This window comes from Chionomys nivalis, chromosome 16, assembly GCF_950005125.1.
Source record: "Chionomys nivalis chromosome 16, mChiNiv1.1, whole genome shotgun sequence".
NCBI classification, from domain to species: Eukaryota; Metazoa; Chordata; class Mammalia; order Rodentia; family Cricetidae; genus Chionomys; species Chionomys nivalis.
The window spans coordinates 5,362,928-5,507,106 of record NC_080101.1 but is presented as its reverse complement, the minus strand read 5'-3'; the positions used below and the strand labels follow the sequence as shown (position 1 = coordinate 5,507,106).

At 42.7% G+C, this 144,179-nt stretch overlaps 3 protein-coding genes across 3 annotated transcripts; 1 reads left to right on the top strand and 2 right to left on the bottom strand.

Annotated features, from left to right (window-relative positions):
- Positions 1-30,824: 30,824 nt before the first annotated feature.
- Positions 30,825-71,560, bottom strand: Tmem67 (transmembrane protein 67). Its single transcript, XM_057790762.1, has 28 exons — positions 71,326-71,560; positions 69,866-69,954; positions 68,496-68,589; positions 63,676-63,775; positions 61,968-62,037; positions 61,800-61,874; positions 59,751-59,813; positions 57,704-57,858; positions 57,480-57,588; positions 56,715-56,792; positions 56,018-56,083; positions 54,384-54,540; positions 52,848-52,971; positions 51,746-51,851; positions 50,501-50,557; positions 48,747-48,845; positions 45,865-45,963; positions 45,551-45,637; positions 44,548-44,647; positions 44,313-44,452; positions 42,617-42,757; positions 39,046-39,126; positions 37,672-37,788; positions 37,088-37,204; positions 36,872-36,976; positions 36,223-36,325; positions 33,302-33,444; positions 30,825-32,083 (listed from the first exon to the last, which is right to left on the bottom strand). The coding sequence occupies exons 1-28, from the start codon at positions 71,546-71,548 to the stop codon at positions 32,003-32,005; spliced, it is 2,979 nt and encodes a 992-aa protein (XP_057646745.1). The 5' UTR covers positions 71,549-71,560; the 3' UTR covers positions 30,825-32,002.
- Positions 71,561-81,962: 10,402 nt separating this feature from the next.
- On the top strand, positions 81,963-89,299 carry Rbm12b (RNA binding motif protein 12B). The gene is made up of 3 exons (XM_057790945.1): positions 81,963-82,211; positions 84,983-85,032; positions 85,551-89,299. Exon 3 carries the CDS (start codon positions 85,579-85,581, stop codon positions 88,051-88,053), a length of 2,475 nt encoding a protein of 824 aa, XP_057646928.1. The 5' UTR covers positions 81,963-82,211; positions 84,983-85,032; positions 85,551-85,578; the 3' UTR covers positions 88,054-89,299.
- Positions 89,300-89,498: 199 nt separating this feature from the next.
- On the bottom strand, positions 89,499-116,110 carry Cibar1 (CBY1 interacting BAR domain containing 1). Its single transcript, XM_057790944.1, has 9 exons — positions 115,823-116,110; positions 115,176-115,410; positions 112,936-113,004; positions 111,646-111,747; positions 109,260-109,265; positions 107,480-107,584; positions 97,635-97,748; positions 93,702-93,821; positions 89,499-92,627 (listed from the first exon to the last, which is right to left on the bottom strand). The coding sequence occupies exons 1-9, from the start codon at positions 116,053-116,055 to the stop codon at positions 92,544-92,546; spliced, it is 1,068 nt and encodes a 355-aa protein (XP_057646927.1). The 5' UTR covers positions 116,056-116,110; the 3' UTR covers positions 89,499-92,543.
- Positions 116,111-144,179: the final 28,069 nt, after the last annotated feature.

The following is a 144,179-nucleotide window of genomic DNA, read 5'->3' as shown; positions in this document are numbered from 1 at the left end:
TGTTTCCCAGCACCCACATGATGGCTCCCAACCATCTGTAACTCCAGTTCCGGAGAAGCTAATCCATCTTCTGACCTCCTCAGGCACCGGGTACATACATGAAGCACAGACATACATTCAGGGAAAACATTCATACACATAAAATAATAAATACAGTTTTAAAAGGTTTTAAGAACTACTTTAGGAATACATTTTCATGAAAAAATTAAAGTTCCATGTAATAACAGAGATTTTTAAGATGATAGAGGTTTAATTCTTGATATACAGAGGAGTCAAGAAAAGGGATTGATATACAAATCATGCTCATCAAGAAACCAGGCTCCTAGTCCTTTGCTTTTTTGCTGTCCAGCATGGCCTCACACCTGTGCTCCAGTCAGCATGAAGTAGAAAGAGCCAAAACCTTTCACCCCCAGACCTGATACTTTGGAAGTTGTCCATAATATTTCATTTATATTTTATTTATCAACACTTAGTCATGCAACCATATCTGGCCATAGGGGCAGGTAGGAAATGTGGCCTTATTTGCAGTTCCCAGAATAGTAAGCCCCAGAATAGTAGGCGTTGTGTTAAGGACCGAGAGAGGAAACAGATTTAAAGTGGACAGCAGACTTGACTCTAGCCGGCTCCTGTATTGCCTGGATCTTGCTCATTTAGGCAAGCGTTGCTCATGGCAGAAGACCTGGGTTCTGTTTGTGTAGCTAGCTCACCAAAGTAGGTAACATTCGCAGGAGGAAATGTGCTATGTTTGCTCCTCAGAATGAGGTAGATACTGAATAAATAATAATTAAAGGAAACAATTGAAATGTTAAATTAAAGAAGAACCGTTGACTTGGAACACAGAACGTACACCCGATGAAGCTGAGCTTATTCCCCATACAGGTCTGTTTCTCCACTCGAAACTTGAAGCTGGTGCCCGACTCTCACTAAGATGAAATGCCTAGAGCTATGGCACCAGTTGTGTTTTCGTCAATGGTGTCTGACTCTATTTTAGTCCCAAACAACAAGGCAGCTCACAAACCAAGTGACTAGACCTGCAGCCTTGGGACGACTCGGATTTGTAACACTCCCCAATCCAGTATGAATTTCTCACCTGTGTACTATAAACAGCAGTATCTTTTTCCCAGAGACTTTATGAAAATTAAGTGAAAACATTCAGCAGTTTCAATATTTCCGTCGACCTGTGCTGTGAGGCTCCGGGGAAGTAAGTAGATGCCAAGTCGTGTGGTGTGCTGGATCAAACAAAGTAGTATTCATGCTGGAGAAGATTCAAAACGGAAGCTCCTGAGGCTGGAAAAATGGCTCAGTGGTTAAACATTCATACTCTCATAGAGGACCAGAGTTCAGTTCCCATCACCCATCCTGGTGCCTCACAACGCGCTGGAACTCCAGCTCCAGGGGACCCAATGCCCTCTCCTGGCACATTTTCCACATAATAAATTAAAAAAAAATAGCCACAAGGGTCTCTCCTACCTCGCTCTCACAGCTGAACAACGTTTACAGAGTAAGCTATGTGGAGCTAAGAAAGACCGCAAGGCACAGGGGTCACTGTCTCCAGCACCATGGAAACAGGATGGAGGTGGCAGTGTAGATGACAGTGGTCACCTGTTCTTGGAGCGTGAGGGCTCCTCTTGTGAGGCAAGAGCCCCAAACTGCCCACCAGCACCATTTTATATTCTATTCATGCCGTCATAGTCCTTTCTCTGACTCGGTATCAAGAGGTCATTGGTGAGATATCTTGTAACAAAATTTCACTGAGTGAATGGTTGGTATCCAAGTTGGTTCACTAGCTCCAGTTCCGGAGGAGAGTGTCCAGGTGCTTTTTATCAGGTTGTCTCCTGAAGGCTGTGGAGGGAGAAGCTGTCTTACGCCCTTCTCCTTGTCTTGAAGAAGGTTGTCTCTGCTTCCTGTCTTCTTATGTCATCTTTCTTCTGCGGGTGTGTGTCTCTGTGTCCACACTTCCCCTTTCCATAAGGACGTCGGTTGTATTGAAGAAGACCCCATCCTACAGACTTAACTTAAAACCCTTTGTATTTTGAGGTCAGGACAGTGAGCTATCTTTTCTGTGGGGCGGGGGGGGGGGTCACGATTCCATCTACTTGCCAAAGAATCTTCCAGGGATGATGTGGCTCTCCTCAAGATTCTCCTACGTGGAGAGCATGTGGGTGTTGGTGGTGGGAGCGCTTCTCACTTTCCGTGGCTGCCTTGTGTTGGTGAAATAGATTTAGAAACAAAACCTCCTACCGCCAGAACAGCTTCTTCCCAAGAGCAGAGGAGAAAGAAACAGTTTTGTTATTGAACAAGCACTGAAATGGGACGCACGAACATCGTGAGAAAGCTGCTAAGGAGGCTGCAAAGACAGAAGGAAATGTTGCTCCCTATAGACAAACAGAGACATCCCACACGGTTCTGGAGATCAACAATACCTAGTCCTCAAGTAAGAGGACTTCCCAGGGCAAGAGTTACAAATCTTGTAAAAGGTTACATAAGCCCCTTGCTGACTTTTCAACCCAGGTCTCTCTCTCTGTCTGTCTGTCTGTCTCTCTCTCTGTCTCTCTGTCTGTCTGTCTGTCTGTCTCTCTCTCTCTGTCTCTCTCTCTGTCTCTGTCTCTCTGTCTCTCTGTCTCTCTGTCTCTCTGTCTCTCTCTCTCTCTCTCTCTCTCTCTCTCTCTCTCTCTCTCGGACTTGAGAGTTAGTTCTTTGAAAGGCAATGGCCAGTTGGGGTGTGAGGTATGAGGGGGTGGGGTGGGGGCGGTCGGGAGATGATAAAAGTGCTTGCTGAGTCTGAATTTCCAGACCCTGAGTTCAAGTTGGGTGCAGTAGTGCAAACTTCTGCAATTGCAGGGCTCCCAGGAGGAAATGGGGTTAGAGGCAGGAGGATTCCCAGAAGCTCCTAGGCCACCTAGCCTGACTTCCATAGAAGAAAATCAGCAAAGACACCATGACTCAAAACTAGGTGGGAGGAAAGAACCAATACCCCAAGGTTTTGAACCCTACAACGTATGTCAGCATACATGTGCCTGCGTTCACACACACACACACACATTCTCACTCATACATAAATCACATGCATAAAATTTTAATAAGTAAACAAATAAATATAAGAGTGAGGGCCAAGAATGACTGTGACCCTATCAGTCAGGAAACAGGAAAATGAGAGTCTATACCTCTATTAAATACTCTGAAAATACACCGGGAGCATCATTTTTCTGTTGTGTTTCTGAGAATTCCACATCTTATTTTTTCTTTTTCAGTTTCATTTTTCATTGCTTTTGTCTTGTACTAAAGTTTCCATGCTAAACTAAATGAGCTCATTTTTCCTTGTCCTTCACAAAGGTGGTCTTGAGTCGGGGTCTGTGCTCCACACTCGCCAGCTGTGGATGTTCCCTGGGCCTGCTCTTGAGGTCCTGACAGGCAGGATATGTCCTCAACTGCAGCCACTAAAAACACCTTCTGAGCATGTTCACTACCTTCCCTTTCAAAATGTGGGGGCGCCTTTCCCATCTCCTGTCTCCCTCCCTCCCTCCCTCCCTCCCTCCCTCCCTCCCTCCCTCCCTCCCTCCCTCCCTCCCTCCCTCCCTCTCTCTCTGCCTGCCTCTCTTCTCTTCTGCATTCCTGTCCCCAGAGGCTGGTCTCCCCTCTCCCCTCACCCTTATTCCTGTTCACTTTCCCCCGTTAAAATTCCCTCCACCTGACCTCTGTCACATGGCGTCTTTCTGTCGCACACTTCACTTTTTAAAATCACAACACCCCCTTCTTCTGAATGGCTCCAGTAGGAACCCGGCTTGTCCCCCTGGAACCCGGCGTGTCCCCCTTCCTGGCAGATGACGACTCAGAGCTCTGCAGGGAATGTACCGGGTCAAGCCCGCTCTCGAATGTAAATCGAGAGCACTGAGGTATAAAATGGCCTCAAGAGCACTTTGACATTCTTGGACTGGGAGTCCCTTCTCCCACTTACACCCCAGCCGAGACTAAATAGTCTGGGTTTATAACAAATAAGAGATAACGATCTGACTGTGTTCTTAGACTCAGGGAACAAGTGTACTTTGGCTTCACCTTAAATAAACTGGATTTTCCCACTTCAGACGATGGCCCCTTGAAGCTTTGATGAAGTATGAAGAAGTCTATGACTGACATGATTTGGAAAACAGGTAGGTGATATTAAAAAAAAATGCAGCGGGATAAAAAAAAAATCAAAACTAAGCAGAGCACTCACTAAAATGCTGTTTGCAGCTGTGTGACCTACTTGACACCCGGAAACAAGGTTGTTCATCGAGCCATGCTCCTGAGTCCTGCAGTAGCGCTAATGTGTCAAGATTTTCCATCTCCCTTTGGAAAAAACTTCTTAATTTCCCTTCTCTGCCCACTTCTACCCCCTCCCCATTCTTTTCGGCCGTCTCTGGTCCTTCATGTCTTCACTGGGTCTGAGGTGCACCAGTGCCTGCCATTCTCAGCCCAGCCTCTAAGAACTAGGGGTGGCCTGGGGGATGCTTAGAGCATAGAGCGGGCTGCATAGCAAACCTCTGAGACTCCAGAGCGAGGCTGTGCTGGAGAACTGAACACCTGGCAGGAGGTGGCAGGGCCTGGATTTTACTGTGTTGCCACTTTCGGTTTCCACTTTGTCCAGCGTTTGGTAGTTGTGTTTGTTACGTCGGAAGGGCTGACAGTATGGGAAGGTAAAATCCGGGCCTTCAGTCTTTATCTCTGAGATATAAAATGAAGGCTGAGCCCAGTGTCTTGTCATTGTCTGTTACTTTGACCAAAATACTTCCCGCAAACAGCTAAGGAGGAACCAGAGTGAATTCAGTTAGTCCCTCTTTAAGGCTCTCCGGAGTCCTGTCAGTCCCAACACTGTACAAGAGTTCAAAATAAAAGTCTCTCCCAGGATCCCAGGCACTGTTAGGGCTAGCACCAGTAAAATAAAAAGATGTAGTTTGATAATTTGACAAATTTGACATTAGTCAACTCAGGGGATTGCCACATGAAATTCACCACCATGCTAATATATATATATATATATATATATATATATATATATATATATATATGTGTGTGTGTGTGTGTGTGTGTGTGTGTGTGTGTGTGTGTGTGTGTATAATTATGCTTACTATCCATCTGTCTATCTAATCTGATCGGTCTATCTATCTATCTATTCTTCTGTCTATCCATCTGTCTGTCTATCTACCATCCATCCACCATCTGTACATCTAGTTATCATTTTTTTTCCTATGACAGCTTAGAGTGCAAGAGACATCAGAACTAAAAGGAACATGGCTAGAGATCCTGCAAGGCACATGATATTTAGCAGAAACTCCCACGGTGGAGCAGAGAGAGCATTAGGCTGACACCCGGAGAAGACCCACACCAGCTGTCTGGAGATGTCAATTAGGCTAGGAAGGGCCTGAAGCTATGGAGTCTGAGAGGGGGAGCTAACCAGCTGACTTTCATGTGGCTTGATTTTGCTGCAATAAAAGAAATCAAAACTGGTGGTCACTAATGAAGGGAAGATGCCCATAACTCATAAAGGTACCTCCAACAAACATGTTGAGCACCTTATACTCAAAGTCCTCAGAAGAGGAGAGGTTTCTGTAACATGGAAAGTTGACAAGCACAGCTTTTCTCTTTGGTGGCCTTCCAGAGTCGCTGTGATGTGCAGCAGATTGTTTATCTAGGAAGGATGTTATCTTGCTTTAACTAAAGTGGCCCCCGCTGAGAACCATGTCTCATAAAGAGAAGCTCAGGGGGACATCAAGGAAGAGGCAGTGCTGGACCCTCTCCAGCCCTCAGGATGATCTCTGTGTCAGCGATGTTAGTGAGACAAACATCCTATCTCACCTAACACGGTTGGGATAACCAAGAAGACAATTTGGAATGTGGATTTGCATCCATCAGCATTAACAACATGTGAAGAGAATACCGGGTCTTGTTAGAATCCTGAACTTAACAATAGTGTGAAGCTATCCAGATTAGTAAAAACATAATCACAATAAGAGCAAAGATGGTGAGTAGCATTAATAAAATGAGGATTGTTTGAAAAGTAGAACATCTTTCATCTTTATCTTATTGTTTTTATTCTGTTTTGTACATGTTTTATAGGAACCCTGGAGAACTCACACCTATGTAAATATGCCTACCCATCAGAAATTAAGGCTCACTGAGAAGGGTGTCTGGGGTTGTGAAGGACAGATTGTCCAGCGTTGATCCACGGACAACAGCTGCACCAGAAGTCAAGCATATAGCAGGTCCCTCCTAGCAGAGCTAACCAAGCACAGGATGGATAGATCTTTATGTGATGACTTCATGGGAGGATTTAAGTCACCTTTGGTACATTAGACTATATGATTTTATGCTCTTTCTGAGACAGAATCTTCCTATGTGACCTCCCGTGGCCCGATTTTACAGCTCTGCATCCCTCGTTTATCCAGGATGGCTTTCTTTCCATCCTTGGTTTCTGTTTCTACGCCTCTTCTGTTTCCGGCGGATCTCAGTTAGCTTTTCCATGGAGATCACCTCATCTCACCTTTCGGCATGGGTGTGTGCATGCCACTGTCTCTGCTAGGAGACTAAAGCCTTTATGAGCAGAGGAAATCTGGTATTTTATTTTAATTTTTTTTTGTGTGTGTTTATGTATGTATGCATGCATGTATGTGCAGGAGTACCTTGTGTGTGTACTCATGCATGTGTGGACGTCAGAGGACAATGTCAGGTGCTGAACTTCAGATCCCCCTGCCTCTGCCTCCAAAGTACTGAGAGTATAGACACACGCCACCATAACTGTTTTGTTCAGTGCTGGACTGAACCTGTGACTTCATGCATACTGGGTAAATATTTGACCAGCTATGCTATAAACTCAGCCCCCATTATTTTATGAGACAAGGTTTCTGACTGGCCTGGAAATTCCCAGTAGTCCAGGCTGGCTGACTAGTGAACCCTCCCTGTCACCACCTCTCGGCACTGGCATAACAAGAACAAGCCACCACGCCTAGCTTTTTAATGTAAGTTCTAGGGATTGAACTCAAGTCCTTGTGCTGGAGAGGTTACCTGCTTGCTCTTCTATTTCTCTCTGTACTCTTAAGTCATCTCAACCTACGCTTTATATATTGATGACATTCAATAAATGTTCATTAATTTAAGTTATGGAGTATTATTGTTTGAATAAAGACAAAACTGTTCTCTGACTAAGTAGAGATCACATGTCAAATTCCAAAGAAATGAATGCAGGGGGTCATTGGCGGCCACGTCTTCAGATCAGCGTTGATAAGAATGCAGACCATATCCAGCTTTGAATACCCATGCTAAAATGTTGTCCTTGTGCAAAGATACTGTCATCAGTCACCATGAGGGCTCTGTCATCAACGTGTCCCAGCACCTTCAAGGGGTCTCCTCTTACAATGATAATCAACCCATATATTTTAACTGAGAAGCTGAGCTGTGCATATTATGTTGTGAATAGCCACTGTGAATATGATATTGGTGATACTCATGTTCCGTTCTCAAAGAGCCCAGAGTGGAATTTAGGGTTAGGAGAAGGTTTACTCGGGAAGCAGAGCTTCATGAAACACCAGGTGCTGCTTCAGGTGTTGATGCAACAGAATTCTCAAGCAGTCCAGGGGCAAGAGGGTTTTCACAGGCAGAGAGTTCTGGAGAAGAGGCTTGAGCAGGCCTCCGAAAGCACTGCCTGAGCGTGTTGCTAGCTGGTGAGAATGGTGCCCCTCCTGAGGCATCAGCCCCCTCTCTGATGCTTCCCTCGCACAGCAGAATCCAGACATAAATCTGAGAGCTTCTTTATCCTTAGAATAACCAGCCTTTGTGCGCCGCCACAGTCAAACCTAAGGCTTTTTGCATGTAAAGATGGCCTATTGTGTTTCTAGTTGATAAAAACAAACCTGTAATTTTATGAGCATAGACAGGCCCTGCAGAGGGAGAGGTTCACAGAACTTGAAGGCCAGATGGTTCCTCTGGGGAGAGCCTGGAAAAGGAACCTAGTGCTCAGGCTTTGTAGAGAACTTAGCTGGGTGAGGAAGCTGTAAATCTCAGTCTTCGTGACAACATGAGATGCCAATGCCTCAGAAGTGGCCCCACCAAGCTGGTCCTGCTGTAGGTAGACCCAGGGTGGATGGGTCTACGGAGGCTGGCTGGCAGGCTCACCACAGCTAACCTGAGCCTCCTTGTTGACCAGCTCTGTGGTCTTTGCAAGGCTTTCACTGCCACGGGGAGAGTGGATTTGGTGTTGTCCGTTGCTCAAATCCACTTTTGCTGCTAAGCACAGAGTTTAGACTCTTAACTGAGAGTTCCCGAAGGAGGTTTGCCGCTCATGATGGATTAGGAGAGCAACTCACTGTGAATGCTACAGAAATAATGGGAGTAAGGGCCGGAGAGACGGCTCAGTCAATAAAGCACTTGCTTTGCAAGAATGAGGACCTGAGTTCAATTCCCCAAACGCACATAAAAACAAAACAATTTTTTAAAAATTGTCTGGGGTAGAATATGTTTCATCTTTATCTCATTGCTTTTATTCCAAAGGAACCATGGAGAACTCACATCTGTGCAAATAAGTCTGCCCATCAGAAGTTAAGAGCTCACTGAGAAGGCTGTTGCAAGTCTATTATCCCAGTTCTAGAGAGGCAGATGCAGGCAGATCTCTGGGGCTCACTAGTCAGTCAAACTTATCTACTTAGTGAGTTCTAGTCCAGTGAGAGACCATGTCTGATAGATAGATAGATAGATAGATAGATAGATAGATAGATAGATGAACAGATGGATGGATGAACAGATGGATGGATGGATGAACAGATAGATGGATGAACAGATGGATGGATGAATGGATAGATAGATATATAGATAGACAGGCAGGCAGACAGACAGATAAAAAATGAATGGTTCCCAAGACACTTGAGCTTACCCTCTGGCCTACATACACACATACATATGTGTGATATGGGTGGATGTGCAGCCACATTCACAGACAAATATGAACATGCCAGTGTATAAACACACACAAACACTCAAAAAGAAGTAAGCCAGTTAGGACGCAGGCAAGCCATACCACTTTCTACTCTGTGGTTATCAGGAAAGGTGGCTACATGGTTTCCAGTTGCAGGAGACAGTCGTCTTTGCTCTTCATTCATTCTGTTAACTCACAGCAAACTAGAATTGTTGATTCCTTATGTCCCCGTTTCTCAGTGCATGAACTCAACAAGCTTTTGCTGGCATCCCAACCTCTGAGGCTGTTCTCTCAGTTCGCAGCCCACAGCCTAGCAACACTTCTTTGGCCTCTAGAGGGTAATAGACATAGGAAAAATTGGAAGAGCACACCCTTTGGGATACATTGTGGCAAGTGGCTGCCGTGGGCCACAGAGACACAAGCACCAGTAGCTAAGCTCCTGGTGGGCAAGGTACATGCATTTGTCTTGCTCTGGGCTGGGCAGAGGGGACTGTGCACACAAGGATGATCAGCCTGACGGTGGCAGCTCCCAGCTGGCAATCATGGAAGAGCTTCGGTGACTTTGGTGTCTGTGGTTTGAATGGTCCATGATCTCTCTGAAACTCAGTTGGAATGTCATCTCCTTTGTAGGTCAATAACAAGGAGAAGAAGATTGTCTGGCTATGATGAGTAGGGATCAGTCCCCTGGGAAGAGTCTAGGGTTAGAAGAAAGGAACAGAGTAGAATTCCCATTCTTGACTCTAAGTGGCTTTGTAGAGAGAGAAGATCTGGATACACACACCCTACTGTCTCTGGGTGTAAGATACCTGTCATTGCCGGGCGGTGGTGGCGCACGCCTTTAATCCCAGCACTCGGGAGGCAGAGGCAGGCGGATCTCTGTGAGTTTGAGGCCAGCCTGGTCTAGTTCCAGCTAGTTCCAGGACAGGAACCAAAAGCTACGGAGAAACCCTGTCTCGAAAATAAAAAAAAAAAAAAAAAAAGATACCTGTCATTGCTCAGGGATGCTGCCAGTGAGAAAGTCACCACCACAGCCACAATATACTTCTTTTCTTAAAAATGCAAACTATCTTGTGCTATTATAAAGAGAAAAATGGCCTAAGACAGAGCTGAAGCCTGGGTTAAACTTGGAAAGTTTGAGAAACAGTGTAAGAGAATTTATACTAAAGGATCCGTTTAATCAAGGGCACAGAGTTGTGTTCAATGAGTTCTTACAGCAAATCATTCATCCAATGAACATCCATGGGACATCTGTTTTATTGGGAACACCCTAGGTACCAGGAACACAGCATCCAAAAGACAGATTCCTGCTTTCATAGAGCTGCTACCCCAACAGAGCAGATAAAGAAAATCGCAAACAATAAAGAATGCAGCATAGTGGGTGAGGTACATGGAGAAAGGAATGGGAAAGGGACAGCCTAGTGGAGGGCGGGGTGTTCTGAAGGGCAGCGTGCGAGGTAGAAGAACACACGGTCTTCTGGAGGGCGGGGTGTTCTGAAGGGCAGCCTGCGAGGTAGAAGAACACACGGTCTTCTTTCCGTCCATGTTGTGTGGGGGGCTGTCAGTCTTCCAAATGTTTGCCTGAGGGATCTTCCAGAAACAAACCACATCACCTCTCTGCTTATAGTCATTTGGATTTCCCTGGGTATATACACATGTGTGCGTGCGTGCGTGTGTGTGGTGTGTCAGGATGTGGTTATATTGGATGCATATAACACAGATTGCAAGTGAAGGTCAAAAGACAGCTTTCTTTCTTTTTTTTTTTTTTTTTTTGGTTTTTCGAGACAGGGTTTCTCTGTGGCTTTGGAGTCTGTCCTGGAACTAGCTCTTGTAGACTAGGCTGGTCTCGAACTCACAGAGATTCACCTGCCTCTGCCTCCCAAGTGCTGGGATTAAAGGCATGCGCCACCACCGCCTGGCAAAAGACAGCTTTCTGAAGTTGGTTCTTTCCTACCATGAGCTCCAAGAATCAAACATGGGTCATCAGGTTTGTACGGGAACTGAGGAGCTTCAAATTGTCAATTTGACACAGTGTAACATCACTAGGAAAGGAAACCTCAGTTAGGAATTGTCTAGACTGGGCATGCGTAAATGTGGGTGGAGTCAGTTCAAGTGCTGGGCCCTGGGCCAAACGAAAAGGAAGGAGTGGTCTAAACACTAGCAGGCCTGCATCACCTCATGGCTCTCTCGTCTGTGGGCGTTAGGTGACTAGCCTGGGCTCACCCTCATGGATGGAGCTAGAGCTGCACGAAACCATTTCTCCTTCAAGTGGCTTTTGTCAGGATATCTTATCACAGCAAACGCTCTTACCTCCTGAACTAGGACGTCAGTCCTGCCGCTGGCTGCAGTGTCATTTCTAACCTCCCTAGCACACACTTGTGCTATGTCCTCTCCCTTCTTCCGGCATCTCTTCTTCTGGGGTTGTCTATTGCCCCCACTGTCTTCTTCCCTCTAACACTTCTGCTCAGGAGCCAGGGAATTGATTCTGGGGAAACTGGAGCTACCATGGGCAATCCACATCACCCCCACCTGGACAGAGTGATCCAGTTAGGACTGGTCTGGGAAGGCTGGCAGGGAGCACACTAACCACGTAACATGCACGAGGGAGACTCTTCTTAGACGTCAGTGATTGTGGGGGAAATCTATCTGGAGAAAAGTAGGGATTGGAAAGCAGAAGGAAGAATCTGGCGTGGAGGGAGCCGGTGTCTGAGCCTGGAGGACCTAGAAGGGGGATGAGGGTATGAGACCGTCTGGTTGTCAGAGCAACCCCGGCACTACAGCAAGGACTAGAAACAAATTCTCAGGCCCCACCTCAATCCTGAGGAGTGGAAAACTTGGGATCGGAGTGCAGCCACCTGTTTCCATAAACTGAGTGCAGAATTCTGGCTCTTGTTAAAGTCGGGAAGCCAGGGGCGTGTTTAGCTACCTCGGCCCGCGAATCCGCTCACTAGTTTAAGGCCACTGAGCTGGGATTTTGCTTCCCTATGTCACCTTTACTTTGACCTGGCAGGACTCTGATCATGCAAGGACAAAGGCAGCTTTGGTTGTGTCCTTCGGGTCCCCAGGAATCTGCTTGGCGGTGGGTGGGGGGAGGGGGAGTATGCTTTTGCCTCTGGGTGAAACTTTAGAAAAGCCTCATTCTCTTTGTCCTTTTCATCTTATCAAGACTTCTGCTTATTAGGACAAAATATGCATACAATTTTATTTTAACGACATAGGTGTACAGGTCGGTAGTGTTAAATACTCATAGTGTCGTGTGGTCGGTACCATCTTTCATTCCCAAATAAACTTGGCTCCCAATAAACAGTGAGTCCCCTTCTCTCCTGTCCTTGGTGCCCGGTAACCGCCCTTCTCTTTCCCTCCTCGCTCACTGGTCACTGGGGACCGTGGGGTGGTATAGACACAGCCCTTGCCCTTTGGTCGGTGACTCCTGGCATGAGGCATAATGTCGTCAAGATCTGTCCATGTTGTCTTACGGATCCGGGTTTCTTGTCTGGTGACGGCTGCAGTCTGCTGTACACACCCTCCACGTCCTGTTTACCCATCATCCATCAGCAGATGCTTGGGTAGCCTCCAGTTCTGGGCTGCCAGGAAGGCACATGCGCAGATGTCTGCTGGGTATCTGCCCTCTCTTCGATCGTTCTAACCATGGCTCCCTCACAAATCCACGCTCGTCTTCTGCCCTCTTTCCTGCCAGTGCACTGAGATCGGTTCTGGATACTCGGAGTATTTTTCTCCTACTTTTCAAAGTTTTCCCAAGTAACTCAATGCCCTGTTATACAACTAAAAACACATGCTACACCCTTGTTAGAGTTCTTTAAGTGTGAGTCATAGCCCTGCCCCCAAAGAGGAAGGGAAACTCACAGGCGTAGACCTGGCCCCAGAAACGGCTTTAGATGTCTTTATCTTATAAAATTGGTGTAGTGACTTTGCAGAACAAGGATTCTTATCTTCCACAGACAAGGAAACGTTGTTTCAGAGGGGACAAATCGCATCCCTGATCTCACAGCCCCAGATTAGAATCCTGACAGCTCTGTGGGTCTGTAGAGCAATTACATAATCTTTTTAACCTGCTCCACTTTCATGTCCAACCGGAGAGATGCAGCTTTGTTACAGAGTACTGAGCACACTTAAAAAAATTTGTAAGGGTTTATTTTAATTTTGTGTGTATGAATGCTTTGTCTCCACTCATGTGCAGGGCCTCCTCGGAACAGAGCATCAGATGCCCTGGAACTGGGGTTGCAGATGGTTGTGAGCCACCATATAGGTGCTGAGAAACACAACCAGGTTCTCAGTGCTCTTAACCTACTACGCCAGCTCTCCAGTCCAGTGATGGTAGATATTAGAAGTGGGAATACTTCTAACCCCCTGCTTGGAGATTAGTCTGTGTTGAAGATTTAACTTCCTCAGGACCTACGAGAATCAGTGACATTTATGTCAACAGTAGTTAAGAGCGGAAGCATTCCTAGGGTGGGGACTAAGCCCAGGTGAAGGGAGGGGGAGAATGTGGGCATGGGCTACGTGAGGGGCAGAAACCAGCCCTTCCGAAGTGGAAAGCACCTATTATTACCGAACACTAAGCAGGAGGTTCCATGGATATTAGATCAAAACTGAAAGTGCAAGCTTTTTGAAAGCAGTGTGGCCTAACTCTTGCACCAGGAGCAGGAGTGCCCTTGAAGAGGCCTTGTCCCCGCTGGAGATCTTGCACAAGTCGTCCAAACACACCACGTCCATTGTTTCCTCATTCACAAAGAGGGGTATTTACGCCTGCTCTGCACGGCTGTGTAAGACTCTGCGGTAGAAGGTGAATAAAGTCTCGGTCCTGGCTCCTGACTGCTCAGTCACAGCAGCGGCTGCCGTTGCAGTCATCAACATGCATCAACATGCACCAACACGCCCATGCTCAGCCGAGTGCCAACAGGAAACGTGGCTCTTCCTGGTCTCAGAAGTGTTGACCTGGAGTGCCATTTGAGGGAAACTTCTAGACAACAGAGGTCAGTCTGGAGCACAGAGGTGGTATCAGTGGCGAAAGGGACGTCAAACGGGCTTTTGTAACCACCAAGAAGTGAGACTGAGAGCAGGGGCTAGAGAGGCTGTAGGAAAAGGTGGACCAGAAAGCGAAGAGCTAGCAACCTGCCAGACCATGGGAATAAAGCCTTAGAGAGAGGAAAAGTCCAGGATCATTGTACATAAGACAGAGGAGATTCATGGAAGCAGGAACCAAAACTGAGGCAGGATCGCTGACGGCCTGGAGATGGGGTGGACGTCACAAGAAGGTTGTCACAACCCGTTCCAGAATGTTGACAGGACATGGAAAAGAGCAAAGAGCCCGGTGCTTCCACACACAGAGCGAGCAGCTGATAGCAGAGACTCTGAAGGGAATTCAGCATGCCTGAGAGAAAGAGACACAGAGCTCAGGAAGGATAGGGCGGATCTACATGAACAGAGAGCAGTGCTCTTCACGTTAAATACTCTCACTGTTTAAACAACAGAAAAACAGGTGAGGGGTTCTTTTGTGACGATGTCACAGAGACCTGGATACCACGACCCCACATTTACCTGGCCCATAGGATTGCTCTGTGAGACAAAGGGCCAAGTGGCCTGTGCCTCTGCTCTGGATGAAGGAAGGAAGGGGTGTTTCAGAAAACTGTGTTTTCCTGTGCTGGGGATTACTGATACTTATCTGCATGTTCCTCATGTGTTAGCCCTCTGATGAGACGGTAATACAGCCATGATTCTCACACTAGCTCCTCATGTGTAGCCCTCTGATGAGACGGTAATACAGCCTTGATTCTCACGCTAGCATTCCGTGACTATTTGTCTGGACATTCTCTGCACAGTTCCTGGTTGCTAGGCTACTCATCAGAACTACTGCCTTTCACATTTCTTCAAGTGTTTCTGTGTATCCACCACTACTTTAACCATGCTCCAGTATTTTCCCAGAGACAAAGTGGAATTCATTTGGTCTAGCCATGGTCATATGGTTTTAATCTCTTCATTTTATTAATACGTGCATGCTCAGGCTTGCATGAGTATGTGTGTGCATGTGCATATGTGTGTGCAATGCACTCCTGCTCTGGCGCTCAGGCTCACATGAGTGTGTGTGTGTGCATGCGTGCATATTTGTGTGTGTGCAATGCACTCCTGCACTGGTGCTCAGGCTCGCATGAGTGTGTGTGTGTGCATATGCATATATATGTGTGTGTGTGTATATGTGTGTGTATGTGTGTTTGTGTGCAATGCACTCCTGTTCTGGTGCTCAGGCTTGTGTTAGTATGTGTGTGTGTGTGTGTGTGCATATGTGTGTATGTGCATATGCACTCCTGCACTGGTGCTAAGGCTCACATGAGTATGTGTGTGTGTGCATATTTGTGTGTGTGCAATGCACTCCTGCACTAGTTCTCAGGCTTACATGAGTGTGTAAACATGTGCATATGTATATGTGCGCATGCACTCCTGCACTAGTTCTCAGGCTTGCATGAGTGTGTGTGTGTGCATGTGTGTGTGCATGCACACGCGTGCATGCATCTTGCATTGGTGCTCAGGCTTGTATGCCACAGTGTACATGCAAATATCAGAGGATGACTCGTGGAAACTGAGTCTCTTCCTCTGCCCTTAGATCCCAGGGATGAAACACAGACCATCAGGCTTGGCAGTGAGCGGCTTTGCCTGCCGAGCCATGTCTGTAGCTGTTTTGGCCTTTTAGATCAAATTCTGTCTCAGTAAAATGACCCAATCTAAGAGTTATTCTTAAAGTGAGATTTTTCTTTGGCTTTTGAATCGTGCCTGATTATTTCTATGTAAATCACAGTGTTGGTCATTTCTCTCCGGTCTCAGAACACTGGAGTGCTATCCATTTCTTATCTCGGTGAAGTGACATGCATCACCAGCTGAATTCTTGAAGCGAGGCTCCTTGCTATTCTGAGTTAAAAGAGAAGGTAAATGAAAGTGGTTACGCTTTCTATAGGCACTGTGGCGTCTCCAGAGGTTACGCTTTCTATAGGCCCTGTGGCGTCTCCAGAGGCAGTTTCAGGACCCCGCTGGACTGTCTGAATATCAAAATCCAAACTAGAAATGTTTGATGAAAGCTGAATTGCCATGAGCTAACAACCTAGGTGAGATAGAACACCAAGTCTATGGATAAATATTTCTTTTTATTCATAGACTTTGAAGAATACATTTGGGATTTATGAATGGTGCTCCTCATATGTGCATCTCCCTGACCCTAGCGCTGTCCATCACAGGAACACTGCTGTGTGTTTATTTAGCTCCTCTTCTGCTGCATCATTGGTTATATAAGGAAGAGACCATGTCTGCCCTGTTCAGGTCCTCGGTGCAGTTCCTGGGTCGATCGTAATGGTCATCAACATATGTTTGACTATCTAAATCAGTGAATGACGACAATAGGCTTCTCCATGTGTCTCGTCACACAGAATGCTCAGATGTACTTCCTGAATATGTCAGTGTCACCATCGACATCACCTGTTAGAATCAAAGACACTTGGGTCCATGAAGCCTTTGTGAGTCATTTGGTGTCACAGTTCTCAGCTTTAGATGCACCCAGGAATCAGCTAGGAATGATGCAAAGAATTCACCCGAGTCCAATCCCCAGATATCCTGATACAGTCAGTGCAGGTTGTGATCCAAACTCTGGGGGTCATAAACTGCCCCCAGGCATTGATAACAAATAGCCAAAGCTGAGTTCTCCTGGTCTGTCATAACCTCTTCCTTTTATGGATAAAGAAATTGAGGCCCAAAGACCTGAAGTAATTGGTTTGTCAGTGAGTTTGTGGCAGAGGAGAAAACCTGGGTGCTCCAGCCAGCGTGCTCTCTGCTGTACCTGGTTTCTCAGATCTGCTCATTCCAAGTCACTTGCTCTTTTTTAAAGTGTATATTTATTATATACAAGCTTCAAAACGTGTGTGCTGTGAAATGGCTGGATTGAGCGAATTAGCGAATTCACACTTAGAATTTTTGTCACAAGAAGACAAAACATCTGCTTTTTGCATGTTTAATGTCTTGTGTGTGTGTGTGTAGGTGCGCATGCATGTGTGTGCATGCATGTATGTGCATGCATGCATGTGTGGTGTGTGTTGATGTGCATTTTTATTTTCTGAGGTAGCTTTTTTTTTCTCATCAGATATTGAACCAATGGCATACTACAGACCCTAAGGCTGATGGGAAATGTTTGGGAGAATTCCAAATGAGAACACATTTGCTGGATCAATCAATCCTTACTTACATTCTCCATAAGATGCAAACTTACTGGCCCTCTCCTACTTTTTCTTTGAGGGATGAAACGTCTTTGTCTGCTGGTCCTGCTCAAACGTTGTCCTGTAGACAGCAGCCTGCTGACCTGCCTCGTCTGCCGAAAACCAGCCGAGTTCTGTGGCTCTAGCCTGGAGCTTGTGATCATACAGTGCCTTCCCTTTCAACACACCGGTGAGGAGCTCTCCCCTGCCAAGAACTGAGGGCTTGAATTCTGTAATTCATCAAAGCGTTCCCCTAAACACGCTGTCAAATAACCTTTCTTTTCAGGAGGTCTAACCCAATAGCCTCCCAGACCCCAGGATGAAACCAAGCTGCGTGTCCACGGTATGCAGGAAGAACAAAGGAGAAATGACTTCAAAGCGGGACCACTCGTTGTATAATGCCTTGTGTTAAAAAATCCATGGCCCATAAAGCACTTACCTACTTTGTGGGGTTTAAATAAAGCAGAGTGGCGTTCCTTTCTACAGTCATCTTTCTGTCAGAATTCCAGCTATTCTATGACTCAGTGGGTATGTGTCTAGATTTTTAAAACTCTTTTTTTAAAAAAATTATTTTGGAAAAGAATGAAGAAGTCTTCATATGAAGTTTGTAAAGAAAAGTTTATCTAACAAATGATCTGCTGCATCCAACACACACACATTTTATTTCACGATTGAAAGAAAGGGTTGTGAGTGACGTTCTAAGAACCGAGGCTTACCCTTATTGGAGGAGCGTTTTCTAAGGACCCTCTATCTGAATGTGCAGCCGTTCATTCCCGCCTGCAAATTGGCTGAAATCTGTGGCAAGGGTGGGAGTCGTCGATTTCACCTTGGCTGAGCGTTAGGGTACAGACCACCAAAGAGGAAGACGGATCAATGAATACACATGAGAGGTCTTTGCCCCAGTTTTCACAAACCTTGTCTGTAGATCCTTCATCTGCAGCACAGCCTGGCTGGCTGCTCACACTGTAGGCTTACACACACACACACACACACACACACACGCACTCAGCGGGACTGTGTTTCCCAGAACACAGGGGTAACCCGGGACTTGCTCTGTTCAGAATGAGGTATTCCGCTTCCTCTGACCCAGTAAAAGTCCTGGGTGTCTCCCACCCTACTCTGCTCCTGGGTGGCACAGGACCCAAAGAGACCTCTAAAAGAAGCTGAAATCACAAACAAGTAGCCAGATGCCAATCATTCTTATGCACAGGACTGTGAACTTGGAGAAAGTGAGAAATAAAGTTTTGTTGTCGTAAATTGTAAAGTTCGGGTTTTCTATTTATTTTAGTAGCTCTCAATGCATTCCCCGTTGCTACTCTTCTTTGTTTTGGCCCCTCTGTCTCACTCCTATTATTTCTTATGGTGAATACCTCTCTCTGCCTCTCTCTCTCTCTCTCTTTCTCCCTCTCTCTCTCTCTCTCTCTCTCTCTCTGTGTGTGTGTGTGTGTGTGCGCGCGCGCGCGCGCGCGCGTGCGCGCGCGCTTGTGGTGGCCAGAAGTTGGTAATGACTACCTTCCCTTATCACTCCGTTCAGTTACCCTGACTGGATAATGAGATCCGGGGATCCACCCACGGGTCCCCATCCCTAGGGCTGGATTTCCAAATGTGCTCCACCGTGCCTAGCGTTTACATGGTGCTGTAACTCAGGTACAAATACTTTCATGACAAGCATCTTACCAATGGGACGTCTCCCTAGACTGTAGTTCTTTCTTCGTGGCTAAATGATGGCATACGTTGGTGGATGTAGGATTAAAGCCTTCACTGTGTTGAAATGATAATCACACAGTTGAACCAATTTGACTTTTTTACAAAGCTTACAATTTTAGTACTTGAGATAATTTTTGTTGAATAGCTGTCTGAGTGGATAGTAACACAGATCAGGTAATTCCTTGTGGGGATAGGCACAAAGGTGGTTATCTCCATAGTAATGACCCTGAAAGACCCTCAGAGAGGACCTTCCCTCAGGAGATGACCCCGAGACCCAAGGAACAGTCCGAGACCACTGGCTGCAAATAGCAAGAGGTTTATTGGGTGTACACAGTACCTGCGGGCGGCAAAGTCCTTCGGAGGACTTGCGCGTCCTGCAGTCTTGGAGAAGGTCTTTTTATAGGAAAAGGGTGGCAGAAGCAGGCATACAGAAGCAGATGCATGGTTACGGGGATCCCATTGGTCAGTTTGAATGAGGCGATGGGTTCACTTGGGGACAAGCTCCTCGGGGACATGAAGATTTGATAATAGCTGACTTGGCTCTATCTGGGGCACATGTGGTTTTTTCCAGAACTTTTCGTTCCCCTCCTAGGCCTGATGTCTGACCACAGATATCCTGTTTGGCAGCCTAGGAACACTGACTTTACCTTGAACTAATACTTGTTTGTGGGAAAGCCTTGCAAAATGGCATTATAGCAGCTAAGCTGGGGTCTTTCAACCCAACTGGTGTGGACATGACAACCCTTTGCTGATAAGCTAGAACACCAGTATGCACGGACTTGCAGATCAATATTCGTCTGAGCACTCAGCTGACTTTGAATGGCTGTGTGGCTTCTGGACCTTGTAGCTTGGTGTCAAGCTGTAAGTGCTGCCCGGAAAGACATCGGAACTGCTTAGGACTGGATGAGGCTCCCAAGTGAATTCAAGTCTGGAGATGGCAGAGCAAACAACACTCCCAGCTAATGCTCCCCTGTGACCTTGCTTAGGACCTCCTAACCACATTCTTTCAACTGTGGCGTGACAGTTAACCCTTTCTCCTCCTGGCTTCTTGTCCTGAGCTAGTAGCTCTGAAACCAGTTTCAAGGTAGTCCCAGCCAGAGGCTTTCCCACAAAGTGGGCCCCTGGCTACTCACTCTGGATTCAACCAGAAAAACTACATTTTGATGAGCCTTGAAAATTGCATTTTGACATAGGAATTTATTTTTGTTTGAGAGTGGGGAGACACCATGACCATACCATCTCGTTGGGTTTTATAATACCACACCAACACCTAGTCTCAGTCTCGCCAACGCCGAGTGATGTCCTTATCTGAATCTACAGCTCATCGCTTCCTGAGCCCCCACACAGAGTCCCACTCATCTTCCACCATCTCCACTTGCTGGATGTCTCATAGACACCTCCTCGGAGTATTCCTGGAATAGAGCACTTCACCCCGCCCACTCTTCCATTTTAATTGATGACATCATCATCTTCCCCATGACTTCGCATAAAACTCTGAACTGTGCTGACCTCTGTTATCTACTTCCTCCACATCTAGCCAGTCCTGCTTGTAAGATGCCCTAATTAGCTCTTAATTACCTCCCCCTTTCCATCCCTACTGCCCATGCCTTAGTGTGGGATCTGGTCATCAATCTTCATCCACCATTACAAGACTCCGAGCAACTCCAACAGCCTGATGATTGCCCTGACCGTTCCCTAACCTACAGAAGACTTTCTAGTAGTTTCTATTTGATTGCAACTTGGTAGTTAACAAACTGCTTTCTCATACATTCTCCCACTTAAACCTCATAACACTCTATTTTTGGTTTTCTTTTTGAATATGATATTTTGTTGATTTTTTAAAATTCCATTTAATATATTTTGATCATATTCACTTTCCACTCCTTCCCCTAATTCTTCTGAGATCCACCCTATCTCCTGGGGGACAATGGTCTGTACCTTGGCACCTTTATTTTAAATAAATGTTGATTGGCCAGTAGCCAGGCAGGAAGCATAGGCGGGGTGACCAGTCAGGAAGTAGAGGGGAGGCAACGAGAATTCTGGGAAGAGGAAAGTTTCAGTCTACAGCTGTTACCCAGACACAGAGGAAGCAAGATGTGACTACCTTGTCGAAAAAGGTACCAAGCCACGTGGCTAACACAGACAAGAATTATGGGCGAATATAAGTTATGAGAGTTAATAAGAAGCCTGAGCTAATAGGCCAATCAGTTTACAATTAATGCAGACATTTTTGTGTTGCTTTGGGGCTAAATAGCTGTGGGACCTGGAGAGACAGAAACCTCAGTCAACACCCATCCCTACTGCTTGTTCTCTTTTGAAAAATAATCAAGTCAATTTGTGCCAGGCCTCCACTGGATGTGACCAACCTACCAGGGGTGACACTGACTCTCCCTCCCCTGGAAGTCATCCACTGTTCACGGCTTCTCAGAGGGGAGTGGGGGCTCATAATCCCCTCCCCAGCTCTAAACCAGAATGTCGACTGGCTTTATCTCCAGCACGTCTTTGACAGGCAATCACAGTGCTGTGAGTTCATGATCATAGAGGTCCTGCCATGTCCAGAATAAACTGGTTGGCTCTGGTCCTTCTGAACTTTTGGCTCTCGCAATCCCTCTGTCCCCTCTTCTCTGATGGTCCCTGAGACATTGTGGAGGAAGGGTGTGCAAGCAATGTAATTTTTGTGGCCGAGCACTCCCCCGACTGACACTTGGTTTCCACACTTTGGCCAGTCACGGTCTTCTGTATTAACCACGTCTCTGGTGAGATCTGAGAGCTGCACAGGCTATGTGCCCAGCAAATAGAATTCAGATGGAAGGTTGATAGCATGCTTCAGCAGAACAATAGTAGAAAGCTCACCCCAGGAGCCTGGAACCCCCCAACCATGGGATACTGGCTAGTAAATCTCACATTTTGTCAAGAAGTCGTTGTTATTCTAATTTAGACCAGGAAACTGAGGCGTAAATTATTACAGTGACCAAGGAGTCTTGTAAAGATACGGAGCCCTGAGATTTGAAGCCAGTTCTGAAGACTGTGTGTGTCCACGGCATTGAGCCAATTTTGAAAACTGTGTCTGAGCCAGTTCTGAAGACTGTGTGTATCCATGACACTGAAGCCCGTTCTGAAGACTGTGTGTGTCCACGGCACTGAAGCCAATTCTGAAGACTGTGTGTGTCCACGACACTCAGCCAGTTCTGAAGACTGTGTGTGTCCACGATACTGAAGCCAATTCTGAAGACTGTGTGTGTCCACGACACTCAGCCAGTTCTGAAGACTGTGTGTGTCCACGACACTGAAGCCAATTCTGAAGACTGTGTGTGTCCACGACACTCAGCCACAGAGACAAGCATGCATCAGCATTTCCTTCAGGAGAATCCCAAAGTTTCCAGTCCAGAGAAGATCTTTAGAACTGTGCCGTAGAGCTCCTTCCTGGGCTCCTCGTACAGCTTGAGTGGGAACTCACATTCTAGCATGAGACCTTGATCAGCCACGTAAGCTCTCTCAGCCCCCACCCCTTAATCTGCAGAGGACAGCTGGCAATAGAGCGTGTCCCCCCAGAACTGTTATGGGCCTACAACGAGTTAGGCACACGATGCTCTCTGCATTCTGCTTGCAATGACATGCTCAGCCCTGTTGCATGTTGGTTCTAACTTAACAGTCTCATTGTGTTGACTAGTTTTATGTCAACTTGACACAAGCTAGAGACGTCTAAGAGGAGGGACCCTGAATTGAAAAAAAAATGCCTCCATAAGATTGGACTGTAGGCAAACCTGTAGAGGAGCAATTCTCAACCTGTGGGCCATGATGCTTTGGGCGCTGCAGACCAGATATCCTGCACATCAGGTATTTACAATTCAATTGATAACAGCAGCAAAATTACGGTTATGAAGTTGCCGTAAATAATTTTGTGGTTGGAGGTCACCACAACACGAGGAACTGTGTTAAGGGTTGCAGGATTACGAAGGTTGAGAAGCACTGCTTTAGGACAGTCTTTTAATTAGTGATTGATGAATGGGGGCCCAGCCCTTTGTAGGTGATGCCACACCTGAACTGGTGGTCCTAGGTTCTATAAGGAAGCAGACTGAGCAAGTCACGAGGAGCAAGTCGGTAAGCAGCACCTCTCTATGGCCTCTGCATCAGCTCCTGCCTCTGGGCTTGAGTTCCCGCCTTGGCTTCCCTCAGCAGGCTCGGAAAAGACAAGCCAAATAAACCCTTTCCTCCTCAAGTTACTTTTGGACACAATGTTTCAACACAGCAACAGTAACCTTAACGAGCAGATCGTCTCACGCCATTTCCTTTCCGTCTACGCGGGCAGAGCAGATCCCAATCTGTTACTGGCTCTATGAAGCCTTAAAAATACCGTTGATGACCAGCTCTCCCGACAACACCATATGTATCTAACTCTACAGTTAGATACATCGTCAGATAGCAAAGTCCTTAAGATCAGCATAGAATTTCTTTGGAGACTTCTCAATAGGTCTTCAGGAATGTTCTTACCCAGAAGAGATTTGAACTGCTCTTCCTGCAAATGATTCCAGACTGGTTCTTTCTCATTTCTCTATTCTTCCACTGCCTTTCCTTGACTCCTCCTACTTTCTGACCTCATGTTTGTCCTTGAGACTCTTTTTTGCCCCACCTTGCCAGTTCTGACTGTCTGGACGCAGTTATCGGACATCAGCCCCAGGCCAGCAAGCGTCTCCAGGCAAGGCTAGTGTGTCTGCCCTTACTCTGTCAGTTGCTCATAGGTTTTTTGCTGCTGGCAATACCCAAGGACTGACCAACAATGGTTCCAGTAAGATGGTCTTAGTTTATATCTGTTGTTTGTTATTTCTTTGTCTTTCAGCTGAACTCTCCCAAGACAAAGAGACCTCATCTTTGATATCAGTAGCTCCTCCACAGTACCTGCCTTGGTACTATGATCGAATGCTCGCTGACTGAATAGACAGTTCCTTCCTAGCCTAGTGGCGGTGGCTCTGTAAGTTCTCTGGACCACAAGGAGGCATCTCCTGGCACAGGTACTGCAACTTCAGTTACACGGCCAGGTTCAGACAAATGGGAAGAGCAGACAGTGATGGCGCTGGGGGCTTAGGATTTTCACCACAGTGTGGAAGCGCATTATCAGCTTAACTATGGAAGGATTTTCTTACCCTTTCCCATTATACCGCTATCCATCATTCCTATAGACTTGGATGCTATCAGCATCCTTTATTCATTTAACTGCATTATATATATTTCAGAATTAATGCAGTGCTTTTTACCAAAGTGATTTGTTAATATTAGTCTCCCACTCTTGTCCATTAGTTCCCTGAAGTAACTCTTTTCTGGTTTCCCAGATTTATGTGTGTGTGTGTGTGTGTGTGTGTGTGTGTGTGTGTGTGAGACCCTGTTGAGTCGTCTATTATGAGGTATGTATTACAAAACATTGATTAAATTGAAAGACACAGGGTCATTTTCAACGATAAGCCAATTTCATTTTCTGTTTGATTCAACAAGCATGGCTCTCACTGAATACGTTTTTCCATAATTATTTTTGACTCTACAGCGATAGAGATGCCTAGATTATCACGTTTCTTTTCACTTGCAAATGATCATCATGTGTGGTTCTGAGAATGAATTTAAGACCATGATGCCTCCTTGTTTCTGACAATCTCGGAATTAGTCAAAAGATTTTAAAATGCTATTATTTTACTAAATGAAAGATGCACTTTGAAATTACTGATTGCTAAAATTTCTAAGATCATCACGGGGCCATACCACTTCTTACCTACCCAGCACTGAAAAATATACACTTTAGGGAAATGAACATTATCACCTCAGTGACATACTACAAGTTGCCTGCCTGGGTAAATTGTTCTTGATGCTATGTGGCACTACTGGACGTCAGAGCTGGGGATTTAATTTGGTACAAGCTTTGCAGAAGGCAATTTGACCATCTATGCCTCCACATCTAAAAGTGCATCTGTAGAAAAAATGCATGTACCTTTTCAATTGTTCTAGAATATTCTCCTAAGCATATAGGGCTGAAGTTTTAGTTATATGGTAGTCCTAGGAATTTAGAAGAGGGTACAAACTCATCACAGGGCTGTGGACTGGGAACTGGGAATACGGCTCAGTTGATAAAGGGTTTATAAGATGAGCGTGGGGACTGAGCTCAGTTGCTGGGCTCCAACATAAGGAGCCGAGTGCCTTCAACAGATCTGGGGCCCTTTCCCTACTATCAGGTGGCCTCATCCAGCCTTGATAAAAGATTTGTGCCTTGTCTTATTGTAACGTGTTATACCATGTTTGGTTGATATCGCTGGGAAGCCTGCTTTTTTCGTAAGGAAAACAGAGGAGAAGTGAAGAAATGGTAGGGGCAATGGTTGGGCGGAGAGGTGGGACGTGAAACTGAAGTTAGGTTATAATATATGAAAGGAAGAAAAGGAGAAGTCAAGTATGGCACCACGTGGCTGTAATCCCAGCCCGGAGGAGATAGGAGGGTTCAGTAAGTTCCCAGTTCAGTGAGTGTCTGTCTGAAATACAAGGTGGGGAGCAATTGAGGAAGACACTAGCCACCATACACAGGCACACACATGTGTACACAAATACCATATAACACACACACACACTGTTTAGAGAGCAGTAGTCCTAAGTATCTTATCCTTTAGTTGAGAAACATATCTGTGAATCGAATGAAGTAGTGTGTGCCTTGGTCCACGATGGACAAGAGATGAGCAAACATCTTCGGGGAAGTGTTTTAGGAAGGACCACTTTCCTGCATCCTTCCCAGCTTCGTTATAGATCAAACTAGTCAGTAGGACATCTCATAATTTGAGTCAGTGATCTGAAGAATAACTCGGATAGGGAGAAAATGAGGGGAGTTAAGAGGGGTAAAAAGGCAGAAGGTAAGAAAGGTGGTCCAGGCAAAGGTAGCGGCTTCTGAGTAGTCAGATTCCAGCATTCTGAGGAGACTCTCTTGCGCCACCTTCTGAGCGTCACGTATAAATGCAGCAAATAAAAAATTTTGTTCTTAGGGACTGTACTTCTCTTTTAAATGATTAGTATACAGCTAAGAGTTTAGAACAGCAAACAAGAAAAAGGAACATTGAAAGATGTGTTTAATATTTGCTAACATTAAGAGGTAGTTATGCAATATATGTATGTATTCAAATGAGAGATGCAGGAAATAAAAAAGTGCCCAGTAGGGGGCTGGAGAGATGGCTCAGAGGTTAAGAGCATTGCCTGCTCTTCCAAAGGTCCTGAGTTCAATTCCCAGCAACCACATGGTGGCTCACAACCATCTGTAATGGGGTCCATAACAAATAAAATAAATAAATATTTAAAAAAAAAAGTGCCCAGTAATCTTGTTTATACACAAGACAAGCTGTGGATTGAGACGCTTTAAGGAAGTAATAGAATTCTAGGCACTGGAATTAGATATAATGCAACAGCAAATAGACAAAACACCTTGTGTATATACAACCTTCATTCTCACAGGGAAATATGTGCCATAAATGTCTACCAAAGTCAATTAACTGGTTACTGTTAAGTTAATCATATATAAAGTGTGAGCCACATAGAGTTCTAATACTAGAGATATAAGTTTTTGAACAAACCATGTGGACATAGTCTCTGCCCTTCTAAGGGGCAGACAGAGCAGGTGAAGGCGGATGCAGGGATAAATGAAGTGGTACTCATGGAGACAGGACCACCACCTGGTTACAGAGGGGCTGTGATGGCATCCTTTTGCAGAGAAATCCAAGAGGTTTGGGGCAGTTGAAACAAGAGAGACCCCCAGAAAAAGACCATGATGGCTTGGAAGTTTCAAGGAGGATGGTAAGCAGGGGAAACAGGCAAAGCGCTGGATGACTGTTGATCCAGTCCAAGAACGTGTTCTCTGTCTGCGCTGCTTAGAGTCAGGATGAGCAGGATAGTGAGGAGGGGGAGGATGGAGGAGGAGCGTTGGACTTGATTTTGAGCTGGAGGAGGCAGACTTCTGTAGACTCTGTAGTTCAGCAAGCACACGCTCCATGCTACCGGGAGAAGCTCAGTGTGCTCTCTACTGCCACCTGCTGTTGTCTCTGGGGAAGTTTCACAAGAGTCAGATTAAGATGACTTTAGTCATGAAAATAATATGAAAGTTCATTTGTTCTACACGGCTCTGACAGCACATGGTGCCATCTTGGTGGCATCCTGGAGGTACCTTCCGGCTTTATTCTTTACTCAGTTCACTAACAAGGGTGAATCCCTTCCCAAGCCCTTATGCATGAGGCTTGCATACAACCTATGCGTATCTTCCCATAGACTTCAAATCTTCACTGGCTTACTTATAATACCTACAATGCACGTGTCATATAAATAGTTGTTATGCTGTATTGTTCAGGAAATCAGGATATTATCACCCTGATAGGACATGACAGTGTGCAGGCAGACACGGTGCTGAAGAAGGCACTGAGAGTCCTACATCTTGATCCAAAGGCAACACGAAGTGAACTGGGCAGTAGCTTGAGCATAGGCGACCTCAAAGCCCACCCCTACAGTGATACACTTCCTCCAACAAAGCCACTTCCTAACAGTGCCTTTCCCTATTAGTTCTGGGGGGACTGTAGTCAGAGACTGCTCATTCATTCCTGGCTGCTCAGATCTGAACAATCACACAGAAACTATATTAATTATAACACTGCTTGGTACATTAGCCCAGGCTTCTTACTAACCATGACAATAATGAACTAAACCTCTGAATTGTAAGTGAGCCACCCTAATTAGATGTTTCCTTTATAAGAGTTGCTGTGGTCATGGTGTCTCCACAGCAACAGAAAACGTACTAATACAGCAACACATGGGCATCCTATTGGGATCTAGAAACAGAAGGGAGTGCAGCCAAAGCACCATCAGAAGGATGGACTGGCAGGGATGAGGGCTTTATCCGGGATGTCCAATGAACAGGCAATGTGGGGCAGGGCAACTGGTTTAGGAAAGCATAGTTTGAGAAATTTCAGAGATCTATGCCAGTTAGTGATCTTGTTTCCTGGCCCAGGGCTGATGAAGTCAGAGAAGTTTCTTAAGGTGTGGCTCGGGATGAATTAGTCTGTATGACGTGGGCAAGCTTCAGCCTAACCTCACCAGTTCTAAGAACTGGCTCCAGGAGAAGCAAGAAAGGTTAATTATGGGTGCCACCATAAACTGCTATGGGCTTCTTAGTAACTAGTTTCTTTGTTTTGGATGTACTTGATTTTTGGCTTATCTTAAAATCTCACCCCAAGCTGGGCGATGGTGGCGCACGCCTTTAATCCCAGCACTTGGGAGGCAGAGGCAGGCAGATCTCTGTGAGTTCGAGACCAGCCTGGTCTACAGAGCTAGTTCCAGGACAGGCTCCAAAGCCACAGAGAAACCCTGTCTCAAAAAAAAAAAAAAAAAAAACTCACCCCAAACACATCTTTTCCGAGGCTGAAGCCCTGATGATCCAGAGTTAATAGGTTTTCTGAAGTCATAAGCTTGTGACTACAGCTGTGCTTACTAGTTAATCTCCCTCTCCCTTTCCTCTACCAGCGACAAGACACTTCGAAGGCCAGGAAGCGAGAAGAGGTGCTTGAATGAAGGAAGGAAGGAACAAATGAAAGAAATCCTCCCTATTCCAGAGACAGTACCCACACCCCCTCTTTCTTTACTCCACTCACGAACCAAATCTCCAGCACGGGGTGGCAACAGCTCCTTCCTTGCCACCACTACTGTGCTGTGACCACTACTGGGGCCTGGTGAGGCTGGAAGAGCCGAAAGGGCCCAGAATCTGTGACAGTCACTTACTGAGACCATTATAAATATTTTATGAAATTAATTCGTTAGCAAAGCAGAATATAAATTTTGAGATTTTAAGCTGATAGTAATAATAATTTAGGGCTAAAAATTAAGACCATCAAGACTCCTAGGTTACTTACTAGTTTAAGGGTTTTGCTTACTTTTGTGTGTGTGGTGCTGCAGATCAGACCCAGGACGTCAGGTGTGTCAGGTGTGATTGCTCTTCTAGATTGCCAACTCGACTACATCTGGGGTAAGTGGTTGTGCACACCTGTGAGGCTTTTCCTTAATCAGTTCAACTGCGAAGCCCCACTTGTAACGTGGATCTCTGAGATGGGAAGATCCCCCCGAAACTTGGACCACACCTTCGGCTGGCAGCCTATATAAAGGACGTGGGACAACGAAGCTGGCTTTCTCTCCCTCTGCCTGCTTGTCTTGCTCCTGGTCTCAATAGCAAGTCCAGTGCTGGCATTAGAGCCCAATTCCTCACTGAAGACCAGCTAAGACATCCCGACTGTGTAAAGAACGACACTGGGTTCTTGGACCATTTCCTGGTAGACAGTCATTGCTGGACCAGCTGGACCAACACCCGTGAGCCACTCTAATATCCCTCCTCTGACTATTCGATATATACATATCATTCCGTAAGTCCTGTTCCTCTGAAGAACCCTAACACACCAGGCAAGTGTTCTACCATTGAGCTACACCCCAGTCTCCTGTTGTAAGGATATCTTGATATGAACCAGTATCTTAATATGCTAATCTCTGGGAGCCCCCCCCCCGAGTGGCGAGGAAAGAGTACTAATCTCTGGGACACCCCGAGTGGTGAGGGAAGGGAAGGGTACTAATCCCTGGGACATCCCGAGTGGTGAGGAAAGGACACTATCTCTGGTAAAGATGTAGTAACTTCCTGGAGAGTTCCCAGCCGCTTCTGGTATCCAGTACATCTTCATTAAGCCACTCGGCTTACGCTCTGGGACTTGGATTTACTTCCCCTCAGACAATACTGGTTGATATTTACATACAGGAGAAAGACACACGCTTCCTGCTGGAAAGCACTTCAGTTAAAGTGAATGCACCCCCACTCGGGTTCCCAGCCTGGCCTCCAACAGCAGCGGCCTGTTTACACAGGGTTTTGGGGGACTGCCTATCTCTGAGAAGCACACAAGTACACACCAGCTTAAAGGAGCCCCTAGGGCTGTTTCCCCGTGAGGGGACAGAGCAAAACTGATACCGTGCTACAGAAACGAACAAAAGGAAACAGTTGAAGCCGGCCCTGAGAACAGCGGCTGCCACACTGTGAAACAGGAACACAGGATCTAAGCCAGGGATGAAGTAACACACAACACTAATTCAGAGTGGATTTTAAGTTTCTTTCCCTTTCCATTCTCAGCAGTGCAGAACCAGACCCTGTATGCGGACATTTACTTAGCAGTAATGATTTACTGTGGAGTGGGGGCTGACACTGTACTGTAGGTCGTTTTAAAACTCTCTGCTGCCTCATGTATCACGTCTGTGGCTTTTATAAAGACATCCTGCCATGGGGTCCTTCACAAACCACAGTTCCTATGACCCAGCTTTTTACTCCTTTCCTTCTCTGTTCAGTCATCCAAAAACTAAGGGAAAATGAAAGATCCAGCTTGGGCAGCGGCTGGATCCGCTGCCCTGACACACTGCATTCTTGAATGCTAGGTCTTCTGTGTACAGAAGTCAAAAAGGAAATAGAAGCGTAAAATGATTTATTACACATTTTCAATTCATAACTAGATACAGTATACACATAGTATTGCATCACTGTAGAAAGCAGTCAAGATGCTGGCTCTGGAATGTGGAATTATCTTGCAGGTCCTCTACATTATGGCAGGACACACAAAGAACTACTTAAGAGTATCTTGAAGAGAAAAAACAGAAAAGAGAAAATGACTAACTATATGGTTTAGAACTTATTTTAACTGTATTTATTTTGTTTTCTGAGACAGGGTTTTTCTGTATACCCCCAGCTGTCCTAGAACTCACTCTGTTTAGGCTGCCCTTAAACTCAGAGATCCCTCTGTCTCTGCCTTGTGAATGCTGGGATTAAAGGTGTGCGCCACCACTGTCAGGCTACTGGTATTTTGAATCCATTTTTTTCCTTATTAAAAATAAGATAGTAGGCTAGGTGGTGGTGCCCAGACACCTTCAATACCAGCACTCGGGAGGCAGAGGCAGGCAAATCTCCGAGTTTGAGGCTAGCCTGGTCTACAGAGTGAGTTCCAGGGTTACACAGGAAACTCTCTCCAAAAACAAAACAAAACAAAAACCAAAAAAATAAGCTACTGACTTATGAAGCCTAAATTTGCCTTCAATAAATTGGTCAATATAACAAGGTATATTTATAGTCTGTTATTTATAGTATTCATTCATAACTGAAAAGCAGCACTTTGGAAGAGTACTCTTAAAATATTAAAATGTGTGAAAAATCCTACATTGGGAAAAAAATCACGCAGTTTAAAATATGAAGAAGGATGCTTAAAAGAAATTCCACACTAGCTCAGAATTGGGAATAATAGATGGTTATTTATTTAGGGGTAGACTCACAAATCAATATCCTCTGCTTGAACGGAGAACAGCAACCGAATCCCGCAGCCAGAAGAGAGGCTGGACGCACCCTTTACGTGGGCATAAACAGTGTAAGAGGCCACGCCCCAGTGGGCGGACAAGTTCAAAACTACTGGCTGTGGAGTCCCTACAGCATCAATAGATGTAAATAACACGAGAGAGCAGGCTCGTAGCGAGCTGTCCTGCACCACATCATTCTGTCCAACAGAAACCTGCCCACCAGAAACAGGGGTGACTGCAGCAGTAATAACATAAGCCAGAAATGTTAAGTACATTTGAAAGTATCTTTAAATGTTTATTTAATTATAAACATAAGTAGAACATGCAATACTGAACTAAACACTAGCTCTGAACCTAGAATCAACCAGGTTTGTTACTCTGAGAAAACGTAGGCCCCCGCCAGTGTCCTGATGATAACAAGTGACGGCGGCGAGCTTGTCATCACGGCCGACCACGGAAAGCCGCACGCTTCTCTTTCCTCCTTCCTTCCCTTTTTCTGTCCCATGGTCAGTGCTAATGTAATACTTAGTAAATTAAATACAATACATAATGGGGAAATAGTACTCTCTACTATATTTCATATTTACAAGCTATAAAAATAAGTTTTTCTGTATATAAAAAAATGAAAGAATAATATGTATTACAAGTTTTAAAAAGTATAACTGACATCCTGGCTTGCGCCACAGTTACACCCAGTCCGTGAGTCCTGTAGGCACAGGTAGGCACAGGTAAGCACAGGTCAGGTAAGAAATCTCTCATCCACTAGAGTTTTGGTTGCCAAATTCTTTTGTCCTACTATATTGCGGATAAATCGAAAAATCTGGAAAAATAAAACAGTTGAGAAGGAAATTAAAGATTCATAAAAATTAAATATACAATTCAATTTTAAATATCTAAATTAATTTTATCAACCCTTTCTTGTCACGAATGAGTATTTTAATTACTTGATGCAATCATTTTAAAACTATAAAATATTAGGAAATACTTTTATGAATTAATATATACCTCTCATATTCACAAGAACATACTTTTAAATACTTAAGGAAATTTTTTTTAACTATCTAAAACTAAAGAAACATCAAAAGCATGTCCCTGGTAAAGAGAATTTGTGCCTGATTCTAGACTTCTATCCAGGGATAATAAACCAGGCCTTAAGGCACGCCTTCCTTCATGCAGGTGGTATTTCAGGGGCAGCTGCCGTCTCGTGAACTTTCCATCTCAGAGGTTTTCCCATGCAGTTCTTTACTATGCACACAGGTGAGGTTGTGTGAGCTGGTGGTGTGCAGCCCTGAATGGCATCTCTAGGGCTTGCTGTTTTTAGTGTGAATGGGACTCATAATAACTAGTGCTCACTTTTGGCATGTAGGAGGCTGGTAGCTAAGTATCTTCCTGGTTGCTCAAGGAACTTCTGCCCTTAAGAGGATCCCGGCATTTTACTGTCCCCAGGGACAGAGTGCAGAGTGTGATCTCCTGAACGGCTCCTCCTTTCCTTGGCAGGGTTGATCTTATTCCAAACATGCCCGAAACCTGGTCATACATTCTTTAAGAATATAAATACCAGAGGGAGGAGGGCAAAGGGGTCAAGACCATGATGGGGAAACCCACAGAGACAGCTGACCCGAGCTAGTGGGAGCTCACGGACTCTGGACTGACAGCTGGGGAACCTGCAGAGACTGAACGAGGCCCTCTGAATGTGGTGACACTTCTGTGGCAGTGGAACCAGTATTTACCCTAGTGTATGAACTGGCTCTTTGGAGCCCATTCCCTGTGGAGGAACACCTTGCTCAGCCCTGATACAGTGAGGGGGAGCTTGGTCCTGCCTCAGTCTGATATGCCAGACTTTGCTGACTCCCCATGGAAGGCCTTACCCTTTCTGAGGAGTGGAGGGAGGTTGAGTGGGGAGAGCGAGATGAGGGGAGGAAGGGGGAACTGTGGTTGGTATGGAAAATGAAAAAAATTTAAATAAAATAGAAAAGAAAAATACCCACACTTCTAACACTCTGCTTTAGAGGAACCCAGAATATGTGTGGAGATTTACCTCTTGCTGCAGGTACGTGAGGAAGGATGCTAAAACAAAATTCTGGCAAGCCAAGTCCACCACACAGAAGAACAACAGATCAAAGATAAGGAGCGTGGCCTCGTTTCCATAATACAGCACGGTGCTGAAAGAATGGCCTTCGTCTGCAAAGCCACGCATGAGATCTGAGTCAGGTTAAAGTCCTGCAAGGCTGGCACAAGGGTTCTAGAGGCTGGCGCAAGGGTTCTAGAGGCTGGCGCAAGGGTTCTAGAGGCTGGCGCAAGGGTTCTAGAGGCTGGCACAAGGGTTCTAGAGGCTGGCGCAAGGGTTCTAGAGGCTGGCACAAGGGTTCTAGAGGCTGGCACAAGGGTTCTCGAGCTTCTGCCTCGGTTTCCTACAGTCCTGTCTCCCTTTGCACTGCGCTGCACACACAATCTGTCCTTTGTGGGATGGGAACACCCCTGTAAAACACCTGATCAGTGCTGCAGACCCCGCGACCATGGGAAAACTATCAAGCAGACAGACACAAATGCTATCCACAATTTTAGGGGGTTCAGAGAACCAACACTGCCAGAGAAGTCCGGCAAGGGGCCTGTTTAATACAAGGTGGTGACATCAGGGAACTGGCGCCATCTGTCACACTGCAGGTGCTAGAAACGAGAATGATCCAGTTTGTGGAAAGTCACTGAGCTGTCAGCAAGACCCTTACAATGTATGCACTTCTCTACATACACACAGGCATGTAACATATATATGCAAAAACCCACACCAAACTCACACGTTCTCCTGGCGACCACTGTCTCTTCTAGCAATGACACCACAGGATGGTCCCCTAGCTGCTGTGCACCTTCTCTGTCTCCCAGGAGCAGCTCCCTTAATGGACACCTCTTCCTAGATGCCCCAGCCCCCCTCAATACAGAGCAGAGTCACTCTGGGTGGGGAGGGCATCGATTGCTCACTAAGCTGGAACCACAGCTGGAAATCTACATTTGTCTTCCCTTCCTCTTTCTTCTTTTTAATTAGTTATGGGGAGTGGTGTTGATAACCGTGGTGGTGTATGTGTGTGTGATGTATGCCACTGTGTGGGAGTATACATGTCTGCGCACACATATGATGCATGTGGATGCTAGAGGGTGTGTGGTGTATGCATGCGTGTGTGGGAGTATACACTTCTGTGCACACATATGATGCATGTGGATGCTAGAGGGAGTGTGGTGTATGCATGCGTGTGTGGGATCATATCTGTGTACATATAAGATGTATGTGGATGCTAGAGGGAGTGTGGTGTATGCATGCGTGTGTGGGATCATATCTGTGTACATATATGATGTATGTGGATGCTAGAGGGTGTGTGGTGTATGCATGCGTGTGTGGGAGTATACACTTCTGTGCACACATATGATGCATGTGGATGCTAGAGGGAGTGTGGTGTATGCATGCGTGTGTGGGATCATATCTGTGTACATATATGACGTATGTGGATGCTAGAGGGTGTGTGGTGTATGCATGCGTGTGTGGGAGTATACACTTCTGTGCACACATATGATGCATGTGGATGCTAGAGGGAGTGTGGTGTATGCATGCGTGTGTGGGATCATATCTATGTACATATATGATGTATGTGGATGCTAGAGGGTGTGTGGTGTATGCATGCGTGTGTGGGAGTATACACTTCTGTGCACACATATGATGCATGTGGATGCTAGAGGGAGTGTGGTGTATGCATGCGTGTGTGGGATCATATCTGTGTACATATATGATGTATGTGGATGCTAGAGGGAGTGTGGTGTATGCATGCGTGTGTGGGATCATATCTGTGTACATATATGATGTATGTGGATGCCAGAAGAAAACATCAGATGTCCTGGATTTCGACTCTCTGCTTACAGCTTTGGGACAGCGTCTCTCATTGAAGTTGGATGTAGGCTGGTGGCTGGTAAGCCCCATACCCTTATGCCCCATCACCCCTGCTGTGGCAATGAGGCTACAGACACACATGTGGTGGTGGTTGTGGTCCAGCTTTAATTGAACTGGTGGTTCAAACTCAGGCCCTCTCCACACACAGCCATCTCCCCAGCTCCTTTCTTCTTTGTTTATGAGATCTCACCATGGCACTCAGGCTGACCTGAGACTTGAGGAGATGGAATTACATGGGTGCCAGGCCCAGCTTTGTTTAATTTTTCTTTGCTATTGCCTTTCCCCTAACATCTCTGGTAAACCCCTACTCCCCTCTCCTGGCATCTACCCATAACACCCCTCTCCTGTCACTTACCCATAATTCCCCTCTCCTGGCATCTATCCATAACATCCCTCTCCTGGCACCTACCATAACTCCCCTGTCCTGTCACCCTATCCACAATACCCTTCTCCTGGCACCTACCCATAACTCCCCTCTTCTGACACCTACCCATAACACCCCTCTCCTGTCACTTACCCATAATTCCCCTCTCCTGGCATCTGCCCATAACACCCCTCTCCTGGCACCTACTCATATTCTGCTTTAGGCTCTTTATATGTGAAAATTCCGAAAACCCTTTAGAAGGTCATACCAAGTTTAGAGTGAAAGGGATTTAAATATTCAGAAAGGTTAAACAACACTTTGAAGTTCACAAAGTGTGTCTCTAGCAGGTGTCAAGTTGGGCTTTAACCTCAGGGCAGAAGACTCTGAAGCTGTATTAATGCCTGGCTCATTTCTTTAACTCAGCCTGCACCATGCTCCAGAGTATAATGATTTGAGACTTCAGTAGCCGTGCTCACGAGCAGTGGCTTCTAAACTGCTTTCACCATGTGCCTCACCAAAATAAAATGGAACACAGGAACAACTATAGTCCCATGAGGCTGAGTTAACAAAGTTCTCTTGTTTCTATAAAATTACAAAAATCAATAAGAAAACGACTTAAGCTCCCTCCGCTTCCCCAAACGTGCAAGGGTTGAGGAGTCACCGTTGTAGAAGATGCTCCTCTCCATGGGCTCCATGAACTCCATCCCCAGGACCCGCTCCAGAAGCAGCTTATCTTTTATAAAGTAATCCATTTCCTTATGAACCTGGTTTGAGACGACAGTCATGTAAAAAACTGTAATGAAATAAGTGTTTTCCAATGAACGCAAAATGAGAAGCAGAAAAAAAATGAGGAATGAATAATATCTAAGAGAAACCTCTGTAAAATGAATCACCACACTAGTATTTATAATAAAAATATTTTTAGAAAAGTTTTAAATCTTAAATTCTGTGAATATATTGAAGGTTAGAGATACTGGAAATTGATTTATAAGATGCCTTTAAGAATACAATCATAGTGTAAGCATTTCAATGAGTAATAAATAACATTTTGGTGACATAAAATTCTAGTACAGACATATTTAAGAGGACCATAATTTGCTAATGGGCACATTAAATTCACATCTTTTATACACTCTAACTTTCTCTGGAAACCATACATTGTTAGTGACTGTAAATGTCTTAAAATATTACTCGTATGTATTAAATGAGACAGAAAGCAAAAACAGCAAGAGGTTCCCTGACACGGCTGAAGCTATAACTTTTCAGAAGCGGCAGACGACCCTTGCTTATAGACACGCCAGCATACATACATGATCAATGAAAGAGCCAAGGAACTTGTTCATCGCGTGGTATGCTTTTACACTTTGTTCGAAACTGCTTGCTGATGAACTCAGTAACCTGGCGGGGCCATTTCTCTAATATGAAAAAGAGAAATGTATAAATATAACAACACACTTTGTTATACACACAGACACACACATACACACACACACTGTGGAAACACACGTGAACAATCCTTTACAAACCCTTGTTAGTGTTTCATGGATTCTGTCATAGTGCTGTCTCATCTGATCAGAAACTGCAATCTGGAAAGTCTGCCCGTCCGTGTTGGGTACCAAGCCTCTTTGGCTGCACAAATTTTCCTGAAAAATTTAAAGGAGTTACATTAAGATAAAAACGACTGGGCTGGCCGGGCGGTGGTGGTGCACGCCTTTAATCCCAGCACTCGGGAGGCAGAGGCAGGCGGATCTCTGGGAGTTCGAGACCAGCCTGGTCTACAAGAGCTAGTTCTGGGACAGGCACCAAAGCTACAGAGAAACCCTGTCTCGAAAAAAAAAAAAAAAAAAGGCCTTTCTTAGAAAGAGAAGCACACCACTCAAGGTCCCCCCATCCCTCCAGATTTGGCCATGTTCCCTGCACTCTTACCCCAGCTCCCCTATAGGTCTCCACGGCGACTCCTCTACTCTGCTACCTACACTGCCCGGTTCACTGTGTATTTGGCCAGACTCCTGCATTCAGGGTCATGAACTGGTATCCCTGCAGCTCTCAAAACACCTGTGAGCATTTCAGGTTCACTTTAACATGGGGAAGACGTGAACTGTATTCCTACCGCTTCTCTTTTGAGGTTCACGTTCATCTCCTCCATGTTCGTGTCTGCGTGTCCGTGCACTGACCTCCCGTGGATGTAATACCCGAAACACCGGTGTGACAGCAGAAACACGGACACCTACACAAGGAGAAGAAATCAGAGCTCATCCACAAAACTCCAAACCAAGTTTTTGTTAAAATCATTCCCCCCTCCAAAAGAATAAGTACTGACTGTTTAGGAAGTACATAAAATGGAAACCAGGGTAGTGATGATAATAAAGGTTTTGTTTTGTTTTTATAGATGGAAAGAAGACAGGACTTGTTTTCTAAAAAAGGAAGACATTCTGAAATATAAATACATTTCAGGGGCTGTAGGATGAATAAATTAATTATTCATAATTAAGAAATGTGGATAAAGAAGAGAAAAGCTAAAGTAGGAATATTAACTTGTGGAACATTGTATCTATTCTTCAGATTAAAAGCTGGTTGAAAATTAGATTAATAACCCAATCATCACAGACCAACTTGATAAACTGCAAAGCATCGCGTCTGTCAGATGTGCACACACACACTGCAGTCATTTGTAAACACACACTGCAGTCATCTGTAAACACACTGCATCTGTCAGATGTGCACACACACTGCAGTCATCTGTAAACACACCGTGTCTGTCAGATGTGCACACACACTGCAGTCATCTGTAAACACACCGCGTCTGTCAGATGTGCACACACACTGCAGTCATCTCTAGATACACCATGTCTGTCAGATGTGCACACACACTGCAGTCATCTGTAAACACACCATGTCTGTCAGATGTGCACACACACTGCAGTCATCTCTAGACACACCACGTCTGTCAGATGTGCACACACACTGCAGTCATCTGTAAACACACCATGTCTGTCAGATGTGCACACACACTGCAGTCATCTGTAAACACACACTGCAGTCATCTGTAAACACACTGCATCTGTCAGATGTGCACACACACTGCAGTCATCTGTAAACACACCGCGTCTGTCAGATGTGCACACACACTGCAGTCATCTCTAGACACACCACGTCTGTCAGATGTGCACACACACTACAGTCATCTGTAAACATACCATGTCTGTCAGATGTGCACACACACTGCAGTCATCTGTAAACACACTGCATCTGTCAGATGTGCACACACACTGCAGTCATCTGTAAACACACCACGTCTGTCAGATGTGCACACACACTGCAGTCATCTCTAGACACACCGTGTCTGTCAGATGTGCACACACACTGCCGTCATCTCTAGACACACCATGTCTGTCAGATGTGCACACACACTGCAGTCATCTGTATACACACCGCATCTTTGCAGATAGACACCCACAGCTGCAGACGGTCGGAAGGTACTCACATTGCTCATGGAGCACAGGTCGACGAACTGCCGGATTTTGTCTTCTACAAATCGCTCATAAAAGGCCCCAAAGAAGAAAACCTGAAACAGTCAGGCCATGAGTGTTTGCCAGCCAAGCATACAGTGGCTCTAAAGGTTTCCACAGGATAACATCCCACTTGTCAGTTCTGACTCTAACCTCAAAGGAAGGGAGATTCAGAACTACGCCAGGAGTTACTGAGTGAGTCCATTTTGAATTTTAAAAACTTCTCTTGCTAACAAAACAAGGACAGACAAGGGTGGGAAGAGAGTGACTCACAAAGTTAGCATATATTAGTGCTGGGCAGAGGGCTCAGCATAGAAGAGGCCCTGAGTCAGGGTCCCCAGCAGCCACAGCAGAAGCCTGGTGTGGAGGCACGCAGCTCACCTCAGCACGACGGTGGACAGAGGCGGGTCCCCACTCACTGAGAGACCCTCAAGAAGTAGAGTGGAGTGTAGAGAACCGTGTGGAGTCACACCTGATGGCTATGTGTAGAGAGCTGCGTGGAGTCGCACCTGATGGTGCTGGCTTCCGCCCTCCGCGATCCCGAAAGCAAGTGCTCTCTGTGATAATCAACTCCTACTATCAACTAGGCCTGACTTATGCTATTATCACGCAATGATTGTCAGCTGCTTGCATATGCGTGGACCTATGAGCAGTGCCCACCTGGCAATCCAGGATTGGTAGCCCATGCCTACTTAAGGGCTGGGAGAGGTTTGCCCTGGGAGGGAGAGGGGAGAGGAAGAGAGTGAGTGAATGAGAGAGAGAAAGTGAGAGAGAGAACGCATTGTAAAAAGGTCCTGAATAAACTGCTTAGCAAGAAGAGCTCCAGTGTGGTGTTGCGTCCTTCTTGCTGGCCGAGGGGGACCGCGACAGTGGAGTAGCTGAAGGAGACACTGGATGTTGATATTCGGCTTACACATGTCACGTACATACACAGATGTACACCTACGTGCGCACGCTTATATAAACAGGTATGTATACCACCCACTCACACGTACACATGATGTACACCTACGTGCACACGTTTATACAAACAGGTATGTATATCACCCACTCACACATTTGAATAAGTCAATGTATTGCTGGTCAAGATAAAAGTTTACTTCCAATTTTTCTCAAATTTTTTGAGAAATTGTGAATTTCAAAAGCCATTAAAAACTTTATGAATTTCAAATTAATTCTGAACAGAACAGCATATAAAAACATATTTAACATTAAATTTTAACTATTGGTAATACATTAACTTTCAAATGAAATACTTTTAAGTTTAATTATATAGATTTAATAGCAATACTAGGTAAGGAAATTTTATGAATTAAAGTTTCAATTATCGACCTTTCTAGATGTTCCAGAGAAACCTATTTCCTAACTGCCGTACTTAGAGCTACCCACTGCTCCCTCATGCTGAGCTCGTCTCTGTTGATTATCTCATATCCTGTCAGATATCGTCATAGCAACACCTCACACGCCCTCGGTAGTTCTTGTGGGAGCATCCCCATGACTTCAACACAAGGACTATTATATAAACCATGCTGAAGTCTAAGAATGGACTTGACCCTACAGCAGCCGACTCCTACTGACCAAGCAATAATGGCAGCAATAACAAGTCAACAGCACACATAAACACACACAGAACATGAAAATGACAACAGCCACAGTCTCAACAGTGGAAGGCCTAGGCACTAGCGCCTCGCTGTCACAATGCAGAGAAAGATTTCTGACCGGTCTGAAGGCAGAATGAGAGCACAGAAAGAGGTTAGGTGGTGGCAAGACTGCCAATGACTGCCCCTTCTTAACCACAGACCTGTGCTTTGGGCAGGGCACACAGATGCCTCGCCAAAGGGCATGAGCACAGTTAGGTGTTCGAGTCCAGAGATACCCAATGGTACCTCACAAAGACTCTTTTTTCTTTAAAAAAGCTTCAGTTTGAAGTGTGTGTGTCTGCTAATGAGTACGTATATGTGCATGCAAACGTGTGCAGAGGCAGAGAGGCCACTGGATCCTCCAGAGCCAGAGTTACAGCTGTGAGCACACAGGTTGAGGGCTTGGAACTAAAATCTGGTCCCCTGCAAGAGTGCCCCGTGCTGTTCAAGCTGGTTTAAATCACTAAGTCAAACTAAGATATGGCCTAGTCACCTGAGAAAGGAGTTTCAGTCTGGGGACTTCCCAGGTCAGACTGGCCTTCGGGCATGTCTGTTGGGGACCATCTTGATTATTATTGATGCAGGCGAGCCCAGTTTCCTGCGGGCAACAGCACTCTGTGGGTAGGTGGTCCTGTGCTGCATGAGAAGCCTAGTGAAGCATGAGCTGTAGCCAATCCAGCAGCCTTGCTCCACGGGAAGACAGCTTCCTGATGGATTTTCCGCCCTGACACCCTCGTGGTCACCTATGACCCCTAGCTGTTTTTGTCTTGGTGTGTCTGTGTCAGAATGATCAAAGGAGAGTGGTGCACTCCTGAACAGCCATTTCTCTAGCCCCAAGACTTAACAAGAGACCAGGAAACCACACTCCCAGCTTCCTCCTGCAAACCATCAGTCATTATGGGCCAGGAGATGAACTCAGGGATTCCACCCGACAGAGAAGAACAGGTTTCTGGGTCCTGATGACACCAAGTCACCTCTTCAGTCTGTATTTTTGACCTCTGCTCTTTTTCACCAGGAGAAGATGGAAGGGAACGGCTTGCCCCCCCCTTCCTGTTTTACTTTGTTGTTAAATTTAATTAAATGGCAATTTTCAGATGGTATTCTGTGAAATTCTCTCCAACAAGGCTACTTTAAGATCAGATGAAGTAGGTACGTTCACAAGACACAGCACACTCATCAAAGATCTTATTTCAAATTCTATTTCCTGTGTGTCGTCCTCTCCTGGTGGCATTCACTAGCTCTCATCAGCCAAGCTCTGCAGCTTCCACTCTGAGCAGTGTTACCAACGCAAAGTATGCATTCCTCAAGCCAGTTCTCAGCTGGGAGTGTGGTTCAGAGCAGAGCGCTTGCTGGCATATGTAAGGCCCTGTATTCAGTTCCCAGCCCTGGGGAAAGCCCATTTTCAGTTTTCCCAATTGAAAGGAAAACAATTTAAACACAGGTAAAGAAAACGCTGTCTAAATAAAGATAAACAAGAAAAAAAAATACCCGAAGTATACAAGCATATCTGGCCCCTTAGTTACATTTAAACCAGAGTCTGCCCTAGATCTGAGTCTCCAAAAGACACTTCAGAGTCCACAATGAATAGGAAGTAACCGTGAAACCAAACTGCCTAGGTTAATCCCAGTGCTGCCAACTCTGTGAGACTTAAAGCAATCATTTAACTCTCCAGAGCCTCAGATCTCCTTGCTTGTTACATGAGGATACTGCCTTAACCCATCTCTGAAGGCTAAAGTACAGACTAAATAGTCAAGTCAGATCTCCCAGTGCCTGGATCAGGATACAATACAAATAGTTATTATTGCCTTTGTCACCTTCTTTCTGCTGTAGCACTCAGCATTTGGAGAGACGCTGGTATACAGGCAGGGCTATAAACTGGCATTGTACCTACATACAGTCTCATTACCTGTATTATCCCGATCACCAGCCAGATAGCAGTGGCCACAGCATATCTCAAAATGCGGCTGTAAGGTGCCACGTAGTCAGACAGGTTTCTAGAAAGGCTGGAGGATGAATCCATCAACGCTAAGTTTTTGAATCCCACAACCTGAAGCAAAAAAAGGTGAGAATTTACAGACATAGGTAAGGAAAACCCTTCCAGACTAAAAATGAAATACTCTTCTCTATTCACCTTGAAAAACTAAAACGCCCAAGGTTGTAAACAGCAGGAAAACCAAGACACAAATTACAAACCTAAAACTACCAAAAAGTTAAACAACTAGCAATTTATTAAGTATTTAACATGTACCCTTTAGTACGCTAAATACTTTCTGTATTTCAAAACAATATATCTTCCAAAATGTCTTCCAAGGAATGTATGTCCCTTCTTGGATGAAACGAAGCCACAGTTAGGGAGGTTTGATGGGTCTATCACACTGACTGCCACGGCTCTTCTCCTTGGAAAAAAAGGCCATAAGGATTTTTACAGCAAGGTTTCTATACAATTCTATGTTCTCTAGTGTTTTGCAAAGCTAACTGCGGAAACATGTAATACCTTTTCAAGTTCATCAAATATTCAAACCCTTTTTACTATTTTGGGGTTTGAAGTAGGCTCTCCTTGGCTTAGTCGAGGTTGGAACTTGCTGTGCACAATGACCTTGAATTCTTGAGCCTCGTCTACTTCCACCTGTAGAGGGTGGAGTTACAATCCTGAACCACCACACCCAGTTTCATCCAAACAATATTGAAAAAACAAACTTTATCAGAAAGTATGGCTATGAGGGAACAGAAGTGCTGTTTAACTCAGCCACTCCACTATACATGCGTATATTGATAAACTATGCTGTAGAGGAAAAACACATACTTTGTGTGGAGGGGATAGGCCAGAGAGTAACCGAGGGCCTCATGCTGAGTAACCGCTATATTATTGAGCTGTAGCCTCCTGCACCCCCTCTTTTCCCAGAACTACTTGGAGAAAAGGTCTTGGCATGTTGTCCAGACTAGCCTTGAACTTACTCTGAGCCCAAGCAGAATTTGACCTTGTGAGCCTCCCACCCCAAATTCCCAAGTAGCTGGGATATAACAAGCATACAACAGTGGTTGGTTCTGGGGTAGGGTAGGAATATGGGTCATTCAAAGGAAGATTTTTGAAAATACACAGATGGGATTACCTAAAAGCTACCAAAAATTAAAATCTGTAATGATAATGCACACGGGTATTTTATACAAGTTCATCAGGGAATTCTGCTGCAGACCACTGGTATAAAAGCTACTCCCTAGAAACCCAGAGTGTTCAAATCCATGAGCCACTAGAGGAGTGGTGGGGACCCGGGGGCTGCAGGGACGAGGAGCAAGCGATTGACTGCAGGACCAATGCATGGCTGCAGCAGAATGAAGAGTCTGGGCTTTGCAGACGAGGAGCGCAGGAGGCAGACGTGGTGAGTCCGTCCCACAGCACTGCCCTGTGCACTCAGAGGTCCAGACGGTGCACCTTCCAGGGACTCGTCACAACTTTTGTTTTATAGGAAGGATCAAGGGGAAATAAGGACAAGCCACAGAACAAGCTCCACTGTCTGGGAACTTCCTTGTGACCAGAGTAACACTGTGCAGGGCTAATAAGCTGCACTCAGCTGCATCAAATGCCCACAGTACACAGTTTATACCTCCAAAAAGAAGAGTGTGCTGAGAACTTGGAAGAGAGGATTGGTTTTCCTCACAGTCTGAATCTCATTCCATTCATTTGCCACAAAGTATGTCCTCCAGATGCTCACGGGGACAGTGGCACTCCGGACACCGCCCTCACCTGGGGGGAGAGGAAATGAGTAAACACTGTTCTCCTTCGCCCTGCAAGGCAGCCTCAGGACTCAGGCACAAACACCGACTTCAGACTTCAGTTACCTTCGACAGCTTTAAGAACTTTTCCTTTGGGCCGCTCCCAATCAATGAAGAATATATCTATGGTAATCTGGGAGATGAGCTTGTGCAAAAATTGTAGAGCCTAAAAATAACACAAAACAAAACACCTGAAAATATCAGTATTTAAGACTGATGATAAAAACGACCCAGTTCTTTTCAAAGCACACGCAATCACGAGAGTCACCAAGAGCACAGAGCTGTCACACACCCATCCATTCACCTCTTTTCCTTCTGTTCTTAAAATAGGAACATGAAAAAGCTGAGCTGGCCTTCTGCCCCTCCCTACAGGCCCTTGCTTAAATGGCGCCCTTCCTCTAGGCTCTACATTCTCTGACTTCTCTGTGAGCAGGGTGGCTGCAAAGCCGGGTGAAAGCAGTGGATGCCCCATGTCTTCTCTCTGGGGCCGAGACGGGAAGCAGACTGTCGCCGACACAATCCTCTCCCTTGCAGGTGCGGTCGGTTTAGACCCAGTCTCATTCCTGGGGCACTACTGATGGAAGGGTAAAGCCAAGCAAGGGCAGTAGCGTCCGGAGGAAGGCACGGGAGGAGGGCACGCTGAGGGGAGGCTGCCACAGCAAGAGGAGGAGGAAGGACTGACAACAGCGTCTACAATCCCAGCTCTTGCCAGCGCTGGCCGTCACTCTTCATCCACAGAGACAACATCCACGACGGAAGGTTGTTTGTCTCATTGTGAGCACAGTCCAGATTTTAAAGGAAAAGTTCAATATTGAAATATCATTTTATCAAATTACCTACAACTTATGATTTCTCAGGCATATTTATAATCTCTTGGAAAAATGATTTAAGTCATAACTTCAAAAGGAATAAGTAAAGTCACATTTCCTATGTAAAATAAAAAGACGGATGCTTTCTTTCAAAACCAAACAAAATTTATGCCAAAAATCGTAAAAGCATCTGAATTTGCAAGATGCACTAGCTTCTTAGCAGGCTTCTGAGACTGAGTAGCCTGTCCTTGGACACATACCTTCATAGCAAAGGCACACCCCACATAAGTAACGAAACGTTCTTCCTGAGCTGGCATCGGCAGCAAAACAGAGACAGACTTCTGTGCCTAAAACAACAATCACACAAGGCTTTCAGGACACAGTTATAAACCAGAGGAAGCATCCTCTGGAAACAGGGACATCCTCAACCAACGGCTCACCAACGGGTGGGGAGCTCAGTAGCTGCCGCGAGGAGCTTGAGCAGAAATGTCCCCTAACAAAAGTAGCTCTATTATTAAAGCGGTTTCTAGTTATTCAGAGCTGGCATTCAGGTGAAATTCAGAAATTGACTCACTTTGAAGAAAATAAGCCAATAGAGACCAGTTCCCACTGTGACGATAAAGAACACATTGGCGAGATCACCAGCATAGTACACCAAGAATTTCATAACTGTCTGCAATTTAAAAAGAATTACAATTGTTAGAGATTCCGTTTATTAGCTCTTTATTATATTTATTTCTGCTGAGGGTTTGCTCTACTTTACTTTTATCATATGTAAAATGGGAATACAAAAGTGATACTTCTATTTTAAGAATGTAAAGAATAAAAACACTTTCTTCTCACTGTGTCCGCATGGTCTGCGTGCGCGAATGCTGACTACCATGGAAGGCATTTAAAGGTCAGAGGATGATTTTGTGGAGCTGGGCTTCTCCTTCTACCTTTATTTGGGTTTCAGGGATAGAACCCAGGGTGTGGCATGTGCCTTTACTTTACTGAGCTGTCTTTTTCATTTACTGTTTTAGAATTGTGCACATGTGCATGCAAACACCCACTTGTGAGCACAGAAGAGGGCAGATCCCCTGCAAGTGGAGTTACTGGTGCTGTGAGCTGTCAGACACGGGTGCTGGGAACTGAGGTTGGGTCCTGAACAAGGCAAGTACACTCTTAATCACCAGCCCTCTCTAGCCACCGAGTATCACTTCTAATAATACTAATATACTGGCCATCTGTATCCACACACTACAAAGGCCCACTGAGCTCGCCTGCTCTATGCCTCCCGACTCCTTCTCATTCCATTCCTCTTCCGTTCATCTCACCTTTCGCTTTATGAGAAAGTGGAAGCTGCTTCCAAATTCCCTAAGTTGGGAATGGCTACCCAAATCTATCTTATATATTTTCAGAGTTATTATGTAGTGTTATTTGTCGTGCAAAAAAAACTGACGCTTGCTCACACTAGGGATATACTGAGCTAAATCTCTGGACCCTAGTGAGCTTTCTCGAATGTAAATTAGTTTACGTCACTTTTGTTCTTAGAAACCTACAATGACTACTCACTAAATTGCTGACTCACAAGGTCCTCCCAGTACAGACCAAAGGCAGCTTCCTACTTGGCTCCTGAGCTTTTCCAAGCACGCCGATGTTGCCCACTGCACAGACCCATCTTAGTGCTTTGTGGGAAGCAATGACCATAGTTTCATCAACCACTCTTCCTTCTCCCTGTTAGGAACTCTGAGGGCAGGCTGCTCTGCTGGATTCATGCCTAGCGTGTTCCCCAGCACTTGGCCCTCCACAACAGACCCTTGCGACCCCTGTGGAATCAACATCTTAACTTTCACCTATAGGAAAGGCCTTCTTTGTTCCAAACGGGAGCACGAACCCTTTGCCCTGACTCCCTGTCACACACTGGCTTTGGAGTCAGGAGGATGCCCTGGCTAAACAAATTACTACAGAACCTTTCTCAGGCTCTTGGTTTGCAAAGAAATAACAACTGTTGTTGAGTTACTACAGACATTAAGCAAAAAATCTAAGCTCTATTTCCCTTCTATCATATATAAAATTGGAATAACAACAATGCTCTACTACATGGAGCTGTGTGAAGATTAGGTAAACTGTACATATAAAGCTTAAAAATGTGCCGGTGCATAGAAAATATTCAATAATGTTAGTCAAAATGTTAAAACTTTTAAAGACTAAATAAGAAGTAAACTATAAAGCTAATGGAGTAAAACCTTCTTTGGTGTTGAGATGGGCAAGTGATGTAGGTGGGTCATCTGTCTATTGTTATTTTCATTGGTTGACAAAGAAACTACCTTGATCCTTTGATAGGACAGAACATTAGGTAGGCGGAATAAACAGAACAGAATGCTGGGAGGAAGAAGGCAGTGGGTCAGACACCATGGAGCCAGCCGCCAAGGTCAGACATGCTGAATCTTCCTGGTAAGCCACCACCTCGTGGTGCTACACACATTAATAGAAATGGGTTAATCAAGATGTGAGAATCAGCCAGTAAGAGGCTAGAACTAATGGGCCAAGCAGTGTTTAAAAGACTACAATTTGTGTATTGTTATTTCAGGTGTAAAGCTAGCTGGGAGCCAGGCAGCAGCGTAAAGCTAGCCGTGCAGGAACACAGCCCACTGTTCCTTCTACAGGCAAGTTTTCCTAAACAAGAGAACATAATATATATAACACACCCTAAATTCATGTGACAGTGTGGAAATTAACTAGATGTTAAATGCTAATTACATACTGAAAGTTAAAGGCATGGATCATAAGTAGCCTTGTACAAAATTTCAACATGAAAACAGAATGGATTTAATATTTTGAAAAGATACCTCCTTCATATTGAATATGAAAAACAAGGACCCTAATAGAAAATTGAGCAAGAGAAATTTAACAGTTCACAAAAAAGGGAGCCTAAACCTTTAAAAAGTATATAAAGGGCTGGAGAGATGGCTTAGTGGTTAAGAACACATCTGTTCTTCCAGATGTTCGATCCCCAGCATCCACATGGCCTCCACAACCATCTGTAACTCCAGCTCCAGGGAATCGGACACCTTCTGGTTTCTGTGGGCAGCAGGCAAGTATGCGGTACACAGGAATACATGAGGGCAAAACACCAGGCATGGAAAATAGAACTTTTAAAGTATATGAATAATAAAACAAAACAAAATAAAATACACAATGACATCTTAGCATATGCCACTCCATGGTACAGACACGCTAATGTAGGAAAGTATCAAGTACTGGCAAAGACAAGATTAAATCAGTGGTGGGAATGTGGGCAGACGTGGGTCCTGGGAAGAAAGTGAAGCTGCATATGTTCTATGACCTCAAAATAAGCTTCCTAACTTATACTCCAGAAATCAGACAACGTTCTTACTCATCTTCTAGCTGTATCTTATGGAAAAGATTCAGAAGAGCCAAACAGGAAAAACCTCATTTAAGAACTGAGTGTACCTGTAAATCAATCATGGGACTCCCAATGCGCCTTTTCCACCCTGCTGTCTTCAAAAGAGATAACAACACAGCCAGCCCACCTAACACACCCAGTGCAATCTGGAAAAGGAACAGAACAGAAAATAGTTTAGAACAAACATAATTCCTAACATAAGAACAAACATTGCTTCTAACACCCACTGTGAAAGTGAAATTACTCAAAAATTGGTGGGGAGCAGTTGAGAGGACATGGGAGCTGAGCAGTGAGAAATCCCAGGGATTAAATTCGGGGAAAATTGAGCAAGAAAATGAATAGTAATGAATTACAAAATCACCTAGTTAAATATCCATGAGGTCATAGTGACTTAAATAAATAACTGAATAAATATTGATGAGGGCAAAAGGGAAAGCTTGGCCTTATAATAAAGTTCCAATTTATAAATTTAGAAGAAAAGAAGGAAATAATAATTAAAAAAAAAATCAGGCAAACACCACAGTGTTACTTGCTGCAGACAGCAGCACCAGTGGGCAGCAGCACCAGAGGACAGTGGCTGCAGAGACCGGTCAGGCAGCAAGCGCTTGCTGCACATCACAAGGACGTTAGCTGGATCCCCAGAACACATGTAACATCCACCCACATAAAAAGCATGAGCCATGTGCCTGCAATCCCAAGGATGCAGAGGTAGAGGTTGAGGGTCTCTGAAGCTTGCTGACCAGCCAAATCTGTGAGCTTAGCAAGAGACACTGTCTTAAAAAAATAAGGTAGAAATATATAGAGGAAGATATCTAAAGTTGATGTCTGTGAATGTATATGTATACACACTCACACATACACACAGACGCACACTTGATGTGGGATTCCCCTCTGTATGCTGTGAATACCACTGGTTAATAAAGGGACTGCTTTGAGCCTATAGCAGAGCTATAGGGAAATGGACCTGGGTGGGGGAGAGAATTGGGGGTATTGAGGGGACGGCACTAAACTGAAGGCTGGGGAGAAGGAAGTTGGAGTCAGAGAGAAACCTTGTAGCCCCACCAGAGATGGATGTCAGAACTTTAGCTGGTAAGCCACAGCCATGTGGCGATACAATGAGTAATAGAAATGGGTTAAATTAATATGTAAGAGTTAGCCAATAAGAAGCTAGAGCTAATGGACCAAGCAGTGATATAAATAATACAGTTTCTGTGTGATTATTTTGGTTCTGGGCAGCCAGGACAAACAAGCAGGCCCCTCCAACACACACTCACATGCACATACACACTCACACACTCTCATACACATGCGTGTGCACACACGTGCACAAGCACACACTCACACACACACACACACACACACACACTCCTGACCCATGCACTGAGAAGGGCCTGGTGCACTCCCGTGGCAATCTCTAATAAAAGCACACAAACTCAATTTAAACATTGAAAACCTGCAGAGAAACCCAAGTTGATGGCCAAAGAAGCTACCCAACAAACACTAGCAAAGGATCAGGCCATGAAAGACAAGGAAATACTGGACACTGACACAGACTGGCGGGCACACAGAAGATGTGACAACTGGAAGCAATGCGGAATCTGAAAAGTGATGGAGAAACTCTGCACTACCCGAACAGGATGCAGGTCAGCTGAGAGCACTGCACCCACACTCATTTCCGGTGACCATGGCTGTGCCGTGGGGCCAGCACAAGAGTACAGGACCAATCTATTTTCACAGCTCTATTTACACCCCAAAATTTTAAATCGAGACTTTGACCTTTAACAAGTCAAAAGGTACTCACATCTGTCTGGACAAATGCGTCTCCTTGATTCATCTCATATTTGACCGAGAAGGAAATCTAGTATTTAGAAGAGAACATTCCGTCATGAATTTAGCAGTTAGTCTAACACTAAAACTAGACACCTTACATCTACTTTCATAAGAGTAATTTGCGTGTCTGGATTGTGCCCTGCAGTGTCTTTGAGCAATCACTGTCACGGACACTGGCCTTTACTCCGAGGGTGCTGTCTGAGAACTCTATACTGCATTGAATCCCTCTAGAACACGCACGGTTAGGAGCTAAGGCCGTTGACAGCAGTTCAAGCCAAGCCAATCCTATTTTATCTTAGATAGATTTCTGTCACTGAGAAAGATGATTGTCTTTGTATCAAAATTATTAATTAGGTACACAACCATATCCTAAGAAGGCAGAATATGCACACATCTGAACAGAACACCTGGGGACATCATAGTATCAAGGCACACACACGTCACGGCACATGTGAAGGCCAGAGGAGGCTCCAGGATGGAGGCCCTGCTGCCAGCTCCTGCCGTGTACTCTCACCCGCTGTGTAGCCAGCTGCACTGCTCCTTTCTTTCTTATGCTTTGGTTTCTCCACACTTGGTTTGCAAATTGTGGACAAGAATAATATTTAAAGAAAGGAATGCTTGCATTAGAATGAGAGGCTTTAGGAGGTTTAGGCCAGGCAGCCTTTCCTGTTGTTATTTAGCAACCGGTAATGAACCCACGTAGACCTACTATTTCTGAGTACCTGGTTTAACCAGGCAAGGAAACAAAAAGTCAGAAAAGACAGATCCAGACGCTGTGTGTCTCCGCGTACTTAGCCACTGGCAATCCTTTCACTGGCAATCCTCACCCACTCTTGGGGCTGGAAGGATGGGTCAGTGATCAGGAGTCCAGACTGCTCTTGCACAGGAGCTGAGCTGAGTTCAGTTCCCAGTTCCCAGTGAGTGAGCCATCCTTAGTTCCAGCTCAACTCTAGCTCAGTTCCAGGGGATCTGATGGCTGTCCTCTGTGGGAGCTCACATGTACATAGCTGCTCCATCCCACTACACAATCACATGATTAAAAACAATAATTTCATTCATCCCTGCTTTTTAATACTCAGGCTCCATAAGAGCTCAGTTTCTTTCTTCTATTAGCCACTCTTGATTAAGATTTGAATATATAAAGAGATTTGTATAGGCGATGTCAGCATGATATCAATCTGTACAATGATGGGGGCACTGATGATAAAGGACTCACCTTCACAAACTGGCTGTTAGCGTTTCTGATGTCAACGTCACTGTAGGCAATGGTCAGTAAAGGAGTATATATGTTTCCATTCTTTGTGTTGGGTACAAGGCGTATGCTGTTAAAATATACTCAAAATTATAAATATATTGAACCCTTTAAGCATATATTTAACTCTTTTGAATTTTATATAGACTGTCCTTGTATTTTACACTCAGTACAGGCTAAGAGGCTCACTATAAACTAGGGGCTAAACCGCAGCTCATTCTCACTGCTAAACCCTTCAACACTGAAGTGTGCTGCAGGAGACGAGCTTGAAGCTCTGCTGACGTAGGTTCTGACATACAGTGAGATCACTGAAGCACTGTGAGCAATCTTCAAGGACAGCCAGAAGAGCTGCGCTACCTGACACCTACAGACTGGTAGGCAACAGCGTATCTTCAGATGAGGAAGACTTGTTACATCGAGTTTGCTTTAGGCACCATTTGGCAAGTATAATGTATAAGTATCATATAGTTAGTGAGCCCAAAAAGAAAAATGCCAGCATGGCCTAACCAACAAGTCTACCCTAATTAGGTTTGATTTCATTTTTATTAGGAATTCCACACTGGCAGGTCAAGCAGATGTTAGAAACACAGTCCACATGAATGTCAGCACGATGTATGAGAAAATTCTCACAGTGCCCGATTCATAAAACTGCCACGAGAATCCAAACGAATAGTGGGAAAATGGCAGGCTGCATGGCGGCACTCTAAGCAGGGAGAATGAGATCTGCCATGGAAGGAACGGGGACGAGGAGGCTGAACTCGCAGTTGGTTCTCAGTTCTTATTCAAGACCTATCTTAGCGATGGGTATCATCCTCCTTCCTCTTCCTCTTCCAACCTACTGCAACTCGCCAGGGACAGAGCGACCTAGAACGTGAATCTGGGCAAACTCCTGAGGTCCTTCTGATATCAGTTCCCCCCTTTATCCCTTAACCTCTATTGGTCTATGTCAACCTAGACATATCTAAGAAAACCTGGTGTATCCTTACTGCTTCAGTCTGGTCATTCCTGGCACACACCCTCCTCATGGTCTCAGACACTCCCAAGTCTGCTCTAGTCATTTGCTTACCTCAGTGATATCTGGGTAGCAATTCGAACTACTCTTGGCTGACTTCCGAGGTCATTTTCTCGTCCACTGACTGCATCCACTAAGAAGATGCGCCGAGTAAGAAGCCACTTGCTGGAGCTGCTGTCTTTATTATAAAAAAGGAAAAAAGGGCATTGGGAAAACTGCTTTCAAACGGCTTAACATGGCCCTCACAACACTTACTGACAAACCAAGGTTAATGCTTAGTATTTATTCTGAGTGAGACGGCCACAAAGAGTTGCTCCTGTCAGAAATTATCAGTCTTCTCTGCTCCCTGCCTGAGTCACATTTTAAAGCATGGAGAGCAACAAAAGAAATTAGCTTGTCCCCCAAGAGGGGCGAGAACAGTGGAGAAAAAGTCAGTTTGCGGTTCCAGTCATTTTCCTCAGGACATTCTTTAAGCAAGAATGATTCATAAAGTTCCAAAAATGAAATTTGTAAACAGGCCCAAACACAGCAGCCACACTACCGCTTCATCGCGCCTTGGGGCACAGTATATAAAACCATATCCTCGGAGGACCCGTTACTACCATCACTGGTCTACACCTACCGAGTTCACACTATATAAACCATATCCTAGGAGGACCCGTCACTACCATCACTGGTCTACACCTACCGAGTTCACACTATATCTATATAAACCATATCCTCAGAGGACCTGTCACTACCGTCACTGGTCTACACCTACCGAGTTCACACTATATAAACCATATCCTCAGAGGACCCGTCACTACCGTCACTGGTCTACACCTACCGAGTTCACACTATATAAACCATATCCTAGGAGGACCCGTTACTACCATCACTGGTCTACACCTAATGAGTTCACACTATATAAACCATATCCTAGGAGGACCCGTCACTACCATCACTGGTCTACACCTACCGAGTTCACACTATATAAACCATATCCTAGGAGGACCCGTCACTACCGTCACTGGTCTACACCTACCGAGTTCACACTATATAAACCATATCCTAGGAGGACCCGTCACTACCGTCACTGGTCTACACCTACCGAGTTCACACTATATAAACCATATCCTCGGAGGACCCGTTACTACCATCACTGGTCTACACCTACCGAGTTCACACTATATAAACCATATCCTAGGAGGACCCGTCACTACCGTCACTGGTCTACACCTACCGAGTTCACACTATATAAACCATATCCTAGGAGGACCCGTCACTACCGTCACTGGTCTACACCTACCGAGTTCACACTATATAAACCATATCCTCAGAGGACCTGTCACTACCATCACTGGTCTACACCTACCGAGTTCACACTATATAAACCATATCCTCGGAGGACCCGTTACTACCATCACTGGTCTACACCTACCGAGTTCACACTATATAAACCATATCCTCAGAGGACCCGTCACTACCGTCACTGGTCTACACCTACCGAGTTCACACTATATAAACCATATCCTAGGAGGACCCGTCACTACCGTCACTGGTCTACACCTAATGAGTTCAGCCACGAGAGAACAGAGGAGAAGATCTTACCTTGGTTCACAAACATCTTATTGTGTTGGAGATTTAGGTTTAACACGGGGACAGCCCACACATAACGGTGCTCATCTTTGTCCACGTACTCTAGATAGACATCATAAAATATAGGACTGGGAAAGTCAGCCAGGATTTTAGAGAGAGAGATTTCACACTAGAAAGTAAAATAAAAATAAAAGTGTCAAGACTCAGAATTAGAAAGGATATTACCATTAAACATTTTATAATTTTGTGAAGAGTCTTTAAAAACAGTATTTGCATGCACTTCCAGGAGAGTTCCAAAAGGGAATTGGGAATTCTTAAAGGCCCCACTTCAAAAAAAAAAAAAAAAATCCACCCAGTTAAGAACTTCTGTTTTTAGTCTATAACACGAGGAGAAGATCAGCTTTGTCTTTGAATCCTAAGTGCATATCAAAGAAGAGGCCTAACAACTGCTGCTGTCCTACATGTCCTACAGGACGGAGGACAATTCTTTCTCCTGATGTACAAATGATGCATATGACTGATGGGCTCCCCTCACGAAGGCTAAGCACATCCCTCACTGTTCCCTACGGTCTACGCTCATCCGTTCACGCTCATTTGTACCAGTCCCTCGCCATCTACATGCCAGGCCATCCTGTCTTCCCAACATTGCGAATGTGGGTTTTGCATTAATTCCCTTCTGGCCATGCTTCATCCAGCTTAGGTTACAGAGATAACTTGATCATCACTGCCTCTCCAGTCTTCCCGTGTTTCCCTGGGAACTGGTATCTACATATCTACATATCTACACACATATACACATATCTACAATATCACTTGGACATTCTCTGTCTACACAGGTATTTGTTTACTGAGCTGTGTGGACTTCTCCTCCTTGTTTAGGACTGAACGGCTCAGCATCAGATTCCTACTAGCTGTCGACTCTTCTTGCTCATTGTGGTCCATGTTGTTATAAAAGGATGATGACATTAACACCTCATAAGTCACTTCTTAGCATAAAATAAATGCAGGTTTATAGTAGAAAACTTGGAAAATATAAAAAATAAAACAAAAATCATCTCTGGCACAACTGCCCAAACTGATCAATAAAACTGTCTGTCTTCTCCCAATTGGTTGCCCATGCTGGCCGTGTTCACTGTGGTTTTGTTCTACATGTGCATACCCACAAGCTAAGAAACATTTCTATGTGCTACTGAGACCTGTCAAACAGCAATGGCTCACAATGCTCCTCCGTGCCACACTGCAATGTCAAGGTAAAGAAAGTCATATCAGGAAGGAGGACGAAGTGTGGAGAGAGAGAGAGAAGTATCAAAAGGAAGGGAAGGAAGCATTGTTATGTTGTTGGGAGGTAAAGTGAACAGGAAATGACAGTGGTCACTAACTTCATTATACGGTGTTCAGGGTAGCAATATAAGCTACCCCAACATAAGCCTAGACGCAGATAAACAACTGACTATGGAAATCTGATGTTATAGACACTTAAAACTGTAGATGTCTTGATGATTAACATGTCTTGTGCCTAGATAATACAAGATTTATTAATTAATGAAACTGTTCATTACCATTAAATGAATTTCCAATAAAAAATATTCAGTCACTAGAGATCAAAGTGAAACTGCAGACTGTGTAGCAAAGACAGAGACACTCACGTTTTGCTGGTAGGTTGTTCCAAAAGAATAAGCTGCATCCAGTCTTGTCTCTGTGTCTGGACAAAGCTTTAGCAGAAAATACAACTGATGAGCATCTCTCACAAACGATTTCTTTGCTCCCGTATGAACATATGTTCTATTTTCTACTAATTTAATATGTGAAGGCCATAAAAAGTTAAGAGAGGCCAGGCAGTGGTGGCACATGCCTTTAATACCAGCACTTGGGAAGCAGAGGCAGGTGGATCTCTGTGAGTTCAAGGCCAGCCTGGTCTACAGAGTGAGCCAGGACAACTAGAGCTACACAGAGAAACCCAGTCTTGAAAAACAAAAGAAAACAAAAAGTTAGGGGACTTTTTTGTTATAAATTAAAGTTATAACTTGAAAAGCAGTTTTAAGAAAGTCCAACTTGGCGATGGCAAGATGGCTCAGCAGGTAAAGGCAACTCACCACCAGGCTTCAGCCCCAGCAGAGGCCACCACAGTGGAAGGAAGGAAATTGACTCCCACAGCCTGTTATCCTCCACACACCACTGGTGATCATGAACACACACACACACACAATGTAATTTAAAAATTCTAATTTAACATGAACACCCTGTAACAGATTCTCTTCCAAAAATACTCTAGTCTGTTCCTTTTGTCCTTGCCTCAGACAAAAATGAAGTATATAGTATTGTTTTAGCTAGAATCACACTTACCTGTAAAATGCCACCTTCTAAACTTTGCCATTTGATAAAATTTCCTCTTATGTCATAGGAAGCAGCAACAAACTTCAACTTGATATTTTGGTTAAAGAAAACGATAGTAAAAGAATGTCAAATACTCTATGAAGGGTATTTTTTATTACTATCTTTTCAATGTTAACACTATTTTTGCCGAAAAATTAAATTCAACTAAATTTATTTGAACGTGAATTACTCCCACTGCCGGTACATTTAAGCACACCATAGGGCAGGACAGGTGTTTTGCAGGTTACTTCAGAACTGCGGAGAACACCATGTACGTGCCTTCCTCTCACACCTGTTACCTGAGTGGAGTGTGAAGGGAGGGTACAGGGTATCATTCTGGAAGGTTCAACACCTGGAGGTGGGAATTAGGAGCTGTGTGGGGGGCAGTTCTGCCGCTGTCTTGAGTGAGGGCACGAGTCTGCATTTGGTGATGACACCACACTCCTCGGCCCTCCACGTGCCGCCAGTCCACAGAATGCAGACATCACGTCAGACAGCGCAGCTCCACACTGCCGTGTCCACAGCAGCTGATATCTATACAGCTAATCTGTAAACTTCTAAAAATAATCTTGGAAATTAAGAAGTGTGACCAGTAACTACTGTCTCTTCTGAAGCCAGGGCCTTGTGCATGTCAACTAAGTATATCACCCCTGAGCTGCACCCCCCTTCAGTCACTTCTTATCTCAGTTAGCAACTCACATGCAGTTATTCCTTTAGAGATGTGGAGACCTGTACCTGGTTTTGTCCTTTAAAACTGAAGTTTGTAGGAAGAGGGGTGGTACTGAGAACTTGCGGGGCCAATCCTGGCTGGTCTCCATAGAACAACCAAGGAAGGTTCTGCCTCCTGTGAACAGTCAGACTTATCTTAATAAAAGGAAGAAGTAGTGATTTACTAACATCTGTGAAAACATCTGCACTGAGTTCATCTCAGAATGCTTCAACAACCAAAATCTCCTTACCAGAACGGGACAGAATGAACGCTGCTCAGTCCTGCAGTGCTTTCAAAGATGTAATGGAACAGGCGGCACGCATCAAAGGTGGTAGAGTCATAGGAGTTCATGTTCATCACACATATATTTCCAAGAGCCTGGCAAGACGTCAGGTTAGCATGAGCCTGCAGAAGGGAGGGGGCCACAGTAGAGACGTGAGGTTAGCATGAGCCTGCAGAAGGGAGGGGGCCACAGCAGGGCAAACAAAAGGTGACAGGAAAGTTATGTGGACAATTGGGTAGAGAATGAACTTTTCATCACTTTTACTCGTGTGTCTGTGGATTTGCCTGCATGGGTGTCTGCACCACGTGCATGTCTCTACACCATGTACATGTCTCATGCCAGCAGAGACCGGAAGATGGCTTTGGTTTCCTTGGTGCTGGAGCTACAAATGGTCGTGAGCTACCATGCAGGTGCCTGGAACCGAACCTGGGTCCTTCACAGGAACAGCAAGTGCTGGTAATTGCTGAGCCCCAGAAAATAAATTCTTAATACATGAAGATGAATAGTAAGAATAATTTAGTTATAAATTTTGGGCAAAATATAGAGAATATTTAAAATAAAACCATTAAAGAGAATAGTTTTATTTTAAGGAATACCATGGTTTATTCCACTTTGCTTGAGTAATTTATTTTTATGAACAACAAAATCAAATCATTAGCTGAGCTTAATCTCTCAACTTCCTTTCCCAGTTTTCTCTACTTGGAAAAAGCAACTCCCCTTTGGTACTCGAGTAGAAAGCTTCACAAAGAACTTGCCTCCCGTCCCCCATAGGAGCCTGCGAATGAGTCTCCAGCCACATCCGTGCTCTCTGTCACTCAGTGTGACGTGACTCTAAGTCATCTCCTTGCTTCTGTCGCTGCCCCAACAGATCCATTCCTCACGCCACAGCGACACTCTGGAGACCGCACTCAGACGGTGCCCCCGGCTCTGTGGTCTTTATTCCTGTGGTGGTCTCCTCTTCAGACACTCTTCCCCTTTGTATTTACGTGGCATACTAGCACTTCCTTCTGCTTTTGCTCGGGTATCACTCCCTAAGACATGCATGCCTTCACCACTCTAGCTACGACAGCACAGGCCAGGCACGCCGGAGCAGGGATCTAATCTCAGTACCCAGGAGGCAGAGACAGGTAGATCTCTGTCAGTTTGGGCCAGTCTGGTTTGCATAGTGAGTTTCAGACCAGTCAAGGCTTCATAATGAGATCCTGTCTTAACAACTACTACAACAAAACAACTTAAAAAACGAAAAACCAAACAAACAAAACCCTAAAATCCCGAGCATACACACAGACACACTGTTACTTTCTTTGTTCTTTATTCTGACTTATTGCTTTCATACACTATTAACAACCTGGCATTTATTTAGACCAAATGTAAGGAGGGATGATAAGTATATTTTGATTACTTACACGAGGGAGGTTTTTCCTGTATTCTGAATATGGAAGCTAAGAACAGGCCTAGCACAAACCTTATCACCGTGAGACTCTTCCTAAGTGACATTCAGTTTCTCTACACAGCAAATCACAACTGTGGTGGTCTGAATGAGAATCATCCCCACAGATTCATATGTTTGAACACTTGGGCCCAATGGGTGGAACTGCTTAGGCAGGGTTAGGAGGAGGTGTGGGTGCCTTGAGGTTTCAAAATACTCCTTGGCATTCCCAGTGTTCCCTCTCCTTCTCTCTTGTGGATTAAGATGTGAGTTCTCTGCTGTCCCTGCCACCACAGCTGCTCTGCAGTCAGGGACACTGACCTTCTAAACTGTGAGCCCAGCAATCGGGGACTCTCACCCTCTGAACTCTGAGCTCACTCAAAAGCTCTCTTCTATAGGCTGCCTTGTTCTGGTGGTTGTCACAGCAACTGAACAGTGACTAAGAAACCACCAAATAACCCTGGGGCATCATATGTGTGAACTGCACAATAGTCTACAGACTCTATTTCAACCCAACAGAAAGCCTTTACTCTTTTCAGAGCATATGACTAAAGAGATGATCCACTCAGAGAACTTTAAACTCACCCAGCATGCAGCTGCCGCCGCCTGCAAGTGCCTGGCAAACCATTCTGAGTTTAATGACATACCCTATAAACAGAAAGATGAAGACAGATTTAAATTCAAAGGAAGATTCCTTAATCCTATGTCTTAGGAAGACATTAATACATATATTAACTGAGAAATGAACAGCGCTATTTTCTTACTGTTATTATAAAAATAGAGTCTACTGGAATTTTAAAAAAGCTGATGAGTGCCTTCTACAACTGAAGCTGTGTGACCAAACAATGACACTGAGTCAAAGGATGACAGAATGTGTACACACTCCTGAAACTGAGACAAAGGATGACAGAATGTGTACACACTCCTGAAACAGAGACTAAGGATGACAGAATGTGTACACAGTTCTAAAACGCTGATGCTAAATTTACTAATGCAAAACAAAGCGGCAAAAAGGAAAATGATAGCGCCTAAGTATCGGATGGCCAATATGTGTTGACTTAGGATTATTTTAAGTGTATCAAATTGATGAGCACTAAGGAATGAGGAGAACCATTGCTACACAATGGGAAAGTTGGGATCTACAGAGTAATATGTGACATCTCCTAAACGGTGTTTTGTAAACAACAAAGGACATCAGAATAACCTCTGGAATGTCCTAAAACCAAAGGTACCTGATTTAACCAAAGGCAACCAGAACCACCAGGAGACCAGGGCATTTTTGCTGCTGTTGCTATTTTATTCAGACTGGTTTCATGCAGCCCAGACTGGTCTCAAACTCGCTAGCTATAGAGTCAACTGTGACCTTGAACTCCTGATCCCTCTGCCACCACTCTCAAGTGCCAGGACCACAGAAGCGTGTCATCAAACCCATTTCGTAACTAAATTCTGAGGATAGGTATAAAGCTCAGGTCGAAAGCTCAGACTCTGAGGACACAAAGTAAGTTACAGATTAACAGAGGAGCTCCAACCAAACCATCTAGAATGTCTCACAGCCACCAGATCCATCAAAACACAAGTGTGGGGCACTGTGGGAGCCCTTCAAAAGGCAAAAAGAAGAAATGCCTTGAATAAGGTTGAAGAAAACACACACATGCACAGTGACACACACACACCCACACATGCGCAATTTCTTTATGATAAACAGTGCCCATGAACAAACGTGGAAGACTCCTAAAGGAGAGAATCACAAAGAGAGATTAGCTAGTATGCTAAAAATTCTCCCCACACCTCTATGGCCACACCACCCTGGCTGTGCCTCATCTCAGAAGCTACGCAGGGCTGGGCCGAGACATTTCTTAGATGGGGGTTCTCCTCAAAACAGCAGTCTTCAACTGATGAGGAGGATGCTGAGTGTAAGGTGCTCATGGCAACCTCACGGCAGAGGTTCAAAATGAACAGTATCAGCAGAGACGGGACAGGCAGACAGACACCGTATGTTTGACAGACATAAAGTACTGAGCTGAGCGCACCATTTTCTCTTTAATAGCTTTCTAGCAAGCATACACTGAATGTGACAAGACAGGACAGATGCAGGCTGGGTCACCCTACAGATGGTAAGCCCTGGGACCTGAACTGTCAAGTCTATGAGGACTGTCTCACGCTAGAACTCAAAAGAGGGCATAACTGCTAAAGCTTGGCAGTTCCAGGAAAAAAGACATCATTGTGACTTTTTAGAAATATTATTTCCTTTGCTTTCCCTCCAAGACAGGGTTTCTCTGTGTGGTCCTGGATGTCTGGAACTCACTGTGTAGATCAAGCTGGCCTCAAACTCACAGAGATCCTCCGGCCTCTGCCTTCTCAGTGCTGGGATTAAAGGTGTGCACCACCACCTCCTGGCAATTTCAGTTTTAATTGTGTAAAAAGTATATGCATGTATATTAAAGGGACGAGCTAAGGTACAGCAGAAGGGACACTTCCAGAACACAGCGCTGAGCTGTCAGACTCCTGTCTTAGCTGCTCGCATTTTAAAGGGGTTTACACGTAAAACTTTCTCAGTGTGTCTGAAATTAAGCAAAGGGAGAAATGCAGGACAACCTTTCTCAAACAAGCAAAAGAAGAATCAAAAATACTCACAAGCTCTCCATAGCGTGCCGTGGAAATTACACGCTGCCGGAAATTCCCTGTGTAGCTGAAACACAGCCCACCTGTCTTCACAAATTAATCAGAGAAAAGTGTCAAATTACATAAAGGTATTATCTATTGAATTAAAAATATGTATTTCATCCCCTTGACTGTCCTCACCAAAATGTGAGGTTCTGAGCATGTACAAGACCTGCTGGTATTCACAAACGTTGGTTCACAGCGGACACACCTGGTAAAGATAATAAAAATCATTTTTAAAGTGTTAACAAATGACACTGAGCCTAATTTAACTGAGAAATCTTCCCTAAATGGTACATTAGAACACAGGAAGTCAACTAAGTGATTAATTACATAAGCCTTGAAAGGGTTTTACGTCATTATTATAAGGCAAAGTATAAATGAAATTGGCTAATCATACAGGACCATTCTCTTAACTACATATGTAAAAATATACAGCATGAGTGACACTAAACAGTGAAGATTATAAAGTCATGGACTAACAACAGAGCCCAACAAACTCATATCAATTGTCCTAAATCAATTTGCACAAGTAGGCATATCAAAACACATCTTTTCGGTGAGTTGAGAACACAAGCATGTGTAGCCTTTGCCAGGTCTGCAAGAACACGTTTAGCATATCACCTCTGTTATTAAGGAAGAAGATGGAGAGGTGGTCTGAACTAGTGGGGATCCAGACGGGCTGACATGGGCATCAGTTATCTATGAGACAGACAGGTTAAGATGCTACAGCATGGCATGTAACTCAGGTTGGGGAAGCATCAGAGGGAAAACTTATAAATCAGTCAGGAGCGGATTCTGGAAGTTTTAGCTCAACTCAGTCCGAGAGAGGAAATACTAAGTTTCACAGGGAAATGTGTTATTTTCTTTCATAAACTCAGAAGGGAAGAGAAAAGCAGTGCCAACAGGCAAGTGATCAGCGTACACTTGCAGAGACACTGAGAATGTGGGGCTCGGTAGGATCTGTTTACACCAGAGACGTTCGTGAAGAAGGGGGGGTAGTTATGAATTTATGAGCGGGTACTGAATGCATACATTGAAAAGGGAACAGAAGCAATATAAAACTGGGCTACCAATCAGTGCACTTGTGTTAGGACAACATTTATTAATGTGCCCTTGTGTTGGTTTGAATGAGAACGGCCCCCATAGGCTCATATATTTGAATGCTCAGTTGTCAGGGAGTGGAACTGTCTGGGAAGGATTAGAGGTGTGGTCCTGTTGGAGAAGGTGTGTCACTGGGGTAAAGTTTCAAAATCCCATGCCAGGCCCAGTATCCCTCTTTGCCTGTTGCCTGAAGATTTGGACGTAAAGTTCCCAGTTCTTACCCAGTGCCATGCCTGTCTGCCCCCACTGTGAAGAACATGGGCTGAGCCTCTAAAACTGCAAGCAAGCCCCCAATTATGTGCTTTCTTTTACCACCATTATCATGGTCAGGGTACCCCTTCACAGAAAAAAAAATGTACGTAAGCTACCTTGTATGTGACATTGTAATATAAAATAGTTTCCGAATTATACGTTCTATATACTATTCTATAGCTTATGTACAACTTACATAATAATGAACAAAAATAGCTGCCTTTTGCTAAGCAATTACTACAACACTATGTTAAGACCTCTGCATGTTTATTTTGAGGCAGGACAGCTTATGAAAGCTATGAAGGGAAGAATACACTTCCATTCTAAACACAAGGGATTGTGACCACCTAATGTCAGATAGTGGAAGACTAACAGAAGACTTGTTCGGGATTCTGGGACTACTACTGTTTACACATACCCTCTCTTGGGAAACACTGAGGGAACATAAAAATAGGGTGACATTAATGAAGCCAGCTGTTATTATACCACTGACCTGGTTCCTAAAGCATTGGCTTTTGTGAACGAGTTTTCGTTTCCATCACAGAGTTCACAAGTGGCTTGGGATAACAGAGATCCATTAACATTTCTTTCCACTGTGCAAGACACAAGCAAAACAGTGAATGCTGAACTATATACTCTAAAATACGTATGTAAACGTACAACTATAACAATTCTCAAAGCAGCATCATTTGGTTGAAAGACATGTCAACAACTTATATAATGAAGTATACAAGAAAAATCTTTTATTCCAACTGAAAACATATAGAAACCAGTTTTCTAAGTGATTATAACAGTAAATCAATATTTTTCCTAAACAAAATTTTTTAATGTCTTTCTTGTCATACTGGGATGAGAAAACATATTATCTTTATAGATTGCTGGCCAGTTTCCACAAATGGGAGGGCTTTTAATAACCTCCAAACTCAAACACCCCAGCCAGCAGTAACCTTCATTTGTAGACACAGAACTATAAAAGCACCTGCACTGGAACATACTGGGTTATACGGTATTTGATAGAGCAGATCAAAACGTCTAAAATAGCAGAATGGTGATATACCTATGAGTATCTTGTTTCAAGGTATAACAAATTTAATCTGAATTTTGTGGGTTTTGACTATTTTAAAAATTATAAGTCACAGGCAAGATGGCATATGCCTATCATGCCAACACTTGGGAAGTGGAGGCAGGGGCATCAGGAATTCAGGACATCTCTGACTACACAGTGAGTCTGCCAGCCTGGTGTAGCATGATTAATAAAAACTCAGAGACAGAAATTGACGTTCAACCTGAAGGTCAGAAAAGCAAAACAACCAGCCACTGGCTCTTACTTCTACCTCAGTATGAAATAGCGATCCTGCCTCCAGGAATCTCAGAATGAGACTGTGTCTGAGAGCTGTCTCCTCCCATCTTATATTCCTCTCTAGGGCTGGGATTAATGGTGTGCACCACTACCACCTGGTTTCTATGACAAGCTAATGTGGTTCCTGGGATTAAAGGTGTGTGTCATTACTACCTGTAAGGCTGGCCAGTATGACTGTTTTTCTTTTCTGATCTTCAGGCAAGCTTTATTTATTAAAACACAAATGAAATTCCACTACAGCCAGTCTTCACTACCTCGAAACAAACAAAATATTACACATCTCATTTGTAGGGAGGAGTGAGGCAAGAGAGATAAAAGAGGGTGGCAGCTGAGTATAATTAGAATACAGTATAATACATATATGAAACTGTCAATCAACAAATTTAACTAATAAAAAGTAAGAATATTATATTTCTTACTCAATAATTGTAGGATGATCCTTATATTTATTGAGGAACTTGGACCTCTAACTGTCGTCCACATTATGAAAATTTCTTTAGTCTGCAATTTGGTTTTAGGTACTTCTCTGTGTGTCTGTGGGTAGGCGTGACTGCATGGGTGTGAGGACACCAAAGGTCAATGGATGTCTTCCTCTACAATGTTCTACCTATTGTTTGAGACAAAGTCTCTATAAGCATCAAGATTCTGGGATCCAATCTGTTACACACACACACACACACACACACACACACACACACACGCAACTCGATGCTGGCATTATAATCTACATACATGTCTGGCTTTTACACGGGTTCTAAACTCAGATCCACATGTGTGGCTGTAAGTACTTAAATTAACCCACTGAGCCATCTCTTTAAGTCACTGGTTGTTGGGACTTTCATTTTATGACATTTAATTTTTTTTTTTTTTTTTTTGGTTTTTCGAGACAGGGTTTCTCTGTAGTTTTGGTGCCCGTCCCGGAACTAGCTCTTGTAGACCAGGCTGGTCTCGAACTCCCAGAGATCCGCCTGCCTCTGCCTCCCGAGTGCTGGGATTAAAGGCGTGCGCCACCACCGCCCGGCCTGACATTTAAATTTTTATGCAATCAAATTTATCAATTTTCCTTCCCAGAGTTTTGAAGTTGTTGTTTTTCTATTCTTAGAAAGACTTAACATACAAAGAATCTAAGTCTGTCTTTAAGAATTTTCACGCCTTATAGTAAATATTTAAGTATTGGATTTACTTGGAATTTAGGGATTGAGGTAGAAACCCAATTCAACGATTTGTTAATACTGTCAGCCGTTACCCAGGCCTCTTTACTGATAATTCCAGCTTTCGCACCACACTGGCTAGCGCATCGCTTCGATTCTGTCTTGGGTTCCACACACGCTGCTGTTGAAAGCATAAACCACACACTATCTGACAGTATGGCTCCTCTTCCAGAACTTTCTTGCATTTTGTGAGCAAACTTGAGACTCTGTATATCATCAGGGACATACAAACCCTGGTTGATTTTATTATTAATACCATTCCTTAATATACAGGCCAGCAGGACAGCTGACAGTTTTATATTTAATCTTCTCAGCCGAATACGAAGAGTGTATTTTTATTGTTAAGCTTGCTTTCGGCAGCTCCCCGAAAGCTGCCACAATCTCAGTGACTGCAGTCTCCCTTTATCTCTTTTCTGTCTCTTTTCTCTGATGCTGGCCAGAGCCACATGGCTGACCTCACGTCATGCTGGAGCTCACAGAACTACACATGTACCATACAGTAAACGCACAGCTGACAGACCGATAGACAGACCCTCGGGAAGTGTACACGTCCACGTCCACATGGAACAACCCGTTCTGCAGAGCTGCGGGAACACTGGTCTTTTGGAAAAGTTGCTGTCATATCTGTGGAAACTTTGTGAGGCCATGATTCTCCCTTCAAAATAGGACTCATTCCCAAAACACCTCAGCAGTATGACTTCTACACGGGCAATGGAATGACCTTTCCAATCCCCCACTTCACGAGGCCTTAGATAAGCAAGAACATCCACTCTTTGTTCTAATAGTCAAATTTACAGGAGAGTCAATCCCACAAAACTACCTGCTAACAGACCACATAGAAATGTCTAAAGAAGACAGGCCCTGAGCAGGAAGGCAGCAGGCCCCACCTTCGCTAACAAACAAATCTGGGTGTCCCCAAAGCTGGTTATCACAAAAGAGATTAGATGAGGAGAATGGGGAAATCCAGCACTCAGGGATGTTTAGTAACTTTATCGAATGACTTGGGATGCCTGGTATTTCCCCTTGAATGCTGGCTCTTTCCTGGGTCGGGCCACCTGTTCCTGTAAGCAGCTTTGTCAGGCTCTACCTGCCCTTTTTGCGATTTTGATATGCAAATTATCATTGCCCTTGCCTATGGAATTTTCCAACTATGTCTGTAAAAACCAGAAACCTCGTGGAGATCACCCCTTATTCTCCTTCTTTCCTTACTCTTCTTCTCTGCGCCCCTTCACTTCATTTTTCCCCTCACCCAAAAAATAAAGAACACACAGAGGCAACGCGCTTGAGTTAATAATCTTACCCTCGGACCCTCGCCTGCCACAGGCGTCCAATGCTGAGCCCTGAGGGGTACTGAAGCTGGTACTCAAGGTCTTCGCACCCCCCACCCCCCAAAGTCAACTTAACTCAGCAGCAGTCAGCACAGCGGCTTCCCCCTTCCTTCCTCAGTTCTCCTCTGGGCAGCAGCCAGGACTCACAGCTCACTCACCCTCAGGTGCTGTTACTTTAAACTCTAATGAAAATAGTCCTTAGCTAAAAAAAGCCTCTTTCAAAGCTCACTTACAGATATACCAAATTAATTTATCTTGTACATTTCTCCTAAAGTTTGTTCCATTTTTTTATTTTCTTCCATCACATTTTCTAGTGACTTGTTTTTACACAGAATAGAGTTTTTAAACATCAACACTGTAACTTAAGAAACTCTGTTACAGGAATTTTTAAGAATTTCCTTTGGTTTTCCAAACATACAGTAACTTTATATTCAAGTAACGACTTTTGAAAAACTTTTCTTTCCTAGGAATACAGTTGACGCTTACTGAGTCCAATGATTTCTATCCTTTCCCAAGAATTGCCATTAACAGACATGCTCACTGCTTTCCCCCCTGATGAATTAGTGTCAATCTGGGCTGCACACCTTTAATCCCACCACTTGGGAGGCAGAAGCAGAAGATCTCTGTGAGTCCAAGGCCAGTTGATAAGATGGTTTGGAGCACAGTTTGGGCACACCTGAGGCCCACGCGGGGGAGGAGAGAACTGATTTCTGCAAGTTGTCCTCTGAACTCCCGTGCGAGGCGAGCACTCACTACATAGGTGCACACGTCAGTGCTTATGTGCACATGCACACATAATTAAATAAGTTCAATTTTAAAAATGAAAAAAAATCATATTGGCTTTTGAGTTGAGATACAGGTATCCTGTTTGATTAAGGAAATACCCATCTAATGTTGAATTGTGAAGAATTCTTAAAATTTTTCTTCTCAGTGTCTGCTATGTTAAGCATCATAAAATTTTGTACTATAATGATTTTTTTTTATACAGTGACAAAGCAATTTAAATTGATGTCCTTTACAAAATAAACACAAATAAAAATTCATCATCACTGTTGTGATCTGCAGCCTGGTCTGTCACCTTAAGAGACAAGCTCCACCCACTCCCAACCTCCCCCCCACCTAAGCTAGTGGATCTCCTACCTCCTCTCCAATCCTCTCTTCCTCCCTCCCTCCCTCTCTCTGTCCTTCTGGAAAGACAGCTTCTGCCTCTCTCCCTCCTCCTCCTCCTCCCCTTCTTGTTCCCTTTCCCCTCCATAACCCACTAAATAAACTCTATACCCAAACTCTCTCTGCATGGTGTATGTCTGACTCCCACAGAGGCCTCAGGCGACCCTCCACCACCCCTCATGGGACCAGTTCCCCACTACTGCTTTATAAATGATAACAACCACTATTTTATAAATACTGTTCTTACCTAGTATATGACCAGTGGGACAGTGGCATTTACCTTCAGCTGTTAAGCTACCAGGGCAAGAAATACAGTCCCAGCCATCTTTGGTAACACCTTTCTACAGTTAAAAAAAAAGAGATTTTATTCCTAATTAACAATTCAAAATTAACTGTCAGCTTTGTATTCACAAATATAAAACACAACAAAACTCAAGAGAATTTAATAAATAAAAATCTAGTTATCAGTTTACTATTGCCTGTTCCACAATATAAATGTTGAATATAAATATTCAAGTTTATAGGTTTTTAAAATTTGTTATTATTTCAAGTGGGTTTATGTCCTATGAATTATACAGTTATTAATTTGATTTAAGAGAATTCACTGGAACACTGATCTAGTGAGGTGAACTGGCAGAGGTTTAATAGAGTTTGACATTGTGAGGACACCTTCAAATGTCACATGGTTTAGGGCAAACCTGAAATGACAGTCATGGAAATACAGTTAGGGTCGAACTCAGCAGAGACTAATGTTAAAAACAACAACAAAAAGACACAAACTAGGCTTCGTTGAAAAGACTGAACTTATTTGTAAATGCTTCTATGTAAGGCCCGCTGTCTAACACAAAAAATTACAATAGCTTCAATAATACCTCTGGAAAATAAACTTGCCCCCGAAACTATGTTCTGTCCACAGCTCTCATCATCAGCCATTCAGCTACGAGTGGTTCTTCCAGAACATGAACTAAATATAAACATGGCAACCAGATCTACAGGATGCGTAGTTCAGAGAATAACAGATTCTCAGACTAACAGAATAGGAAACATGCCATAAAACTCAGAGCAAACTGACTGAAAGGGAAATTAGATTTCTACCCACTGAAAATTAGCCTACGTAGCAACTACTAATCGATTATGTTTCCTCAAACCTGTATGGGATGAAGAGACTAATAAACTGCAGAGCATAAATTTTTATTGATGCAACGGGCATTGGATAAACTCATTGCACTTTGCATGGCGTTATGAGTAGCGATCATCGTGTGAGACCACTGACCCTGTAGGTCCACCTGTCTCATAGAGTATCCGCCCAGGGATGTTCTACACATGTAACGCGCACCTTCCCTTCCTGACACCTGAGTTACTCTATGAGGGAAATAGAAACAATTTTGACAGCACTGACTCTAAGATATCTAAATCAAACACTTACGTAACAAAATGGATTTCTGTTTTCCCCCCAAGTTCTCATGCAGTTTTAGTGATCTCTCAAAATGGACAATAATAAAGTTAGCTGAATAACTTTAAAGTTTGTGAAGAAATAGGAAAGACTATATTAAAGTTTGAGAGAGAGACACTCATTACTTTTCCCTCCAAAGTTATTTGAAACTAAGTTCTTCATACCATGTTTTCTGGACACTTTTTACAAACAATGGACGGCCCTCCATTATTAGAGATCATGTGATATCCTGGCAGACACACGCAGGAAGTTCCTGAAAAGACAAAAGCCGATTTCTGTCCTTAGTGACTACAATTTCAAGACAGGGAAACCCAACACTTCTTATGATCTTGAAGCTGGGAGTGGTGGTGAACGCTTGGGACCCCAACACCTGGGAGGAAGAGGCAGGAAGATCAGGCAGCAGTTCAAGGTTATCCTCGCCCACATAGGCAGTGGGAGGCCAGCCTGGGCATCGTGTGTGTGTGTGTGTGTGCGTGTGACATTCGCGTGCACATGTGCTCAGATGGGAACACTGACTGGATCACTGAACTTTATATACCCTGGCTTCTCGTTTAGTAAAACGGAGAAAGTAACAGTACCGACCTAATAAGGTCAAGACTTAGAAATGTCTGGTATTATGTTGCCGGTATTTAAACTGTAACTATTACTAAACTATGAAAACGATTTTCTTGTACTAAACCATGTGTGTGTGTTTAATGAATTTTGCTAATATCTTACTGAAAATTCCTTTCGGTCAACACATCACTGTCACTGTGTAGAAAGATGATAAATATTGCATGGTTCTTACTATGCAACACTGCTGGATAATCAACCCTAAGGCCTTAAGTAGAAACAACACCCGCAGGAGCCTACATGCAACACACACACCTTCCTTTATAACCACGGAACAAATACAACGTAAACACGTTTTCTCTCACGCTTCCTCTCTTGGTCACCCTGATTGGCACTGCTCACTGACTGAAGTGGAATCTAAAGACGACGGAGTTAACCAAACGGAGATGCAAAGCATTTAGAGCTTAGAAAACAGAGAAAGACTTAGTTTGGGTAGCTTCGGTTAGAACTAGACCCATTAATGCAATTTAGGGAAAAAATTCACCAAAGTCTAAAGAGACATCAGGAGCAAACAGTAACAATCAACAACAAATGGGGTAGGTCCTAAGGAAATCTGTAACAGACGCATAGGTGCTGGTTGGGGGCAAACAGACATCCGTATGACGTACACTTAGCTTCCAGTGTACGTCATACGGATGTCACATCTGGGCTTCAATTTCCTTATGTGCACAGCGCACAGAATCTGATCATAGTTAAGGTCGCCTCCAGCTCTCAATTTCTTGAATTTGGGAGTAGGGTTACAAAAGAAACTCGCATTTTCTCTTTCTTTCCTGCCAGGGTGCTTTCTTCGTCACCCCCGGTTACTCCTTCACTATTTCTACTCTGCTCTTGTTGGGCGGCTTTCCGGGTACTATCCTGAGGATTCCCTGGCAGGTGGGCTGGTGGGGCCGGGGTTCCCGATCTCATTCCGGGGCCAGTCCCAGGAACCCTTTCCTTAGGCGTGGCGGCTGAGTTTTCGGAACTCACTAAGTGTGTCACTTAGGTCAGGGTCCCCCACCCCAAAGCGCCTCACCTAGGGCGTCCCGCCTCTGGTTGGCGCCACAGGGCTCGCAGGAGAGCGCAGCGATGTCGAAGTACTGATGGAGGCCGCACGACTCGGGCCGCCGGAAAGGGAAGGAGAAGATCTGGGCCCACGAGACTTCGCCGAGGACCAAGAGAAGGAACACGGCGCCGGCCGGGACTGGAGAGCCAGGTTTGGCCGCCATGGCCACCGCAGGCCCGGCACGCGTCACCATGGCACCCGCCACTCGCAGGCGTCGGCTCCCAGCAGCCTCCGCGAGGACGCTAGCGCGTCCGCTGAGCTGATTGGACAACCGGGCCCCGCCTGGTTGCTAGGTTACCACGCAAGCGCGCGGAAAGATTGATCGGGCACAAACTGAAGTGGAGGCGGCTATTTCGAATGTATTTAATTAATACATGTATTAATTAAACGTAATAGCAATGTAAACTGCATTTAAAATGTATTCTGGGGCACAGTTAATTTAGGCTGTCTGGAAAAAAATACGACAGCAACAGAAAATATCTGGTTACAACACTTAAAAGTAAGTATTGTTTCATGAAGTTGGCAATGACACACAGACACACACACACACGAGAATTTATTCAGGCAATATACTTTTAACAATAGAGGTGAAATGGCACGTATTTTTAAAATCTCACTGAGGTAGTGTTTTTTTTTTTCAGGGCATGGGCTTGATCTTCAGCAAAATCCTTATTGGTTTCCTATGCGACATGAGAATATCTCAATGACAAAGGACTGGAGAAAATCCTTGCCGACTAAATCTTGGTTTTGTACTTTTCCTGTTTTGTACACAGAGGACCATTCATGTAAAGCTCATCTTAGTTGTTTTGAAAATCAAATTTACACATACTTGTGTCTTTCAAAGTAAACACCCTTGTGAACTGATAGCTCAAAGATATTTTGGAATTACATTTATAGCTCATTTTTGGGTTCCAAGACAAAAGTGGTTCTTGATAAATTTTAATTCTATTTTGCTGTACTTTTTGTTTATTTTATCTGTTTATCCTGATCTTCCTAATAAAGTCATCTGGTAAACAGTGGAAGCTTTCCCTGCTTTGTGTTTTTCCAGAAAAGGTAAAGTTTTGTAGTAAAAAATGGTGTCTTACCTGACGGTCAAGGTTCACGCCTTTAATCCCAGCGCTCGGGAGGCAGAGGCAGGCGGATCTCTTTGAGTTTGAGGCCAGCTTGGTCTACAGAGCGAGTTCCAGGACAGGCTCCAAAGCCAGAGAAACCCTGTCTCGAAAAACAAAAACAAGCAAACAGAGGTGTTGTGCTCTTATAAGGAGGGTATTTATATTCTCAATGCCTATAGGAGATGCATCTAAGGAAGCTAGGTAACTCTTAAATTACCATTGTGTCTTTCTCAAAAGACTAACATTGATCTGGTTTCTAGAATGTATGACAAAAGAGTTGTGTTTTCCTAAGCAGTTCCCCAAAGATAAAAATCTTTTTTAAAAAGCTTTTGGGTCAGCCGGGCGGTGGTGGTGCATGCCTTTAATCCCAGCACTCGGGAGGCAGAGGCAGGCGGATCTCTGGGAGTTCGAGACCAGCCTGGTCTACAAGAGCTAGTTCCAGGACAGGCTCCAAAACCACAGAGAAACCCTGTCTCGAAAAACCAAAAAAAAAAAAAAAAAAAAAAAAAAAAAAAAAAAAAGCTTTTGGGTCATTATTTTATTGACCTGGAAATAGCTTATTTGGATACATTTAAAAGCACGTGGTCATATAATCTTTCAATCTTTTTTAAGCCACCTGAGCAAGCAGTGCAATTATCTTCGTTTACAAGGTTTAGAGGCATGCCCAACATTACCCAGGAAAGATATAGACGTTGTTTATGAAAGTGTCAGAAACTAGGGGAATGTGACTTAATGACATCTTAGAGAGAAATATATCAGAAAAAGACTGGATTTGGAGAGAATATTGACTGTGATGTAGGAACCAAACTATGCTCTCTTTATAATATTAATGTTATTAATATAGTTAATATTAATCTGTTATATCTTTCTGGGAATCATCATCTCTCTACTAAATGTAGACAAGAATGAGAGTTTTAAAACAAATACTCTGCTTGCAATTTGCAGAAACAAACTTTGAATTCTGTAAGTTTAATTTCAGGAGTTATTTAACCAAAATGTTTTGCCCCCTAACAATATAAATGCTGCAAAGGGGGTTAAAATAGAGAAACTAGTCTTTGAATGGTCATGTGTTTCCTCAAAGAGTATGATTTTGAAGGAGCAGAAGAAACTCCATTTTGAGAAAGAACTTCATTTTAAACAGGACCTCACTAAGGGTGGTGGTGGTGCATGCAGTCCAGCAAGTCATAAATATGCCCTAGAAACTGTGCCTGCCCTGGTCAAAGTGGCCCACCAGGGTATCCAAACAACATCTGCTTGCTTCAAATGTAGTTATCTGATTAACCAATCTTTTGAAATTCTTATTTGCTGACAGTTGCTGTTTTGAAATTCCTCTATACTCCAACCAACGAATTCAGAAGTTGTATATTTTACCCAATCCTGAAACATCAAGGCTTGTGTCACTTGCTTGTGGGTTTTCCTGTAAAAGCCCCTTATCCTGAAGCCTTGGGGCTATCTGCTCCACAGGCTGAGCCAGCCAATTTGTAATCAACAAGCCCCAGTGCGTTTGCATCAGATACTGTTGACAGGCCTCAGGCAAAACAGCTGAAACAAAGCTTTGACAACAGCCAAGTCAGACCGAGATGTTTTTTGTTAAATAACTTTGGGGTGAGAAAACCCAAGAAGACAATCTAAAGTTTTAGAAAGGCACAGAGTTGAATGAGAGCTCGTCAAGGTCAGGGAACCAGAAGAAGCGGCCCAGTTACTGCTGGCTGATGTGCCTTTCTTGCTAGACACAGGTACATATGTAGCGATAATTTCATCAGAATCTTGGCATTCAAATTGGCCTCTTCAGAATATAAATGTTCAGTTTTTAGGGCTCATAACTTTATCTTGGGTAAAGCAGAACACAAATATATAGGTTCAGAATGACAGAGAGGAAAATTAAAGCCATATGTGGCTAACATTGCAGGAATTTGTGGGATGTGATCTGTTACAGCAATCGACTACTCAGATTAAAATTCCCCCAATCTTAGAAACAAACCATAGATTAATGTATGTTTCTGGAAAAAATTTAGAAGGTTTTATAAAGAACAGTCACCAACCATTCAGGTTGTACAAGAACAGGGCCAACAGCTGCTGATATTTCAAAGGCACCAACAGCTTTACCTTTAAAATGGGTGACAAACAAATCTGTATGGGTTAGACAATGACCTTAACAATAGAGAAACTGCAGGCTTTAGAACACCTGATACAGGAACAACTAGATGCTCACCATAATGAGGAGTCAACAAACCCTTGGAATTCTCCTGTATTTATTGTTAAAAAGAAATCTGGAAAATGGAGAATGGTAACAGATCTAAGAGCTGTTAATAAGGTGATTCAGCCAATGGGTTCTCTACAGTCTGGCATTCTTTTGCCTTCTCTATTGTCTAAAGAATAGCCTCTTACAGTTATTGATTTAAAAGATTGTTTCTTTAATATACTTTTGCAAGAAAAAAAACAGAAAATTTTGCCTTCACAGTGCCTATTTATAATAATTCTCAGCCTGCTAGAAGATATCAATGGGAGATTCTCCCATAGGGGATGCTAAAAAGCCTCACCCTGTGCCAATATTTTGTAAGTCAGCCATTGGAAATGATACATAAGCAATTTCCTGAATCTATAGTTTATCATTATATGAATGACATTTTGCTATCTGATTCAAATGTAGATACTTTATAAAAAATGTGTGAAGAAGTAAAGAAAATTTACCTTGTTGGGGATTACAAATTATTTCTGAAAAAATACAAAGAGGAGATTCTATTAATGATTTAGGCTATAAATAGGTTTGCAAAAATTAGACCCCAAAATGCACAAATTAGAAAAGATTGATTATAGACTCTTTTTAATTTTATTTTTAAAACAATCTTGTTTTACATACCAGCTGCAGTTTCCTCTCCCTCCCCTCCACCTGCTCCCCTATCTACTCCCCAACCCACCATCATCCACTCCTCAGAGAGGGTGAGGCCTCCCATGGAGTCAACAAAATCTGTCCCAACACTTGAGGCAGGACCAAGGCCCTCCCTCTGTATCTAGGCTGAGCAAGGTGTCCCTCCATAGGGAATGGGCTCCAGGGAGACAGTTCATGCACTAGGGATAAGAAATGGTTCTACTGCCAGTGGCCCCACAAAATGCCCAAGCCACACAACTGTCACCACATTCAGAGGGCCTAGCTTGGTCTTATGCAGGTTCCCCAGCTGTCAGTCCCACTTTCTCAGGTCAGCTGTTTTTGTGGGTTTCCCCATCATACTCTTGACTCCTTTGCTTGTAATATTGCTCTTCCCTCTCTATAACTGGACTCCAGGAGTTCGGCCTAGTGCTTAGCTATGGATCTCTGCTTCTGCTTCCATCAGATACTGGATGAAGGTGTTATGATGACAATTAAGGTAGTCATCAACCTGATTATAGGTGAAGGGCATTTTAGGTACACTCTCCACTATTGATTAGATTTTTAGCTGGGGTCATCCTTGTGGGTTCATGGGAATTTCCATTGTGCCTGGTTTCTTGCTAACCCCATAATGGCTCCCTCTTTTAAGGTATCACTTTCCTTGCTCTCCCTCTCTGTCCTTCACCCAACTCAATCTTTCTGATCTCTCATGTTCTCCTCCCTGCTCCTTTTCTCCCTCACCACTTCCTTACCACCTCCCTGTCCCTCTAGACTGCTACATTACTAAAGAGATCTTGTCTACTTCCCATTCCTAGGGGGATCCATGAATGCCCCTCTTTAGGTTTTCCTTGTTTCCTGTCTTCTCTGGGGTTGTGGACTGTAGGTTTGTTATCTTTTTCTTTATAACTAATATCCACTACATACCATGTTTGTCTGTGTCTGGGTTACCTCACTCAGGTTGATTTTTTCTAGTTCCATCCATTTGCCTGTAAATTCCAAGATGTCATTGTTTTCTACTGCTGAGTACTCCTTGTGTAAATGTACCACATTTTCTTTAATCATCCTTTGGTTGAGGGGCATTGAGGGTGTTTCCAGGTCCTGGCTATTATGAATAATACGACTATGAACATAGATGAGCAAATGTCTCTCTCGTATGGGTCTTCATTCTTTGGGCACATGCAAATAGAGCCATATCTATCCCTATGCACAAAACTCAAGTCAAAGACCTCAATAACAATTCAGCCACACTGAATCTCATAGAATAGAAAGTAGCATTGAATGCATTGGCACAGGCGCTTCCTGAATATAACCCCAGCAGCACAGACACTGAGATCGATAATTAATAAATGGGACATCCTGAAACTGAGAATCTTCTGTAAGGCAAAGGACATGGGTGATAAGACAAAATGGAACTAAGGGATTTTAAAGGACCTCTCAACATAGTTACTGATTCACAATATGCAGAAAGAGTTGTTTTGCATATTGAAACCACTGAATTTATACAAGATTATATAGAATTTACTTCATTATTTATTCGGTTACAAGATATAATCATCATCCTATATATATAACACGCATTCGATCCCATATGGGTTTGCCAGGTCCTCTAGAAAAGGTAATGCAGAAATCGATCAATTATTAATTGGAAATGTGCTGAAGGCCTCAGAATCTCACAATAACAATATGTCAATAGCAAAGATTTAAAAAAGACTTTTCCATCATGTGACAACAAGCCAAGAAAATTATAAGAACATGTACTATGTGTTCTTTAAACAGCCAAAAACTACTATCTGCAGAAAATAACCCAAATGGAACTCAAAGGAATGAAATCTCGTAGATGGATGTGTTTCATTTGGTAGAATTTGGAAAACTATATATGTACATCATACCATTGATAACTATGAGCATCTGCTTTGAGTTTGGAAAAGGCTGATTCAGTAATCACACATTGTTGTGGGGAGCTGGAGTGTGGTTCTCTCCTTCTCTAAACCCAAGTATGCTTATTAAAGTGAAATTCATATTATCTGTCTTATGTCATAAGAACCACCTGATTGGGATAAAATAAAGAATAAAAACAAAACAAAACTAACTCACTATATATACTTTTGTCATGATATTAATAGTCATATAGAGTACTAACTAATTCTAAAAAAATTTTCATCTACCTTCCTGTACATGATTTTTGGCTTGAGTCTCCTTCAGTTTTTTGCAGTGAATCATGAGCATGCCTGAGAGTGACCTTTGAGTCTGCAGGAGGAGGATAAGGCCCCACAGCCATGGTTTCTCCAGAACTAAGATAATTCCTGAAAAACACTACCTAAAGATTGGCTTTGGACTACAAACTGCTCAATACAATTTCGAGGTGGCTAGCTGAGATGATCCAGCCTAAAGAACTGCTCTAGCCAGGGCTTGAGACAAGCCCTACACTTTCCCATTACAGAAGGCTGGACAGCTACCCCTCCCAGGATTTAATAATTAACCCCAATTTTTCTTTTCAGGGAAGTAAATTTAAGAATACAATGCCCACATTTCCAAGAGGTGGGGTGGGTGGTTTTTGGTCATTCAGTGGGTTATGGATATCTGTCATTGTTTATGGGGATTGTGAAGCACGATTTATAAAAGTTCAGAGAGAGAGAGAGAAATTGGGGTTCAACCTGAAGATATGAAAAGCAAAACAGCCAGCCACTGGCTCTTACCTTGACCTCAGTCTGAAATGGCGATCCTGCCTCCAGGAATCTCAGAATGAGACTGTTGAGAGCTGTTTCCTCTCATTTTATAATCCTCTCTAGGGCTGGGATTAAAGGCATGCACCACCCGATTTCTATGGCAACTAGTGTGGCTACTAGGATTAAAGGTGTGTGTTTCCATAACCTGGTCTGTAAGGCTGAGCAGTGGGGCTGTTTTACTCTCAGATCGTCAGGCGGTCTTTATTTATTAAAATACAATTGAAATTCCACTACAGGATTTGTTATAAATTGTTATTAATAATGGTCATGAAAAAAGCTAAACAAGGGAAATTAGATTCAAGTTTCTTGTTTTGAAAAGATAAAAAGGGCGATATAGATATGATAGAATAAAAGGGTAGATTATTAAATCTACCTTTAAAAAGCAACTACTAGTTTTAAATGTTTTACATTGGATTGGATTTTTATATATTGTATACAAATTTTGCATATTGATACAAATTTGAGATTAATTTAGTTAGAACAAACTGTACTATATTTCTACTCTTGCTCAAGGTATTGTACATATTTAAAAATGTAATACAAATTTCTAGTCCTTGAAAATTATTCTTACCAACTGTTTTGAATAATAAGGAAATGCAGGTTAGTAGTTAATCACCTAATATAATTGAACTTGTAGTCACATGAAGAATGTTTTCAAGGTCAGACAAAGATATATTTTAAATAGATACTTTATCTTGAAACACTGACCATGCAGAAAACAGAAAGCATAGAGCTGACCTCAGCTTCGTTTTGCCTGTGTTTCTTCTTTTTACTGAGCATCGCCACCTGGACCACCAATTGTCCATGCTTGTTCTAAGGGAACATGCCTTCAGAATTCAGAACCCTCTCTGTAGTGCTCTCTGAAGTAGATCTCTAGGGCTCAACTCCTGGATTTATCTTTTATCATCTATATTATTGTGGTGGTTTGAGAGAGAATGGAAATGTGCCTCATAGGCATGTTGGAGGAAGACGTCACTGGGGGGTGGGCTTTGAGGTCTCCAGTCACAATCGGTGTACAGCTCACTTCTGGCAGATAAGGATGCAGAAATCTCAGCTCCTCCAGCACCGTGTCTGCCCGCAAGCCACCATTCTTCCTGCCATGATAGAAAATCTCTGAACTGCAAACCAGCTCCAATTAAACATTTTCCTTTATAAGAGTTGCCGTGGTCATGGCAATTTATTAATTCACAGCAATAAAACCCTAAGACAGTTTACCTTGTGGAGCTGTGTAATTACCTATGTTCTATTTCCACTTATAAAATAAGAAAATTATAGTAGTAACACTTGAACAAAATTCTGAAATTAAATGTGTCGGAGTCTCACACTGGGGTGACATCTGTTGGGGTCCAGCCTTGATGGGGTTCACACGTTCCAGGGTATGGGTGTGTGGATTAGAAATATTAGATATGAGGAACAGAGCTTTGAAAGAAAAGGAATGGAGATGCAGAGTCGAACCAGGAGGGCAATCTAGTGATTAATGATTGGCCTGTGTTATTTTCCATATGCTTATATTCTAATCTAAAGAGAAGGCAAAAGACTGCTTTAACATGACACAGAGAACGACAGAGCAATGACCTCTTCAATACCTGAAATATCAAGCCACTATATCCCGAGTTAAGTATTCTGTTGTTTAGGCAGGACATGCAGTGCCCACCCCTTAGACCAAGCATCCTGTAGGCAGCCACTCCCTGGGTTAAACCTCCTGTCATCTCCTTGAAGGAGCAGGAATGGGCTTGAATTCTCTGACCTTTGGTGAGGGTGAAATGGACCCACTTCTGCAAGCTATCTTAATGCCCCAAACACCAAGTGTCCAAACCCTAGGTCAGGATATCTTGTCTGTAGACATTCCTTAAGTCTTATCTTTTGTCACCAACCTAGAATGAGCAAGAGTCGGCTTAAACTCTCTGACCTTCAGTCAAGATGGAGCAGACCCACTTCTGAGGCTCCCTATAAAAAATGAGATAATATAAGGCCTGGAACAAAAAAACTCAAAAAATGTTAGTAAGCTTTTGAGATCAGGGTCCTGAACCCACAATTTTGGCAGGGCCAAAGCCAAAATTAAACTATCTGATACTTAATCCAAGAATCATGCCTCTCATGACCTTCTCTGCTTCTGTTTGGATAAACTTGACATCTCAAAGAAGTCAAAGCACTTTTAATACTGTTTTACATCATCATCTTTTCTCGCAAACCTAAGAGTCAGGTTCTATATTATTCCTATTTTGGGATAACAGACAGAGATGGCCCAGAAACATCCCTTATTCACTTCTTAAAGTACCTCTCATTTCTTACTACACATTATTTTGGACATTATTTTACAGTGATCTAAATTAAACTCATTTTCTTCTAAGATTTAAGAGTGTTTCCATTTTCTTATTGGGCTTTGAAACCACTCGTAACTACATCTTATGGTTATTTTCAAATAATTCCGAAAAACCAAATACAAAGTAGGTGCCACAGAACATGCTTGTGATTATATTTTTCATTTCTCAACCTTCAGAAGTGATCTATCTACTTTGTTTTAAAATCTCCAGAAGAAAGCAAGTTTATAAAGGTACTTACCAACATTACTGATATTAGATTAAGCATCATTTATTAAGCCCTTAGCTATTGACCTTGTACTTATGCACACTCTACAGCAGTAAGATGAACATTGGTGTGGCTTTCCTGAGTGTCAAGGAGCTTTTTGGAAGAGCCTCCACCCGTGGAAATGTGGAACCAAAACAGGAGCCACATGTTATCCACTGTTATTAAGTCTCTATACCTCACAAGAATGAGTTTCTGTTTCCAAAGCCTAATGAATTCTGCAAACCACGTTTTTCAACCTGTGCTGAATTCGTGACCCCATGATGTATACCCACCCCCCTGCCTTGGTAAGCTTCTGAACCTGTGATATACGGTTGGTCTTTTGCCTAGGGAAAATGTGTCTTCCCAGGTATCTTGATGACTTCCCTTCCACTTGATGTAATCTTGCACTTATCTACCCCACAGTCAGCCTTGAGCCTCCACTCTTCTGTCCAGGTGCTAAGGGTCGATTATCTCTGAAAGATTTTCAGCGGAGCTACACTGGCAGGACCCCTGAGGGTGGGAGACAGATACACCATGAGGAGAGAGTTTGGGTATAGAGTTTATTTAGTGGGTATTGGAAACGGTATAAGAGTAAGGGATTATGGAGGGGGTGGGAGAAGGGGAGAGAGACCAGGGGTGACAGAGAAAGAGGAAAGAGAGAGGGGAGAAAGAAAAAAGAAGGGGGTAAGAGAAGAAGGGAGAGAGGCCGTAGTTACCTCTTCAGAAGGTGGGGGCAGAGGGAGAGAGAATGCAGAGAGGGCAGAGATCAGCTTGGTACCCAGGTGACAGGGAAAGTTAGCACAAGGATAACAACCTCCACAGCTGTTTTCTATGAAAACTAACCCTTCCCCATAAAAGGGACCTCAGAAGCCAGTGCGGGGCGGCTCTCTGAAAGCTCTAGGAGAGGCGGCTAGCAGGCCAGTTCTAAATACAGCTTGCTTTAATCAGACCTTCGCGGAACTGGTTTTTTCCTCAGGTCTAACAGAAACCACAGCCATGAAGGACAGAGAAATCTCCGGCTTCCCTCCTTCGCATCTTTTCCCTTAACTTGAAAAGAAAAAAAGAAAAAGAAAGAAAGAAAGAAAGACAGACAGACATACAGACAGAAGAAACCTGTTCGTGTATTTCTGCAGTCGTCTCCTCAGATGGGAATTTGGCGGGCGCAGCTCCGAGTCCCCAGATTGGCCAGGCGCAGGGCATGAGCAGAGAAGCTCCACACACCCAGGTTACTACTGCAAGCGGCGCGGGGCGTGTGCGCATGCGCCACTCGGCGCCTGGGTTGTGGGTGCTGCCCGGAGAGCGCATGGGCAGACAAACCGTCCGTTGGTTTGTCCCGACGGGAGGGCAGCGTGGGCGCCATCTTCCTGGGGGCCAACGAGGGGCTCGGCCAGCTGGGCGTGTGGCGGGCGCTCAGGCTTGTCCCGGGGCGCCGTGCGGGGAGGGTGCGAGCGGAAGGCCGGGCAGGCGGGGCCGGGGCAAGGGCGGCCTGTGCGGTTAGAGCCCCGCGCGCTCGCTGACCCCGACGCCCTCCGTCCGCCTCCCCGAGCGGGGTCCCGACGGCGAAGATCTCGGAGCCTCGCCTAGGTATTGCTTTTCTCGGCCGTGTCCGCGTGGGTAGCGGCGCGGGAGAGCTCGGCAGGCCGGTGTCCCCGGGCTGGAGGGGCGCAGAGCGGTGCAGTGAGGTTGGGAGCCGGTCCCCTTGGGCGAGCTGGGGTGGAGCGTTTGCGCTCGGGACAGCGGTCCCGGTTAATCTGACAGCCAATTCGGGCGCAGACTCTGGCGACAGCCTCGGATCCGACCTAGCAAGTTGGCCTGGCGGTAAAAGAAGGAAACTCTGATCTTCGGGAGCGTGGACAAAGGCGTCGGGCTGTGGAATCGATGCCTTCGGAGGATTCCCCATTAATGATGGATGGCGTGAGAAGTCGGTGCTCTGTGGATTCGACTTAACAGTTCCTGACCTGGGACTGTGACTCAATGTGGTCATGCATTTTTTTTTTTTTTTAATTTTAGACACCTGCATTATAAAAGGCAGATTATATCAGAGACTATTTGTGGACTGGGGTAGATGGTCTGCAGGAAAATTCAAGTTTAGAATTTTAACGTTCTTCATATCTGGGCACTAAGACATAGTTGGAGGCATATAGAAAACTGCCTCCATTATCATGTCTGGAAAATGCTTTTATTTGATATTTAAAATCAAGTGGATCTGAAATAACGGCTCTTTAAATTCAGTGTCCCGTTTTTCTCCGACTCTTAATTAAAAGATGCACACTTGCGATCATTTAATTAAGACGGTGATTTAAACGGAAGGATGACGTGGTAAAATTAGTCAGCTTGTTTAAAATGTGTTTATCATTAAATGAATTTTTAGGGATTGGCTTCCTGACATCAACACGGTCACTAATCACTTTGGCATTCATATCTGAACCGGGGTTAGTGTGTGTTTTGATTTTTGTGCAGTGGCATTCGAAACCAGAACAGGATAATTTGTGTTTCGACTTTGGTGCAGTCTGTTGTGCCAGTAGACTGTGGAGATCCTGAGGAAATAGTGTATTGTGAGAAATACTTTGAGTCTCCTAGAGATAGTCTCGATGTTACTGTCCGTGGACAGATAATGACATTGACCTGCTGTGGCAAGGGCAAAGAAGTCTAAACATTAACTTTTACTTGGCACATTAGCACAAACTAGGTCTCTTGGATTGGAATGCAATGGCCTCGTGCCTGTGAAGCTGCCTTTAGTTAAGACACTTAGGTAAGGTGGTTTTAAGCTAGGATGTGTTGTGAGAGGCATTTTGAACTTGGCGGGTACTTATTGCCTTGAAATGTTTTTGAATTCATGTACTTGTAGTTGAATTTATGTCCTCGGATTCCATCCCTCTTGAATTTAAAAAGTTTAAGGATAGACAAAGTGGTGCTTACCATTTGCTCCCCAAAATATTTAAAGACTTAAAACGCAGCCAAGCCAGTTGACATAGGCATCTTGGAATTTGAATGTGGACAGGTGTTTCAAGGAGCGTTTTTATAGTTTTTGTTGAAATGTTGGGTGTAAATATTTGTTGAAATCAGGCTTACACTTTTGTTTGTACTGCAAAGATTTTAATAGTAAATCCCAATTTTAAAATGTAGTGTGTGCCATTATTTTTATTAACTTTTAGTTTAAGAAGTTTAATCTATAGACCAGTCCCCCCCTTTTAAAGACAATCTTTCAAACTTGAAGGAATATATTTATGTATGGTGGTACTTAAGTTTAAGGGAACAAAACTTTATTTGCACATTAATATTAATTATGATTAATTTGGCACATTTGAAAAGTTATTTGGAAAAAATTGGGTGTCTGTAAAAGCGCTACATACAAGTATCCTTAAATAATACTAAGTTGAATTTTTTTCAGTAATGAATGTTGGCAATCCCAAGATTCCAAATTGGTCTTTATTCTTGTTTACTTTTCTATATTATTATTAAGGTTTCTGTAATGTAAGTGTGTAGGGTAGTTTTTTGAAGTGGCTATTGGCATAATAAAATTTCAAAGTTGATATAGTTTTTGTTTCCTTTGTGTCTGTGCTTGAGATGAATTTTAACAGTCTACTGTTGTAAGCATATCGGAGGAGGAGTGACATTGATTTTTTTTTTACATTTAGGGATGCTATCATATTTGCCGTAATTACATTGTAATAAGGCTTGTTTCTGTATTTGTGATATGTGGAATTTGTATCCAAATGGTAGCCATTGACTTGGCTTTCTTGCATAATTGCTAGTTTTTGAGCTTTGATAATTTTATCCAGTATATCATTTTGAATTGTTGCTTTGTCTGACTGAGTAGTGTGCCTTGGAAGGGTGGAGAATGGCAAGGGAGTTGGACATAAGTCTGAACTACATGCTTGGGTCATCATTAGGTAAAATGATGGAAGGTCTTTAAAAATAAATGATTTTCAAGTCGATGTTTTACTTATAAAACATTTTTTTAAAGTACATCTACAACTTCTAATCAGCATGTGATAAATCCAGAGTTTACATAATGATGAAATTCAGTGAGTTTTGATATATTTTATACACTCATGTAACCACTACTACACTCAAAATATCTATTCATACATTTTCATGCAAATTCCAATCATGTAGTATAATTTTTAGCATACATTTTTAGTTTTTAATACTTCCCAGCTGTCTGCTCTGGTTTTATACTTCTTTTTTGAAGAAGTATAATCAGGTTCCCTTTGGGACAAATTATTTTGTAATGCCCACAATTTTTCTGCTTTATAGTGTTTCGCTCTACTAGGTAATTCTGAAATGGATATCAGGCATTGAGATCAATTACAGAGTTCAAAGATTAATTATATTTCATTTTCTTTCCACAGTTAAGTTGCTTTTACAGAATTAACAGGTCTCCAAGAAATAAAAGGAAAAGGTAAGACTTCAGAGCTTACGGCTTCGCACAGAACCGTGACAGCATCAGATAGATCAGTGTGTCTTTGTACCTTGCATCTCTTTCTGTGGCTGCTGAGTATCCTGAGCAGAAACGAACACTGACCATAGCTGGCTTTTCTGAATATGTAAACTTTATTATGGTTACTTATGGGCCAGGAGGAGGCATGTTTTTAAAGAGTCTGAAAGTAGTTTGATTTTGTTGTAAAACAGCATTTGGCAGACTTAAAACAAGGGAAAAGTTGATACTTTGATGTTCCTATTGAATAGGATAGGTGATGTGAAGTGTTACTTTAAGGCAGTTGGTTTATCTGTATGTTTAGACAGGAGAGAGCGTATTTGTTTTCTTTAAGAATTAGATAAGATCAGTTTTTTGCAAACTAGTATCTTGCTTCCACTTATTAATGCTGAAGGAAGCAGGAACCAGGTAATATCAAGCTAGTTTGCGCTAAGGTGCTGCAAAAGTAAGTCTTGCTATTATGTGTACCTTTCTGTCTGCAGGTCATTGTTGCTGTGGTTTGAGCCCAGCATGGCTGTAGTCATCCGTTTACTGGGGCTCCCCTTTATTGCGGGGCCTGTGGATATCCGTCACTTCTTCAAGGGATTGGCTATTCCTGATGGAGGAGTGCATATAATTGGAGGGAAAGTTGGGGAGGCTTTTATTATTTTTGCAACAGATGAAGATGCGAGACGTGCCATAAGCCGTTCAGGAGGGTTTATCAAGGATTCACCTGTAGAGCTTTTTCTCAGTAGCAAGGCAGAGATGCAGAAGACCATAGAAATGAAAAGAAGTGTTCATGGAGGAAGAGGGCGACTGGGGTCAGGGGCATCAGGGGTTAGCAACCTGTGTCATTTTATTGATGCTATGAAGAAAGAGGAGAGTCATTCTGGATATGGCTCTTCAGTTAACCAAGATGCTGAGTTTCACTCTAATGGTGCAGGACATGATGTAAGGCCAAGAAAGACCAGGCCATCGAAGGCTGAGAACCCTTACTTGTTTCTACGAGGTTTGCCTTACTTAGTAAATGAAGATGATGTCCGTGTCTTTTTCTCTGGTTTGTGTGTGGATGGAGTAATTTTCTTAAAACATCACGATGGCCGAAATAATGGTGATGCTGTAGTGAAGTTTGCTTCATGTATTGATGCCTCAGGAGGTCTTAAATGCCATAGGAGTTTCATGGGTTCAAGATTTATAGAAGTAATGCAGAGTTCGGAACAACAGTGGATTGAATTTGGTGGCAGTGTGACTAAGGGTGGTGACATTCCTTGTCTGCGATCTGAAGAACATTCTCCTTCAAGAGGGATGAACGACAGACATTTCCGAAAGCGATCTCATTCAAAATCTCCTAGAAGAACACGTTCTCGCTCTCCTCTTGGATTTTATCTTCACTTAAAAAATCTGTCCTTAAGTATTGACAAGAGAGATCTAAGGAATTTCTTTAAAGACACTGACCTGACTAATGAACAGATTAAATTTTTATATAAAGATGAACGAAGAACACGGTTTGCCTTTGTGATGTTTAAGAACCTGAAAGACTATAATACTGCCCTGAGTCTGCATAAGACTGTGTTACAATATCGTCCAGTTTTTATTGACCCAATTTCTAGAAAGCAAATGATGAAATTCATTGAATGCTATGAAAAGAAGAAACCAGGGTCACAGAACGACTTTGAAGACGGCTACTCTGGTCAGAAACTGTACATATATATAAGAAATTTTCCATTTGATGTCACGAAGGGAGAGGTGCAGAAGTTCTTTGCAGACTTCCCCCTTGTTGAGGATGATATTTATTTGCTTTATGATGACAAGGGAGCTGGTTTGGGGGAAGCACTGGTGAGATTTAAGTCAGAAGAACAGGCCATGAAAGCTGAACGTTTAAACCGAAGACGATTCTTAGGGACAGCGGTGCTGTTAAGACTTATATCTGAGGTACAGATGCAGGAGTTTGGTGTCAATTTTTCCTTTATGTGTGGTGAGAAAACACAAGCCCGTTCCCAGTCACACAACAGAGATGACCGTTCCCATCTGTTTGCCTTAAACGACTCACCAGTATGCTCACTTGGCTGGTCCGAAAGGGTTGACTATCAGCTGGAAGACATAAGGCATCCCCACAGGTATTTCCAGCAATCTAACAGGCACCCTCCAGAAGACTTCCGGCACTCTCCTGAGGACTTCCGGCACTCCCCGGAAGACTATAGACACTCCCGGGAGGAACACATGAGGCGCTCTAGGGAGGAAGACTGGAGACAGCCTCTGGAGGACTGGAGATGGTCACCGGAAGATGATTTCAGGCACTCTTATGAAAAAGACTTTAGGCAGCTGCCAGAGGAGGACTTGAGACGGCCACCCCAGGAGCACTTTAGGAGGCCATCCCAGGAGCACTTCCGACGGCCACACCAAGAACGTTTCAGGCTTTCCCGAGAGGAGTATTTCAGGCATATGGCAGATGAAGGCTTTAGGCACCCCTCTGATGAGGACTTCAGGACTCCCCAAGAAGAAGATTTGAGATGTCCCACTGATGAGGACTTCAGGCAGCTCTCTGGGGAAGACCTCAGGGACGTATCAGAGGAGGACCCTAGATTTCCTGATAGTTTTAGACCTCCTGGTGAGGATTTTGGGACCTCACCTGATTTCAGGGGTCATCGTCCTTTTATGAACTTTGATCACCTAGACGGTGGCAAATTTGATTTTGGAAAGCATAATATGGGATGTTTTCCTGAGGGAAGATTTATGCCTGATCTAAAATTAAATTGTGGTTCAGGTAGAATAACTCCTGTTAAGATCACGAATCTTCCATTTAAAGCTAATGCTAATGAAATTTTAGACTTTTTCCATGGTTATAAAGTCATACCTGATTCAGTTTCAATACAGTATAATGAGCAAGGGTTACCTCTAGGAGAAGCCATTGTTGCTCTGATAAACTATAATGAAGCTGTAGCTGCTGTTAAAGAACTGAATGGCAGACCAGTCGGTCCCCGCAAAGCTCAGCTCATTTTGCTGTAGAGAGCCTCTCATCTCAGTTCATAGTTTTCTTCCACAGTATTGATACAGTAAAAATACAGCCTTTTAAAAAGTTTATTTTTAATTATATATAATTAACTATTTTAGTTTTAACCTCTGACTGGAGAAAATGTGTTATGTAAATCTGGTTTTCCTTTGCTTACAAATGGACATTCTTCTCCATAATTTAAAATTACATATGCTCTCTTTTTCTTTGCTAGGGCAGAGAAAACAAATTTCCTGAATTCATTAGTTTCATTGATGTTATGGATAAACCCCAGTCTTGTGAAATGTGGGGTTATGTTTGGGGAAGGTAAATTTATCTTTAATTTTGTTTTCACCATTTTTTACTCAGACTAAGGAAATGACGAATGACTGGTTGTTCAGGTCAGGCACTTTTATTGCTGCCAGCTGCAGAACTCCCTTTGTGTGAGATAGTGTGTTAAGGTCTCCTCTTAACTCTAAATAGTTCAGAAAATGAACATACTGTGAACTTGAAATTTACTTATATGAAAGGCTTAGGAAATTCTCAAAATTTGTGTTCATAACTTTGAAAAGTTTTATAAAAATAAAATTGCAACTGAAATACTTATTGTATTTGTATAACAAAAGCAAAGAAAGAATTGCGTCTGGGTATTATAAAAATTTTTCAACAGTTGTCTTAAAATTATATGGTAAGCAGGACCAAACAATCTATAATACACACAGGTCTATAGTTTCTCCAATATTATTTTATCTTAAGCACTGGAGGCTTAGGGCTTATCCTAACTAAATTACTAAGATTAACACAAAATGTTCAGAAGACAGTAAAATAATTTGTTTAGGGCTAGAGGGGAACTCTCAGGCTGGGAAGATAGGACAAACGAATCTAGTTTTTCCAGGGAATCTACTGGTGACTCATTAGGTTTCCTTTTTAGATTCAAAATTTTGTATTTATTCAGACTCACAAAATATAATATTTCTGGGTGTGAATTTTGACTTTGATACTCAATGTTTATATTTTACTTATACTCAACTAGATTTTCCTTACCTTAAATAGAAGTAGCTGACAATGGACACATAATTTATTAGGCAGTAAGTGCTTTATATGTATGATTTCTATGATCTTTGTAATGTTATCTTCACAAATGAGAAATAGTTTAGAGAGGTTACGCCACTGCCTGAAGTTAACACTAAGTGAAGGAACCGATTTTAACCCCATAAGAGGGTTTCTGGTCATCCGTGTCCGTAAACATCTTACTGTGTCACTTTGTTATTTTCAGTTGTAAATTATATTTCCTTTCTTCGGTTTATTTTTAAAGTTGCATTTAAAGTATGACACTTAAACATTGTTAGCGAAATTAAAGAGAAAAATGACTTAAGAATTTAGTTTCTCTTGGATACCATATATATATATGTATATATATATATTTCCAAGTCAAAGTTCATTTTTTCTAATTCATGATTTTTATAATTTAATATGAAACAAAGTTTTACCTACTTCCTTCATCCAGACATTTCCCACAGAGTAATTGTGAATAAATCTTTTTTTAAAATATGGTGTATTATTTAGCTACTACAGAAGTAGAATACTTTCAGTATCTTGAATAACATTTGGTGATATAAAGAAATCTAAGAGAAGCCTGCCTAAGTTTTTGTTTTTAATAGTTAATAATTAAATAGAATTGATAAATTATGTTAAAAAAGCACATTCTGAGTCCTAAAACTCGAATACCTAAGCCAAGCACAGTGATTACATAGCTGGTTTATTTGATCAGATCTGTCAGACTGTAAATACACTTTCCAGATCAGTACATGGAGATACAACTAAGATAAAGCTGAAGATGAAAGGCCATTGAATATGCAGTCGCATTGCAAACTGGACTGTGGTGGGAAGGGCATGGTGGATGAGAGACAAGCTGGGAAACACTACACTGTCTTGATTTTTGTTAATTTATGTTGTATGTGTGAGTGCTGCTTTGCATGCATGTGTGCCATGTGTCTGTGGAGTAGAGACGTGTGCTCCTAACCACTGCGCCACCTTCATTCCCAACCATTGATTCAAACTAAATACTGGCTGTTTGTTCTCAGTCATCAGGCTCAATCTACATCCATTGGTGTGCTTGTATGCAGGCTAGAGTTGGATGGTGTCTTATTGAAGCACTTTTCCACTCTTCTGTGAGGCAGGGTCTCTCGCTGAAAACTTGCTGGATTGACTGGCCAACAATCCCTGGATCTTCCTGGATTTGTTCCTCGGTGCTTTCGGGCTTTGTGGTTGTGCAGCAAACACCTAGCTCAGCCCCAAGTTTAGTATTTTGTAAACTTCATTATAAAAGTTTATTATTGAAAACTTGTTTCTAACACTGCTTTGAGTAACATGTTGATTTAACTTCAGTTGGCCATGGTAGTAGCTAATATTTATACCAAATCAGTGTTTCTCGTTTGCTGAGCCTAAGGAACTGTACACGCAGCTTCAGACATGTGACAGAATGGTCCTACAGCTTCATGTGCGGATCACCCAGCTTCAGTAAGTCCATGGCCGGTTTTCTATTTCTCAACAGTAGGTACACTGGGAGTGTACTGGCTCTCTTAACATGATAGCCAGTGTCTTTTTGCATTCAAGTCATACTTTTTTCTGTTCAGAATGTATATAAAATAGTAAAACATGTCCAGAGAGGAAACTACAAGATATGAAAAACAATCCCAGAAGTGTTCATCTACCAAGCAGCTGAGGATGCTGCTAAGAAGCAGTGAATTTTCATCTATTATTACTACTAAGCCTTGCCACTGAATCTTAATTTTCACTAGAGATGCCAAATTATGGGCTATTTAACACGTTGAGCTTTTGTTGTTGGCCTCGTCATGCATGCTAGGCTAGTGCTGACTCCCAGCCCAGTTTCCATGTTCTTAAGTGTACTTAGATCCTAAGTACATGGTTGCCCACAAAAAGTAAAATTTGGTCTAATATTCCTTTTGTTTTTATATACATGTTTGTTTATAATTTTTTGTTGTTGTGTTTTTGAGATGGGGTTTCTCTGTGTAACAGCCCTGACTATTCTGGAACTCACTCTGTAGATCAGGCTGGCCTTGAACTCACAGAGATTCACCTGTCTCTGCCTCCAGAATAGTGCTGGGATTAAAGGTGCGCACCACTACCACCACCTTTTTTTTTTTTTTTGGTCTCATGTAGCCCATGCTGGTCCTGAACTCAGCGGAAGCCAAGGATGAGTGTAAACAGCTGATCCTCCTGCCACTGCCTTCTAAATAGCTGACTAACAGGCTTGCACCCCACGTGTGCGGGGCAGTTTCTGAAAGCACAGCTGTCAAAGCACAGCTGTTTCTGTGTTAGGCGCTGACTTGGCGATGGGGCAGTAGCTGCCTGTAGCAGTCCCTATCTACTGAGCGTACAGGAACACCATAGCTGTCTTCCCTCTCCGCTCTAACATCAGCTCTGAATACTGACCAAGAATATAAAAACCAAGTAACAATCTAGAGCTTTAAAAGTAGTCTGAGAAAAAGTACCAAAGCAATCTTATAAGTATTCTCAGGAGGAAACACTAAATTTTTCTGTTTTGAATAATTGCTTTGAGATTCATAAAATCATAATTGTTTATCTAAAGAAAAAGAAATGTCAGATGTAACAAAAATCTGGATTTAGGAATAAAGTGCATGTTTATTGACTACGGTGGCCTAGGCAGAGCACGTTCAGAGGTTTGCAGCACGCTGTGATGAGGGAGGCAGGATTCTAGCAGGTCGCTTGCCTTCCAAGTGTCAGGGACTTGTACAATGTACAGGGCTTCAGAGTGAGAGCAGGTTTGTTTTTAAAGCCAATACAGCTGACTGTGGCCTTTTTAGCTGGAAATTTAAGTGTTATGTACATTTATAAAGGTATGTCTTATACCTTTATTTAGCTACATTTTCACTAAAAACACTAAATTTACACACCAAATGATGAAACAAGGTTGTAATTAAAACAATCTTTTTACTTAAGGCATTATGGCATACAGTTATTAACTGACCTCTTTCTATTTCAAACCTCAAGTTTGAACCTAAAAGAAACTGTCCAACCTCTGTCACCGGCCTCCCTTTCGCGTCTTCAATAGGTCACAAACTGCATTACATCTGAAATCCGTGAAATACATGGTCCAGTTTTAATAGTACATACACAGAAAGATATGCTACTGTAGATAGGATGTTGAAAGACTGGTATGAGCTGGGCGGTGGTGGCGCACACCTTTAATCCCAGCACTCAGGTGGCAGAGGCAGGCAGAGCTCTGCGAGTTCCAGGCAGCCGGGATACACAGAGAAACTGTTCTGAAAAACAAAACACCCCCCTTCAAAAAAAGAAAAAGACTGGTATGTAACATTAAAGAAACATTTTTTTTTGTGAGCATAATTTTCTTTAATCCCACCCCCCTTTTCATAGCAGTATTTCATTTGAAGTTTAACCTGTCAGTGTGATGTGATCCCAGATTCCGCCACTTAACATGAAACAGAAATGTGAGTTTCTAAGATTAGTTTTCATCTTCTGTCACATCTAACTCTTCGTCATCTTCATCTTCGACTTGTTGGTCCTTTCTTGTTCGACAGGTGGTTATCTGTTAAGAATTAACACATGAAAGAATAAAAAAAATGCTTTTCCACATTTCGCATCTTCTTACGTGTCCTTCTAAGAAAGGGTGTATAGAACAACTATTTCAGCAAGTGTATGTGAGGGTGACCGTGTTTGATCCAGCAGTGACTTCAGGAACCATCACTGGGCCGTGAATGCTGAAGTGAGTTAGACAATCCTTGCAGTGTCTGAATGAGAGCCGTCAAGTGGATGGAAACCAGATGTCAACTGGGCAGCAATACTGACGGTAGACATGCAGGACGAGTTGAGACCCAGCTCACCAGCTGCACACCTTTTTCTTCCTCAGCTGTCTCATTAAAACCTCTCTGAGGGTGATCTGTGCCACCCAGGAGATGCGGGGCCACGTTTGAACACCAGCGGTGGTAACATTGTGATGCACTGCTACTGACCGATGTTGCTCAACACCTTACAGTATACAGACAGACAGTATCTCTACCCAACTCCCAGGTCCCTGATCTCAAGTTAGGAAGGCTGCGTGTTAAAAATACCCTACTATACACGATTTAGTTCTAAATAGAATTTTATATGGAATATAAAGACAATTTATGGAGTTACATGTGTCAAGGCTAAAATAATAGAAATGCCATTTGGCTGGGGGAAGAGATGACATAAAGCAGAAACAATGCACAGACTCCAATGATAGAAGTTTTACCTTTGGCAATTTTGCCTAAAATTATATTTTGAGATTGTTTAATTTTAAAATTCTGAGGCAACATCAGATTTTGGCACATTACAGTTATGGTTTTGACTGCTGATCTAAAGAGCTATGGGTCATAAATTATGCCTAGGAAAAACCACTTTCAGGTGTATTTTCTACAGAGATGCTCACTGATTTTTGAATCTACATTTTCATTTTCTGTCTTTGCAGCCGTCTCTTCAGTGTGCTGCCTCACTGAGTAAGGAGAGCATAGTCACAGACATCTCCACCATTCCAGAGGAGACAGCGTGGGGGGCACGTAGCAAGGGGGCAGCCCTTGTAGTTAGTACCCAACATTTCCAAAGGCAAGAACTCAAATTTCTTTACCATTTTTTTGCTCACCTGTCCAGTTCCAGATGCGCACTTAGTTGATACTGATCTCTGAAGAGGTGACTTTGAATTTGCTCTTACAATATCTAAACGAGATGGATAATCTGGTAGATACAGAGAATTTCGGAAAACCTATTGCAATGTAAAACAACATTATAAAGTAGATGCTATATGAACATCTAGATAATCCACTTACATTCTTAAATTTGAGTTATGTAAGCTTAAAAGGGGAAATTACAAACCTAGTCATGTTAGAAAAGGGTAAAAAAATTCTCCTAGAATCATGCAAGTTGATAGAAGATGTACAGCCGTCATAAACTCATTTGGTCGCGGCACACAGGTGTGTTGTGCACGTACCTTTGGTTCTTTCTGCTCTGCCTACTTCCACTGAGGGAGTCACGGCCCAGCTCTCACTGCGGCCACCCTAGCCCTAACATGAGAATCAGACCTGTCCGTGTTTCTCAAGTCTTCCTGTCTTTTATACTTACCCACATTTCTAACACACATGAAGAGTCAAGGTCAGTGTGAATTTCAAATTTACCTCCTTCCAAACTCTTTATTCCACATTTTTTATTTAAAAAAAAACAGCAATGGCCCCAATCATAAAATTATTTTTTGTTGCAACTTCATTCCTGAAATCCTGCTACTGTTACGAATCATTAATATCTGTGTTTTCTAATAATGGTCTTAGGTGACCCTGTGAAAGGGTCATTTGACCCCCACATAGGGGTTGTGATCCACAGGTTTAGAACCATTGCTCTAGAAACAAGCATCTACTCTTTTTTATTATTATTACTTCAAGGTGTAACACCACTGCTGGCTTGCCCTTCCCTGACCCAACCTTTCCTCTGCCCACGCCCGCCATAACACACCACTGCTGGCTTGCCTCTTTTGCTTCATCTGTTTATAGCCGTGTCATCTAGAAAATGCCTCTCTTCTACGGCTTACATCTTAAATATGTTTTAAGGCTTTTGGTCACCTAATTTTTTTCTCTGCAGTATTTAATGTCTTATCAACTAATGAATTCTCTGCATACTTCATATACCTTTTATTATAGACGAACAGTGTCCAATAACATGTTCTGAGATGAAAAAATGTTTGATGTCCAAAAAGACTCCTGGCTATGTGTGACTGCTAACACTAGGAAGGGTTTCTGTGAGATTTTGATTTTTGATTTTTTTAAAAAAATATTAAGGTAGCCACATAAAATTTGTCCTACTATATTGGGTGTAGACTCAATTTTATAACGGAAGGCTTTATACCTAGCAGCATGGGCATTATACTTAATTAATACCTGAAGTACTTCTACATACTGATGATAGACCTTTCTTCACAGCCCATTTAACCTCATGTTATGGTAGGTAATATTCTCAACTAAAAATCCTTTTTGTGGCTCTTACTTACCAGAGTCAAATGTTTGAGGTGACCTTCAGAGGCCTAATGTCACTCAAGCGTACTGAAACAACTTATTGGGGGGGGGGTTGTTCATTACTTTGTGCCTCTTTATAGCTGGTTCCTCAGCAGGACATTTCTGCAGATTTGTCAATCCTCGAGAGCCAAGCCAAATGTTATCTTTCCCCTATTCAGAAGCAGGCAGCTCCTATTCTTGTTCTCAAGGGTAACTGTTATGCTACTATGTTTGATCAGACGTCTCTACAACTAGCCTGAAGATGGATGGAACCCTGTTTTATCTCTATCTCTGCCACTCTTCCAAATAAATGGTGCTAATTAAATTCACTTTTGCCCACTGAGTGCTAACACAAACAGACGGAACTAAAGACTGTCCTTTACACTCCTGTAAGCCAGTTGTTCTCAGCCTTCCTAACACCTGCCCTTTAACCATCCCTCATGTTGTGGTGGCCCCCAATCACATGATGATTTTGTTGCAGCCGGGAGGTGGTGGCGCACGCCTTTAATCCCAGCACTCAGGAGGCAGAAACAGGCGGATCTCTGTGAGTTCAAGGCCAGCCTGGTCTACAGAGAGAGTTCCAGGACAGCTGGGGCTACAGAGAGAAACCCTGTCTCGAAAACTTGGTGTGTGTGTGAGCTTTTCTTGTTACTTCATAACTGTAATTTTGCTGTTACTAGTTTTAAATGTCTGTTTTCTGAGGGTCTTTGGTGACCCCTGTAAAAAGGTCATTCATCCCCAAAGGGGCCATGATCAACAGGCTGATCCACTCTTATAAGCCTTCCAGCACTGCAGGATACAAACGGAATCAAGGGATACAATTTAGGGTGCACGAACAATTTTAGGGTGGTTGAATAATTAAGTTAGCAGATTTTACAGTGAGGTCATTCAACACTGACATTCAGGTATAGCAGATGGCTGGTTTATGGTCACCTAATATTGAAAGGGAATATATTTTTGTTTGAACACTAAACTTTTCTAGCAGAGAAAAATAACATGATATAGAACCCTTGAGATAAACTTTAAACAAGTATTAAGATGAATCCATTTGCTGTCAAAACCGGTATGCAGAAAAATGAATGTACTGGCAAAGTATTTTCCAATATGATCCAAGATCAAGGAGCAATCACAAGATCTGAATATCCTCTCAAATGAAAGCATAAAAGTTATTTTTGAAGGAGAAATGGGCCAGAGACTACTGTTCATGCGAGGAACAAGACAGTTTGTAGTAAGAACAGAATTATTCCTGCTGGGATAAATCTATGGTTCTCATAAAGAACGAAGAAAAACAAGCTATGTCCCTCTGCATTTTTTCTTGTTTTGAAGAAATCTTCAGGTTCTATGGCTGCATATCATTATACTTGCCCTGGTCCCAGAGTCATGGATGCTCCATGGTATGTAGAGGTTGAGGGCTATGTTTCCATTCATTCCGTGCTCAGTGTTTAAAGCACATGGCTCTTCATTCACAACAGTGTAAGGACCTTTGCATTATCTATGCCATCATAAGATTCTGGCTCCTTTGGCTTTAAGGCTATGGAACTACCCATCTCTCACACCCCACGCTGTGACATTGGTTGCATTATAACATTTTAATGGCTACACAGAATTTTTGTCTTCTTTGATATCACTGGTAGACTGTGGTTCGCTCTTATTCATGATCCTAGTACTAAGAATGGTGCTTGACATGACAGGCGCTGAACAAACCAGTTGTTGCTTGGACATCTTAGGCGATAAGTGGCATAACTTTTATTTTACCATGAAGATAAGAAGTTAATTTATTCAGTACTATTCCACTGAAATGTGAAGGAAGTTGTTCAAAAACACATCTACTACAGAACCTTGAAGCCTTAGTTTTTCATCTCTCTCTACCCAGCCTACTTAGCTGGCTGATTAAGAGCAGTGGTAGGTTATAAAGGGCGCAGAGGGACCTATCTAGGGCCTCTGGAATGGGGAGAAGGACTTGAAGGGTCAGCTGAACTTAACCTGAATATCAATCAGTTTACTATCAAGAATGTTAGCCAACGGAGACTGGTACTGGAAAAGGGGGCTCCAGGTCTGCAGCAGTAAATGACACGAGTCACCATCAGCTTTAGCTGTAGCTTCAGCACAAAGCCTTACGAGCAGCATGGGACAGACTTTGAGTTGACGCCCAGCTCTGCTACTAACCTAGCTATCGGCCTCTGAGAAATTTCCTGTTTCAGTGTTTCTCATCCTTAGAGTGAGAACAATAATTTTTTTTAATTGGTGGATTAATTAGCAGAGTTAAAATACACAGATCTGTTCAAAGCGATATTTGCATAAATATTTGCTACTGTTTTATAACTGTCATGTAAGAGTCTGATAATCTTTAGAGAAGAAAACATGGAAAGGCGGGGATGAAATGTTGGCTGGAGTACTTGAAGGGAGTGGCGGCCCTCTGTTAAAGTACGAAGGGCTATTTAGGTTACACACAGTAACGTAGATTATCACCCATACACACTAAAGCTCTCAAACATTTCCACGCTAACGGAAGAACTGAGTCTGGATGCAGGCCCTACCTCCAGATCCTCATCCTCGTCGATCTTCTGTATGTTTTGGTATGCAGCAGTGAAGACCTCCAAAGCTTTGCCATGAAATAACATTTCAATTGTGATAAACTCTGAAAATATGTTCTGAAAAACACCAACATTGGAATCTTAAAGTCATTTCAATTGTTTTTATGCATTTAAGAGTTTATTGTGTGGAACCATAGGGTTTTATATTCTCCACTATAGTCTTAGTATTTTATTTATTTATTTATTTATTTTGGTTTTTCGAGACAGGGTTTCTCTGTAGCTTTGGTGCCTGTCCCGGAACTAGCTCTTGTAGACCAGGCTGGTCTCGAACTCCCAGAGATCTGCCTGCCTCTGCCTCCCAAGTGCTGGGATTAAAGGCGTGCGCCACCACCGCCCGGCTTAGTCTTAGTATTTTATAAAAGAACACAGTGTCAGTTTTTGTGCAGGACAAACACAGCTGAAATAAATATGTGAAAACTTCACAGCAGAAACATGAACTCTGTAAAGTGTGCCTTTGTTACTACTCACTTTTTTTAAAAAAAAATTCTTTTTACATGATAATTGACATTTATCAATTGACATAACAAGAAAAAAGATGACTAAATTGTACACCACTATATACTCATGCATCCTATAAATATTCATGGTAAAAATTTGAAGTATATTTTTAAAAACTATAGAAGACTGGCCTCTGAGATAAGGCATGGAACTATAACCAACAATAATTGCTACTCTATGATGCAGGCCATGGAGGGCTGTCATGTACTTGATTGTACAACTGAGTATCATAATGAACAGCACTATGTTTAGATACCACTTGGAATTTCATCCTGAGCATCTTCAGAGAGAGTGACTTCTGACTAGGAATTAATTCTTTGTTAGATTCCCTAAGATAAGGTCAAAAACCCACACAAGAATGACATGACCTTGTTCTACTGTGTAAAGGCAGGGTCACATCAGTAAGACTCCAGAACAATGAAGCATTTTCAACAAAGGAGCACACAAGAAGAATGAAAAACCCTGTGTAGCATGATTAATAAAAACTCAGGGAGAGATATTGGGGTTCAACCTGAAGACCACCAAAGCAAAGCAGCTAACCACTGGCTCTTACCTCCACCTCAGTCTGAAAATGGCGATCCTGCCTCCAGGAATCTCAGAATGAGCCTGGGACTGAGAGCTGCCTCCTCACACTTGCACTCCTCTCTAGTGCTGGGATTCAGGGCGTGCACCATCACTGCCTGGTTTCCATGGCAAACTAGTGCGGCTACTGCGGTTAAGGGTGTCTCACCACTGCCTAGTCAGTAAGGCTGGCCTGTGGCTGCTTTGCTTTTCTGATCTTCAGGCAAGCTTTATTGAAATACAAATGAAATGTCACTGACAGCCCTGAGCTCACTCAGTGTAACAGTAAGTACGTCATAGAATCACATGAACGAGAAGGACAAAACTAGAGGAGAGCCGGGAGAAGAAGTCACCACCCAACGTGACAGTGGATTCTTAGCTGGGACACTAAATCACAAGCAACAGAGAATCTGAATAGAGGTCACTAAAACCGGAAATGTGTGTTCATATAATACCATCGAGAAAGCAAAGACAGCTGACAGAATGGGGCAACATAATGACACCTGCTAGTCAGCGACTTGTATCCAGATTATGACAAAAACCTTTACAACTCGATAGTAAAGATAACCAATGGGAATGTGGACAAAGACCTGAGTAGGCATTTCTCCAAGGAACACACACAAATGGTCAGCAAACATTACTGAAGGCCAGGAGGTAGCAGTGGGCACCTTTAATCCCAGCACTGAGTTCAAGGACAGCTTGGTCTACAGAGTTCCAGGACAGCCAAGGTTACACAGGAAGACCCTGTCTCCAAAACAAAACAAAAGTTACTGAGGATTATAAAACTACAGTGTGTCATTAGTATGGCTATGATAAAATCTCTAAGAAGCACTGAGGAGTCAACAGCATCAGGGACCATAGCACAGTGACAGGCCCATCTTGGAACGGTCTGGTAATTTCTCAAATAGTCAAATAGTTACTGCATGATCCAGTAACTTTGCTTCTATTTTGTATATATACATAAGAAATGAAAATATATTTTGCCACTTTGGAACCATCAGGCAAATCTTCAGATAGTTAACAGTAACTATCATCCAGCAATTTTAATCCTATTTCATATATATATGAATATAAATATATTTCCATACAAGAACGTATATAAGGATGTTTAAAGTAAACATATCCAAATGGTGGGAGCAATTCAAGTAGCCATTAACTGATTGATGGATAAACAAAATAATATTGTACAATCCAATTTATTTGACCAAAATCAAGAACGATGTGTGCTATGGCACAGATAAGCCTGCAAACATGCTGAGTGAAGTAAACACAAACACTTCCTCTCGTGGTGGGATGTCCAGAAAGGCCTACCTCTCCTACCCATGGAGAGAGGCCAAGCTAAAGTGTGCACCGTGGAGGAGACAAAAATGTTCCACAACTGGTGACGGTTGCACATACCTTAAAAAGCAGTGAGCTATATACTTTTGAATTATATCTGCTTTTTCAAAGGTGATGTTTTCTCCTGTCCCTTTCTCCCTGTAAACACCCAGAGACTGTCCCGGGGCACAGCACCACAGACTAGGAGGGGAATTTGGACACACTGTGGACCTCCTTCATCTGCTTCAGAAACTCCTGGAAAGAGCCACCGAAGCTCGGAATTTTGCACTCACTTCCTTTGCCCGGTTTTGCACTCAGTACTGAGTAGGGATTTATAATCCCTGTAGAGGCAGCTTGCCTGTAGGTGGGAAATGAAATCAAACCCAAAGATCACAGATCGCACGTGAAAAATATTCACAGGCACAAGGAAGGGCTAAGTGGAAAGGGAATCATTGTTTCTCTCATCGTTCAGGTCAATGCTACTTCTCTTAGAACTCTTAACCTGAAATTTTACAAAGACTGTTGGCAGATGACCTCCATGCCTCCCCATATTCTCTCAGCTTGGAAAAGACGCCTATTTCAGACCATCCTCTTTGGATCCTCTGAGCAATAACCTGCTTTGACATAGCACGGTGTAGACTGTGACTTGATTCAGAGGCCGAAACTCTGAAATGCTGTGAAACCGTCATCAGGAAATATTCAAATGCGTTGCTTTTAGAGATGAATTATGTACATGTCAGATAATTCTCATTTCATTGGCAATACAGCGAAATAACAGCTGTTATAGAAAAATTTGCAGTGAGTCAAAAAAATCCTTAATTTTTAATGGCATATAAAATGATCATTAAGCAATATTTAAGATTTTGAACGACGCCTAAAATACTGTCATCAAAGACCTGCTGAAAAGTCAAATCTGTAGGTCTGTCACACAATAAAGACAATTTTGAATATTTGGAACCAAACCAGTTTGTCATTGTGACTGTCCTAATTAGGGCACTGTGGCTGTGATGAACACCGTGACCAACAGCAAGCTGGGGAGGACAGGGCTATTTCACTCACAGTCCCTACAACAGTCCACCACTGAAGGAGGCAGGAGCTGATGGGAGCTGCTGCTTGTTGGCTTGCTCATCATGACTTGATCAGCCTGCTTTCTTAGAGAACCCAGCACTATCAGCTCAGGGAGAACACCACCCACCATGGGCTGGGACCTCCTCCATCAATCACTAAGAAAATGCTGTGCACCTGGATCTTATGAAGGCATTTTCTCGGTTGAGTTTGAGAAACTTTCCAATGACTAGCTTGGGTCAAGCCAGTGTAAAATTAGCCAGCATGATCTTTTTCAGCTTTGAAAGTACTGTTGCTGTTATTTTATGCCCTAGATATTAATAGCAGTCTACTATAGATTTAAAAATACAACTGGTTTGCAGGCGTATTCTCGGTTGTAGTTCATAAATTATTCCTTATTTTTAGTAACTACTTTAAAGTCCAGTTGGTATAAATGGAACACTTTATTTAAGGTGCCAGAAATGGTATCTGATACATAAATATATCTGCTAGCTCTTGTTAGAAATACAGCCCCTTGATTCCAGCCCCTAACTGCAGCAGAGGACTTCTGCTTTATCAGAGGCCATGCTGGCACTAGGGACTGCAGGTAAGACACCGTCCACCGCCTGCTAACACTCCTATAAGCCCACAAAACAACCCCAAACAGCACCCCTCCCCCTGGCCTCCATATCCCACAACTTCAGCAGAACACCTCTGCCTTACTGGAGGCCACAACATAAAGAACCCCAGAGACCAAGCAGGTAACCAGAACACCAGAAGCAACATTGACACCCCAAACCCCAGAGGCTATGCAGGTCACAGAAACCTCAGTGGAGACACTCTATTGGATCTGAATACTCACTGGTCACCAGAACCCTGGGCCACTGCCAGAAGACCAGAGAGGAAATAGAAACCATGGGGGAAAATCCATCTAACAAAGATAACCTCAGAAATCAGCACCTAAACCTATAATAACCCCAAACCCAGATGAATGGAGGCCAGTGTAAGAACACAATCAACATCAGAACTCAGCTATCTATCCAACTACAGCAACCCTGGATTTCAACACAGCTGAAACACAAGAAAATGACTTTAAACCCAATCTTACGAAGATGATAGAGGCCTGGCCCTAAAATAAATAAATTAAATACAAACAAACAGGTGTAGAAAATGAATGGAAATAGAAGCAAGAGAGAAACTCAGGGAATCCTGGAGACGGGAAATCTAGGTGAGCGAACAGGAACTACGGGTGCAAGCACCACCAACAGAATACAGAGATGGAAGAGAATCTCTGGCGTAGAAGAAATTGATACAGTGGCCAAAGAAAATGTTAAATATAAACTTCCTGACACAAAATATTCAGGAATCTGGGACACTATAAAAAGACCAAACCTAAAAACAATAGGAATAGAATAAAGGAGATTCCCAGCTCAAAGGCCCAGGAAATATTTTCAACAAAATCATAAAAAATTTCCCCAACTTAAAGAAGGAGATTCCTATAAACATACAATAAGCTTACAGAACACCAAATAGATTGGACGAGAAAAGAATGTCCCTTGCCACACAATAAAGCATTAAAAATACAAAGAAAGGAGATTAAAAACTGCAAAGGAAAAAGACCACTTGGTTACTTAACATAAATGCAGACCTATTGACTCACACCTGACATCTCAATGCAGACTCTAAAGCCAGAAGGGCATGGACAGATGTCCTGCAGACTCTAAGAGACCAACAGACACCAGCTCAGACTACTATATCCAGCAAAACTTATAATCACCATAGATGGAAAAAAAGATAATCTATGACAAAATCAAATCTAAACAATAGAAGCTACTAGAAGGAAAACTCCAACGCAAGGAGGTTAACTACACTCAAGAAAACATAGGAAATAAATAATTTCACACCAGCAAAACCAGAAGTGAAGTGCTTGCACGCGCACACACACGCACGCGCCGCCACCACCACCACCACCACCAAAATAATAGGAATTGACAATCATTGGTCACTAACATCTCTCAACACCAATGGACTCAATTCTCCAATGAAAAAATATAGGCTAACAGAATGGATGTAAGAACCAGGGCCATCATTTTACTGCTGCGTACAAGAAATACACCTGGCCGGAAAGTGGTGGCACACACCTTTAATCCTAGCACTCGGGGGGCAGAGGCAGGCGGATCTCTGTGAGTTCAAGGCCGGTCTGGTGTACAGAGAACCATTACCTCAGAGTAAAGAGAGTAAAGATTTTTCAAGCAAATGGACCCAAGAAGCAAGCTGATGTAGCCACTTCTAACATCTAACAAAATAGACTTCAAATCAAAATTAATCAAAAGATATAGAGAAGGATATTTCATATTCATCACAGGAAAAATCCACCAAAATAATGTTTCAATTCTGAACATCTATTCCCCAAATGCAAAAGTAACTGTATTTGTAAAAGAAACATTACTAAAGCTTAAATCACACTTTGAAACTCACACAAAATTTGGGAGACTTCAATACCCCACTCTTACCAATGGACAGGTTATCCAGACAAAACAAATAATGGTGCTAACAGACATTATGACTCAAATGGAACTAACATCTACAGAATATCTCAACCAAACAGAAGAATATACCTTCTTCTCAGCATCTCATGGAACTTTCTCCAAAATTGACCACATACTCAGTCACAAAACAATTGTCAACAGAACAGGATAATTGAAATAATGTCCTGTATCCTAAAGAACACCGTGGACTAAAGCTGGACTTGAACAACAACAGAAACAGAAAGCCTACAGACTCATTGAAACTGAACATCTCTACTGAATCACCACAGGGTCAAAGAATAAATAAAGAAATGAAAGACTTCCTAGAATTCAATGAAAATGAAAGCACAATGTATTCACACTTACGGGACACAATGAAAGTGGTGCTAAGAGAAAGTGCCTTCATGAGGACATTAGGAAGATGTCACACTAGGGACTTAACAACACACCCGGAAGCTCTAGAACAAAAGGAAGCAAACTCACCCAGGAGGAGTAGATGGCAGAAAATAAAACTCAAGGCTGAAATCAGTAAAATAGAAACAAAGGGAACAATACAAAGAATCAATGAAACAAAGAGCTGGTTCTTTGAGAAAACCAACAACATAGACAAACCCTTATCTAAACTAACTGAAAGGCAGAGAGAGAATATCTCAGTTAACAAAATCAGAAATTAAAAGGACATGACAACAGGCACTAAGGAAATCAAAAGAATCATTAGGTCATACTTCAAAAACCTATATTCTGCAAAATTGAAAAATACAGAAGAAATGGACAATTTTCTTGATAAAATTATCTTATCAAATTTAAATCAAGATCAGATCATTTAAATAGATCTATAGCCCACAGTGAAATCGCAATTATTAAAAGTCTCCCAATCAAAAAAACCCCCAGGGATAGATGGTTTTAGTGCAGAATCCCACCAAACCTTCAAAAAAGAGTTAATACTCCTCAAATTATTTCAGAAAATAGAAACATTGCCAAATTCACTTCATGAGAACACAGTCACCCTGATACCCAAACCACACAAAGATTTAACAAAGAAAATTATAGACCAATATCCCTCATGATGCAAAAATACTCACAAACCAAATCCAAGAACACATCAAAAATATCATCTACTATGATCAAGCAGGCTTCATCCCAGAGATACAGGGATGGTTCAATACATAAAATAAAATCTGTCAGTGTAATCCACCATATAAACAAACTGAAAGAAAAAAAAAACTGATCTAGGGCTGAAAAAGCCTTAGACAAAATCTAATAGTCCTTCATAATAAAAGTCTTGGAGAGATCAGGGATACAAGGGACATACCTAATTATAATAAAAGCAATATACAGCAAGCATCAAATTAAATGGAGAAAAATTCAAAGCAGTTCCACTAAAATCAGGAACAAGACAAGGCTGTCGCTGTCCACTCCATATCTCTTCAACATACTTCTTGAAGTTCTAGCTAAAGCAAGAAGACAAGGAAAGGAGATCAAGGGAATACAAACTGCAAAGGAAGAAGTCAAAGTGTTGGTATTTGCAGATGATATGTAAGTAACCTCATAAATTTTACCGGGAACTCTAACTGCAGGGAAGTGGCTGGATTAACTCAAAAACAAGCAAGCAAACAACACAGTAGTCCTCCCATACACAAACGATAAATGGGTTGAAAAGAAATAAGGGAAACACCACCAAAACAGTAGCCTACAGAATGAGAAAAGATCTTCACCGGCTCCACATCAGACAGAGGGATCATCCCCAAAATACATAAAGAACTCAAGAAACTAGACATCACCAAACCAAATAATCTAATTAAAAATGGGGACAGATCTAAACAGAATTTTCAACAGAGGACTCTTAACTGTCCAACAAACACTTAAAGAAACATTCAACATCCTTAGCCATTAGGGAAATGCAAATCAAAACTACTTGGAGATTCCATCTTACACCTGTCAGAATGGCTAAAATCAATAACACAAGTGATAGCTTATGCTGGGGTGGATGTGGAGTAAGGGGAACACTCATCCATTGTTGGTGGGAGTGCAAACTTGTAAAGCCACTTTGGAAATCAATATGGCGATTTCTCAGAGAATTGGGAATTGATCTACCTCAAGACCCAGCTATACCACTCCTGGGCATATACCCAAAGGACACCCCACCATACCACAAGGACAACTGCTCAACTATGTTCATAGAGTGAGGTAACCTAGACCCAAAAAGACAAACATGGTATGTACTCACTTCTAGGTGTATATTAACTGGTGCATATTATAACTGGTGTATATTAAAGGGTAACCCTGCTACAATCCACAGATCCACAGAAGCTATGTAACAAGGCGAGCTCAAGGGGGAGGGGCTATAAAAAACTCACTGTGAAGGGGAAATAGAACAGATATTGCAGGTGGCGGGGGGGGGTCTCCATGGGGGATGGGGATGGGAAGAGGAAGGCTCAGGATGTCCCCATCAGAATGGAGGGAGAGAGGAATGGGGGAGAACTGGAATGGGGAGTGAGACAGGGCAGATAAAAACCAAACTCACAATGAATAAGTAAAGTTGGTCAAAATAACCTGTCAGAGGACCAAAAGCATGGTAACTAATGAGACACTCCTAGCCAATCACGACACACCAACTCCTATTGCAGCAGCACAAGAAGCAGCCAATCAGACGCATTCCTGCAGCAGCTTAACAACACCCCCCCCCCCTCCATTTTACCGCTAAGAGCTTCTGTGTTGGGATCTTCCAGAGTCTATCACTGCCTTCACATCTCCTAACCCCTTGCCCCTAGCCCACCCCTGACACTGCCTGGAGCACCAGGACCCAGAGGCCCGACAGCCCAGAGACCTAGGGTAGAGCCAAACACGACTTGCAAAAAAAAAAAAAAAAAAAAAAAAAATCTATGAGATGATTCTTAATGCTATTCTGCTATACTCATAGACTGGTGCCCTAGCCCAATGGTCACCAGAGAGGCTTCACCCAGCAACTGATGGACACAGAGGCAGACCCATAACCACACATCAGGCTGAGCTTGGAGAATCTTGCAGAAGAGGAGGAAGGAGCCGGGCGGTGGTGGCGCACGCCTTTAATCCCAGCACTTGGGAGGCAGAGGCAGGCAGATCTCTGGGAGTTCGAGACCAGCCTGGTCTACAAGAGCTAGTTCCAGGACAGGCTCCAAAACCACAGAGAAACCCTGTCTCAAAAAAACAAAAAAACAAAACAAAACAAAACAAAACAAAAAAAACAAAAAAAAAAAAAGAAGAAGAAGAGGAGGAAGGATTGTAGGAGCCAAGGTCAAGGACATCACAAGAAAACCCACAGAATGCACTAACCTGGGCTCATAGGGGCTCACAGACACTGAACCAACAACCAGGGAGCCTGTATGGGACTGAGCTAGGCCTGCTGCCTATATGTGAGAGTTGTACAGCTTGATGTTTTTTCAGACTCTTCTAAGAGTGGGAGCAGGGGCTATCTCTGATTCTGTTGTCGATTTTTAGAACCCTTTTCTCCTACTGGGTTGTGTCTTCCAGCCTTAATAGGAGAGAATGTGCCTAGTCTCCCTGCAACTTGCTATGCTGTGACTGACTGACATCCATGGGAAGCCTGCCCTTTCCTGAAGGAAAAGGGAGGAGGGGTGGATGCGGGTCAGGAGAAGAGAATAGGAGAAAAGAAGGGAGGAGACACTGCAATCAGAATGTAAAAAAAAAATACGGCCCCTATATTATGTCATAATAACACTTGATATATTTTTGTCTATAATTTTTTTAAAAAATTTAAGGACTCTGGGCTAAAAATCATTTTAGCAACTTTCCCCTTGACTTTAAGCAACATCAGGAAACACTCTGCATTAAGTTAATTACCTTTATGTCCTTTATTTTCTGCTTTTCAAAATTGTCAATAGTTTCCTCCAAATGACGACTTGTTCGGGTAGCATCAATTGTGGCTCTCTGTAATTCAGTTTCGGCCTAAAGAGTGAGTCCCCCGAAAAGAAAAGATTTGGATCAGGATCCATGGAGTTGAATCCTTTAGTGAAAGTTACCATTCAGCGCCGGCCTTTCCTGGCCTCACGGTAACTTCCCACACTTACCTTTACCGCAGACCGACAAGGGAAGGGCTCTATTAGACAGTGTGCACAATGCACAACTTTAAGTTTGTTAAATGATGTTCAATCCCCAAACAAAAGTGCTGTCTCTTTTCCGTGTCCTACCGCTGTGCCCATCTCAGTCTGCGCCAGTTCTCACACTGTTCCTCTCTCCTTCACCCTCCGCCCAAAGACAAGACTTGTAACCTGCTGGTATTTCCACGCTCTCCCGCTGTATTCTCTGCACAATAAAGATTATCCACAAGACTATTTTCTAGATTAAGTGAACTAAAAATAAATCTTTGTGAAGGACTAAGATCCGCCTGCCTCTGCCTCCTGAGTGCTGGGACTAAAGGTGTGCACCACCACCACACGGCTGAGACTCAAGTGTCTTATCACTACTGCTTCTACGGGCTCCTCCTGTACAGCCTGGGCTGTCCTAGGATTCTCTGACCGGGCTGATCGTGAACTCATGTTCTCCTGCCTCTGCCTCTTGGCTGCAGTGATTACAGGTATATGTCACCTATGTCACCATATCTCTATCTCTGTAGTTTTGGAATACATACATACACACACACACACACACACACACACACACACACACACACACACACACACACACATATATCATGGTCTAGGCTGGCTGTAAGCTTACTATCTGGTAGAAAATAACCTTAAACTTCTGGTCCTTTTTACCTTCCAAGTGATGGGATTACAGGCATGTACCATCAAGCTCAGCTTAATCAGATCAATCAGATTCTTATGAGCTAACAACAATGCATTGCTTTGCTTTGGTTTACGGTCATTATATACTATGTATAAAGTAACTGATATAAGCCGGGCGGTGGTGGCGCACGCCTTTAATCCCAGCACTTGGGAGGCAGAGGCAGGCGGATCTCTGTGAGTTCGAGACCAGCCTGGTCTACAAGAGCTAGTTCCAGGACAGGCTCCAAAGCCACAGAGAAACCCTGTCTCGAAAAACAAAAAAAAAAAAAAAAAAAAAGTAACTGATATATTAAATGGCAAGTTTTAATGCGTTGCTTTATACATGGAGACATATACCCATCCTGTCTAGATCTGTGTTGTAAAACAAATTATTGTGGTTACTATCTGAATACTGCCATTTACTTGTGAACTGCAGCTACAGAGGTTTAAAAAAAAAAAGTTTCCTAAGTTCCTCTAGCTGCAGATCAAGAACGCAGGGCACCCGCAGCAATGGTACTATTAATCGTGCCATTTCTCTTTAAGCATCTTTGCCTTTAGGACAAGACGCTCCAACACATTAAATGTTGAGCAGCGCCAACAGTTAAAAAGACATATCTCAATCTATCTTATGATTACATTATTCCTAACAAAGTTCTGTGCATAATACTAAAGCTATATGTTCTCTAAAGTCATATATAGTTTAATATTAACTGTAGGAAAATTTGGCATTTGTCATCAAAGTTTGAGATGTAACATTCTGACATTGCTTTCTTTCCAAAGAATTATATAAATGGAAACAAGTCAAAGGGTTTACTCTCAGGGTCCACTTCTTGACACACCATTTTATTGCCCACCTGCGACTGAGAATTTTCATAAAGGAAAAAAACATTTCAAGAAGAATTGTATATTTTTTAAATAAAATCATATGCCTTTATAGAATTGCTCTACAGCTTTAAGATACTAAGCACTTAACGGAGTATCAATTTGCATCTGTATTTGTTTATATTTACCATATATAGTTTTTAAAAAACAAAGACTTTCACCTTAATCCTAACTAGTATTAAAATTATTTAAAAATATAAAAAGTATTTAAAAACATTTCTGCACATTCCTGGGCTTTAAACAAAAACAGAAAATTCAAATGTGAAGCTGAGTCCCTTTGAAGAGCTGCTCTGAAAACAGTTGCTGTCAGTTACTTGGTGTCTGATCATTTTCTTCTGAGAATACACAGGCTGATTCCTAAGGATTATTGTATATAATATCCAGTTCCTGTGACTTTTTTTGTATGTAACATACAGTTCTTATTACTTTTATTTTGTATCTTGTCTTTGCCCTTCTCATTTTCTGATATTTTAGTTTAAAAATTGGGAATCTCTGCAGACTATGCCGGGCGATGGTGGCGCACGCCTTTAATCCCAGCACTTGGGAGGCAGAGGCAGGCGGATCTCTGTGAGTTCGAGACCAGCCTGGTCTACAGAGCTAGTTCCAGGACAGGCTCCAAAGCCACAGAGAAACCCTGTCTCGAAAAAACCAAAAAAAAAAAAAAAAAAAAAAAAAAAAAAAAAAAAAAAGAAAAGCACGGGGAAGCAGAAGCCATGGCTGGGATCTTTGTATTCCGGCCTCTAGGAACTGCGATCCCTTTCTAAGTCTGAAATCCTCCTTCTGAGCACAGAACTCACCCAGAGCCAGTCTTTACAAAGAAAATCCACATCGATGATAATTATTATATTCACTGAAAATTGCTCAAAATTCTACAGTGGACCAATCTCAAGAAGGAGATGTTAAGATACAATTCCATGACATTACCAGTGTATCCAGCAGAGGTAGTTAAGGCTTCCGAACTGCTAGAAATCACCTGCAGCCTTGGGGTGGAGAGGTGGCCCTGAGGATTGTCCTCACCGAAGGGGACTTCACTCACTCACACACTGCACTTGAGCAGGCCTCTGAGCAAACAGCTGAATTGTGAGGGCCTCCCCGGTAAAATGGACATTTTTATTGTTACACTGAATACATTTACATGTATACTGACATGTATGTGCTAGTTCCAGGGTGTCAGAATCCTTCAGTAGCTCTATCTAGTAAGCAACACAATTCCCCTGTGACTAACTTACATTTTTTTTTCTATGCTGTTTTAGGTGTGCCATAGGGCTTCCTCCTTCCTCTACAGCAGTGTTAATGGAGTATGTGTAGATCAGACAAGTGGGACTTAGCAGTATATCCATTTTTGTGTTAAAGGTCAATATGAATGCTTATGACTCAATCAACAACTATTCAGGATTCCGGATGTTACATTGTCTTCAGAGACTCTCTTCCCTAAGAACAAAACAGACTTGATTCCTGACTTAATTCTTAAACATTGGTGATGTCCTACTCTCTGACAGAGTTGTCAGGCATGAACCTGGAGCATTCTCTGGTTTGTCCAGCTTGCTTAAGACAGACTCCAGCTGGAAATCTGAAGCTGCAATAAATGTCCTGCAAATGTTCTTCTGCACCAGACCAACTCAACTGCTCTCTGCCTTTTCTTGTTTTAAGTAGAAGGTTGGGCTTATGCACTTTTGGTCCCAAAGGAGACGGACCAGGTAACTAGTGCAGCCCCGAATCACTGCACAGGGGCTCCCTTCAGGAACGGAGGCGTTCTTTCTTCAACCTCCAGTGTCCACAGAGAGTCACTCCCTATGTGGTGTATGGCTAGGGTCGCAGTATCAACCACGGGTAAGAGAATGGGGAGGGCGGGAGGAGATGTTAGTGCTGGCAATGTATGTGTTGTCGGTCATGAAGGAGACACATTCTAGTTCAGGAAGTAACTGTTTCCTAGAAGCTCCATTTTACAGCAAACACTTAATTATACTCCAATCTCCTGAAGGTTTAACTCAAAGTTATAATCATGGTTTCATGTAATTCTTTTTTTTTAATTTGATGAAGGCCATTGTGGGACTTTTTCCTTCTTCCTTAAAAGTATGGCAGGTAGAGCACTGAGACATTATCATTTACTTTTTAATTTACCCTGAAAACACATACATTTCTGAGTGGATTGGGGGACAGCCTATCTGAGAAATGAAAGAACTGGATTGGAAACAAAATGCTTTCAGCCGGCTAGTTCCTCCTGTGGGGTCCCTAAATGGGCCGAGGATTCCCCACACACTTAGATCCAGAGGTGTGAACTTCCATATACACTTACCTTAGTACTGTATACCTCACAAAACTGTTTCTTAAAGTTTTAGATCAAAATCCAAAGGATACAATTACATGTCGATCAGATGGGTTTCGCTGGCGTGTCCTTTCTAACTGAGATAACTGCTTGGCTTCTCGATTCCTGGCTGTTAATGTTGCTTTGAGATCATCCTGTAAATGAGCCCTTTTGTTAGTAAAACTTTCTAACTTAAGAATAAAACACTCTTTGATAGGAATGGAAGACTGCTGCTTGTGTGATCTGGGCACCATGAGCAGAGTTATTAGTACTGCACAATGTGTGTATGTGTGCACACGAGAACATTTCTTACTGTACACCGTGTGTGTGCACACAAGAACACGTATCTCACTACATTTCTTACTGTACACCGTGTGTGTGTGCACACGAGAACATGTATCTCACTACATTTCTTACTGTACACCGTGTGTGTGTGCACACGAGAACATGTATCTCACTACATTTCTTACTGTACACCGTGTGTGTGTGTGCACACGAGAACATGTATCTCACTACATTTCTTACTGTACACCGTGTGTGTGTGTGCACACGAGAACATGTATCTCACTACATTTCTTACTGTATACCGTGTGTGTGTGTGCACACGAGAACATGTATCTCACTACATTTCTTACTGTACACCGTGTGTGTGTGCACACGAGAACATGTATCTCACTACATTTCTTACTGTACACCGTGTGTGCACACGAGAACATGTATCTCACTACATTTCTTACTGTACACCGTGTGTGTGTGCACATGAGAACATGTATCTCACTACATTTCTTACTGTACACCGTGTGTGTGTGTGCACATGAGAACACGTATCTCACTACATTTCTTACTGTACACCATGTCTGTGCACACAAGAGCATGTATCTCACTACATTTTCTCAAAGTCAGAAGCAATATGAATAGAAAATAAACCATACAAATACACGACTATCATTTTGACTGTGGTGATGCTCACAAGACCATATGTAACCATGAAAACCAAACACTGAAAAATAATTTTATTGTGTGCAATTTTTACTCCAGTTTGATTTTAAAGCCAGTTTGTCAGATTTTAAGAATACAAGCAACCTGTTTTAAAACAAAATATATAAACATGTACTCATTACATACTGAGAGACTTTTCCATAACAGTGGTTTTTACTGCTACGTGGAATATTAGTATACTTAGGAAGTTTGGTAAATGTGTTTTATTAGTTTTAAAGATCCGAATTTTTTCTAAAGTATGTAAAAAAGAATAACTGCATGTTATTTTTCATTTGTTATAAAAAAGACAAAAAAACTCATACCTTGTAAGACTACCAAATGGATAAGAGAATGGATTTACTTACCCGTTTCATTTTTACGATTGTTCCATAAGCTTTCAAAGGTTCAACTACTTTGGCTTCAAGCCTTTCAACCTATTGAAAATTATATAAAATATAACTGAAAAGAAACATAGAAATGTCAAAATTTAAATACTGAAATAAAATCTATACTGTTTAATCTGAAATAAATGTTGTAAAGATTAATAATTTTGAAATTTTAAGATGATCCTCTACGGCAGTTTTATGTATTTGCTGACACTCAGAATCTACACTCAAACATTAGAAACATAAACCACATGGCAACAGCCCCGGACACAAGCAAGGGAACACAGCCTGGCAGGAATGCGTCTGGCACCTCGCAGCTCTCATCCTTGGGCAAGCACAGCATTTACCTTACAGCTGTAGCTTCCGGGCAGTTTTAAGACATCTGCAGTTTTAGGATAGCTACCATTTTCATGGGTTCAAGCAGATACTGCCAGATATTACAGAATTGTCTCCTAATTCTTATAGCTCAAAGTTTCAGAAAGACTAAACCCGAAAGAGGCGGTGTTGCTAGGAACATTTAAAAAAACACAACTCTCCAAAGCAGACAGCTCTGGGATTATTGCATTAGCTGCATTTTTAGACCATTTATGACTTATCCAAGCCTAGAACAAGTGGGCTTCGTGCTGCTGAGCTGCAAACTGCACAGTGGATCTCTTTTCATCTTGTAGGAAACACTTTCTCATATTCATTTAAAATTTTATCAAAGAACAATAAAAAGCAATTCTCTTACCCACACTAGGAAAAGGAATGGAAGCAGTGTCTTTTCACAAATACAAGAACAAGAAAACGGTGGGGAACTGCAACTTTGGGAGGGCAGGCAAGAGGATGACATTTATTTCTTCAAACGAGCATTTTCCCAGCAAATACACCGCTTTTCAAAATGATACATGTTTACCTAGTCAATGCCTTCCCCTTGAATACCTAATCAATGAAGTTTCATTTCATATTTACTCTTTAGTTTCTGGAATTGATGTTATATGGCTGTTTCATTTTACAAGAGTTTAGGGAAATGTAAAATTTAGGTTCCCATCAATCATTTAAATATTCAGAATTCTAAAATCAGATTACGAATGTCCAGGACAGCTTACCCCACGTCTAATTCCATACACCGTGGGGATCATCCACGCCTGCTCTAACAGTTTCCGGGGCTTTCCCTTGCCTACCTGTGTCATGGCCATTAGCACCTCCACCATTGGGCCAGCAGTGAAACAGAGCAGAGCAAATGCAAATCAATTCACTTTGCTAGTTCGTAAGTAGCATAAAATCTTTCTAGAAAGGGGAAATAACTGACAAAATAGGGCTTTAGAATTATCTGTGCATAAAAACTACTTTTGAAACACTAAGTCTCCACTACCGTGTATAATTCAGTACCGCCTGTGATCCACTCCCATGTGTAATTCAGTATCGCCTGTGATCCACTACCATGTGTAATTCAGTACCGCCTGTGATCCACTACCATGTATAATTCGGTATCGCCTGTGATCCACTACCATGTGTAATTCAGTATCGCCTGTGATCCACTCCCATGTGTAATTCAGTATCGCCTGTGATCCACTACCATGTGTAATTCAGTACCGCCTGTGATCCACTACCATGTATAATTCGGTATCGATTGTGATTGAAGAAGTGTAAGCCAAGAACACAACATTTCCCTTACAGTATCCAGAAGTGATTAGTACTCAAATTGTGTATGCATAATGATGATAAGTTCAAAAATTCTGGGTAACTGAAAATTTGTTTTAGGTACGAAAAAGAACAATGGCACTTGTCACAAAAGTAAAAAGGCAATGGAGTTTGAACGTGGCGACTTTTGTAAGTGAACTAGTATTCAAAGAAGCACGTGAAGGTGCCTATGCAGTACCAAAGGCAGGAAAAATACTGGGGGGTGTTGCTGTTGTTTGTTCTTTTAAGAAAGAATCCAAAAGAGAAGACTGCTTACTCGGAGCCACCACACAACTTAGATTCTATCCCTTTTCCAAATACTTGTGCCCTGCAACCAAAGTTGGCAAATATTCGAATTGGGAAATTCAAGACTTCCATCACACCTAAAGTTTAGTTTGAAAGGCTCCCTAGAGTGGACTCACGGTGTTACAGACAGGAAACGCATTATTAAGTGTGCATTTACCGCTGTTAAGATACGGCACAGCGAAAAAGTGTCCACGATTCCTACACATTACTTCTTGGACTTATCATAATGACACCGTGACCGTACTTCATACCTCGGCTTGGCGGTAATCTTGAAGTTTGGCAAACTCATCGGCAAAGTTTTTCAGACCCTGCTTTAAATTGGGGGTCTCGGTAGAGGCATACAGGTTGATTTCATTCACCAGGAGGTCGGCTTTGTCTCGCAGCCTGGCAGTTTTCCGTACATAAGCGGCAAAGATTTGGCAAAGCTCTCCAAAATGCTTCTCCACGTTTGTGACAGCATCCTGCAGCTGTTTGGTCTGAGCATCTCTAGAAAAAGGAGACGCTGCTCTTAAAACATTAAGAGGGTGTCCCGTTCATTTTATTTGCAGCCTCCCCAACTCTCCCGGAGGCCCGGCCCTTCTCTAGGACCCGACTCGGGGTCTGGCCCTGCCTTGGCCCGCGCAGGCCCGGGATTAGGCCCTGGCTGTGCCCGCCGAGAAGGGGCGGCAGCTGCGAGCCATGGCCCGAGCCCAGAGGCCTCCCGGGCTCTGCACCTCGGCGGCGCCCGGCCCAGCTCAGCGGGATGGTCGGTCCGGAGACTCTCTCGGCCCCGTTCTCGCTGCAGCCGGGAGGACCGGCTGCAGACTGCGGGGACCGTGCGGCCTGGGCCCCGCTCCCCTCGCCCGCCCACCCGGCCCTCTCCCTCGGGCGCCTGCAGGACGAGGCCCCGGGCGGTTACCGGTCTTCCAGGTTGCGCCTCAACATCTTGCCTTGCACCCCGCCGAGGACCCGGGGTGGGAGCCCAACGAGCGCGGCTCCGGGGCGCCAGGGCGCGCGGGAACGGGAGCCGTCGCCACTTCGACCGGGAGGCAAGAGCGCGCCGTGCGCGCCGCCGCGCCTGCCCGACGTTTCCGTGGCAACGCGGCGCGCGCCCCGGCGGTCAAGAGCAGGGCAAGGGAGACCAGAGGGCATTGGAGAGAGGGACCACTGAGCATCCCCCTTCGGGGCTGCTCTCAGGCCTCCCCGGCCGCTGGAAGCGAAGAAGAAAACCAGCCCACCCGTAACCGGAAGGGGGACGTGAAAGCAAAGGTGAACGGGGTCCGCGCTCTGCTTCAGGATGTGAACTTATGCCGTGACAATGTGGGCTTTCAGAAGCCGCCTTTGGAAGAAAGATCTGTATTAGTTAGATTTCTATTGCTGGGGTAAGACCATGATGGAAAACAAGTTGGGGAGGAAAGGTGTTTTTTTTTTTTTTTCTGACACATCCCAAGTCACACACTGTTCTTTGAGGAACTCAGGGCCTGAACCTGGAGGCAGGGACTGAAACAATGGCCGCAGAGGAACACTGCTTGCTGGCTTGTTCAGTTGCCTTTCTTATATACCACGGGACCTCCTGCGCAAAGGTGGCCCTTCTACCTCCTTCATCAGTCAAGAAAACCGCCATACAAGTTTGCCTACAGGCCCTTCTAACGAAGGCATTTTCTGAATCTAGGTTCTGTCTTCTCAGAGAACGCTAGCTTGTGTCAAATTGACAAAAAACCAAAAACCCAAAAACCCAAAGAGTCTGTTCAAACTACCTCATCTTTAATTTTATCCCCCCCACCATGCAGCTTCTACTTTATGAAAAAGATTATACTAGACCCAGGGAATATGTCTAAGAAAAGAAGCAAGGGTCCATAGTTTGAGGAGACATGAATAACCCAGAGCTTTTCCTTTAACTTCTGGACACCCATGGCCTAGACTTCGCGTGCAAGAATGTGCATGGGGTGGGGGGCAACGTGAGAAAGGGAAGGGAAGAGGAGGCAGAGAAACTTCTCTTTCGAATGAACTCAGCGTCCAAATTCAAGGTTTATGTGCTTCCCTGGGTTTCTCCCATACTTGGCTAGCACACTCCTGATTTGGTGGTGTTTCGGAAACGTGATTTTTTTTTCTTGTGCTCATCAGTGCCTTCTACAACTCCGTGAAGGGTTATTTTGCACAAATGGCTATCCTAGCCTCGTGTAACGTCTGCTTTAAAGTCCCCTCTTCTCCCATGTTGTAACTTCTGTTTCAGAGCCCCCTGCTCTTTCATGGTGTAAATGTCTCCCTTCTCACTTGTATTTCTGCAGAAACCAGCTGTCGAATGCCCAGAGTCTCAAAGAATAGAATCCTAACCAAAGGCCATAAGAGTCTTTGCGCTCAAAGAGCTCACAGCCTTGGGAGAGGATAAACCTAACTCAATGCCTTAGGATTTCTGTTTCTGTGGAGAGACACCATGACCATGACTGTTGATTTGGACGTTCTCTCTCTGCGTTTTGGTTAGTTTGGGTAAAGGTTTGTCTATTTTGTTGACGTTCTCAAAGGACCAGCTCTTTGTTTCATTGATTCTTTGTATTGTTTTCTTTGTTTCCATTTTATTGATTTCAGCCCTCGATTTGATTATTTCCAGTCATCTACTCCTCCTGGTTGAGTCTGCTTCTATTTTTGTTCCAGAGCTTTCAGGTGTGCTATTAAATTATTAGTGTGAGATTTCTCCACTTTCTTTATGTGGACACCTAGTGCTATGAATTTTCCTCTTAGTACTGCTTTCATTGTGTCCCATAGGTTTGCGTATGTTCTGCATTCATTTTCATTGAATTCTAGGTAGTCTTTAATTTCTTCCTTCAAGCAGGGTGATTCAATTCAGCACTGTTCAGTTTCCATGAGTTCATAGGCTTTCTGCAATTGGTGTTGTTGTTGAATTCTAACTCTAAGCCATGATGATCCGATAAGATACAGGGGGTTATTCGAATTTTTATTTGTATTTGTTGAGGTTTGCTTTGTTACAAGTATGTTGTTATGAGATTCTGAGAGTGGCCTGAGCATATATGAGACCTAAAAGCCCACCTCCACAGACACTCATTCCAACAAGGTCACCCCTACTCCAACAGGGCTACAGCTGCTAATAATGTCACTCCCTATGAACTTACGGGGGCCAATTACATTCAAACTACAACACCAAACAAACACACATCAAATATAGCCCAGAAAGGGGCTACTGTGTCAGCTTTTGTTGTATAACAAGCTATAACCCTGAGCAGCTTACAAAAGTCTGTTAGACAGTTCAGGAATGGGATGGGTAGTAATTCTTGGGTGCTGTTCAGCTGGACTCTTTCCTGCCTTTTTCTCGAGGTGGTGAGTCTGCTAGCAGCAGCATAATCTCGTTAAATGCTGTGGTTTGGAAATGATTTGAGTCCCTTCCAGTAGCACATGATGAAGAGGCTTGGTTCGCTTCTTAATTTGTGGTGAGAGGTTCGAGAGGAGGAGCCCAGGGGAAACGTTGGCCATGGAGACTTTCTCTTGGAAGGCAGTAAAGTAATTTTTTTGGTGCCCTTATTATTAGTTGTTCTCTCTCTCTCTCTCTCTGTCTCTCTCTCTGTCTCTCTGTCTCTTTCTCTCTCTCTCTCTCTCTCTTCTTTGACTCTTTGCAGGGCCTGCCACCTAGTTCCCAAAAAAATACTCAGAGGCTTTGTTCTTTCTTATGAATGCCTGACTTTAGCTTGGCTTGTTTCTAGCCAGCTTTTCGTAATTTCAATGATCCCATCTACTTTTTGCCTCTGGACTTTTTATCTTACTCTACTCTGTATACTGTTCTTTACTTCTTACTCTGTGACTTGCTGTGTAGCTTGGTGACTGGGTGGTTCGTGGCCGCATGACTGTTCTCTGTATACTGTTCTTTACTTCTTACTCTGTGACTTGCTGTGTAGCTGTGACTGGGTGGTTCGTGGCCGCATGACTGTTCTCTGTATACTGTTCTTTACTTCTTACTCTGTGACTTGCTGTGTAGCTTGGTGACTGGGTGGTTCGTGGCCGCATGACTGTTCTCGGGTGTCCTTCTCCTTCCTCTCTTCTTGATCCTTCTTCCTAGATTTCTCCTTCTATTTATTCTCTCTGCCTGCCAGCCCAAACTATCCTTTCTCCTGCCTGGCTATTTAATCTTCACTCCTTTATTAGATCAATCAGGTATTTTAGACAAAGTACCACAATTTCACAGAGCTAAACAAATGTAGCATAAAAGAATCCAACACATCTCTGCATCCTTAGACATTCACAGCACAAATGAATGTAACACATATTAAGATAATATTCCACAACAATCCATTGTCTGGAGAGGGTTGTGGACCAGAGTCTGGCCACACGTGTATGTGATCTTTTCCATCCACACATGCTGCTGCCATTATGACTGAAACTGCTATATGGAGTCTATCAGACTAGAGCCGCTAGCACCATGTCCTTGACTATCCAGAGTTATGGACCAAAGAGACCTTTGTGTACTCTTGCCAGCCTTTGTTTGTCTGTTTGTTATGTTCATGTGTATGTGTGTGTCCCTCTAGAGTTTTTATGCACCGTGTGTGTGCATGAAGGCCAGAGAAGGCATGGGTTTCCTTAGAACCAGAGTCTCAGGCTACTGTGAGCCACCATACAGATTCTGGGAATGAAGCAAAATCCTCTGCAAGGGCAGTAAGCACTCATAACTTCTGAGCCATTGTGCAGCATGAATTCTATTGTTTTTAATAATAAAATCTTGGAGTCAGATATTAGGGGTGAAAGCTGATAGACCAGAGAAGCAGAGCATCCAGTCACTAGAGTTCTTACCTCTACTGAATCCTAAGACCGAAGTGGGCAAGACCCTGACTCCACAAATCCTCAGACTGAATGGGCTGTCCTGTTTCTACAAGTTCTCAGCCTGAATGCTTGAGTTCCTGTCTGTTCCTGCCTTGTGTTCCTTTCTCTGCCCAGCCATAGCCCTTTCTGTCTCCACCTCTCTAGTGTTGGGGTTAAAGGTGTGACCATGACCACCTGGTTCTGTCTCTCTTTGAAACTGCATCAATTGAGTGTAGCCCCAGGTGGCCTTGAACTCACAGAGATCCTTCTGTCTCTGCCTCCCGAGTGTTGGAATTAAAGCGGTGTGCTACCACTGCCTGGCTTCTATAATTAACTGGTGGCTAGTTCTGCACTCTGATCTCCAGGCAAGTTTTACCTCTTAGATCACAAACAAAATATCACCACACTGTTGCTCCAACCCCCTAGCTTCAGGCATTTTATAACAGTAATGCAAAGTAGACAAATGCAGGTGAACTAACTTGCATGCTATGTTGTAGGGAGCCTGTAGGCTGAGGCAACATGGTTTCTATTTTCCAGCAGGTTAGCCAGGCTTCTTTATACAGCTTCTTTCTAAAGTAGCAAGCAATGTAAACAGAGATTGGTCTTATGTTTCTTGGCTGCCCAGACCCAAATAATCACACAAAACTATATTAATTACAACACTGTAAGGCCAACAGCTTAGGCATATTCTTAGCTAGCTCTTATATCTTAAGTTAAACCATTTCTATTATCTTATATTTTCCCACAAGTCTCGTGGTTTACTGGTAAGGTTCTGCATCTTTCTCCTTCCGCAGCCACATGGCATCTCCCTGACTCTGTCTTATTTCTCCCTGTATTCAATTTAGTTTTCCCACCTACCTATATTCTGCCCTGCCCTAAGACAAAATGTCTTCCTCATTAATCGGTGGTAATAAAGCATATCCACAGCATACAGAGGGAATCTCACATTGTCTCTGCTTTTCTGTATAAATAAAAAGGAAGGTTTTAACTTTAACATAGTAAAATTACATATAAAATAGATATTAAGCAAGAATTACAGTTACAATATTCCTTTGTGAGTCTAAAGTTTCATATCTAATTTATCTTTTATCATAACTAAGAAAAACTATAATTATAACTATCTGTCTTCAACTCCATCAAAGACCTCAGAAGGATATAATATTAACAGGAAGTGCATTGTAAGCAACTTTCAAAACTCTAGAATTGACAGAGACATCTCTCTTCCTGGACAGTTACAGTTCTTTTATAAGATTGGGGCATCCAATTGTAGGTCCGAGTCTGAATGTGTTTTTATATATAATGAGAGATATTTGTACCAAATTAATTTGTTGGATTATTTATCCCCCTTTCCTTTTTAGTAATTTCCCTCTGTTGTGCTTACTTTGAAATATATTGCTGTTGGTATAGTTACCTTACTATATAGGACCCCAAATTTTATAATTTTTCTTGACCCCATTCTTCCTGGTAGGAAGGCTAACTTTGCTCATTTTTGTAGCACATAAAAGATGTGCAGTGGTGTGTTGCATGGCGATTCTTAGAGGCTCCGGGAAGCTTTACAGAAAATAAACTTCTTTCAGATGTTGCAACAGAATTTCAGTTCAGCTGCTACAGATTTTTGGTTTCTGACAATTTTTGAAAAAGCAGAAGAGTTAAGAAGAAGGCTATTAAAATATTCGAAGTTGGAAGCGGTTGCAGTGACGGATACGAGCAGGGTTAATGTGAGGAGTAGGGTGTGTGAGTGTGACCAGAGTACACTGTGAGCGTGTAGCAATTTACAGAGAAGAATAGAGACTTTATAGTTAGTGTAAGCTTTTCTATAAAGGTCTATGCCCCTTTAAGGACTTACAAAAGTTTTATTTATCAACCAATAAAAGCAACACATATTTGCAGGGTACAGGACATGTCACATCACCAACCCCATCAAACTTCTACCTCCTATATATACTATATATACTTCTATATATCAGCACCCCCAAATTATTCATAGCTGGACAAGATTGATTGTGACTGGGTATGTGTGTTTAAAAGGTTGGAATCTCAGATGAAGGTCTGATGACTTGCCGTGTTCTAGGAAGGAATGTTGACAAACTCAATGTGTATCTCCTATGAGTGATAGCTGATCTTACTGTAAGACGGCAACAACTATTCCATGCTCCGAGGCTGGAGTTCACAACACATGCCTCTTATACCTTTGGTCAGATAAAATCTGTTCATGGGGTTATTACTGACTATGATGTGGCAACTAAGCTACTGTTATCATCCCTGAATGAAGCCTCTGACTCCAAATATAGACATTGAAATCATCTGGATGGGCATGCACACTTCATCATGGTTGACTGAGTCTTTCAAAGGAACTTCTTCTCAGATTCAGTTTCTCTTCTTCATTACAACCTTCAATGAGGTAGAGAAGTCTTTGTTTCTTCTCTAGCTCTTTAGCTGAGCAGGTCTTGAGAAAGACTTCTTCCTGAATTTAGCTGATGATGTATTTCATACTCTTGCCTTTGAGTCTTTGTGATGAGGTTTCCTTTCTCTTTCCCACCGATCCAGGCATCTATACATGCATCTTCTCTATTAGCCTGGTCTACAACCAACTGGTTTCTTGTCTCTGGACCTATATTAATTTGTTCACAGTGCCCACACTCATATGCTCCTCATGGGATATGAAATTGCTAGGCTAAAATATTTAAAGTCTAGTTTGATAGTACTGAATTGTTCTCGGAAAAAGGGTTTGTTTTCCCATCAGTATTTGTGTGAGAAGAGAATATTAGTTTCTCTGTAGCCTTCATTGAATATCATTCATTGAATATCATCCATTCTTTAAAATACCACCAGTGGTTTAATCTGTGTGATTCTAGTTTGCTTCTCTGTTGCTTTAATAAACACCATGTCCAAAAGCAAGTTGGGTAGTAAGGGTTTATTTTAATGTATAGTTATAGGTTACAGTCCATTATTAGAAGGAAGACGAGACAGAACTTGGAGCAGAAATCTCAGAGGAATGCTGGTTAAGACTTGTTCTCTCTAGAGTTTGGTCAGCTAGCTTTCTTACACAGGCAAGGCCTGCCTATCCAGGGATGGTGCTGCTCACAGTGACCTGAGTTCTCCTGCATGAGTTAGCAGTTAAGAAAATGCCTCACAGGTAGGGGCATAGCTCAGATATGATCAGGTAGTTCTTCAGTTGAGGTTCTCTAGGTTTGTGTATAGTTAACAGCTGAAGCTAACAATGGTTTGTTCTCTCTATTTAAATCTGAATTTCTTCAAAGGCAATATATGGTGTTGCATGCCTATAATCTCAGCATTCAAGAATCTGAAGTAGAAAGATGAAAAGTTTGAGGCTAGCCTGACCTTGAAATAAATGACATTTAATAAATGTCTTTAAATAGTAGTGAAGTCAATCATCCCTTAAAATATACCATCTGGTAGGGCAGATAATATTGGAGTGTTTTGTTCGGAAGTAGTTTCAAAATTATCAAATGTAAGATAAACATTTCAAATTATGTAACTTTGTATTCAGCTTCCTCCATTGCTAAAATTTTCTTCACATGACCTCCAGGGTTTCATTCTTTTAATGGACACAATGATCAATTCAATAAATAATTTCCTATATGTGACATAAAATCAGATGTAGAAAAAACTACAAAATTAACATCCTCATATACTATCTTAGCATTTTTTGCTATGCTAATCTTTGAAATTCTATGTTTGGTTTTAAAAATGCCAGCTACTTATGATTACAGTATCTCATTCAGAAGTTCTGCTTCATTAGTGCAATACTTATAATTACAAATTTTCTGTATATTGCTACAACCTGTATTTTACTCCTTTCTGTCTGTGAAAATGTGTAGCACATCTCTGGAAACCCAAGAGGTCTAAAGGAGAGTCTGCAGCAGCTTCTGTACAATCTCCTAGCACTGTTGATGGCATCCAGCTTCTGTCTCCTGTGGCAGCGACATGACTTCTCTTTTACTTCATCCTCTCTCTCTATATATATATCTTTCAGCCTGGCTATATTCTGTTAAGTTATTGGCTGAAAGCAGCTTCTTTGTTAACCAATAGCAATAAAACATATTCATAGCCTACAGAGGGGAATCCCACATCACGCCCCTTTTCTGTCTAGATAAAAAGGAAAGTTTTAACCTTTAACATAGTAACATTACATACAACAAAACAGTTATCAATCAAGAATTACAGTTACAATGTTTAGTCCATTTACACTAATCATTCAGGAAATCTGAGACACTATGAGAAGTCCAAACCTAATAATAATAAGAATAGAGAAAGGAGAATAATTCCAACTCAAAGGCCTAGAAAATATTTCAACAAAATCAAAGAAGAAAAATTTCCTAACCTAAAGAAGGAGATATCTATAAAGGTACAAGAAGCATACAGAACAGCAAAGAGTTTGAATGAGAAAATAAAGTCTCCTCAGTACAGTATAATCAAAACACAAAACATACAGTGCAAATAAATAATATTAAAAGATGCAAGGGAAAAAGACCAAGTAACATACAAAGGCAGATCTATTAGAATTACACCTGACTTCTCAAAGGAGACTCTAAAAGTCAGAAGGATCTGGACAGATGTCCTGCAGACTCTAAGAGACCACAGATGCCAGCCCAGACTACTATATATAGTAAACTTCCATTTGCCATAGTTGGAAAAAATAAGATATTCTATGGTAAAATCAAATTCAAACAATATCTATCTACAAAGTCAGTCTTACAAAAGATATTAGAAGGAAAACTCTAACCTAAGGATGTTAACTACACTTATGAAAACAGGAAATAGACTCACATCAGCAAAATCCAAAAAAGAAAAATGCCGATGCTTACACACTCACCTATACACCATCAATAGAAACAGCAACAACAACAACAATTATGAAATAACAGGAATCAACAATTATTAGTTATTGATCTCTCCTAATATCAATGGTCTTAATGCCCCAATAAAAGGATGCAGACTAACAGAATGGATGTGAAAATAGGATCTATATCTTCTGTTACATGGAAGAAATACACCTCAACATCAAAAATAACCATTACCTCCAGATAAAGGATAGGAGAATCCAAGCAAATGTACTTAAGAAGAAAGCTGGTATGATCATATTAATATCCAACAGAATAGACTTCAAATCAAAACTAATCAGAAGAAATCAGAAAGGACACTATATACCTATTGTCTTAGGGTTTTCAGTTGTTGTGAAAAGACATCATGACCTTGGCAACACTTATAAGGAAAACATTTAACTGATGGGACTTGCTTATCATTTCAGAGGTTCAGTCCATTATCATTATGTCAGGGAGCATGGTGGCATATAGGCAAGCGTGATGCTAGAGAAATAGCTGAGATTCCTACATTTTGAAGGCAACAGAAAGTCAACTGAGACACTGATCAGTATCCTAAGTATAGAAAACCTCAAAGCCCACCTCCACGGTGACATAATTCCTCCAACAAGGCCATACCCACTTCAACAAAGCCACACTTCCTATTAGTGCCATCCCCTATGAGATTCTGGGAGTCAATTACATTCAAACTACCACATTTCACTCCCTGGCCCTCATAAGTTTTTAATAATATCAAAATGAAAAATGCATTTAGTCCAACTTGAAAAGTTACCATAGTCTTTAACAGTCTCAATAATGTTTAAAAGTCCAAAGTTCAAAGTCTCATCTGAGATTCATGCAGTCTCTTAACTTTAATCTTTAACTTCCCAAGCATGCTTCAGCCAGGGCATAAATTTCATTTCATTCATAACAGACACTGAGGAAATCCAGAGAACCATAAGGACATACTTTAAAAACCTGTACTCCAGGAAATCGGAAAATTTAAAAGATATGGGTAATTTTCTTGATAGGTACCACTTATCAAAATTGAATCAAATTCAGATAAACTATTTAAATAGACCTATAATTCCTAGTGAAATAGAAACAATCAGTAAAAGTCTTCTAACCAGAAAAAAACAACAACCCCAAAACAAACAAATAAAAAAGCAAAAGTCCAGGGCAAAATGGTTTTAAAGCAGAATTCTACTAGACTTTCAAAGAAAAATTGATGTCAATACTCATTAAATTATTTACAAAATAGAAACAGAAGGAACATTGCCCAACTTGTTTTATGAGGTCACAGGTGCCGTGATATGGAAACCACATGAAGACTCAACAAAGAAAGGGAATTACAGACCAATTTCCCTTATAAACATAGCATCAATAATTTTACTTAACAAAATAACTGCAAATTGAATCCAAGAACACATCAAAAAGATCATCCAACATGATCAAGTAGGCTCCATTCCACAGATGCAGGATGGTTCAGTATATGAAAATCAGTAAATGTAATCCACCACATAAATAAACTGAAAGAAAAAAACCCATGTGATCGTCTCATTAGATTCAGAAAAGGCCTCTGACAAAATCCAGCACCCCTTCTGGTAAAAGTCCTGTAGAGATTAGGGATACAAAGGGGCACACCTAAACATAATAAGAACAACAAACAGCAAGCCTATAGCCAACATCAAATTAAATGGAGAGACACCCAAAACAGTTCCACTAAAATCAGGAAAAAACCAAAGTTGTTCACTATCTTCATGCCTGTTCAATATACTGCTTGAAGTTCTAGCTAGAGCAATATGACAACTGATGGAGATCAAGGAGATAAAAATAAAAAAGAGTAAGTCAAAGAATCTATTTGCTGATGATAGGATAGTATACATAAGTGACCCTAATAATTCCACTAGGGAACTACTACAGCTGATAAACATTTTCAGTAAAGTGGCTAGATACAAGATTAACTAAAAAAAGCAGTAATTGTCCTGTATACAAATGACAAATGAACTGAGAAAGAAATCATGGAAACAACATCGTTCACAATAGCTTCAAATAATATAAAATATCTGGGGGTAACTTTAACCAAGCAAGTGAAAACTTTTTGATAGAAACTCCAAGTCTTTGAAGAAAGAGATTGACGAACATATCAGCAGGTGGGAAGATCTCCCATGCACATGGATGGGTAGGATTAACATCATAATGATGGCAATCCTACCAAAAGCAATCTGCACATCCAATGCAATGCCCATCAAAACACCAACACAATTCTTCACAGACCTTGAAAGCATAGTGCTCAAATTCAATGAGGAAAACAAAAAACTCAGGATATCTAAAACAACTCTGAGCATTAAACAAGCTGCTGGAGGTCTCACCGTTCTGACTTCAAGTCGTACTACAGAACTGTTGGCATAAAAATAGATATCTTGATCAAGGGGATCAAACTGAAGAGCGAGACATAAAATCCACAAACATAGGAACACCTGATTTTTGATTAAAAAAAAAAAAAAGCCAGAAACACACACTAGGAAAAGGACAGCATCTTCTCCAATTGGTGCTGGTCAAATTGAGTTTCTATAATTTTAGAAGAATGGAAGTAGATCCAGACTCATCACTTTGTACAAAGTTCAAGCCCAAGTGGATCAAAGACCTCAGCATAAAATCAGTTACACTGACCCTGATAGAAGAGAAGGCGGGGAATACCCTTCAGCGCATTGGCTGAACATTACGCCAATGGCGCAGGCACTAAATCACCAGTTAACAAATGGGACCTCATAAAACAGAAAGTTTTCTGTAAGGCAAAGGACACCATCATTCAGACAAAGCAGAGGCCTGCAGAATGGGGAGAGAGTTTAGCCAATTCCAATTCTGATAGAATACTAATCTGTTTATCTAAATTGATTCCATATCTTTTATAGATTGATACAAAAAATTGAAATCAAATTGACTGACCAAGTGAGGAAGAGAAGTAGCTTTGCTCACAAAAGCCTTTGCATTTTTACTTCTTAATTTACTATGTTAGCAGAAAACACTTTTGGGTCTGTTAATAAAGACAGAGGCTTTAATCAGTTAAAATCTCCAGTGGTAAAGATAATACAGGAAATCATCTCAGGACAGGTGAGTACCCACTTGCATAACCATGAAACAATACAATCAGATCTCACATTTGCTACTTTACCAGTGTGGGCCTGGGAGAGAGTTTTTTCTTAGACGTTGGCAGTGGGGAGGAATTATAGAGCTAATGGACAATGTAACATTAGAGTGTGTCTTAATTTTTAGTGTTTAAAGTAAATTCATGCACGTAGACAAAGAATTATGTAAATATGTTTCACTATAGTGATTCTAATAGCAAAACAAGAAAAAAATGAAAATGTGTGTCAATATAAGATGAGCTAAATAAATCCTGATGTATTGTAGTAGGTTACTATATATTTCTTTACAGCAGAGACAACTCTAATGTCCTTACATAAAACTCATTCTAGCACATATTGTTTAATATTGTTTAGAGAGAAAAAGTAAGATAACAATAAGACACATTGATGTAGGTTATGGGGTTGCAAGCACTGGCTGCTCTTTTTTTTTTTTTTTTTTAGAAAAATATGGTTTTATTGATGCACAACCTCTCCAATTTTTTCTTTTTTTACATGGATCTGTCTTTGTGAGTTATGACTACTTTTATAGAAAACATTATTTGTCCCTGTATAAAAACTGTGGTGAGCATTATTTGCTATTATTGTGCTATGTAATGTCAGCTAAGGCAGCATGTAAAGCAACCAGATCAATGAACTCTAGACACAAAGTTGTGCTTTTGTTAACCTGAGAATTTTCCCAATGGTATGCGTATGGAAATCTTGTCATTAAGGAGGTTAAATTAAAATCAAGGATATATTTCTACATGCCTTTTAATGTTTTACTGCTTCATTCTTTTCTTTATTAAAAAATAAACTGAAAATTTCACAATGTATATATATATGTGTGTGTGTGTATTACATAATGGATTTTGATCAACTATACCTCTCCTTCTCTCTCCTCCAACTCCTACAGTATCCAAACCTTTCTTCCCGATTTCATGGACTGTTTTTAAAGCTTATTGAGTGCCTTGGGTACTAAAGGGATATGCATGCAGATGAGCCTATCAGGTGTCACATCCCTGAAGCAAGCTTGCACACTCGCTGTCCCACCCAACCCCAGCAGCCATGAATTGCCAATAGCTCCTCAGCTAGGGGCGAGACTTCACAAGTCCCTCCTCCACCTAGGCTAAGTTTTCCATAACGTGATCTAGTGTAGATCTTTTGTATGCAGTGACAGCTGCATGCATGTGTGCAGCACTGCGTCGCATCAGAAAACACTGTTCTGTAGCAGTGGTCGTCACCCAATACCTCTAGCTTCTTATAACCCCTTCCACTTTTTAACCCCTTCCACAAGGATCCTTGAGCCTTAGGAAGAGGGCTGTGTGATATAGGGCTAAGCATCCCAGTCATTTATTCCCTGCCTATTGACTGGTTGTGGGCCTCTGTGTTATTAATCATCATTCACTGCAAAATGAAAGTCTCTCAGATTAGGGTTGAGAGATGTACTAGTCTATGGGTATAAAGAAAAATATTCAGGGTGCAGATTGATACTGTGTTCGTTTAGCAGAATAATAATAGGTTCTTTCCCATGGCCTATGACCACACATTCATAGCGTCTTGGCTCAGTTGATACTGCCAGGCACGTGTTCCATCTTGTGAAGAAGGCCTTAAGTCTAGTTAAAAAGTCTCTGGTTACTCCTATAGTACTGGTACCACCTTTCCACCAAAAGACACACCTTGCCAGGCAGGCTAGTGTTGTACCTCACAGCTGGAGAAGATTGCTGCTTCCGCTTCTCTTTGAGCACTGTGCGTAGCATTTTGTAGCAGTAGGGAAGCTAGCTAGTAGGGGTGAAGTTCTAGGTTAGGACATCTAGAGTTCCCCCTTTGAATTTCTTACTCATTCGTATTTCTTTTTTTGAGAACTCTGTTTGAGTCCGTGCCCTAGTTATAACTTTTTAAAACTGGTGTTTAGTTTTTGAGTTATTTGTATATTTTAGACACTAAAACTCTGTCAGATTATCCCTGGTAAAGTTTTATTTTTGCAATTCTACAGGCTTCTTCACTTGGTTGATTGTGCCTGTTGCTTTACAGAATCTTGTAAGTTTCCTGAGGGTTCCATTTGCCGATTGGTCTGAATTCCTATGTTATCGTCTTACTCAGGAGGTCGTTACATGTGCCTATAATTTGCGTTGTCCACCCTACTTCCTCCTCTAGCAGATTCTTAATACCTTCCTTTTTTGGGTAGTTTTGTCAACTTGACATAAACCTATACATGTATTGAAGGAGAATCTCCCTTGCTGTATTACCTTGATTAGATTGTCCTGTGGGCATGTCTACAAGGTATTTTCTTGATTAATGATTGAGTTGGAAGGACCAAGCCCACTGCGGGGCAAGTGTTCACGGGTTATATAAGAAAGCAAGCTGAGAAAGCCAGTGCACCCACGACAGCGGGCAGTTCTTCTCCATGGCATTGCGTCTGTTCCTGCTTCCAGGTTCCTGCCTTGATTCCCTTCCTGATGAACTATAAACTGTGAACAGATATAAGTCCTTTCTTCTACAAAAGTTTCTTTGCTTTGTGCTGTTTATCAACACAATAGAAAACAAGGTACGACACTTCTATATGATTTTAAAACATGATGTATTTCTTTTTTCTACGACTGGTTCTGTATCACACCAAAAAATGAATTGTAAAGTTGGAAAATTCAATCAATGGATTCATTATTTTGTATACTAAATAGATAGTTCCTTTTCTAGTTATGAACTAACAGTTGTGTTGCCTGGAGGAGGAAGGCTGAGCAGAGAGTGTAACTAACATTCCATGGTTTATAGGACAGGTCCTGTTGAGGGTGATAAAGCCAGTGCTCACACTGGGATGGAGAAAACTCTACCCCTGTTACTGAGCGGTCAGAGCTGGCTTTGATGAATGCATAGCCAGGCTTTTGGGGGTGCACACGCAATCAGGAAGAATCTATTTGGAGTTTGCTGAGTCACTCTCTGGACTCTAGGATCATGCTGGTTACATTTACCAAGCTCAGGCTCCTGTCTATGGAACAGTTTAGACTTAGATAATCAGGTAACGTGTGTGTGTGTGTGTGTGTGTGTGTGTGTGTGTGTGTGCAGCATCTATAATAATATTGAGCATGGCACATGTGGCAACTCTGGATCAATAGGACATCTCTCTTAGTGTGGTTGTTCTTGTGAGGTGACGAAGCTAAGGTGCCTTCTGCCCAAGGGTGAGTACCCTTCTTCCTTTTGAAGCCCAGCTCCAGCCAGCCACACTCCAGATCTGGTGCTGTCTGTTCTGATACGGTGACCTGGCAAAGTTTTCTTCTTCATTTACCAAAAGCGACAACTACAACAGAATTCCATTTTGATAAAACTTTGACTCTTTAAGAAAAATACAGTCATATTTCTCCCCTTGACATCTGTCCTCTCTCCCTGTATTGTACTGACTAACATCTTACTCTCTGGGATCCCAGATGATCTGATAATCTCTTGGTCTCCACATGTCTCCTTCTAGAACCTCTTTTTAGTGCTCAGCTATGCCTGCCTAAAACCACACCACATCAAAGGGCACGCAGCAACATCCACACTCACAGACAGGGTCCTCGTGTATGGCAGGGTGCTTCCTTTGGTAATTACAGCAGTAAATCTTTCCCAGCAGGAGGTCTCCACGCCCCTCTGTGATGCTAGACACACTGCTCTTTCACAGCTCTGCTTCCTGCTGCTCCTGCCTTGAGTGCACCCAGCCCCTGCCACTCAGCAAGCACCTCCTACTCCTCCACCGTTGTCTGCGACTCCCTGGAGGGATCGGTGCTCAACGTTTGATTCTGGCATCTACCAGTGTTTATTTTCAAGTGATTCTCTTTGTGCTCCACTTGCTCCTTGGTCACAAATTGCACCTAAGTTATGTGGAGCCCCAAATGTTTTGAAGAGCAGCAACCTCAGGGCGAATCTCCACAAAAGGAGGTTAAATGAAGGTTCTGGCCCTTAGGAGTTTAAAGTTGAGTTCTGTAAGTGTTGAGGAAATTATGGCAGTAAATTAATTCAATAGGAAATGTTTACTATCTCCTATATGCCAGATCTGACATGATGCCCTGCATACATTGGCATACATTAAGAAACAAAACCAAAATCTCTGTAATCTATTTAGTGAAGAGATACAGGCAGAGAACCATAGACGAATGTAGGCATCTCTTCCGTTTCTACCGTCCTAGAAAAACTGTAAGTTTTTACAAAAGACAAACAGAAAAGTAGGGCGGCTTGAAAGAAGCCAGGAGTGCTGGTGTCAGGAGGGACAATGTCCAGCCCTCTTACTAATAACACCCAGGTCTGAGCCAGTTACTCTACAGACGAACACATGTCAATCTGAGGCCGGCTCCGTAAGATGAGGAAGATTCCTCTTAGCATCTTAAATAGACGAGGAAATGAAAACAGACGTTATCTACGTAAAGACTAGAAGACGGGCTCACACCTGTACTTGGGCTTGGATTTGAACCCAGGTAATTTAACCTAAAAATATAGGTTCTTAATTAGCACTTTGTTGTTTATGGGATGCGTTAAATCCCCCGAATTCTCCTTCGGTTTTTAAATATCTGGCGTAGTAATCTTTTCTTTTAAAAGCAAACTCGTCGAAAAGAGTGACGGCTCTTTCCACAGGCAGGGGGCAGCAAATGATTGGTTTTGAACGGGAACGGTTCCTACAGGATGACTTATGAAAACAAAAACAACCCCACAAAAACCTGTTTAATTATAGTAAATAATGGCCCTAAATGAGACGCAGTACACGTCTTCCTTATTCATTTAGAGTAGCATTCATTTCTTTCCTGCTAATAGAAACATTTAAAGCCATTGCTTTAAAGTAATAGATTTGCATATCAGCTCAATCTTAATCTCAATATTAACATTACGAATACCTTATACTTTGGTTGTATATTATTTTAAGATGCCAGGCTGTGTAGATTTTCTTCTTTCTACTTTGTTTTTTAAACTTACATTGTCACTTTTTTCTTTTTAAATATATTCTTTTTACTGTTTCCTCCTCCCAGCTTCTTCCCATCACCCCTGCCCTTTGGATCGACTCCTCTTCTGTTTCTCCTTAGAAAAGAACAGGTCTCTAGGAGGTAACAACCAAACACAGCAAAGTAAGATATAATAAAATAAAACAGAAAGCATCCCATCGAGACTGGACATGGCAAACCAACAGAAGAAAAAGAGCCCAAGAGAAGTTGCCAGAATAATTTTTTTAAATTTTCGTAATGTTTGGTTAACACAAAAGATGATGGCTTCCATTAGGTCCTGTCCTTGTGACTTTATCTTTGCTCTCTGCTCAGATCATCTGTACCCTGTCATCTTCCTCCCGCTCCTCCTCCCACTGACCCCCTCCTATCTCTCTCAGTATCCGCATTCTTCTTTCATGCTGTGTAGATGTACATGTGTGCATGTATACATTTATATTCTGGCTGTGTAGATGTACATGTGTGCATGTATACATTTATATTCTGGCTGTGTAGATGTACATGTGTGCATGTATACATTTATATTCTGCACCTGAGAGAAAACTTGCTTATTCTTCCTCCCTATTAATTTCTCCTCTTTCTCCCTCTCCCTACTTCTTCTCTCTAAACCTCTTCCCCCACATAGTCTTCCTCTACTTTCATGTCCTATATTTTAAAAAAATCTATTGAAATATATATAATGTATTTTAAATTAGCAGAGTTAGAAGAAGGAATAAAGTTGATGTGTAGTTATGTTTTATATATACTTTTTATTAATTGGAGCCTTCATACATGTATATAATGAAATATAGCCATATACACTTCATCTCATTTCCCTCCAATCCTCCACAGCCTCTCCAGCCCCTCCATCATAACTTTCTTTCTTCCTTTCTTTTACTAATAGCCCAATATGTCCAGTTACTGCAGCCATGGGTGTGGGACCATCGCCTGGAGCAATGGAAATCTAGAAGCCACACCCTCAAAGAAGAACGATTCTCCCTTCCCAGCAGCATCAGCTGCAGTAGGGTTTGGGGGCTGGGACCCTCTCCTCCATCTCTGCTAATGTTCTGTCCAACTTGCTCAGTGTTCCACGCTACCATACAATGCTGCTTTCTCTTCTGAGTCACGATAGAATCACGTTTCTATCGTCCTTCTAATCAAACACCCCCATACACAATCAGGTAGTCTTTATCCTGAGCCACTTCATTGGATTACAAGCTCTGAACTTCCTCAGCTTTGCTAGGAGTGATTTGCTCTGATACCTGCGTGGCTGATTCCCTCTCTCGTGTGGGTTCTACACTCAGAGTTTACATTCTCAGTGTCTGAATCCTCCTGCTTTATGTCATTGTGGGTTGCCTATTCCTGCAATATTATTTTTTCTTAGCACAAAATACATAACGCATCGTGTAGATTTTACTCATTTTTCTTGTTTATTTGTTGCCTAGATTGCAAGTTACACCAGGACAGAGATTTTTGTCAATTCAGTTTGCAACTCTATCCATAGTTCTTAGAAAAAAGTAGGAGATCAATACATATTTAAGGAATAAATAAACAGATAGAAGCCTTCAGTAAACACAGCAACAATGAGCCACGGTGTATATGCATTGGATCTGAGCCTAGAACTAATGTCAAGGGAGATGAATGGGTTTCCCCCAACATATGTGGAAAGACACTAGCAAAATTAGATCACTTTTACCTAGATCTATTTTATAAAAAAACAACTAATTGTTTCACTGGTGTTAGCAAGCTTCTGTGTAAGAGTCGGCATCTGAGGATTCCAATCCGTTCCTACACGTCAGAGGGCCTTGGTCTCCTTATGCTCCAGAACAGTGATTACACCTCAAACACATCTGCTCAGCTCCTTGCCGCTGTCACCTGTGGTTTGTACAACTGAGTCCATTGTTACATGTTTGTTTACATGGTGTGGCATATGGCATTGGTCATTCTGGCCCCAGCCGTGTCCTGAAGATTTACAGTGGCACTAGGCCTTACTATATGGTGTTTGCCACTGAAAACTAGATTTCTTTTCTAATAGCTGAGTGCTGAACATTTGGACAGGAATTTTGAACGAAGATGTTCAGAGTTTGCATCCTGTTTCAAACGAATGGGTTTCAAAGGCACTTATTGGGCTAAGGCTAAAGTACCTTCACTCAAGAAAAACAAGCTCAGATTTGGATAAATTTGGGGAAATTTGATACTTAGGACAAAATGGGGAAAATGTTCAACCTTGTAGTAGAATTTACGAAAGTACAAAAAACTATCAGTTTCAATTTGCCTGAGCGCAAATAATTTCCAGAAAGTCAGACTCTTGTAAAGTGTCTCAATTTTGCTTTCAAGTAAAGCAAAGTGCCCAAGAGCCCTGCAGATGCTCTTCAGAAAACTGCATGGCTTTGCTTTCAGAGCAGGGAGACACTTAGTAATTCTGATTATTTTACTAGTCAGATTCCCACAGCTTTAGCCAGAGTTATTAGTTTTGTTAAATAAAACAGAAATCTGGATGTCTCTGTAGGCAGGACTGTGTTTGACAGAATTATTACAAGTGGGGAGTGGAACATTGCAGGAGAGGATGCAGGAGAGTGGAACATTGCAGGAGAGAGGATGCAGGAGAGTGGAACATTGCAGGAGAGAGGATGCAGGAGAGTGGAACATTGCAGGAGAGAGGATGCAGGAGAGTGGAACATTGCAGGGAGAGGATGGGGAGTGGAACATTGCAGGGAGAGGACAGAGAGTGGAACATTGCAGGGAGAGGATGCAGGAGAGTGGAACATTGCAGGGAGAGGACAGAGAGTGGAACATTGCAGGGAAAGGACAGAGAGTGGAACATTGCAGGAGAGAGGACGGGGAGTGGAACATTGCAGGAGAGAGGATGCTGTGACCGCGGGACTGGGGAGCTCTCATCATGTGAGAGAAGGGATTTCCTTTCTAAGAAATGAACCAGGCAACAAAGAACTGGCATGGGATGTGGGTTGACAGAGAGGCATGAGGGAAAGTAGACACCTGAGCCAGAGCAAAGAACAGCAAGGCAGAGGGTCCATGGCCTTGTCAGAGCATAGGCAAGACATGGAGCAAAGACTTGATGGACAGGGGGGTTCCTTGTAGCAAGCCAAGTTGCAGACCCCAGAAAATAGCAGGGAGGTTACTTTAATCTCTGGTGTCTTCCAACACACAGTTCAGGTAAAATTTGCTTACTTTAAAATGTAGGATGGGTTTTGAAAAATACACTAGCCTTTTTCTTTTACAAAAGGATTTAAAATAACAATTTGATGGTCATTAATTTTGACATTTGAAATTTTCTCTTCAGGATGTATGTGTGTGTTATGTAAATTATTTAAAAATAAAATCATGACCATAGAAGGGAATCTTTGAGATAAAGAACACAATTGGACATACAACTTGCTGTTGGTTTGTATGTCAGCTGGTGCCCAGGGCAGCACATATTTAAAATAAGAACATGAAGGGTAGGAGAAAAGAAATCTTTGAATTACTGATCAACAAAAATTAGTGATCAGAAAGCCTTTCTTAAAGACATTTGTCTTGCTCACCTTAAGCTCTTTCCTCCATAGGAAAATGGAAGACTATTTACTGAACCTTTGAGAAGTTCTTTCTAAATGAAGGAAAAAGATAAGACAAGAAAGTTGAATAGTATACAAAGAATTAGGATAAAACATCAGGCGATTTATTTTTTATATTGTACTAAAAGTCCAGAAAACATAATGTTCATAGTAAATCAGCTTATTTATTTACTTAGGAAACAATTGCGTTCAGCACAGCGGCTTGAAAAGAGCTGTTGGTTTGTTCTTTTCCTTCAGCTATGCATTCACACCTGAATCTGATTTTCCCTAGAATAGCTCCCCAGGTGAAAACATGCACTTGCATTCAGACCTCTGAAACTTTAGAACATATCAAAACCAAAAAGAAGTGGACTAGGGACAGGGAAACTCTGTAGCAGTGTGGGAAAAGTCATTCCTGCTGAGGAAACCTAGTAACCATTTGGGCACTTAAAGGGGGGGGTGACCCCAAGATCAGCCCAATGTTCCTAACTTCAGCCTCCTCGTCTCTTAAAGATACGCAGGTGGGATTTAATGGCCAGTGTAGCTGCATCCATTTAATCTTCCCAATGCCAAAAATTCCTAGACTCATGAAGGAATTTAAATACTGTGCCACCTATGTTCTCCAAAGGTTGGGTACAGGTCGAAAGGAAGGCTTTTACATTTGGAGGAGGCTGGCAGAAAACCTGCAGAGACTATAAAGTGGGAGAGATTTTCCTTTGAGAAGACCTGGTACCCAGTGAAACAATGGCTGTCGCTGGTGACATGCCCAGCATCCTGCCTTCCCTTCTCAGCCTGCTATTTTACAGGTGTGCTGTCTTCCCCTCCCCCACATTTCTGCTGAGAACTCAGGCAAGGACCCAGTTCTCAGCCTCAGCTGCGCCTCTGACAGCTCACACCTTCCCCAGGGCCTCCACACGGGGCGCGGAGCAGTGTCGCTGCTATTTCACTTCCAGACAGTAGATGTCGCTGGCTTTCTGTCGGAAGAGTGTGCCTAGCATCATAACTGCAGGTCTCTGCCTCAAATCTGTACTGAACCCCTCAGAAGCAAGTATGTTTGGCTTTTACTTGTGATCACATCTTCTAGGCGGAGATTTCACTAATTTATGTAACATGCCCAAACAGTGCTTTCCCAGTTTAGATGCTTCTGTTGATGAGTTGTTTTCTTTTCTTTATTTTTTTAAAAATCATTTTCATTTTTCTTTCTGATTTTGATGTCACTGGTGGAAAAAACTATCTCCCTGTCTTAAGGATTTTCCTTAAATCGTGCCATCCTCCACGAGACATTGAGAAGCTGTCTTCTGGAAAAGGGAATTTTAGAGGGAGTGTAAAAATGACAATATCCTCTGGCTAAACTTTAGTCGTTTCTTCAAAGAAACATAAAATTATGCCACTCATTTGATTTTTATGCCTTTGAATATTTCTACTTCCCTTTAAACCGGAAGCTATCCTTTAGTCTTAAGAAAGTAAGTACAGCTAAGAATTTGTTTTCTGAAAACAGTTTGCTCTTTCTCCCTAATGTCTCAGTAAAGGGGAACATTGTGCAGCAGATACATCTGTTTTCATAGCAAACGGAATGTACCGCCTTCCAAAAGGTCTGCCCTCCTTGTTTAGAAACGTCAAAGGCTATGGAGATGGCCCAGTCAGTGGAGGGTTGCTGTACCAGCACCAGGGTGGGTGTGCATCCCAGATGCGTGAGCAGACGACATGTGTAGCGGTGTGTGTCTGTAATCTGAACTAGGGAGGCAGATACAGGAGGCTCACTCGAGCTCTCTGGCCAGCTAGTCCAGTCAAACTGGTCAGCTTCAGGTCCAGTGAGAGACCCTGTCTCAAAAATGAAGGTGAAGAGTCAGCAAATGGCTCAGTGGTGAAGTAGTTGCCATGCAAACCTGATGTAGGTGGGCCTTCTGTCTATGTGTTACTTTCATTGGTTAATAAAGAGACTGCCTTGGCCTTTTGATAGGGCAGAAAATTAGGTGGGTGGAGTAGACAGAACAGAATGCTGGGAAGAAGGGAAGTGAGGCAGACGCCATGGAGCCAGCTGCCAGGTCAGACATGCTAAATTGATGGAGGAAGGTCATTGGTTAAATAATAAAGAAACTGCCTAGGCCCATTTACAGGCCAGCCCTTAGGTGGGTGGAGTAAACAGACAAAATGCTGGGAGAAAGAAGCCGAGTCAGGAGTCGCCATGATTCTCCCACTCCAGACAGACGCAGGTTAAGATCTTTCCTGGTAAGCCAGCTCATGGTACTACACAGAATATTAGAAATGGGTTAGATCAATATGTAAGAGCTAGCTAATAAGAGGCTGGAGCTAATGGGCCAGGCAGTGATTAAAATAATACAGTTTCCATGTAATTATTTCGGGGCATAAGCTAGCCATGCGGGCGGCTGGGTGCCGGAGCCGCAGCCCCGCAGCTCTTATTACAACACTAAATCTTTCCCAGTAGGCCACCACCTCATGGTGCTACACAGATTATTAGAAATGGGTTAATCAAGATGTGAGAATTAGCCAATAAGAGGCTAGAACTAACGGGCCAGGCAGTGTTTATTATTAAGACCAATTGTAATTCATGCTACACATCATGTTACTCATCTTAGTTAATTTGGGTAGGAATTATACTTTGGTGTGAGATGCCTGGACAGTAGTGATCATGCCTGGATCATCTCTGTATTTCCAGTATCTTGTAGGTAGGATATATATATATATTTTAAAGTTTATTTATCTTTATTTTATATGCATGGATATTTTACCTGCATGTATGTATCTGCACCACATGCATGCATGGAGCCTGCAGAGGTCAGAAGAGGGCATCAGATCCCCTGGAACTGGAGTAACAAATGGTTTTGAGCCATCGTGTAGATGCAGGAACTGAACTCTTAACTGCAGAGCCATCTCTCCAGCCCCTGTAGGAGATATTTTGTATAGATTTTCTGATAACTAGAATGGAACTTGATTGAATCAGCGACAACATTTATTGCTTTCTGAATCACGTTTGGAGTTTTTGTGCATGCATTTCTGCTAAGCTTCGCATATCTTTGATCAGCTCAGTTTTGTCACTCACTCACAATCAACGCCTTTCTAGAGTGCTATAGGGATGAAGTGTATTTTTACAGCACGGATAGAGGCGAATCAGGTCTGATCTTAAGATAAAATCCAGTAGCCAGTGCTGAAGAGAGTAAACCCGCGGGAAGACTGGTGAGCAATAGGTAAGGGGGACATGCTTGCTTCACAAGCATGAAGCATTGCTCTCTAGCCCGTGGGTCAAGAGCTGGGCACAGTGTCAGGCAGCTGTAACTGCAGCAGAGAGATGGAGGCTGGACAGTCCCAGAGGCTGGTCAGCTGGTCCAGCCGATTGCTGTCTCCACATGCAGGGAGAGACCCTGTCTCAGACATGCAGGGAGAGACCCTGTCTCAGACATGCAGGGAGAGACCCTGTCTCAGACATGCAGGAGAGAGACCCTGTCTCAGACATGCAGGGAGAGACCCTGTCTCAGACATGCAGGAGAGAGACCCTGTCTCAGACATGCAGGAGAGAGACCCTGTCTCAGACATGCAGGAGAGAGACCCTGTCTCAGACAGTAAAGTGGAGTGTGATGGAGAAGGCCATCTGATGTCTCCACTGGCCTCCATACATTCATAGACACTTATCCCCACACCCCAGCTATCCATGTATACATACAAACCCAAATAGTAGCTAAAGCTCTCTTTGGTATTTCTCTCTCTCTCTGTAAACACCTCACTACATACCTTAGGCAGGCCTTGAACTCACTATCTTTGTGTTGGGATTGCAGTCCCAAGCCATCATGTCACTGCCGTGTGGCACTTACCAGACGAACCATATTAGCCATGGACAAACATGTGTCCAGGTGGTGTTAGTGTGAAGCTGTTACTAACCCTCCACAGAGATGTCTACACTTATTGACTGATCCATCTTTTCCAAGTTACAGAAAAACATTAATATTACAGAATTGTCACTTTTCATTCATTAGTAGTTACTATATTCTGGCCTTTATTTGTTATGCTGAAACAAATTCACAAGAAATTATTATTTGGCTTTAATGTCCAGGAAGATTAGGTTTCAGAGAGGTTAACCACATTGCCTAAAGTCACACAGCTATGATCTGCATGAGATTCGAATTCAGTGGCGTCCAGCTCCAAAGTCCTTGTCTTGTCCTCCGAGTCTCAGCGCCATCTAGAGAGGCGATCTCTGAAGGAAAGTGGGGAAGACGGGAGTGTGCGCAGCTCTAGCCAGGCCGCACTTAGAAAGGGTGAACTTGAAGCCAGGCCACGCCCAGGCTGGATTGGTGGAGTAGCTCCAAGGACTGCTTGGATTGTTCTTGAGGTGTGAGTGTCTGGCAGGTAGGAGGTGGTTGCCTGTGTTTGCTGGAGGGAGGAAGACAAACACCCTAAGACTGCAAAGAGGACTCCAAGAAGGGAGACAGTCTGCTAAGGGAGTGTGCCCACGCCTGCTGGAGACTGTCTGCCAAGGGAGTGTGCCCACGCCCCAGTGGAAAATATTTGGTACCTATTGTGCGTTGTCTGACCAGGAAACTATGTGTACAGGAGACCTTCCTCTGCCTCTGAGAATGTTTTATCCTCCTAGAAGGAAATTTGAAAGTTAAAAACAGAGAAATTATATCTCAAGAGAAATTAAAATTAAGAAAACATATGTATAAATTTTCAGAGAAATAAAGTAGATTACAAAACCAGTTGCAAAAGAGGTTGCTCAGTTGATAGTTTTCCATGCAGACATCAGAGCTTCTTGGAACTTATTTATTTCAAACTATTTTAGGACCTTAAATTATACATCTCGTGAACTACTTTTCAAGAAAATCCATTTGACTTGATTTTTGCTTTTAATATTTAAAAGCCTTGCAATCCTCATTCTCTTGCATTTTTTTCAGGTCCTTTCTTTGTCCGTCTTCAGTTCCTAATAGCACAATACCACAGACTGGGTACACTAAAGAGACCAAGGACCTCACTTTACCTCATGGTCAGAAGCTCATGGTCTAAGACTGATGTCTGATGATAGCCATCTTGCTGGCAGAGTCTTCAGATAGCTGCACACCACTTGGCGAGAGACTATGGTGTGTGGTGTGTGGTGTGTGTGTGTGTGCACTACATATCTGCTTCTTTTTATGAAACCACCAGTAGTTAGTTATGACGCTCAGTTCTCAGTTCTGATGACCTCATCTAGTCCTAAACACATTCCAAAGAACCTGGTTTATGTTTCCAACCTATTTTGTGTGTGTGTGTGTGTGTGTGTGTGTGTATGTGTGTGTGTGTGACAGGGTTTCTCTGTGTTATTCTAGCTGTCTGTAGACCAGGCTGACCTCAAACTCAGAGGTCTGCCTGCCTCTGCCTCTGGATGGCTGTGATTAAAGGCATGTACCATCATCTCCTGATTTCTAGCCTATTAATCCCTTAAAGCAGGATTTATCTTGTTTTTGTTTGGTTTTGTTTTTGTTTTTCAAGACAGGGTTTCTCTGTGTAACAGGCCTGCCTGTCCTGGAACTAGCTCTTGTAGACCAGGCTGGCCTCAAACTCACAGAGATCCGCCTGCCTCTGCTGCCTGAGTGCCGGGATTAAATACAGGTGCCACCACTGCCCGGATAAAACAGGATTAATCTTAAACTCGGTTTTTGAAATTTTCAAGCTATATCAAGTCACATTTTATTAACCTTTAATGAAATTATTGAAATAGAAATAGAAAAATCTATGTTTCTTTTAAATAGTGAAAATGTTTAGTAATTTGATTAGCATATAGAAGTGATAGGTTGGCATATAATTTTATTTGCCAGTCTGTAAATTTAGGTCAAGATTTTCTATTTTTACAACTAATGTGATTTGTGGAAGTTGTGTGGAGGTGGGAGCTACTCCTGAGAGTAGAGGGTGCAAGCAGAGGGACCAAGCTTGTTTGCCGCCACCTCTCCCCTTGGACGGCCATATGTGGGCTGCCGTTACTGCTGGGACTAGGATCAAATCAGGTTCTTGACGTCGCCTCCACCATGCTGGGCACTGACCACTGCAGGACTGAGGACAGGAGTCTGCCAGGGCTAGAGGCTACTGCCAGCGGCAGAGCTCACTCCTGCAGGACCAAGGAAATCTCATCACTCGCCTGCTGTCAACATTCCCATGGCTGTCTCGTGCACAGAGTGGGCGCTCCACACCCGCTGCTGTGCACTTATCCCTTGTGGCCTGCTAGAGTGTTCCTGGCTCTATGTGGCCTCCAGAGACAGTGGGTGCCTTTGACCTCTGCGCTGGTCAACCTGCTTGGATAGATCAGTGAAGCATACTTTTGGGTACGTCTGTGACTAATCTCCAGAGACAATTAGTCTACAACTGCTCTGATGGAAGCAATCCTTTGATGAAGCATAGCATGACATCATGACTGGAAGATGGCAGAAGGCAGAAGGTGGATCCCAGCTGGGGGGGCGTGGATCACCAGGGGCTGTATTTTGTCTTGGTATCTTTCTATGTGACATTCTTCTGCTTGCTGTCTGACATAGTATGAAGAATTCTCTTTGTCATGTGTGCTCATTGCCGTGATGTTCAGCTCAAGCGCATGGACCGAATCCTTGGATGTCGTGAGCCTAAGCTATGTATGTGAGGCATCTTGGTGACCACAACAATAGTAACCCCTCTTGCAATAGATCCTAAATAAGATGGTATTGATGAAGTGCTTGATAAGACTCAAAGGAATAATTATAAGAGAGCTCAGAGATTCAAAAGGAAGAAGACAATTGAACAGGGCTAGGGAAACAATGCATGAGATGAATGAGAAATTCAGCAAAGCAATAGTGATCTTGAAACAAATAGAAGCCTTGGAAATCAGCTTGATAAGACCAAAAGCCACAGCTGGAAGTCTTAGTGACAGATGTGGTGAGCAGACAGAAGAAGGCTCGACTTGATGGTGTGTCTTTTGGAATGTATCAGTGACTGACACATACACACACACACACACACACACACACACACACACACACACACACACACACCGTTCCAGGTCAGGGGAGAAAATATTGAAGAATTTTTTGGATATCTTTAACTGGAATAAACATTGTATCTTTGGTGTCTCCAAAGAGAAAGAAAAGAATAGATACAAAAATGACAAACAACCTCCCTATTTCTGGTAAGATAAGACCACCCAGATGTAGGAGGCTCTTAGGATATTAAGTAGACATGGCCAGAGAGGTCTGTGCCACAATATGCTTTTAAAAGTATAAAAACGGGTCAAAGAGATGGCTCAGAGGGGGAAGTGTGTTGTTTAGAGCCTCAGAATCCCATGTGACTCTAAGCCCAGCATGCCCTTGTAGGAGATGGAAAATGAAGCCAGAAGAATCCCCACGAGCACAAGGATCAGCCAGCCAGGCATGCACAGCAGTGAGAAACAGGAGATCCTGTGTGAAGTAAAGTTTAAGGCAGGGCTGAGACCTGAGGCTGACCTCTAACCTCTATACCCATGGCTGTAGGATGTGAATACACACAGATAGACAGACGCATACATACACACAGATACACAGACGGACATACACAGAGACACACATACAGACACACACAGATACACAGACACATACACACAGAGATACACACAGACAGACACAGATACACACACAGACACACACACAAAGTCACACACAGACACACACACACAGAGACACAGACACACACACAGACACACACACAGACAAGACAGAAAACTTTCAGAACTCGAAGATAAAACTTGCAAGCCACATTTGAAGTTTCCTCTCATTAGACACACAGTAGAGTCTTAGCTATATTGGTCAGCATCCCATCACTGTGGCAAAACACCTGGGCTGAGCGGCTCGTGAGCAGGACTGGGTTATTTTGGCCCATTTCTTCAGAGCTTTCGGCCCATGGTTGTTTGGTTGCCCTGCTTTGGAGTCTGGGCTGAGCCACCACATCAGGGAGCTCATGTAGAGCAAAGCTGCGGACATCATGAGAGCTAGGAAGGGGAGGAAGGGAGGAACAGAAAAAAGAATACTTAAAACAAATTTAACAACACAACAGAAG

Excerpts from the sequence above, each read along its gene's own strand:
- Tmem67 (XM_057790762.1), bottom strand. The coding sequence starts at position 71,548 with ATGGTGACGCGTGCCGGGCCTGCGGTGGCCATGGCGGCCAAACCTGGC. Across the intron at positions 57,589-57,703 it reads GTTCATTCTGTCCCGTTCTG|GAGGCAGAACCTTCCTTGGT; the intron begins GTAAGGAGATTT and ends GACTGTTCACAG. Across the intron at positions 36,977-37,087 it reads TCCATGAAACACTAACAAGG|AGAAATGGCCCCGCCAGGTT; the intron begins GTTTGTAAAGGA and ends TTTTCATATTAG.
- Rbm12b (XM_057790945.1), top strand. The coding sequence starts at position 85,579 with ATGGCTGTAGTCATCCGTTTACTGGGGCTCCCCTTTATTGCGGGGCCT.
- Cibar1 (XM_057790944.1), bottom strand. The coding sequence starts at position 116,055 with ATGCCCTCTGGTCTCCCTTGCCCTGCTCTTGACCGCCGGGGCGCGCGC. Across the intron at positions 115,411-115,822 it reads AGGCGCAACCTGGAAGACCG|AGATGCTCAGACCAAACAGC; the intron begins GTAACCGCCCGG and ends TCCTTTTTCTAG. Across the intron at positions 113,005-115,175 it reads AAGATTACCGCCAAGCCGAG|GTTGAAAGGCTTGAAGCCAA; the intron begins GTATGAAGTACG and ends AATTTTCAATAG.